We start from the raw sequence: 112,893 nt of genomic DNA, 5'->3' as shown, positions 1-112,893 counted from the left end.
CTGTTGTGTGCAGATATTCGGTACGAATTATTAGTTATGTATTGATTGTGATTAATATAAGATAGGACAATAACATGTTCTCATAATGAACAACATGAAATGAAGCGATCATCCATGTAGACGATATTATAAATTGTATATTGCACAAGATTTCTGCACACAAACCTAGAATAAATGCGTGCAGCCGAACATTTTAATCTATAGTCACACTATCAATACTAGTCTAGACAAAAACCAGACTAGAAACAAATATCCTTCACAATAATTTCATTGAACGGTATTTGTTAAAACCTCTGGAGTAAATCTAGTATTTTTTAAAGTATGCATTAAATATTCAGCTTTTAGACTAGCAATTGAATGTTGTTGTTGCATGGAAATGCAGAACTCAGCCTCTGATATTTTGCAGAACATAGTTTTTACTTGTAACGTATGACTTTCAAATAGGTAATAATTTATGTACCATACGATACAGCACTGACGGTTAACGCACTGATTAACAAGCGTATACTCAAAATGATTTCAGACTAACTTGTTCGAACATGCAATTGCCACTCTCACTTATAGGATAACTTGATAATCGCGAATATAACATTCTATTACATTATAATAAACATTTCAACATATTTACATCGATAACAGTTATACAATAATCGATACTTAATAGAAATACTACATTTTAAACAGTTTCAAGGATAAAAATTTGTGTTTTATTTTTGTCTTTTAACATTTCATATATTTTTAAAGCGTTTAAGTAAAATTTTGATTGAAAAGTAAAATTCAGCGTGCTATTATTGAATAAGTGGCTGAACAAGTGTTATTAAAGTTTGGTTACTTTTGCATTAAACATATTGTAACATCCTTAAGATTATATCTAAACCTAAGAATTTTGGCCTCAAACATATTGTAGGTTGCCTAAACAAGTATTTAATTTGATTTACTAATTTCCTAATCTGATATGTTTAATGCAAAAAGTAAAATAACAAATATCGTAGTAGCAAAGAATTATATAAAAATTGCTTTACAACAACAGATTTTAAACAGTCGACTACAGCCACAGTCTGTGTCATAATTTCAATGTATATCAACAACAAGATATTAATTTTTATACCAAAACATCTATTTTAACAACCGCTATGCCTATAGACCGCTAGATGTAGACACTCGCTACGATAAAACTTTCAACTTATCGTTTAACACACTAAGTATATCGTTCACCGTCCGCTTTTATTTTTTAATAATTCGTTTTATATTTCAATATAAGTATTTACTAATTTTATAACTTTATTATGATTTTTATCTAACAATTTTGACTCAGGTCCACCACAACTAACTTTAAGATAGACATTGAGACTTTATGAGTAGAAATAAATAAATATGTGTCTAATGTAAATGCTTTTAAGAGTAAATAGCTGCACTAAATACTGCCATCAGGAAAATAAACTAGAATTTTCTAAGTACATTTAGTATAGAGATCATTTTTGCTTATACAGGAATGTAATATTATCAGATTTTTTTTATTTTGTACTGCACATTGGTGTTATTAGAAAAAATATATTTTAATGGCCCCATTTGAAATAAAATCTTCGTGTGAAATAATGTATAGGTACATTTATAATAATTCTGATAAGGGAATATTGATATGGAATTTATTTGAGTTTCTAAAATGTAAATACGATTAATATTTCAAAATCACCTTGATTCAGAACAATGATTTTCACTAAAATATAATTTAATTAAAGTATTTATAAAAATAGCAATAGTACGATTGATTTATTTAAGTAATTGGAAGAAACTTTTAGAATATTTTAGATAATATGGATGCATACGTTTTAACTTTATCCGCAATTTTCAATTTTATTTTATTTTAGAACACGACTCTGTCTAAGAAATATCGTGGGATTTTAATTTCCTGAGACCGCAGGTAATCAAACAACAAATTACCAGGTCATGATTATACCTTTAACTAAAAGTAATAAGGTTCATTTTTCTCTGGCGATATTTTTTAAACATTGGATCACCTTTTACCAATATAACAAGTCAACATAGCTCCTTCAGAGTTTTCCAGAACTCAATTCGGAAGAGGTGGAAAATTTTGCCTATGGTCATTAAGTCACCAGACTTTTGAATAAAATACAAGTCTAGGTAGGACTACAGGCGGCAGTCTCAGGAGTTAGAAGTAGAAGACTAAAATGAGGAGCAGTCGACTGCCAATGTTATCCGAATTGCGACTTTATCATAACATCAATAACGCACTTTTTAACAGGAGCCCACAGCTGCCAGGAGTTTTTACTATAGAATGTAGGGCAGTCTTAAAGTTGCCAACTGTATCTGAATCTCGAATTTACCATATAGTCCAGTCAATGAATTCCTTAACGACGGTGTAGAGAGAAATCCGTGGAACACAATTTGTGACTTCGGGACTTTATTTAGACTAGTTAGGAGGTGAACATAGCAAAAGTCCCCGCCCGACCGCACCGAAAAGTGGTACCTTTAAACCCCCCTCTTCCCGCCGGCTCAAGGGCTAAGGGCGGGGACTTTTGCTATGTTCACCTCATAACTAGTCTAAAGTCCCGAGGTCAAAAATTGTGTTCCACGGATTTCCATCAATAATGCTTTATTGACTGGACTAATACCATACTAATATTAACGCACTGTTTAGATTCGCTAGTGTTGCTAACACTGTTCACACAAGTACCAGGAGTCCACAAGCTGCCAGGAGATTAAAATGATAGACAGTTAAGACTGCCAGTGTTATCCGAATTGCGACTTTATCCTAACATCAACAAAGTTCGCTGTCCAAGTCCACTCACGGAGTTAGGACAGGCAGCAGTCTCAGGAGCGCTGGGCGGAAGCGCGCGTCAGAAGTAGATGACTAAAATGAGGAGCAGTCGACTGCCAGTGTACCATACTAATATTTTATTAACGCACTGTTTAGATTGTCTTTCACAAGTACCAGGAGTCCACAAGCTGCTAGGAGTTTAAAATGACAAAGTCTACTGTCCAAGTCCACTCACGGAGTTAGGACAGGCGGCCGTCTCAGGAGTTAGAAGTAGATGCTTAAACTGCCAGTGTCATCCGAATTGCGACTTTATCCTAACATCAACAAAGTTCACTGTCCAAGTCCACTCACGGAGTTAGGACAGGCGGCAGTCTCAGGAGCGCTGTGCGCGTGCCGGCGGAGGCGCGCGTCAGAAGTAGATGACTTAAATGAGGAGCAGTCGACTGCCATTTATCCGAAATCCGACTTTATCCTAACTTCAATAACATTACCAAAGGGCAGTTTTGCACTGACAGCTGTATCTGAATCTCGAATTTACCATACTAATGTTAACGCACTGTTTAGATATTCTTTCACAAGTACCAGTTGTCTTCACAAGTACCAGGAGTCCACAAGCTGCTAGGAGTTTAAAATGATTAAGTTCACTGTCCAAGCGTCCACTCACGGAGTTAGGACAGGCGGCCGTCTCAGGAGTTAGAAGTAGATGCTTAAACTGCCAGTGTCATCCGAATTGCGACTTTATCCTAACATCAACAAAGTTCACTGTCCAAGTCCACTCACGGAGTTAGGACAGGCGGCAGTCTCAGGAGTTAGAAGTATGTAGGAAGATGCTTAAAATGAATAGCAGTCGACTGCCATTTATCCGAAATCCGACTTTATCCTAACTTCAATAACATTACCAAAGAGCAGTTTTGCACTGACAGCTGTATCTGAATCTCGAATTTACCATACTAATGTTAACGCACTGTTTAGATATTCTTTCACAAGTACCAGTTGTCTTCACAAGTACCAGGAGTCCACAAGCTGCTAGGAGTTTAAAATGACAAAGTTCACTGTCCAAGCGTCCACTCACGGAGTTAGGACAGGCGGCAGTCTCAGGAGCGCTGGGCGCGCGCGGGCGGAGGCGTGCGTCAGAAGTAGACGACTTAAATGAGGAGCAGTCGACTGCCAGTGTACCATACTAATATTTTATTAACGCACTGTTTAGATTGTCTAGTAACACTGTCTTCACAAGTACCAGGAGTCCACAAGTTGCTAGGAGTTTAAAATGACAACGTTCACTGTCCAAGCGTCCACTCACGGAGTTAGGACAGGGAGCAGTCTCAGGAGTTAGAAGTAGATGACTAAAATGATAAACAGTTAAGACTGCCACTGTTATCCGAATTGCGACTTTATCCTAACATCAACAAAGTTCACTGTCCAAGTCCACTCACGGAGTTAGGACAGGCGGCAGTCTCAGGAGCACTGGGCGCGCTTCAGAAGTAGATGACTAAAATGAGGAGCAGTCGACTGCCAGTGTACCATGCTAATATTTTATTAACGCACTGTTTAGATAGTCTTTCACAAGTACCAGGAGTCCACAAGCTGCTAGGAGTTTAAAATGACAACGTTCACTGTCCAAGCGTCCACTCACGGAGTTAGGACAGGCGGCAGTCTCAAGAGCGCTGGGCGCGCGCGGGCGGAGGCGCGCGTCTGAAGTAGATGACTAAAATGAGGAGCAGTCGACTGCCAGTGCACCATCCTAATATTTTATTAAAACACTGTTTAGATTGTCTAGTAACACTGTCCTCACAAGTACCAGGAGTCCACAAGCTGCTAAGAGTTTAAAATGACAAAGTTCACTGTCCAAGCGTCCACTCACGGAGTTAGGACAGGGAGCAGTCTCAGGAGTTAGAAGTAGATGACTAAAATGATAAACAGTTAAGACTGCCACTGTTATTCGAATTGCGACTTTATCCTAACATCAACAAAGTTCACTGTCCAAGTCCACTCACGGAGTTAGGACAGGCGGCAGTCTCAGGAGCGCTGGACGCGTGCCGGCGGAGGCGCGCGTCAGAAGTAGATGACTTCTTCTTCGGCAGCGGGCGCGGGGGGCGCGCAGACTTCTGGCGACCGCACGCGAAACTTGTCCGGCAGTTTTGGGTAGGTGTTTGTTCTGGAAGGTGGAATGCTAGTTAATGTTAAGTTATTTAGTGTCGACTCATTATTGACGATTCATAAGACAGGTATTTTTGCGGCGCGCATCTTAGGCCTACTGGTTCAGTCATGCGCGATCGCCACGCCGTGTCTGGGTGGTTCTTATTGGCGAGGCACTAAGCGTGTAATCGTGCGGTTAAGGCTTGATGAAAAAAAAAACATTAAAAATGTACGAGAACTACCCAGTAACCGTGCAATGGCGTTTAACGTTTACGGGCCTTTGGATTTGTATAATAATTTTGTTGAGGATCTGTTTGATTCGATCAGACCATATCAGAGGCTTTTAGAGTCTGACACCAGGGATAATTGACTTGTGACAATTGAATGCCTAAGCCCATTAAAATAAGTAGATATCTTTCAAAAATAGCGGATTATGGTAAATGCGTACTCCAAACTAATCGAAATGGACCAAAAACATCGAATGAATCGAATGACTAGGGGTTAAATATGTAACTCAGAATTCCACCGTTCATTGATAGCGTTAAAACAATTCAAACAGCATACCTGGTGGCCCTGTTGTTGAGCTGTTGCTGCGAGGGCAGCGGCGCGGGCGAGCTGCCCGTCCGAGTGTGGTGGATCACTAAGCCTTGGTTCGTAGCCTGTAACAACACCAGCATTATATCCTTGTGGGTAGAACCACAGAATAATAATAAGTACTACGTACAGAAGTTTTACTTCGCGAATGTATTTAAAAAAATGTATGCTCAATGTCATTAACAATATGGTGTAATTTAGTCTGTCTCAAGAGTCAAGGACCATTTTGTTGACAAACGTCAGTGATCGGCACTGCGCCGAAGCTATAGGGCTGACTTCGGTAAAATGATGTGACGTGAGGTGCCAAACTGCGGAAAATGGCGGAGGAAATACATGATTTAGCATGAATTATTATGAATAATATTCACTACTTATTTACCTCTCAGTGTCTTGAGGCAACTTAAAAAAGTACATTCTGTGTTTTTATTATTATTTAGGCAGTTAAATACTGCACGGTATTTAGTACACCATTTTCTTTATTTTCTTCCATCATACACAAGAATTACGCGTGCGTGAGTCAATGTTCGCTCGTATGTGAGGCCTTGTCGAATAGTGTCCTGTAGGTGGGCCATCGTCCGTGTTTTGTTTTCGATGTAAACTCGCAGAGATGAACAGGCCTGGTAGAACCAATATGGTGTGGAATGATTACTTTTACCCATACCATATTTCGAACTCCCTCTCGGATATCTGTACTGGCAGATCACTAATTGGGACATGTAAAAAATATTTGTGTTCTAAGAGGCAACTTAGACTACACTGAGAGTAAACATTTCATTGTTTTAGCTATTGGCATGAGGTTGATTTATGTTTAGGCATCTTACATACAACTTACTTACAGCTTACAAAGTCACATTCTTTTTTAACTCATCCTTATTTAAGATGCAGTTTCGTTTGAGCACTATTTATCGGATGGTCACTTTTGTAAATACCTACCGTAACATAAAGTGTCACATTGATGTAAAATGTTCTCATGCATACTCATACTCGAGTTAGAATTCGCAATTTTACTCAACCTTAAGGTTAACAAGGCCTCAATTGAGTCACGAAAACAACACCTCAAGTTTTTTAAGTTTTTAGGATAACCTCCTCAATAAAAAAATCATGCTCTAAACACCAAAAGCTGAACAGACAAAATGGTTGTTACACAAGAACAGTGGTATACCAAATTCTACAAGATTTTATACTTAAGCGGCTGCGGTGTGAAGCGAAAGCCAATTGTGCCGTGGGTAGAAGAATATTACTGCTAAATCAAATAATTTTGAAAAATCATTGTTCAAACTGATTTTGTAATTAAGTACTGGTTATACCAAAGAATATTTTTTCAATAATGTTCGTTTTTTGTCTGTTTTAGTCTCACATAATTTGTTTTTCAATCTCAAAAGTAAAGTAAAAATTTATAGGCACATATTGTTATTAGCCAAAACTAATATCGGTTTGACTCAAATGTACAAAAAGTAATTGGATTAAGCAATAATTCCTTCGTTGTCTGTTGCTTACTTCCAATTAATGAATTTGAAAAAAAAATAGTAAAATATCAATTGCCACTGAAAATAAAAAAATAAATGAGTTATAGTATCTGCATGGTTTGAAATAATGGTATATTTGCATTTATTTTTATACATTGAAATGCCTGAGCATGTAGCAACACTAACTTAACATTATTTTATTTCATAAATGTATAGATTATACTTTTCTAAGCTATGTTTGAAAACCAGTTTGAACAAATTAGTGGTACGATACACAACAACCAATTCGGAAGAGGCTACTGTACTGATACACCAACGGATTACTTACTATACTAAATTTGGCGTTAAAATACGTTCGGGTACTCGACGTCCTGTTGGCCCCAGAAAACAAACGGTCAACCATTTAATCTGTTTGAGGCGTCTATTCATCTCAACAAATATAACATGATAAATATAAATATAATAATGAAACAATAAACTTCAAGGTACGTAAGTACCATTATCGAATATCATCTATTGATCATTGACAACATTTCATATTTTTTGTAAAGCAAACTTTTGATTCCCATTTTTTTCCATTCTCAAGCCGAGCCTGTCAGGTTACGTCACCACCTCTCAAATCTTTTCCACAACCGTAAACTAAGTGATCCAACAAAGCTTTTGGATCTTAAAATCGCTCTTGAACCTCATCACTGAAACTTCTAAACGTGAATGGGGGAGCATTCACTTGGGTTTTCTCGGTATCTCTTTTTTATAGAAAAATAAACATTATTTAGAAATGTTGTCAATACTAACACATTCTGTATGTTCTTAAATTAAGGATGACATGAGAGAATACTCGTATAGGCCGAATTCTCCATTTGCCTCTAGTAAATTAGAGAGGGTCGTGCTCCTCTAAATGACCCGCTCATCATATTGATAACGACGACGATGACAATATGGTGATGATGATGATGATGAATATATTGTTTTAAACTTTCATGGTCACTAACATAAATGCAACAGTGCCGAAATATCGGGAACTCAAAATTAAGGTACATGGTAGCAATCCCGTCAGTAATAATGATGATGATGAAGATGATAATTTAGCTACAACAGCGTGAACTGACCTCGCTAGGTGACTCGTGTAAGCGGTGGTACCCCGGTGGTGGTTGCTGTTGACTCTTCCCACTTGCTAGTTTCAGCGGCAGTTGTTGTTTTACCATTTGCTGTAATTAATAGATTAAATTAATCAATGACAATGGAGTAATAACTATGTCAGTAAGACTAATGTCACCTATCTTTCTCACCACTCAGTGGTGTCTGTTATAAGAAGTTGCAGTGGTGACCACTGCAACTTCTTATAACAGACTAGATCTACAGTTCTGCCTCTAACTTAATCCAACCAATGACAGTTGAGTTGTCCTAGGATGTCTAGTTATTTAATATAATAATATGAATAGTCCGTGACCGTCACTCGGCAAGGGACACACTGAAAACCAGCGTCGTGGCCGTCGTCGCCGTGAGTCACATCAGAGTAAATACAAATGAGTAGGTCATCTTCATAGAAACGCACCGAGCGCGGTTTGTATGTGAGCGCGCCAATACGTATGCGGCGCGCACGCACACACTGACAAAATTTAGCGGGGATTACCGGGGTATTGCACACATACAAACCGCGCTCGGTGCGTTTCTATGAAGATGACCTACTCATTTGTATTTACTCTGGTCACATGCTGAGTGGGAGTGGGCATTGCTGTTACAAGAAGGTAGCACTGCTCAGTTCACTCTTGATTTTTCTTTCCTAATAGTACCTATGTGCCACTGTTATGTCTATACGTACCTACCTGTCTGTCTTTGTGTGATGTCTATTGTAATAAATGTTTCTTTATTATTTATTTTAGAGCGCTTTCACACTTAGGCGACAAACGCGCGGCAGACGCGCTGCCGAAAATTTCATGCTATGTGACAGCGGGACGCATGCCTTCATATTATAAAAGCGCCGCTGCCGCGCTGCTGTCGCGTTTCTAACGCCCTAATGTGAAAGCGCTCTTAGTATTCCGGAATCCCTAGGCAAAACGTTTGTACTCACAATGGCGGGCGCGCGCACAGTGGCGCGCGTCTCGTTGTGCGCGGAGAGCAGCTGCGGCGGCGGTAACGCGGCGCGCACCGAGCACGCGCTCGCCGAACATTCGGAGCCCGTGGAGCCGCGGTTGTCTGTCAATACACGTATTTGTTTTACAATTTTTTTGGAAAATAGCACCTATTACAAGTACATAAGATATCGAGTGCGCAATCGTTGCGCATTCGGCCCTGGTGATTCTTGATATCCTTTTATCTGTTTTCAGTTCTTACATGATAACAACTCATTTATACCACAAAGGAATTTTATTGCCTTTCATAAAAGTATTACAACTATCAATAGTCAACGTCAAATCCAGTTCGTGACACCAAAAAATTCGCAACACGTTTTTGTTACAATGAGGGCTATCGTTTTAGCGCTCACCAGTTAGCGCCACTGTAGAGTAAGGTCCTGTCACGTGCTAGTAGCGAAGACAGTGGCACCAACTGGTGAGCGCGAAAGTGGTAGGAGGACTATCGCATTTGCACTCATCAAGATGGCGCCACTGTAGAGTAAGGTCCTGTCAATCGCCAGGGGTGCCAACTGTTAAGTATAAAAACGATAGCCCTCATTGGAATGGTTGTGTTGTCAACTATTTGGCCACTTTGGATGTCACGACCTATTTGACGCTAACTGTACCTACCACTTCTTTTCATCGTCAAACAATTTTGGACAAGTCATCACAAAGTATGCATACAACTGATTACGAACTAAACGAGACTGTAATAATATTTCTGTCTGTAAGATCAAAAACAACTTACTTCGCCATTTCGGCTCTTTCCGCCGCGTGGTGTCACTGACACTGGAGTCTGGCGATAACGTGCCAACACTTGCTATTTCCTCTTGCGAACCGCCTGAAAAAAACCCAAATTGTTATAGTTTGAAATATGGTAGCACCAGCTCAATGAAGTATTGTATTAATTTGCCATTAATTTCAATTCAAATTATTTATTAATTTAAAGGCACTTTACAGAGCGCTTATGCATGTCACAAATATAGCTTGCCCTACCGCCACTTCGGGACAACATATTTGCTAAAGTCCGGTCTGTGAGCACGTAGAATTTTGGCCAATGACCCCAAGCTACCCATCCTTATCGCTCGCGCGTAATTATATTGTTGTTACGCGCGAGCGATAAGGATGGGTAGCTTGGGGTCATTGGACAAAATTCTACGTGCTCACAGATCAGACTATATTGCTGTGAAGAATAAGTATTCTTGCAACTCACGAAGGCGAGTGAGCTTTACTTGTATATGTACGTGCACATAACGACGTATAATGTCTGTGAAAACTTTTGAAAAACGAACAGTAGCGAGACACATGTAAAGCTCACTTGCCTTCGTGAATTGCAAGAACTATAATTAAAAGCATTCTTACTTCAATGCATTGGAGTCTAAACATTGAATACTTGCTACACTAATAGAGTAAGGCTGAGTTGCACCACCTAACTTTGACCGTAACTATGACGATAACCGGTGCTTTTTGTATGAAGTTTGACTGAATTTTGACGTTTGTTAAAGTTAAAGTAAGATGGTGCAACCTAGCCTAAGTCATACCGTGCTGTTGTAACCGCTCCAGCCGCCTGTACAGTCTTTCTCTCTGTTGCTCCACATCTTTCTGTTGCTCAGCTAATTCCTCCCTCGCCTCTTGGAGTTGACGTTTCTCTGAAAAGAATTAAAATTATTATTCTATTGTTTTGTTGATAAAGGTTAACTGACACAGCGTCTAGATGATTGCGTCATTCTGCGTGCAATATAAACTCACTGCGTTTCTGTTTAGCGGTTTTACTCGCGTAAGTTTCGATTTTTCACAAAAAGTGTTTATGCTAAGCTCTTTACGAAATCCACTACTTGGTACCAATAGTTGGTTCTTATCAAAAACATCCAATAGCATCATTTTAGCCACAGTATATCAACTCCTGAACATAGGCATCCCTTAATGATTTCCAGACTGGCCAGTTGATAGCGGCCTGCATTCAACGTCTTCCTGCATCCATTATAAGGTCAAACGGCTACCTCGTAGGGTTGACGTCCCACGCTTTAATTGATTTCTTATCAAAAACATCCAATAGCATCATCATTTCAACCACAGGACATCTACTGCTGAACATAGGCATCCCTAAATGATTTCCAGACTGGCCAGTTGATAGCGGCCTGCATTCAACGTCTTCCTGCATCCATTTTAAGGTCAACCGTCAACCTTGTAGGTTGACGTCCCACGCTGCGCTTGCCAGTACGACTCCATTCCCGAACCCTGTTGCCTCGGGCCTGTGAGACCAGAACCTTGCTGCCTAGGGCCTGTGAGACCAGATCCCTGCTGCCTCGGGCCTGTGAGACCAGAACCTTGCTGCCTCGGGCCTGTGAGACCAGAACCTTGCTGCCTCGGGCCTGTGAGACCAGAACCTTGCTGCCTAGGGCCTGTGAGACCAGAACCTTGCCTCGGGCCTGTGAGACCAGAACCTTGCTGCCTCGGGCCTGTGAGACCAGAACCTTGCTGCCTCGGGCCTGTGAGACCAGAACCTTGCTGCCTCGGGCCTGTGAGACCAGAACCTTGCTGCCTCGGGCCTGTGAGACCAGAACCTTGCTGCCTCGGGCCTGTGAGACCAGAACCTTGCTGCCTCGGGCCTGTGAGACCAGAACCTTACTGCCTCGGCCTGTGAGACCAGAACCTTGCTGCCTCGGGCCTGTGAGACCAGAACCTTGCTGCCTCGGGCCTGTGAGACCAGAACCTTGCTGCCTAGGGCCTGTGAGACCAGAACCTTGCCTCGGGCCTGTGAGACCAGAACCTTGCTGCCTCGGGCCTGTGAGACCAGAACCTTGCTGCCTCGGGCCTGTGAGACCAGAACCTTGCTGCCTCGGGCCTGTGAGACCAGAACCTTGCTGCCTCGGGCCTGTGAGACCAGAACCTTGCTGCCTCGGGCCTGTGAGACCAGAACCTTGCTGCCTCGGGCCTGTGAGACCAGAACCTTGCTGCCTCGGGCCTGTGAGACCAGAACCTTACTGCCTCGGCCTGTGAGACCAGAACCTTGCTGCCTCGGGCCTGTGAGACCAGAACCTTGCTGCCTCGGGCCTGTGAGACTGTCCTGTGAGCCTGTGAGACCAGAACCTTGCTGCTTCGGGCCTGTGAGACCAGAACCCTGCTGCCTCGGGCCTGTGAGACTCACCGGCGGCGATGGCCCTGGTGTCGGCGGCCCGCGAGGCCTCCCACGAGGCGCGGTCGGCTGTCAGCTTGGCTTGCGCGTGCCTCAGTTCTTCTAGTGGCGCGTCGTGGTAGCGCCGCGTGCCTCGGGCCTGTGAGACCAGAACCTTGCTGCCTCGGGCCTGTGAGACCAGAACGGTACTGCCTCGGGCCTGTGAGACCAGGACCTTGCTGCCTCGGCCTGTGAGACCAGGACCTTGCTGCCTCGGCCTGTGAGACTCACCGGCGGCGATGGCCCTGGTGTCGGCGGCCCGCGAGGCCTCCCACGAGGCGCGGTCGGCTGTCAGCTTGGCTTGCGCGTGCCTCAGTTCTTCTAGTGGCGCGTCGTGGGAGCGCCGCGTGCCTCGGGCCTGTGAGACCAGAACCTTGCTGCATCGGGCCTGTGAGACCAGAACCTTGCTGCCTCGGGCCTGTGAGACCAGAACCCTGCTGCCTCGGGCCTGTGAGACCAGAACCTTGCTGCCTCGGGCCTGTGAGACCAGAACCTAGCTGCATCGGGCCTGTGAGACTCACCGGCGGCGATGGCCCTGGTGTCGGCGGCCCGCGAGGCCTCCCACGAGGCGCGGTCGGCTGTCAGCTTGGCTTGCGCGTGCCTCAGCTCTTCTAGTTGCGCGTCGTGCGAGCGCGCTGCGTTGCCGCCGCTTGAACGCCACGCGCAGACTTGTGCTTCTAGGCTGGAATATAAGGCATATTGTCATGTGATATGCTTTTGACAGTTACGTGAAGTTCCTGAATTCAAGTGACATTATGAACTAAAACGTAACTAAATGACAAAAACGGGTGAAACATTGATAAATTTGAAATAAAGGGTATTTGGATGATGATTTAAGTTGTTGTTGTTGTTGTTGTTTCAGCCAAATGACGTCCACTGCTGGACAAAGGCCTCCCCCAAGGTTTTCCACAATGAACGGTCCTGCGCTGCCCGCATCCAGACTCTTCCCGCGACTTAAGTATTTCAAAAGTAATGCTCTATTCACCACGAAGCTGTGATACTGTACAGCTTTTTCTATCAGGGAAATCAGTACATCATTTTTCAGATAACAGTAAGCTTAAATGATGCGTATCCTCCAATATTTCCGAGAAGACGTGGCGAACAATTTTACCCGATCTCTATTTACAACTTAGCCCTACTACTTACAGGCTCACTTGTGTATGGCGGTTAGTTACTTAAACATGATTCAGATAACAGTAAGCTTGAGTGCCAAATCTCCTCCAATTTACCCGAGAAGGCGTGGCAACCTACTGTCATTCCCCTTTTACTCCCTATATCCCCTGACCCCCATCTCACCCACTGAAAGACAATGTCTTGACATTACACTGTCAAGATAGTACTGAGTGGGTGACCTTTTTGGCAACTTTTATCGTCTCGTTTTTTTATGAGAATGTCGTTTGTTGCCAAATAACATTATTTTCTTTCTTTTTTTCTTCTTTCTCACCTGTGTATGGTAGTCAGCTGCTGCCACACGATGCAGGTGAGCGTGTATATGGCGTGCTGTAGCTTCGGGGCCGCGTCTCCTCCCACTTGTTCCAACAGCCGAGCCACTATCACACCCTCCCCTATCTCCCCTCACCTGTGTATGGTGGTGAGCTGCTGCCACACGATGCAGGTGAGCGTGTATATGGCGTGCTGTAGCTTCAGGGCCGCGTCTCCCCCGACTTGCTTAAAAAGGCGAGCCACTATCACGCCCCTCTACCCCTATCTCCCCTCACCTGTGTATGGTAGTCAGTTGCTGCCACACGATGCAAGTAAGCGTATATATGGCATGCTGTAGCTTCAGGGCCGCGTCTCCCCCGACTTACTCTAAGAAGCGCGGCGAGCCACTGTCCACTTCTTTAGCCCTGTCTCCTCGGCGAGCCACTGCCACGCCCCTCTAGCCCTATCTCCCCTCACCTGTGTATGATAGTCAGTTGCTGCAACTCCCCCGACTGGCTTTAAAAGGCAAGCCACTACCACGCCCCTTTTACACCCTATTTCCTCTGACTCAATCTCCTCTAATTACAACGTAGCCCTACTACTTATAGGATCATTCGTGTATGGCGGTCAGTTGCTTAAACATGATGCAGATAAAAATAAGCTTATGTGCCATGTCTCCTCCAATTTACCCGAGAAGGAGTTGCAACCTACTGTCACGCCCCTTTTACTCCCTATATCCCCTGACCCCCATCTCATCCACTGAAAATCAGTGTCTTGTTAGTTACACTGTCAAGATAGTACTGAGTGGGTGACCTTTATAGCAACTTTTATCGTTTCGTTTTTTTTATGAGAATGTCGTTTGTTGCCAAATAACATTATTTTCTTTCTTTCTTCTTTCTCACCTGTGTATGGTAGTCAGCTGCTGCCACACGATGCAGGTGAGCGTGTATATCGCGTGCTGTAGCTTCAGGGCCGCGTCTCCCCCGACTTGTTCCAGCAGGCGCGGCGAGCCACTGTCCACTTCTTTAGCCCTGTCTCCTCGGCAAGCCACTGTCACGCCACTCTAGCCCTATCTCCCCTCACCTGTGTATGGTGGTGAGCTGCTGCCACACGATGCAGATGAGCGTGTATATTGCATGCTGCAGCTTGAGGGCCGCGTCTCCCCCCACTTGCTCTTAGAAACGAGCCACTGCCACGCCCCTTTAGCCCTATCTCCCCTCACCTGTGTATGGTGGTGAGCTGCTGCCACACGATGCAGGTGAGCGTATATATCGCGTGCTGCAGCTTGAGGGCCGCGTCTCCCCCCACTTGCTCCAACAGGCGTGGCGAGCCACTGTCCGCCTCTTTAGCCCTGTCTCCTCGGCGAGCCACTATCACGCCCCTCTAAAGCCTGGTCCGTGAGCACGTAGAATCCAGTCCAATGACCCCAAGCTACCCATGCTTATCGCTCGCGCGTAATTATATTGCTTGGGGTCATTGGACGGGATTCTACGTGCTCACGGACCAGGCTTTAGCCCTATCTCCTCTCACCTGTGTATTGTGGTCAACTGCTGCCACACGATGCAAGTGAGCGTGTATATCGCGTGCTGTAGCTTCAGGCCCGCGTCTCCCGCGTCTCGTTTATTTGGACATGATGTGTATTTCTTTCTTATTAATACTGCAATTGTTTATTATTAATAAGAAAATATATTGAAAATTTGACATGTAATGAACATTATGAATAAATTTCTTATTCTTATTCTTATTCCCCCGACTTACTCTAAGAAGCGCGGCGAGCCACTGTCCACTTCTTTAGCCCTGTCTCCTCGGCGAGCCACTATCACGCCCCTCTAGCCCTATCTCCCCTCACCTGTGTATGGTAGTCAGTTGCTGCCACACGATGCAGGTGAGCGTGTATATCGCGTGCTGTAGCTTCAGGGCCGCGTCTCCTCCCACTTGTTCCAACAGGCGCAGCAAGCCACTGTCCACCTCTTTAGCCCTGTCTCCTCGGCGAGCCACTATCACGCCCCTCTACCCCTATCTCCCCTCACCTGTGTATGGTAGTCAGTTGCTGCCACACGATGCAGGTGAGCGTGTATATCGCGTGCTGCAGCTTCAGGGCCGCGTCTCCTCCCACTTGTTCCAACAGGCGCGGCGAGCCACTGTCTACCTCTTTAGCCCTGTCTCCTCGGCGAGCCACTATCACGCCCCTCTAGCCCTATCTCCCCTCACCTGTGTATGGTGGTGAGCTGCTGCCACACGATGCAGGTGAGCGTGTATATGGCGTGCTGTAGCTTCAGGGCCGCGTCTCCCCCGACTTGCTTAAAAAGGCGAGCCACTACCACGCCCCTTTTACACACTATTTCCTCTGACTCAATCTCCTCTAATTACGACGTAGCCCTACTACTTATAGGCTCACTTGTGTGTAGTGGTCAGTAGCTTAAACATGATGCAGATAACAGTAAGCTTAAGTGCCATGTCTCCTCCAATTTACCCGAGAAGGCGTTGCAACCTACTGTCATGCCCCTTTTACCCCCTATATCCCCTGACCCCCATCTCATCCACTGAAAATCAATGTCTTGGCATTACACTGTCAAGATAGTACTGAGTGGGTGACTCGGGCAACTTTTATCGTCTGGTTTTTTTTTATGAGAATGTCGTTTATTGCCAAATAACATTATTTTCTTTCTTTCTTTCTTCTTTCTCACCTGTGTATGGTGGTGAGCTGCTGCCACACGATGCAGGTGAGCGTGTATATCGCGTGCTGCAGCTTCAGGGCCGCGTCTCCCCCCACTTGCTCTAAGAAGCGAGCCACTACCACGCCCCTTTTACACCCTATTGCCTCTGACTCAATCTCCTCTAATTACGACGTAGCCCTACTACTTATAGGCTCGCTTGTGTGTAGCGGTCAGTAGCTTTAACATGATGCAGATAACAGTAAGCTTGAGTGCCGTGTTTCCTACAATTTACCCGAGAAGGCGTGGCAACCTACTGCCACGCCCCTTTTACTCCCTATATCCCCTGACCCCCATCTCATCCACTGAAAATCAGTGTCTTGGCAGTTACACTGTCAAGATTAAACATGATGCTGATAACATCAAGTGTGAGTGCCGCGTCTCCTCCAATTTACCCGAGAAGGCGTGGCAACCTACTGCCACGCCCCTTTTACCCCCTATCTCCCCTGACCCCCATCTCATCCACTGAAAATCAGTGTCTTGGCAGTTATACTGTCAAGATACTACTGAGTGGGTGACCTTTTTAGCAACTTTTATCGTCTCGTTTTTTTTAAGAGAATGTACCACTTGTGGTCTAAACTGAATAAATATTTTTGATTTTGAATGTCTTATGTTGCCAAATAACATTATTTTCTTTCTTTCTTTCTTCTTTCTCACCTGTGTATGGTGGTGAGCTGCTGCCACACGATGCAAGTGAGCGTCTATATCGCGTGCTGTAGCTTCAGGGCCGCGTCTCCCCCGACTTACTCTAAGAAGCGCGGCGAGCCACTGTCCGCCTCTTTAGCCCTGTCTCCTCGGCGAGCCACTGTCACGCCCCTCTAGCCCTATCTCCCCTCACCTGTGTATGGTAGTCAGTTGCTGCCACACGATGCAGGTGAGCGTGTATATCGCGTGCTGTAGCTTGAGGGCCGCGTCTCCCCCGACTTGCTTAAAAAGGCGAGCCACTACCACGCCCCTTTTACACCCTATTTCCTCTGACTCAATCTCCTCTAATTACAACGTAGCCCTACTACTTATAGGCTCACTCGTGTATGGCGGTCAGTTGCTTAAACATGATGCAGATAACAGTAAACTTGAGTGCCGTGTCTCCTCCAATTTACCCGAGAAGGCGTGGCAACCTACTGCCACGCCCCTTTTACCCCCTATCTCCCCTGGCCCCGCATCTCACCCACTGAAAGTCAATGTCTTGACATGACACTGTCAAGATAGTACTGAGTGGGTGACCTTTTAGGCAACTTTTATCGTCTCGTTTTTTATGAGAATGTCGTTTGTTGCCAAATAACATTATTTTCTTTCTTTCTTCTTTCTCACCTGTGTATGGTGGTGAGCTGCTGCCACACGATGCAGGTGAGCGTGTATATCGCGTGCTGTAGCTTTAGGGCCGCGTCTCCCCCCACTTGCTCCAGCAGGCGCGGCGAGCCACTGTCCACCTCTTTGGCCCTGTCTCCTCGGCAAGCCACTATCACGCCCCTCTAGCCCTATCTCCCCTCACCTGTGTATGGTAGTCAGTTGCTGCAACTCCCCCGACTGGCTTTAAAAGGCGAGTCACTACCACGCCCTTTTTACACCCTATTTCCTCTGACTCAATCTCCTCTAATTACAACGTAGTCCTACAACTTACAGGCTCACTTGTGTATGGCGGTCAGTTGCTTAAACATGATGCAGATAACAGTAAGCTTAAGTGCCGTGTTTCCTCCAATTTACCCGGGAAGGCGTGGCAACCTACTGCCACGCCTTTTACCCCCTATCTCCCCTGGCCCCCTATCTCACCCACTAATAATCAGTGTCTTGGCAATTACACTGTCAAGATAGTACTGAGTAGGTGACCTTTTTAGCAACTTTTATCGTCTCGTTTTTTTTAAGAGAATGTGCCACTTGTGGTCTAAACTGAATAAATATTTTTGATTTTGATTTTGAATGTCTTATGTTGCCAAATAAAATCATTTTCTTCTTTCTTTCTTCTTTCTCACCTGTGTATGGTAGTCAGTTGCTGCCACACGATGCAGGTGAGCGTGTATATAGCGTGCTGTAGCTTCAGGGCCGCGTCTCCCCCGACTTACTCTAAGAAGCGCGGCGAGCCACTGTCCGCCTCTTTAGCCCTGTCTCCTCGGCGAGCCACTATCACGCCCCTCTAGCCCTATCTCCCCTCACCTGTGTATGGTAGTCAGTTGCTGCCACACGATGCAGGTGAGCGTATATATCGCGTGCTGTAGCTTGAGGGCCGCGTCTCCCCCCACTTGTTCCAACAGGCGCGGCGAGCCACTGTCCGCCTCTTTAGCCCTGTCTCCTCGGCGAGCCACTATCACGCCCCTCTAAAGCCTGGTCCGTGAGCACGTAGAATCCCGTCCAATGACCCCAAGCTACCCATGCTTATCGCTCGCGCGTAATTATATTGCTTGGGGTCATTGGACGGGATTCTACGTGCTCACGGACCAGGCTTTAGCCCTATCTCCTCTCACCTGTGTATTGTGGTCAACTGCTGCCACACGATGCAGGTGAGCGTATATATGGCATGCTGTAGCTTCAGGGCCGCGTCTCCCCCCACTTGTTCCAACAGCCGCGGCGAGCCACTGTCCGGCCCTTCCGGCTCGCCCTCCCCTGGTGTGTCTGTTGACATTCGAAGCGATACCCCTGTGAAGAATTATTGGCTTTAGAAAAGGTCTATAATTTATGTTTTGATACGAGTGGCACGCGTGCGAAAACTAAATTGACTGAGTGAATTTCTTGCGCTATTTCTTTCTAAAGCCCGGTCCGTGAGCACGTAGAATAACGAGAGATAAGGTTGGGTAGCTTGGGGTCATTGGACAAAATTCTACGTGCTCACGGACCAGACTATAGCACTAACCATTCATTGTCCCGAAGCAGTGCAGGGTTACAGTAATACTGGGTCGTGTAAAGGACGTAGCACACCTATCAACCTGGGAAGGGATCATAAACGTATCAACTCGAGGCGGTTAGTGTTCTTTGTATGAAACTCCATACTGCAATACTAGTGCCTTAATTACTGCACTCGCAACAACTGCCGCTAGCTACATATACATAGAGTCAATAACTGAATCCATGTATCATGAAGCCCGCAAAGGAATCTGCGCGTGGTTGTCCTACACTCACGAGCGACTCTCTCTCGCCTGCAGAGCTAATACTAGTGTTTTAATCACTGGGGCAGAAAAGTTGTGGAGTGGTGACCACGAGCCGGAAGACGTAAGTATGGGCAGGCCCGCCACTAGGCTAAGGAATTACGGATATCGGCATTTACCCCGGGGCTTGTTGCCATCAAAACCGGCAAATGTATCGGCGCGGCGCGGCAATGCCGGACTCTCGTATGCTCGTGAATGCCTCTCGCCAGCGGAGCTGGTGCTACGGCCGAGGTTACTGCTCTCTCTCTCTCTATCCCTTTCTTTCTCTCTCTCCTCTCTCTCTCTCTCTCTATCCCTTTCTTTCTCTCTCTCCCCTCTCTCTCTCTCTCTACTCACCCCTAGGCTTGTTGCCATCAAAGCCGGCAAATGTATCGGCACGGCGCGGCAGTGCCGGACTCTCATATGCTCGTGAATGCCTTTCGCCAGCGGAGCTGGTGCTACGGCCAAGGTTACTGCCACCGCACCAACTGCCGCTCGTTGCGTCTAGGGAATCCTGTTGAATGAAACGTTATTTAGAAAAAAATATAACCTAAAGTCAAACTAGCTTAGAAAGTGATGAAAAAGATATAATGTCAAACAAGCTGATATCTGCGGATTGTCCGCATATATGGAACGTCTTTATAATGTTTTGTGATTAAAATCACTTTTCATACCAAAAGCATGAACATTCAATGAGTAATAATTGATTGATTTCTTGTAATTTCTCATCCTATTATCTTTAAGATTATTTTTATCACACAAAGTAGACAAGTATGTCCTACGGAATACAGCTACTGTACTACTCTTTCTTGGCATTTGGCAATCATAAGCAACTACAGGTCTAGTGCTTAACTGAGCCAGTGCTTGAGGTATGGGAGCGGCACGGGAGGGGTGGGGTGACACAACATATTATTATGATGTGACAGAGCACACAAGTCTGAAGCACATTTGAATTTTCGCTAAGGTTTGACGTCACAAAACCTCTCCCGTGCCGCTCCCATGCCTCAGGCACTGATTCAGTTATACACTGGACCTGTTATTACAAAGAAGATCTAAAGCCAAATAAAGAGTTTTAATCCATTAAAAAAGAAACACATACCTTGACGACCTGGCAGACCTGTTGCCACAGCGCATGCGTGTCAGGCGAGGGCGCGGCTAAACGCACATATTCCGGGAACACCAGACCACCCGGGAATACTGTGGTTACTCCTGTGGGAAACGCGACATTGGAGTTACACAAGTATGTAAAGTCGACGGTCCACCTTGTGGTGCGGTACGTTACCCACAAAGTGAAACGACGATCTTATCAAGGCAGCAGGAAGATGCTGGATGCAGGCCGCAACCAACAGGGTGATGTGGAAATCATTTTGGAGGCCTATGTTCAGCAGTTGACGTCCTGTGGCTGAAATGATGATGTTGTCACAGGTATGTAAAGTCAACGGTACATCAAATTGTAGGTAATTGTTTTTCTTCTTCCTTTTTTTTCTTTTATTTCTTTCTTTTCTTCTTTCCTTTATATTTTTTTCTTTGCGTTTTTCTTTTCTTTGTTTTGTTTATTTGCATAAAACATTATTACTCTTATAAGATTTTTAACTTTCGCGTTCCATTTAACTAAAATAGAAAAACACGGGTCTTAACGCGATATTTATGAATGATTTACATTATGTATCCACGGCTTGACGTTTCGGCTGCTATGCTGCAGCCGTGGTCACAAGCAGACTCATTCATAAAATGTCACGTAAAGACCCGTGTCTTTCTATATTTACTCTTTTCTGTATCTCTGGTAGATGGCATTCTGCATTCGTTATGACACTGTCTCTAATACTAAGCACACTGTATTGTCACTTTTTTATATTACTTGAGAACGTAAACGATAACTAATTTGGATGACTTCCCAAATACAATATAACAAGACGTGTTGAAAATTGGAATCGTACTACAATAGATTTTATTCGTCTTATCAAAAACAATGGTTTTAAATATACTTGTAAAGAACACATGTCTTTACTTAGAAAGATAAACACAAATATCCATCCATCATTGAAATCTTGTCAAGTGCTAAGATTACAAAGTAGAGGATTTATTTTTATCACAAATGCATTTTGTTGTTACTCATCTGATTTTGAGATAAATGATGATACATGAATGTTTGTAAAATGAATTCATGTAGATCTATAACCCTTATCAGACTGAGTATTTATCAAAATGCTTGTATTTTTTAATACTCTAGCACATCAGGGAAACACTAGCACTTCAATTAGTTGTAATAGGTATGACTTTGTAATAAAAAAAAATGTGTGACTGTGTATTAATGTGCTCATAATTTTCGATCTAAGGCACTTGAGTCAGTTCCAAAATAGTTTACAAAGGGCTTGTTTTTCAACCGTCAGATATCTGCTATGTGAAGAATAAACATGTCATTTTGACATATTTCTCATATTGAAACTGTCAATGTGCCAAACTTATTCTTCAGTTAAAAGTTATTGAAGAATCAGCCCTAAATCTTGAGACATAAAATATTTAAACCGGAAACAAATGATTGTATTATTTTAAAATTCTCATTTGACGTGTGATTTGCGAATTAGACCATATTTTAAAGATTTTTAGTTAATTTCACAACTTCATTGCTGGTAAAGACCAATAAGCAAATAAAGAAGAAATAAATTAAATAACAAACCTGTATTTGGCACGTCGAGAGCATAGTTTCCTGTGTGGGCGACCATTTTCATGTGCAACGCCATTTTCTCTTCTAGCAGTGTAGCATGTTCTCTGTCCTTAGCTCTTAACGTTTCTGTTGGTGTGAAATAGAAATATTAATATTATGTGATAACAGTCTGTAGTAGATAACAATTATTTACTCCATAGTATTTTGGGAACGAAAAACATACGCAAGTTTAATTACAATGGTTCGTACAATAGCTCATATAAATTGACTTCATCAATTTCTGATTAATTAATATTACCTCACAAGTAATTACGTTATAATATTATTATGAGCTTTTTTATATAAAATAACTTGTGATCTAAGTTGATCTAACTAAAGAATCATTGGTAAGTAATCAACTGTGTACAAGAACATCAAAAATGTTGGCATGCGAATTTCATTTTAAATATCATATTTGGTAAAATTATCCTACTTGAATATTGCAATATTTTCTAGAAACACATTTTATACACACAAATTCTAACAATCAAGGAAACTATGACAATCATTTGAGACGATAAATTAATAAATAACTGTTGCATTTCAAAATAAATTTAATAAAATCATCAAATTAGGATAATAATATTGTAGAAAATAAGGTCGTTGAAATAAATTTATATATAATAATATTGTGACCGGTGCTTGGGTAACTGCTGTGTTACAATGGTGCCACTTCTATGTAGATTTTATAGTAAATATTTATGACGAATATTGAGTTTTGCGCGTTACAAGTTATTTTTCGTTTTGTAGAGACGAAATGTTATTCAATTGTGATAGAGACGAATTCGCAACAAAATGTATAGTCTAATCTGCTGTCACCTGTAGAACAGACAATACTTAGGGAAAAGAATGTGGAAACAATATTCCCACTGCACTACGAGTATAAGGGGTTAAAACGACTGCATGGAAGAATGAAAAATCTGGACAATAAACTCAAACCAAATAGTGCAGAAGGTGTTGTTTTTACAACCTATAAAATGATATTTGTGAATAAAGATTATTAATTTATTATTGCACCATTGCAACGTCGCAGCATTTCACGAGGCTATCAAACCATCATAACGTCGACAAATAAAAAGGATTCACATTGAATACAACATGCTTTCATGCATAACGGTAGTAATCACCTTCTATTTGCCACCACGGTGTTTCATCTGTCCAACGATATAAAATGTTCATTGTTATTTGAATAACGGTGGAATACTCGAGTCTATTTTAGTTTTGAAGCTTCTTACGTCACTTGCCATCGTTACGAATGTAAAGTAATAGTTGAGAAGTGTAAAAAATATAGAAACATCATCCGATTTAATACGAATATCGCTCAACGCCGAATCTTTTAGTGAAAATATAAGGTGAAATGTTGTGAGGCAGAGTACACAGGTACTAAATACCTTGATGTAGACAATTTTGTGTACCATTTGTGGACTATGAATGTGTTAAATCGTACAATCGGTATTTTTAATTAAATGTGTCATTTACATTTCGTTTATTTTGATAAATAAATAGCAATGAAAGGGTTGCAAGGCTGCAGCTGACGTTATGCTACCAAAATAACCTTAATTGACGATGACAAGCGAAATAAGTATTTACAAAAGCGTCTCAGTATTCAGCCGCAAACCAAATAAATTATCTTGAAATATTTGTGAAGTATATCAGAGTATAAAATTGAAGTCATGCTCTTGCAAATCCAAAGAAAAATCCAAGGTATATTTCATTAACTTCAGACAAACCTTTTGTATATTATACATGTGACGTTTTCACATTGCTGAAGTTTTTTTTATATTATATTAAATATTAATTATGTTAATTTCTTGTATCATGTCTTGTGCGTCAGTCTATTCGTTTCTGCTTATTCTAATTCTACCAGTAACGCTGTCACAGTTGGTCTTCTAAAACAATAATTTTAAATAATGTATACGTGTTCAACTGCCTAGATAATTATAAACTTATCTTTAGGCAAGAATTCACACAACAGTCATGTTTTTTTTTACAATTTCATTGTTCTTAAGGCGATTTTAATTACTAATGACTTTTGACTATACCTACGTATAGATCGTTTCATCCAAGAAAACGCGTCCCACCAATTTTTGGTCGAGGGAAGCGCGGGGTGCGGGGAGTTTGATCCGAGCAATCCGAGCGGCATTATTGTAGTGTACGTGTGCACTCATGGATGATTTAGCGTGTACCGATAACACTCAAACATTAGCGGAAGAATGGTGGTCGCGTCTTCTTGGGTGAAACGATCTATATCTTAGTAAGAAATGCATATAAAATGACGATGAATAACAGTGCTTACCTGTGATGAGCATAATATTCTCCTGCCTCGCCTCCAGTTGTCTCTGTCGCTCGTCGGCTGATGGCGCGAGCGAGTGCGCGTCCGGTTCCTTCTCTTCTTCCGGACAGTTTTGTACGGCGGCTCTGAGGACAATGACTTGGTTAATTTTATGCAGCTTTAAAATACCCTATCAGTCGTGAGGTTGAAGAGTCTGAGTATATTAAGCGCCAACTAAGATTTATTAGCATCAGTTTTAGTTCAGTTTACTTCAAAAGATTAATTTAAAAAACTTTACGGGAGTCCCTCAAGGACGTTTGCCCCTTAATCCATGCCCCATAATCGTTACCATACAAGTGCTCCGAGACAAATACTAGCCAAGCGCTGATGCATCATGGGAAACTCAGAAATCAGTTTTCGCATTTCAAAAAACTGTTAACTGTTGTATAATACAAATAGTAGAGAAATAGTCAAACTAGTTTTCTTTCAGTTGTAGCTGATGGTACAGAAAAGTGCTCGAATGGCGACCACGAGCCGGATGGCGTAGTTTAAGTAGGCCTTTTTCTTAGATATACTACGCTATTGTGTACCTTATGTGCGTGATCCAAGCGCTAATGTCCTTTGGCCGGTGCACGCGCAGTTCAAACATCTCTGGTTCAGCCGGCCCGCTGCAGATGACTAAAGCGTGCCAAGCTATTGTGTACCTTATGTGCGTGATCCAAGCGCTAATGTCCTTTGGCCGGTGCACGCGCAGTTCAAACATCTCTGGTTCAGCCGGCCCGCTGCAGATGAGTCAAGCGTGCCACGCTATTGTATACCTTATGTGCGTGACCCAAGCGCGAATATTCTTAGCCCACTGTAGGTGACTAGGGTGTGCCACGCTATTGTGTACCTTATGTGCGTGATCCAAGCGCTAATGTCCTTGGCCCACTGCAAATGACTGGGATGTGCCAAGCTATTGTGTACCTTATGTGCGTGGTCCAAGCGCTAATGTCCTTGGCCCACTGCAAATGACTGGGATGTGCCAAGCTATTGTGTACCTTATGTGCGTGATCCAAGCGCTAATATCCTTGGACCGGTGCATACGGCGGCTGCAGGTGACTAGGCTGTCCCAAGCTATTGTGTACCTTATGTGCGTGATCCAAGCGCTAATATCCTTGGACCGGTGCATACGGCGGCTGCAGGTGACTAGGCTGTCCCAAGCTATTGTGTACCTTATGTGCGTGATCCAAGCGCTAATATCCTTGGGCCGGTGCACTCGTAGTTCAAACATCTCTGGTTCAGCCGGCCCGCTGCATATGAGGTAGAGTCCTCGGCCCTCGGCGCCAGCTTTCTCCCGCACTAGTAGTTTCACCAGCGATACCACACCGGTCTGTAACAGTGAGATACCACTGATAGTCACTGATGATATAGGTTAATAATAAGGAATGAGTCAATATTAACCCTAAGGTGTCGGCACGAACTGCCCGATTCGAGATTCGAGGATTTTAGGAACGTTGAATAGACGTGTTGACAGCACAAATCAATTTTATTGACATACTTTTTAAAACTGTGCTGTGTGGGGACGGCCGTAAAAGAGTGCTGTGTGGGGACGGCCGTAAAAGAATACTTTTCCCCACCGCCAACAGGAGGCGTGTCGTAAGAGGCGACAAACTCCTGTAGCACCGGACGGGCAGCAGCGTCTGCGTGCGAAACCAAGCAAAAAAACTGCGATCGCCAACCCGCCTGCCAAGCGTGGCGATTAGGGCAAAACCCTCCAAATGGTGGCAAAAACAAAAAAACGGCCCCTAGTCCCCGGCGGCCCCACTATCCCGGACCACGGTAGCGGTCACGGTAACGGTGGGGCAAGGGGTGCGAAGAATCCCCGGGGGATGCCAGGCTACCAACACCGACGACCTCTGGCCCTGGCAACCTATAACGCTCGCACACTGCGTACAGACGTGAAGCTAATGGAACTCGAGGAAGAGTTGAGCAGGTTACGGTGGGATATCGTAGGATTATGTGAAGTCCGAAGAGAGGGGGAGGACACCATAATTCTTAAATCCGGAAACCTGCTCTATTTCCGGGAGGGCGACCAGCAGTCCCAGGGTGGTGTCGGGTTTATCGTCCACAAGTCCCTTGTCAACAACGTGGTCCAGATCGAGAGTGTTTCGGCGAGGGTAGTGTACCTGATACTCAGAATCACCAAACGGTATTCGCTGAAGGTCATACAGGTATACGCACCGACCACGGAACACCCCGACGACGAAGTGGAGACCATGTATGAGGATATTTCCAGAGCCATACATGGCTCCCGGTCCCATTTTACCGTTGTGATGGGGGACTTCAACGCGAAGCTAGGTAAACGAAGCGATAATGAGCCGAAAGTGGGGCAATTTGGGTACGGAGAGAGGAACGCACGTGGCCAACTGCTGGCTGGCTTTATGGAGAGGGAGGGCCTCTTTATGATGAACTCCTTCTTCAGAAAGCCAAAACAGCGAAAGTGGACATGGCTGCATCCCAATGGCGCTACAAAAAATGAGATAGACTTCGTCTTGTCGACGAAGAAGCATATATTCAATGATGTCTCTGTGATCAATTCGGTCAAAACAGGAAGCGATCACCGAATGGTAAGAGGCACATTGAATATCAGACCCAAGCTCGAGAGATGTCGACTGATGAAGTCTACGCTCCGCCCAGCGCCCATCCAACTCCAAAACCCCGAAAGCTTTCAGCTCGAGTTGCAAAATCGTTTCGAATGCCTAGGAGACTGCGAAAATGTGGACAAATACAATGACAGGTTCGTGGAAATTGTCCAAACGACTGGGTCTAAGTTCTTTAAAACCCGTCGTTCAAAAGGAACCAAAAAGATCTCTGACCTCACCAATCAACTCATGGAAGAGAGACGGAACTTGGTTCTGCAGTCCTCTGAAGATGCTGCTCAGTATCGGCGCCTTAACAGACAGATCTCCAAGTCTTTGACTCGCGACCTACGCCAATTTAATACAGACCGTATTAAAGAGGCGATTGAGCGAAACAAGGGCTCTAAAGTGTTCGCAAGAGATCTGTCTGTTGGCCAAAGTCAACTGACCAAGCTGAAAACAGAGGATGGCAGAGCCATTTCGTCGGGGCCGGAGATATTGGAAGAGGTCGAGAAGTTCTACGGACAATTATACACGAGTGTACGTGCACCTGTCACAAATCTAGCCGAAGACCCAAGAGCTAGACTGACCCGACACTATACCGAAGATATCCCGGACGTCAGTCTGTACGAGATTAGAATGGCTCTCAAACAGCTGAAGAACAACAAGGCACCGGGTGATGATGGAATCACGGCTGAGCTTTTGAAGGCAGGCGGAACGCCGGTACTGAGGGCTCTTCAGAAGCTGTTCAATTCCGTCATCCTCGAAGGAAAAACGCCTACGACATGGCACAGAAGTGTGGTGGTACTCTTCTTCAAAAAAGGTGACAAAACCTTATTGAAGAATTATAGACCCATCTCACTTCTGAGCCATGTCTACAAGCTGTTTTCAAGAGTCATTACGAATCGTCTCGCTCGCAGGCTCGACGACTTCCAGCCTCCCGAACAAGCCGGTTTCCGAAAAGGCTTTAGTACCATAGACCACATACATACGCTAAGGCAGATTATACAGAAGACCGAGGAGTATAATCAACCACTTTGCCTGGCGTTTGTGGATTATGAGAAAGCCTTCGATTCGGTCGAGACCTGGGCAGTGCTACAGTCTCTCCAAAGGTGCCAAATTGACTATCGATATATCGAAGTGTTGAGGGGTTTGTACAAAAACGCCACAATGTCGGTCCGCCTCCAGGATCGGGACTCGAAACCTATCCAGTTGCAGCGAGGGGTAAGACAGGGAGACGTCATATCTCCAAAACTGTTTACCACCGCCCTGGAAGATGTCTTCAAGCTTCTGGACTGGAACAGATTTGGCATAAATATCAACGGCGAGTACATCACCCACCTTCGATTCGCGGACGATATCGTAGTCATGGCTGAGACCTTGGAGGATCTAGGCACAATGCTCGATGGCCTCAGTAGAGCCTCTCAACAAGTGGGCCTCAGAATGAACATGGACAAGACAAAAATCATGTCTAATGTCCGTGTTGCACCCACTCCTCTGAAGGTTGGAGACTCTACACTCGAAGTTGTCGACAATTATGTATACCTGGGACAAACAGTCCAGTTAGGTAGGTCCAACTTCGAGAAAGAGGTCAATCGTCGAATCCAACTCGGATGGGCAGCGTTCGGGAAGCTTCGCCATATACTCATGTCCGAAATACCGCAGTGTCTCAAGACGAAAGTCTTCGAGCAGTGTGTGTTGCCAGTGTTGACATATGGATCCGAAACGTGGTCGCTTACTATGGGCCTCATAAGAAGGCTCAAGGTCACCCAAAGGGCGATGGAGCGGGCTATGCTCGGAGTTTCCCTGCGTGATCGAATCAGAAATGAGGAGATCCGTAGGAGAACCAAAGTAACCGACATAGCTCGCAGAATTGCTAAAATCAAGTGGCAGTGGGCGGGGCACATAGCTCGTAGAGACGATGGCCGTTGGGGCAGGAAAGTTCTCGAGTGGCGACCACGGGCTGGAAAACGTAGCGTGGGCAGGCCTCCTACTAGGTGGACCGACGATCTGGTAAAGGTCGCGGGAAGAGCCTGGATGCGGGCAGCGCAGGACCGTTCATTGTGGAAAACCTTGGGGGAGGCCTTTGTCCAGCAGTGGACGTCATTTGGCTGAAACGACGACGAACGACGACTTTTTAAAACTGCCAGAACGAGACTCTCCCATAGATTTTGTACGGCAATACAAGCAACTACTTTTTTCAATTACAATTCATCCAAAAATCTTAATTTGCAGCTAATTTAAAATTAATTAAGTTTTTAAGACTAGAGTGAAGTGTCTTTTTTAAAAAGTTGTGATTTCGAATTATTGAGGAATGGTGTCAAATAGTCTAATGTTGTTGAATCTCCGTTCACTGCTGGCCTTATAATTTAGCGGAATTATATTTACCTTGAACTGTACAACCCAGCAGTTTAGACATCGGACTGCCGATTCGAGAATTTCGGAACATTAATTACCTCGAATTTAACATGGTATTCTTTCTTAAATCATTACTTTTAATAGGTGATAAATAAGGGAGAAGTTCAATTAAGGTATCCAGAAGAACTATATGAAAGAATCTGAGATAGAAAAAGTATCAGGTTCTACAAAAAAAAATATCTGTTATTATGTAATATTTTAGTGATTGATTCTATACTTACTAATCGTACCTTATTGTCAGGCGTGAAGAACGTATATTTGTTGTTGTTGTCGTGTAGGAAGAACAGCACATCAGTTAACACTATGACAAGCAGCGTCTGCATCTTGCTACGGCCTTGCATTAACGTCGCTACTCCTTCGAACCTGAAACGAATAAACATCAGTTAATAACTAAGCCTATGTACGAACAATAATACTTCGTTCGTTCGTACGTTTCAGCCAAATTATATCCACTTGAATTAAAGCCCGGTCTCTGAGCACGTAGAATTTTGTTCATTGACCCCAAGCAACCAATCCTTATCGCTCACACGTAATTATGTTGTTCGCACACTCACTGCGGGCGCCCGTCGCACAGTCGCGACAGCAATATAATTACGCGACCAGACTATAGACGGATAGAGGATCTGAAGAAGGTCGCGGGAAGAACCTGGATGCGGGTAGCGCAGGACCGGAAATTGAGGAAATCTTTGGGGGATGCCTATGTTCAGCAGATGACGGCATTAAGTTGAAACGAAACAAACATGTTATAGGTCACGCAACGAATATTGAGGCGAACACTAACTAATGTAATATTGAATACAGAATAAACAAATCAGTCAAAATACTCAAGATTGATTGATCTTTGCTTGTGTTAATCGCCTCAACTCTAGCTGCGCGACCTATAACGTATCATCATAATTTCAGCCATAGGACGTCCACTGCTAAACATAGGCCTCCCCTGATGATTTCCATGTTCCATGTTTCCAATAACCGGTTGGTAGCGGTCTGCATCCATCGCCTTCCTGCTACCTTTATGAGGTCGTCGGTCCACCTTGTGGGTGGACTATGACGTATGATAAGTTTTTATTAACAAACATACTTGAGACTCCTATTCCCCTGTAGTATGTCGCTCTTCTTGAACTTGCGTCCCCTGAAGTTGGCGAATGATTTGGCGTCGATGCGGTGATATATCTCTAGTTTACGATCCTCGCGCTCCTTCGCTGCCACTTGGTTGTCCACGTCGACTAGGATTTCCTGAGGGAAGAATGAGAAATGTAATAGTTACTTGATGGTTGAATCCACTCTGTCAAAGTTAAGACAGTATATTTTTGTTTGTTTGAAATAGATAAAAACTTTATTGACACACACACATAAAAGTAGGTACGTAAAAGTAAAAGGTTAATTTCAAATGAAACTTTAACGTTTCCGACTTAGAAGAGGGATATTTATTTTGTGCTAAACAGGTCTTCCTTGACAAAAGACTGGGCAAGAGACAAAATCATGACAAACACAGTAACTTGAGACTTTTGTATCACAAAACATTTGGAGGCAAAACAAAACGAAACGACTCGTTAAAAAGTCGATCAAATAGGTCACGGTTCTCCCGTGACTTACTCAAAGTAAATAATTTTATAAACGAATATTTAAATCTGGCTTGAAATGAACCAGACCCTTAAATTTTGTTCTGAGCGTGACGTCACATGTATAGGAGGAGGAGGAGGTAAATTATAAAGAATACCATACCTTGACTCCGCAAAGCGCTTTCTGCAGCAACTCCCTCTCGTGGACGTCGTCGCCGGCGGTCTTGAGCAGCGGTTCCAGCAGTAGCGGGTATTTTGTCAGCCGCTGCGCTACGAATAGCACGCATTCTGGTACGCCCTGTGAGGTAACGATGGAATTAGGATCGTATGTAAGCAGACTTAAATGTTATAATTACAGATCATTTAGTCTACACTGTAGGAGCACGACCCTCTCGAATATACCAGAGGCAAATGGAGAATTTGGTTAAACCATGGAACGTTGACCAGACAGATTGAAGCTTAATATTCTTATATTTGACCTTAGTCGCCTTTTACGACACAGGCTTTACAGAATGCAAGCTAAAACATACATTTCGAAGAGGTACCTGATGAAAATAATTTTGTACAATAAAACTTTTGGATATTTGTTGTGTATATATTTTTTATCTTAAACTAGCTGTGTCCGCGACTTCGTACGCGTGGAAATCAAATCGTAATTTTTCCCATGTTTTCTCACCATTTAACTTTAAACTATAGCCCGACCAGGAACATAAAAACCCTCGCCATGTTGCGGAAAACTAATGGTACTAATTTCTTTTAATGGCAACAGTAACTGAAAACTTCATTAACATGTCACCTTGCATGTCCGTCTATTGCTGTCAAAGTGTAAACAAACTTTATTTTAAATGTGCGCAATTGATTTTGTGAATTAAATTGCTAAAATATTTTTATAGTCGTGACAGAAAAGTGGTTCACAATGTGTTAAAGTATTTGTCGAAGAGAAATACTAAGGGTTCGGACAATATTTTCATTGAATAATGTTTCCGACAAAGGTTGTCAAATTGACTGTCATGTTTATCGTATAGTAAAGTCCACTATGAAAATTAGCTGTGGTTTGTTTCAACTACCTATTTTAAAGTTTTTTGTCACTTTTTAAGTGTTGAATTTTATGGAATTGGGAAAGAAGTACCGAGTTTGAAGCGTTCTTAGCAGACATTGCAGTTGAATATTCAAGTTCTGAATTTTATTATTGATGAATAATAAATCCTACTAGCTCGATTGATGGTTTCATTTAATTTATTTAAACCAGGTTACCTATAATAATATTTTTTTCGTTAATTTATGAAAATATCAAATTAGCCCGTAATCCTGAATCCTGATACATAAAGTTAGCCTATTAATTTAACACAGGTACGACTGTACTCAGTGTTGCACTATCAAATGCAATTGACGCGCCTCTATGCCAGGGTTTTTATGTTCCTGGTCAGGCTATACAACAATTATTTAAAAACCAAAATCAGCCAAATCGATCCAGCCATTCTCGATTTTAGCGTGACTAACGAACAGCAATTTATTTTTATATAGATATCTTTCTCACCTTCTTCCTAAGCATGGGGTTCTGCTGGCACTTGCGTATGAAGCGAGCGAGGCGCGGCTCGCGCGTGCAGCATTCCTTAAACACCTCCACCGCGTCGTGGTGCCGCGAGCAGAATTCGCCTGCGGGCGAACAATCGTTACATTACATTTAGAACAGCCTTTCGTAAAGTGGGCGATAATGCACCCTTGTAGGCGCTGCAGGCCTAAAGGTGGGAGGTAAGAGACCCAGAAAAAAAATCGTTGTGTAGAGGCTTGGGAGGAATTTTTAATTTAATTTACTAGAAGGACTCTTATGCCCGTTTTCACCATCAATCCCTAATTTTTAAGCGACGCCTATGACAACAAAATTCCTGTTACGTGTTACCATATGGGTCACTTAAAAATTAGGGATTGATGGTGAAAACGGGCATTAGACACAGACAGAGCTCTCGACTCTCGACTAGGTGAAAAATGGGTGCGCTAAAAATTATTTATTCTCAAAGTAGGCAGTAGACAAAATAAGTTTGGGAGCCCCTGCATCAGCAGAACATAAGGATAAAAGTAGGCTGTGACCATGTTGCATTTGTTTTAGCGTAGCTTTGAGGAGACATTTAAGTCTCTGCCAATATGTCGGCTACAGAAGACACCGCCGGTGCTGCCCTCTGTCTCACTCATATCCTCGTCACTACACCATGAGTAGACCCCAAACTATCATACTCTAGTAGACTACACTTACCATAAGCAGCCTTTAGTTTCTGATGCGCCGGCGGTGCGAACGTCTCAGCTAATATATCAGCCACAGAAGACACCGCCGGTGCTGCCCTCTGTCTCACTCATAGCTTCATAACTACTTCTATGATAGGCTTCAAATTATCACACCTTAGTGACCACAATTACCATAAGCAGCCTTTAGCTTCGTCTCAGCTAATTATATCAGCTACAGACGACACCGCCGGTGCTGCCCTCTGTCTCACTCATATCCTCGTCACTACACCATGAGTAGACCCCAAACTATCATACTCTAGTAGACTACACTTACCATAAGCAGCCTTTAGTTTCTGATGCGCCGGCGGTGCGAACGTCTCAGCTAATATATCAGCCACAGAAGACACCGCCGGTGCTGCCCTCTGTCTCACTCATAGCTTCATAACTACTTCTATGATAGGCTTCAAATTATCACATCCTAGTGACCACACTTACCATAAGCAGCCTTTAGTTTCTGATGCGCCGGCGGCGCAAAGGTCTCAGCTAATATATCAGCCACAGACGACACCGCCAATGCTGCCCTCTGTCTCACTCATAGCTTCATAACTACCTCTATGATAGGCTTCAAATTATCACACCATAGTGACCACACTTACCATAAGCAGTCTTTAGTTTCTGGTGCGCCGGCGGTGCGAATGTCTCTGCTAATATATCAGCCACAGACGACACCGCCGGTGCTGCCCTCTGCCTCACTCATATCCTCGTCACTACACCATGAGTAGACCCCAGATTATCATACTCTACTAGACGACACTTACCATAAGCCGCCTTTAGTTTCTGATGCGCCGGCGGTGCGAATGTCTCAGCTAATATATCAGCCACAGAAGACACCGCCGGTGCCGCCCTCTGTCTCACTCGTAGCTTCATAACTACCTCTATGATAGGCTTCAAATTATCACACCCTAGTGACCACTCTTACCATAAGCCGCCTTTAGTTTCTGATGCGCCGGCGGTGCGAAGGTCTCAGCTAATATATCAGCCACAGACGACACCGCCGGTGCTGCCCTCTGTCTCACTCATATCCTCGTCACTACACCATAAGTAGACCCCAAACTATCACACCCTAGTGACCACACTCACCATAAGCAGCCTTTAGTTTCTGATGCGCCGGCGGTGCGAATGTCTCTGCTAATATGTCAGCCACAGAAGACACCGCCGGTGCTGCCCTCTGTCTCACTCATATCTTCGTCACTACACCATGAGTAGACCCCAAACTATCATACTCTACTAGACGACACTTACCATAAGCAGTTTTTAGTTTCTGATGCGCCGGCGGTGCGAACGTCTCAGCTAATATTATGTCAGCCACAGACGACATCGCCGGTGCTGCCCTCTGCTTCGCTCATAGCTTCATCACTAAACCATGAGTGGACCCCATATTATCACACCCTAGTAGCCCACACTTACCATAAGCCGCCTTTAGTTTCTGATGCGCCGGCGGTGCGAACGTCTCAGCTAGTATGTCAGCTACAGACGACACCGCCGGTGCCGCCCTCTGCCTCGCTCGTAGCCTCGTAAGCAACGCCGCGTGTAAAGCCCATAGCTCGTCAACCCGGGGAAACATTCGCGCGACTTGCGAACTAGATACGCCGCTGAACCGGAGCATTCCTTCTACGAACATCTGGAAGAAACATCATCATAAGATAAGATTAGATACATACAGAATACAGTATAAAAGTGACAGTATTTTTATTTGATTATTGATGTTAAAAAACAGAGTTTCAATCAAAACGACTAGGTACTTTAAAACACCTATTGTAAAAAAATTTTTAGGAAGACATTGCACTTCTTTGTACATGTATGTACTATCGGCAAAAGTGTTAACTGCCCATTGCCGGTCATGACGTCTCGGTCTAACGCAAAGATTCACCATTTGATGAGAGCGAGAGCAAAAACGGAAATGGATAGTTAACAGTGTGGCCGTGTGTACTTACTTTTTGCATAAGCCTAATAGTGAGACAGTGGTGTTTTTCAGTCAGTATTAATTCATAAATGTGTTCTTGACGTTTCGTTTCCCTTTCTCCTAATGATCTGTAACAAAAAAAATGCATATAAGCACCTCTATGTGCTGTGGCGTAAGTTATACTTGAGCCTTAACACGTTACAATAAAGCCTATAAAGATCTACTCATTTGGCCAGCCCCTTAGGCACATCAGCCGCCCAGGTGTCAGGTTTTGAAGAGCCCAGTTCCAGCGCCGTAGCCTAGCTGCTTTGGTGTCAGTTAGTTTTGAACCTTAACCCGTTAAAATAAATGTTACAAAGCTCCACTTACTTGGCCAGCCCCTTAGGCGCACCAGCCGCCCAGGTGTCAGGCTCGGAAGCGCCTAGTCCCAGCGCCGTTGCCTCGTCGCCTAGCTGATCTGGTGTTAGTTATTCTGAACCCTAACACAATGTAATAAACGTTACAATGCTCCACTCACTTGGCCAGCCCCTTGGGTGCGCCGGCCGCCCAGGTGTCAGGCTCAGAAGCGCCCAATCCCAGTGCTGTTGCTTCGTCGCCCAGTTGATCTGGTGTTAGGTACACCTCAGGCCACTCCGTCACGCCGGCGTCATCTGATGCACTAGATGGGAACAAAGAAACAATCAGGGCTATCATCTATACCTACTAATATTATAAATGCGAAAGTAACTCTGTCTGTCTGTCTGTCGGTCTGTCTGTCTGTCGGTCTGTCTGTCTGTTTGTCTCGCTTTCACGCCTAAACCACTAAACCGATTTTGATGAAATTTGGCATAGAGATAGTTTGAGTCCCGTGAAAGGACATAGGATAGTTTTTATCCCGGTTTTTGAAACAGGGACGTGCGCGATAAAGTTTTTCTGTGACAGACAAAATTCCATGCGGGCGAAGCCGCGGGCGGAAAGCTAGTATTATAATAATAAACCATCACCAGTTGGTGATGGTTTATTATAATACTAGCTTTCCGGTCACTCGCTAGTGGCTAAGACAGTGGCGCCAACTGATAAGCACTTAAATGGTAGGAGGACTATCGCATTTGATTTACCAGGGTGGTGCCACTGTAGAGTAAGTTAGGCCCATTGTTAAGTATAAAAACTACAGCCCTTATTAAATAGGACTAGTCCCATCTGTCTTTCTCACCACTGCAACTCCTGTATAGCCAAGATCTACAGCTTGACAGATCAGAAGAATTTAATGAAAATAAAAGTTATGCATATTAATGTAGAAAATGGTGGTCATAATTTAGGGGTAGACAGGCACTAGAGTGGCGTCTACGAACAGGAAAAAGTAGTGGCAGCGCAGGACCAGTCATCATGGAAATCCTTCGAGGAAGTCTTTATCCAGCAGTAGTATCCAGTATTAGCAGTGAACTGATGACTATTTTTCTTTATTTATGGTCATACTTACTTGCTCTGATCGTGTTTGTGGTCTGACCCGTCTTTGTCGTCGTTATACGTGTGGCTTGTGCTGGAAAAAACATTGGCACGTTAATGATCCGTAATTCGCGACTGTATTGATGTCTGGCCGTACAGAATAGATTGATTTAGTTAATTATTCCTTACTTTTTAGGGTTCCGTCGTCCTGACAAAGAACCCTTATTTGTAAGTAAGCATAGACATTAATACTTAGATTTCTGACTTGCACGCGCGTTACTTTCTTATGGCACTCTATTTAAGACACTTTAGGTTATGTTAAAAATATAAGAGTTCCGTTTTTTGCCATTTGGCTACGGAACCCTAAATAGAGAAAAATCGTGTTTTACTGTAATCTTAATAAAGGTTTTTTTTAACCAACTATAAAAAAGGAGGAGATTGTCAAATATAAGTAGTAAAATAAGACACTTTAACGTTGTTTTCTATTCTTCTCGACATAACATAATGCCTCCCGACATTTGGACAATTATGGTAAGGTATGAAGCATATAAAATACCTTATTAAAAAAAATCAATCTATTCTGTGTAGCCATAGGAAGTAGTAAAATCAATACCAAGATCAAAATAGACAGGGTCAAGTTCAATCGACACAACAAATGAATACAATGAAACGATAGGTCTTACATCGTCAGTCTATCATTTAGGAGACAGAGCAATTTATGACGTAGTCCGTCGAAATAAAAGTGAAATTCCATCGAAGAACCTACATGATAGCATTTCAAAAATAAAAATTCAGCGAAGCCTGAAATTAATAAAAGAAGCGGTACTCGATAATACACAGTAACTTTTGAAATAAACGACATGCATAATTTTGATTAAAATAAAATAAATAGTGAGTAATTTAGGCAGATGCCTAAGCCGCAAGATACTTAACTGTGTCGATGTTATGGTCTAACTTAGAAATGGACTAGCCTAGTAAGCTAAAAATTAAAAGAATAACTTGCGTTTCTTCACTTTAGTATTATCTGTCCAATTTTAAGAATAAAACATGAGTTATTTACTTCAAATTATTATAGGCTAGCGCATAACTGAGTATGGGAGCTGAGGTATGGGAGCAGCACGGGAGGGGTGTTCCTGACATAATTTATGACGTGACAGAGCATACAAATCTGAAGTCTCGCCGACATTTGCCGTCACAAAAATGGGTCCCATGTCGCTCCCGCGTATTTCCCTTTCCGTGTTCAATTGGCGACGAAAATCGGCACGGTTTTGTATTACTATCCAACTCGCCAAAACCCGTGCTTAATTGGCGTCAACTGAACGCGATTTTGCGATCAAGCAATCCTAACAGAGGTTTTACAAAACAGTGTACAGCTGAATTAATAACTTGCCTGTGTTCAGTTCGCATCAACTGTCTTTGTAATGCGTGGCGCTACGTAATGTTATACAAATTAGTGTGTAGTTGAACTGAATACAGCAAGGGTGTATGAAACTGGTTATGTATGGAAGTTCAGCGAAACATTATAATACAATTTAAAAAAAGACATTTATTTGCTTAAAAATAAGTGCATACCTAGTACACGACTAGCAAGTGTCCAGATCCATTGTTTTTGTCTATGTGAACAAGGATACAGTAGACACGTTAAAAATAATAAAGAAAAATTACTTTGAAATAACTATTTTGCAGAACGCTGGTTTTCATCTATGTTCATAGAACGCGCGAAATCAGCACGGGTTTGTTTTAAATCGAATCGAATTAAAACCGTGTTCTCTTAAAATGCACACGGTTTTGTAAAAACCTATGTTAGCTTTTATTGATCGCTAAAATCGCGTTCAGTTGACGCCAATTAGGCACGGGTTTGGCGAGTTGGATAATAATACAAAGTCGTGCTAATTTTCGTCGCCAATTGAACACGGAAAGGGAAATACGCGTCGCTCCCATATCTCAGACACTGACTCAGTTAAGCGCTAGACATACTATTAAAATAATAATTTAATTTAATAATTATTATTTTAATTAGAGGTTTTGCAAGGTGTATTGTACACACGGCCACACTGGTTAACTACCCATTTCCGTTTTTGCTCTCGCTCTCATCAAATGGTGATTCTTTGCGATAGAACGAGACGACATGACAGGCAATGGATAGTTAACACTGTTGCCGATGGTACATTGTGTATGCTGAGTAAACAATAACTTTAAACTTTTAATAAGTACATTATATTTATTCTTTACTTTTTAACATACTGGCCACCATCACTAAACTAGACAAAACTGTACAAAAACAGACGAAAATAAATCATCAGCGAAATAATAACTGATTTGAAACCAACGATCTACGACAACATCTCTCAAGAAGGGCCAATACACACTCAACTATGCAACGTGTAGCGAAATCTGTACAATATTCTACCTTAATGGGATTGGAATAGAGGCTGAAAAAGATGACTGAGTTTCTTCCGCCACTTCTTCTCAGCACCAGCCCATATAGTTCCGTAGTGGTGGTAGGGCAAGCTACATTTGGGACGTGTATAAGCTCCCTGGAAAGGGCATAAGTACTGAATAAAAAGATTTGATTTAATTGGAAGGGCGATTGGCAACAATTTTTTAAGTAATCTACCTGTTTTGATACCCACTGCAAGACCGGCTTTCCACCTATGCAGAATTGCGGAGACGAGAGGCTTTCTGTACGAGTATTTGAATAACCAATCAGATTTCGTTGTTTACAAACCATCTCTCCGCTTAGCGTCGGTTAGGAATTCAGATTGGTTATTCGCTCCAAATCTTCTCCCCGCTTTGGTGGAAAACGGGCCTTAGTTAGGCAATTCTGCGGGCTATGTCAGTTTCTTTGGTTTATTGACAGACTCCCATCATTTCTGATTCGATTACAGAATACAAGTAATTTGTAATCTTCTTTTATGTGTGTACTTAAAATGTGGGAACAATGTTTATAATGGTTTTTAATTAATTAATTACTATTATTCTCGACTCCCCAACCCGTGCCAGGGTGGGGAGTGTAGACCAAATCCTCCATTTGCCTCTGGTACATTAGAGAGGGTCGTGCTCCTGCAATGGAGACTAAATGACCTGATGAAGATGATTCTCGACTTGCATGGAACTGTGTTCATGTATGGATCAGCCTTGAAACTGATTTATTTCTATCTTTTTCGAAGAATACAACAGCTCCGTGATTTCCAATCCCATTCCACAACTTTGACCAGCATTCCCATTGTATAAGATTTCGCCACGTCACATACCGTCGACCTGTGTACTCGCTCGAAGTCCAAACTACCTCAGACAGAAAGATACACAAGTAAGGCTCGATGGTGAACTAGAAGACTCTGGATGTGGATGGTCTGGCGCCGCGGGTTGGGAGGGTGCCGTTTGTTTGTGAAATATTTACTTGATAAAAGAATTCATGAGTCATTTTGAGTTGAATGTTGAAGGATGTAGGTGTTTTAAAAATAAAAAGATCCATGTGAATGAGTTAGGCAAAACTGCTGTAAGCAGATCCTCTAGGCCTGGTGCAGACACAGCGATAATCGCGCGACTTTTGGGCACTTCTCGTACATTTTACATCACCGTAATTACACGGTTATCGTCTGGGCAATGAGAATTACCCAGAAATAGCGAAGTTATCACGCGTCTGAACCAGGCCTTATTGTGACGTATATTAGCTATTTTTATCAAGATCGATAAATAAAACTTTTTTATTTCACAAACAAAACCTCCGTAACAATTTGACGAAAAAAAAACTCACAAAACATAACAACAAAACCTACCAACCAAAATTACAAAAAAATCCTAACCTAACCGAGTGACCAGGAGACCGCGTCGGTGACAGAGAGAGCGAGACAGAACGATGACGGTGAATGTATGTGTGATGATAGAGTAAGAAAGAGGCAGCGGTATATCGCAGCATTCGCGCAACTTACTGCACGCCGAGCTTGGTCGCGACGCGGCGCCACGGCGAATAGCACCCCGACTGCTTCTTGCTGTGTGCGTATGCAACAACACATGTTCATATGTGTGCGTGGCATTCGTCGCCTGTGCGGTCACGTGACGCGGGTACACGGCTCGAGGCGGCATTCGGAAAGGTCAGTGCACTCTCGCGTGACGTCAATCAAACTTTTTTAAAGTTTTTAATCTTTAATTATTAACTTACTTAGCCGAAATGTCACCTCGAACTCTCAATATTAACAAACCCAATGATTTCCTTTATAAGAAGACATTTTTTCACCGAACCAAATAAAAAAAAAACATCAAACCAAAATATAGCTTACTGGAAACAAACGAAGCTATACAATAGCGTTCAGAAAACAACGAAATAAATAACAAAATGAAACAAAACAGATAAACCAAGTGAAGACTAGCAATGATACAAAGCATATTATAAACACAGTGTAAGGAAACAAGTGTAAAAAGATTAAATTACAGTGTCACATACTTGTGTATCTTCTTATAATTAAATCATAACAAATAACCTGACACTGAACTTTATTTTACACCTAAAAGTACCTAAAACATTTCAAACGTTTCAGTTTTTAATTTGTCTTCGCAAAATACATAAAATCTCGCACAATCTGCACGCAAAACAAATCCAAAATGCATCAGCGTAAAACGGCATTGTCTATGGAATCACTCGTTGTTCCTTTGCCATATGTTGCAACAATGAAAAAATAAAGCAGCAAAATATATGCCATACAAAATATATTCAAACTTTTTCTCTACATAATTTATTCACTGCCAGTTTTATTACTTTTAATTTAATCATGACATTTGAATTTCGTATTTAGTTTTCTTTTTAATTTTAAAAGCAAATTCTGGCAAAAGTACTTACCTATTAGAGTTTTGAGACTGGCCAGAAACAGAGCTCCGTTTACTGCTTTTGCCACTGTTCGCACTTAACGATTTTCCGACAGACGTCTGAAATCAAGTACATTGGATTTTATTTACAACAATATAAAGCTCAAATTTCCTCAAATCTTACACATAATTTACGTATAGTCCAATTTTATCCTTATCGCGAAGCCATAAGGACGATTTTGTATAAATCTGTACAAACCTTTGATGTTTTTGGTTTATTGCATTCTACAATGTAGTCTTTGCATACGTTTTGATGCACTGTCATGGTACAATCTGTAACAACAAACGAAAACCATCTTAATGTTGAAGACAACCAATTATTCATCTTTTGTATATTGCAGTTGGTGTAGTTTTTGAGTGAAAAATAAGGTACAGATCTAAATGATCAGCTCATTCAACAAGTCATTCTATTGTCTTGCAGATAAGGTCTAATTTAGCGTACTCACTTTCGCAGTAAAGCGATGGTTTGTCAGTAAGGGCGCGTCCACACCAGTCGCAGTCTCCTCCGCTGCCGGCCGCGAGCCAAGCGTGAGACGCTTTACGGGATTTGTCCTGAAAGAAACGGCATTAAGTAGAATTATAAAAATTTAGAGTAATTTAAGCCTGACTGCTAACCAAAAAGGGAACCACTATCACAGTGAGTTTTTTCTTTCCCGTTTCATCTGAGAATTGAACCCTGGGCCTCCAGAATAAAAGAGTCAACTTTTTTACAACTTGATTACGACGCAAATGAAGAATCTTCGAAATTAAAGTAACGTTCGCTAAAAGGATATAATTCATTCTAAACGGAGCTCTAGCTTTAATTTAAAACAAAAATTTTAGACAAATTGAAAAATCATTGTCTTTTTTTTAAATATGTTACATGGCACTATTTACCTTTTTCTTCCTGAAGAAAAGACTGCCACGTTTCCGTCGCTTCTCAGCATGATGGTCGTAGGCCGCTCTGTCGATTAAATACACAAAAATATTGAAAACATTTATTAAAATTCTCGATGAATCAGGGTTGCCAACTTGCCAAAGTTGGGTGAAAAGTTTAGAACAAAATTGTTTTATTTCAAACTGATATGAAAAAGTTTTTAACACATGCATATTTAATATTATAATTTAAAAGCAAAAATAAAAACCTAAGTCTTAAAAGTGATAAAACAAACACACAAGCAAAGCCGTGTGCGTTAGCATGCTTAAATTTAAAACATCAATTAGTGCCGTTAATTCTAAGGACATGACAATTCATTTTGATTTATTGTATGACCATTGTAATTATGAAAACTAATTGTATACTTACTTGTGACGAAATACGAATAGAAAGATCCTTTAGCAAAACCTACTATTGAAACTCTGCCCCTCGATTTTTATAAACAAAAAACTAAAGTAATAATAAGTATATTTTTGAAATTAAAATTATTAAGAAATGTTGTATTTTAAGAAATAAGAATAACCCACAGAACCCACATCATTTTTTTAATATAAGTTAAGGTTTATGAATAACCCAGATGTGTCAAGAAAATAATTCATATTAACCAGACAAAGAATCCATTTACATATTTAGCACCAATCACTTCCTCGGAGATCCTACTCGTTCGACCAATCACCGTCCTATACAAATTAAAAACGCACATGCCCTTATTACAAAAAAGTTAAACCCGGGAAGAAAACTGGTTTAAAATGACATTTTCATACTAAATGTCAATTTGATTGCTATAGTTCTAGCGCTTAACTCAGTCAGTGCCTGAGGGAAGGGAGCGACACGAGAGGGGTGACATTGACATATTATGACGTGACAGAGCATACAAATCTGAAGCACATTTGAAGTCTCGCTGACATTTGACATCCCAAAAACACCCTTTGAAATGAAATGAAACAGTTTGTTCAGTACATAGGCCCTTTCCAGGGCACTTATACAGTGTGAGTCACGTTAAAGTGTACATATGAAAATAGATGAAACTAGACCTATTTTTATCGACAAAAAAGAGGTCAAAAATTATTTGAGATTTTTTTTAATTTTTTTATAGAATTTTTTTTCTTCCAATTGCTTATTGTAAAGAAAACGTAATAACTTTTAAACTAAGCTAAATAACAGGCGATACTAAAAAAATACATAAAATACACAAAAAATGCCAACAAATAATACAAAAATATACTTTTTGAAAAAAATCTGCTTAAAAATTCGTGATTTTTTGGTTATTTGATAATTTTTTCCAAAAAATGCCCCTATAACAGGTGGTTTTCATTGTTTTGTATTATTCTCTATCGTATTACCTTTGTAAAACCAAAAATCGCATGTCTCTATCCCTATCACAACATTTAAATCTATTTTCATATGTACACTTTAACGTGACTCACACTGTATACGTCCCAAATATAGCTTGCCCTACCACCACTTCGGGACAACATGTGGGCTGGTGCTGAGAAGTGGCGGAAGAAACTCAGTCACCTTTGTCAGACTCTTTTTCAATCCAATACAGTAGTTTATAGCTTACATGACACGTAATAAGTGCGAGCTAGGCAGGTAAAGTCCAGGCACTCTTGTCATTTAAATAATCGTTTTGTAGTATCCTTTTTTCATGAGGATTTTCTTAACCTGTAATTTGAATTTATGGATAGGTAGTTCTATATATTTTATTAAACATTTTAGCTTCCGTGTCGCTCCCATACCTCAAGCACTGAGTTAAGCGCTAGATAGTGTTTAACTTTTTGTAATAAGGGGGGCAATTTACTCACTGTTCTAAGAACGCCAGGCGATGCAAGCCCAAGTGTTCTTGGTGGGCGTTATTCCGTCGTCCGGGTAGTTGGGGCGTGGCGCCTACTGTCGCCGCCGACGCGTCCTCGTCACTCTCCGTCTCGCTCGCACCCGCGCCGGACAAGCTAACACCGAGCGGGACGTACAATACGAGTCGAACTATCGTGGTTTTTGCTAAATCGGACTATGAACTTTTTTGTTACGGAAAGTTAAAAGTGACAGATTTATCGATCTAATAAGTAAACGTACCGGTAATCTGTTTTTATTTTACTCTCAGGCATAACTGTTTTGATACCGAGAAATGAGCTAAGGCCTTGCTTATACCCGTTTTCACCATTAATCCCTAATTTTTAAGTGACCCCTATGAAAACCTAAATTCTTGTTATGTGTTACCATAGGAGTCACTTAAAAATTAGGGACTGATGGTGAAAACGGGCATTAGTCTAGCTTTTCTTGAAAACAAAAGTAGAAGCTTAGGTATTACTTACTGACAGATGAAAAGTGTAATTTCTATAAACGTGTCTGGTGACAGTTTTTACTAAGTACATTTTTTAGTTAAAGTTCTGTCAAATTTGAACTGTAGATGTTATTTACTCATTAGATTACCGGTAGGTAAGTTTATTTACACAATGCATTAAAACCTATTTTATTTTGTAACCTAATTACAAACACGATAGTTCCACTCATTAGTGCAAATTAAAAAACAACGGTCCGGTCGTAACCGGTGTTCAGTGTACATAATTGTAGCAAAGCAAATAGTGCAATAAAAACAAAACACTGACTCTGGACATGCACATTATCATAAAAAACTTCATGCACATTTAAACTTGAATAATAAGTTTCTAATTAAACTAGCTTAGTGTTCGTCAAAATAACAGTTCAATATAAAGTAAAATATTTAAATATAGGTATTTTTATGTCTTTTCATAATGGGTATGTTCCAATATAGCACTACGATATAGTGAGTGCACTGAAAAGTGATCGCAGTGCTATATTGGAACATAATCTATGTTAAAAGTCGTTTATTGCGTTAATAATAATGACGACCGATACATAGCGGTCATTCAATGACTCATATAAAGCTCTTGAGATGTACATTTGTAAGCTGTCTGAGGACAAAATCGGTATTATAGTGTAGCGTATTTAATTGTATAAGGCCGATTGTAGTATGGCAAGAAGTCGTGTAAGGTGGCCGATTGTAGTGTAACTCACTTCAGCGTAGTGTTACTGAAAGTAATACTCCGTCTGAATGTAGTGTGGCTGACTAATGCTGAGAATGAGTTGAATGGCTGAGTAATGTAGGGAGTGGCTATGTAACGTAGTTTAATCGAGTGTATTTTTGATGGCTGCATTATAATGCAATCGAGTGTAGTATAGCATATTGTAGTGTATTGCAGGCTACAGTTGATTGTAGTTTAGTGTGATTGCCTGTAGTATAGTGGCGGGTTGTTGTTTAGTGTGCGGCGGGTGTAGTGTAGTGTGCTGCGGCCGGGTGTAGTGTGCGGCACTCACATGGCGATGGGTGGCTGCGGCGGCTGCACGGCGGCCACGATGCTGGCCGGGTGTAGTGTAGTGTAGTGTAGTGTGCGGCACTCACATGGCGATGGGCGGCTGCGGCTGCGGCGGCTGCACGGCGGCCACGATGCTGGCGGGGTGTAGTGTAGTGTAGTGTAGTGTAGTGTGCGGCACTCACGTGGCGATGGGCGGCTGCGGCTGCGGCGGCTGCACGGCGGCCACGATGCTGGCCGGGTGTAGTGTAGTGTAGTGTAGTGTAGTGTAGTGTGCGGCACTCACATGGCGATGGGCGGCTGCGGCTGCGGCGGCTGCACGGCGGCCACGATGCTGGCCGGGTGTAGTGTAGTGTAGTGTAGTGTAGTGTAGTGTGCGGCACTCACATGGCGATGGGCGGCTGCGGCTGCGGCGGCTGCACGGCGGCCACGATGCTGGGCGTGGAGACGGACTTCTGCAGCGGCAGGCGCGCCGCCAGCCGCCCGCCCTCCGCCGCGGGATGCGGCGGCGCCGCGGCCACTCCGCCCGCCCTAAGCGCGGCTGTCACCTTCTCGAAGTCCTTCTGTGTAGAATACACTGATATAGCGTGGGGACCGGACTTGCCAGACAACGAATTATCTTTACTCGTTTGTGAAATGTACTAAGTACAGTCGCGAGCACATCAAACTGGACATTTTTGTTGCAAAAGAGAACCAATTAGGACAACATAAGATGCCACAGTGTTTGGCTTGGTGTGCCGTCGTGTGTACAATCATTAAAGAAATTGAAGATAATTAAATGTCAATAAACGATAGTAACCCTCATCATCATCATTTCAGCCACAGGACGTCCACTGCTGAACATAGGCCGACCGACCGACTTCTTAAAGGGAGCAGGAAGGCTCAAGATGCACGCCGCTACCACACAGCTATGTGGATATCACTGGGGAAGGCCATGATGATGATGAAGAATAACCCAAACAGATTTCGATCAGGGATCAAACCCATGATCTCTGTGCATAATAGCCAACCTCTTAATCACGATTTACATAGATAATCACTATAGTTCACTATACTAACCGCGAGATCATTATCGTTGAGCGAGTGTGTGGAGTGTCGCACGGGCCTCGGGACTTCCCCCTCCGATTCCATGGAGGAAAGCGACGCGCTGTGCCCATTCAGTGTGCTGAAAATGTAGAACATGTTCAATTTTTAAGGTTTTTGGGGTAAGCCCTAAGGGTAATCTTCGAGTTATTCTTATCAGTCTTAATAAATATTTAAAATATCTGATAGGTTTTCCAACCAGTCAGTTACGACCGGTTCATTTAAGAATCTAAGACCGTCTAGGACAGGACTGATAGGGCTGCTGCTTAGAAATCGATCCATATTTCAATAGCCACAAGGCTCATAATCAAGCAGCACTACCTTCCGATGCCCCATTGCTGCAACTCGCCTGACAATCGGTCCCTATTGCGATAGCATCAAGGCTCATAATCAAGTAGTACTACCTTCTGATGCCCTATTGCTGCAACTCGTCTGATATTTCAGTCCCTATTACGATAGCCACAAGGCTCATAATCCAGCAGCACTTACTTCCGCTGCCTGTGCGCGGTGGGCTCGAGCGCCGCCCAGGAACTCCAGCGAATATTGACCCTTATCTCTAAAGCCACAAGGCTCATAATCAAGCAGCACCGATGCCACATTGCTGCGACTCGCCTGATATTTCGGTCCCTATTACGATAGCCACAAGGCTCATAATCAAGCAGCACTTACTTCCGCTGCCTGTGTGCAGTGGGCTCGAGCGCCGCCCAGGAACTCCTGCGACCTTCGTCGCGGCGCTCCCACAGGCCCCATTGACATCGACCCTTATCTCTAAAGCCACAAAGCTCATAATCAAGCAGCACTACCTTCCGATGCCCCATTGCTGCGACTCGACTGATATTTCAGTCCCTATTGCAATACCCACAAGGCTCATAATCAAGCAGCACTACCTTCCGATGAACCATTACTGCGACTCGACTGATATTTCAGTCCCTATTGCGATAGCATCAAGGCTCACAATCAAGCAGCACTTACTTCTGATGCGCCATTGCTGCGACTCGTTTGATGTTTCGTTCCCTATCATGATAGACACAAGAGTCATAATCAAGTAGTACTACCTTCCGATGCCCCATTGCTGCGACTCCACTCACTTCAGTCCCTATTAAAATAGCCACAAGGCTCACAATCCAGCAGCACTTACTTCCGCTGCCTGTGCGCAGTGGGCTCGAGCGCCGCCCAGGAACTCCTGCGGCTTCGTCACGGCGCTCCCACAGTCCCCATTAACATCGACCCTATTACAATAGCCACAAGGCTCATAATCAAGCAGCACTACCTTCCGATGCCCCATTGCTGCGACTCGACTCACTTCAGTCCCTATTACGATAGCCACAAGGCTCATAATCAAGCAGCACTTACTTCCGATGCGCCATTGCTGCGACTCCACTCACTTCAGTCCCTATTAAAATAGCCACAAGGCTCATAATCAAGTAGTACTACCTTCTGATGCCCCATTGCTGCGACTCGCCTGATATTTCGGTCCCTATTACGATAGCCACAAAGCTCATAATCCAGCAGCACTTACTTCCGCTGCCTGTGCGCAGTGGGCTCGAGCGCCGCCCAGGAACTCCTGCGGCCTTCGTCGCGGCGCTCCCACAGACCCTATTGACATCGTCCCTATTACAACAGCCACAAGACTCATAATCTAGCAGCACTTATTCCACGCCTGTGCATTGCTGCGACAATCAGTCCCTATTACAATTCCCACAAGGCTCATAATCAAGCAGCACTACCTTCCGATGCCCCATTGCTGCGACTCGACTCACTTCAGTCCCTATTACGATAGCCACAAGGCTCATAATCAAGCAGCACTTACTTCCGATGCGCCATTGCTGCGACTCCACTCACTTCAGTCCCTATTAAAATAGCCACAAGGCTCATAATCAAGTAGTACTACCTTCTGATGCCCCATTGCTGCGACTCGCCTGATATTTCGGTCCCTATTACGATAGCCACAAAGCTCATAATCCAGCAGCACTTACTTCCGCTGCCTGTGCGCAGTGGGCTCGAGCGCCGCCCAGGAACTCCTGCGGCCTTCGTCGCGGCGCTCCCACAGACCCTATTGACATCGTCCCTATTACAACAGCCACAAGACTCATAATCTAGCAGCACTTATTCCACGCCTGTGCATTGCTGCGACAATCAGTCCCTATTACAATTCCCACAAGGCTCATAATCAAGCAGCACTACCTTCCGATGCCCCATTGCTGCGACTCACCTGACAATCGGTCCCTATTACGATAGCCACAAGGCTCATAATTAAACAGCACTTACTTCCGATGCCCCATTGCTGCGACTCACCTGACAATCGGTCCCTATTACGATAGCCACAAGGCTCATAATCCAGCAGCACTTACTTCCGATGCGACTTTGCTGCGACTCGACTCACTTCAGTCCCTGTAGCGATAGCCACAAGGCTCATAATCCAGCAGCACTTACTTCCGCTGCCTGTGCGCAGTGGGCTCGAGCGCCGCCCAGGAACTCCTGCGGCCTTCGTCGCGGCGCTCCCTCAAGCCCCATTGACATCAACCTTATCTCTAAAGCCACAAGGCTCATAATCTAGCAGCACTTACTTCCGATGCCCCATTGCTGCGACTCGCCTGATATTTCAGTCCCTAGTGCGATAGCCACAAGGCTCATAATCAAGCAGCACTTACTTCCGCTGCCTGTGCGCGGTGGGCTCGAGCGCCGCCCAGGAACTCCTGCGGCCTTCATCGCGGCGCTCCCACAAGCCCCATTGCCGCGACTCGCCTGATAGACACACTGTTAGATATGAATAAGTATACAGTTTTATTAAACTTTATTTTACACAAAAAATTGCAGTGCAAAAGGCGAAATTAATGCCGTATAGCATAGTCTACCGGTTGACCTTTGGATCAAACAGAAAATTTTAGTAGGCAGTGCAAAAAAAGCAGTTAACGAGTGACGACCAAGGATCGAATGTAGACTGCCTACACTAAGCAGGGGTCTAACTCGATGGACCGACGGTCTGGGGAAGGTTGCGAGAAGCGCTTGAAGACCAGATCGAACCCTAACTCTTATTACAAAAAGTTAAACTCTAGTTGAACTCTACTTTAAAGTGACATTTAGTATGGAAATGTCATTTTATACCAGGTTCATCGCAGGTTATTTTTTTTTTGTAATAAGGCCCTAAGGTTTTCGACTTCAAGCAAGTAACTCACCACTGCCTTTCCTGCTCTGCGGATAGAAGTCCAGGTGTGTGGGTGAAGAGCACTCTGCTTCCGGGGCGCCATCTTTGCACAGCGACGGGCATGATGTGCTGAGTCTACTGCTGCCGGTTGCCTGCGAAATAAAACATCGTAATCATCATCAGATCGGTTAGTTTCCATTGCAGCAACACGTCGCTTTCTAATTTAGCTGAGGAAAATGAATTGTCGTGCCCTACAGGGCCCATAATGTTCTAATTTTAAGTACATAATGGATGCAATAAAATATTGAGTATTGATGTCATTGATTGAGTATTGAATTATGACTAAGGCCCGATTCGACCAAACTTTTAACCGAGGATAACTCCTGGCACATTGACAGTTTCAGTGTGGGAAATATGTCAAAACTGACGATTCTGAGATTAATATTTTCTCTTGTTTGATCGACTCCGCCCTAAGTCATTTAGTCTCAACTGCAGGAGCAGGACTTTTTCTAATTTACCAGAGGCAAATGGAGGATTTGGCCTCCACTCCCCACTCTGGCCAGACGGATTTTTATTTTTGTCTGCGTGGGATTTTGTGGCACAGAAAGACATCGACCCAAAAACACTTTATATCAGAAGCACAACATAAGTTCATTTGTACAATATGAGAAGTCATAGTTCCCCATTAGATACAATATTCGCACCCACCCCCCACAAGTTTTATTTTCGAAAATACCTTTAACCCAAATCTTTAGTGAGGGCAAATTCTTCATTTTCTCTACATTCTGTACATTCAGCTGAGCGGGCCATACTTATCGACGCGATTATACTCGCAAACAGTGAAATTGGGACAGGCAAAAAATACACAGGATATTATTTCCCACTAACTGAGTCGCTCATGTATTACGAATATTCATAGCCCCATCCAGCGGTTACGGTGACAGGACCTTTCAAGACACGTCTACGAACTTCCTGCGAACTTGGACGGCGTCTTAAGAGATTCCATTAATGTTTATCTGCTTATGAATATGACTTGACAGTCAAGTGACGAAGGTGGGATGGGGATGGATATTGTTGGAAATAAATGGGTAAGAAACCATTTTTAATATAAGGTAGAGGAAAGAGGATTGCTCGTCGATCACATGAGTGAATATGAAATTGTGTCAACACAAACAAGAATTCAAAGGTAACGGACAACAGCAGATCATATTATTATTAGCTGCCTGCCAGAAACCTTAAGTCTAACCAAGATTTTTAAAGGATTATTCGTAAGTTGTGCACAAAAAGACTAGGTACTAAAACTAAATATTTCCGCTAACTCCTCCAGCCGGGCTAGAATGCGCATCGTGATAAAATCTTATCGATGATTTTAGACAATAAATGTGTGGGCTTATCGCGTAAAATCGATAAAATGCCCCGATAAAGTTTTGTCTTGGCGCGCATGGCCTAGGCCTACAGGTAATATTCCCTGTTCCCTTTGAGAGATGAGCTGATCTAAAAGAGAATCCGTTTTTACAGCGAATAAATAGTGCGTCATTTGACTATTGTCGCTAGCGTAGTCCGACCATCAAGCAGGCAGTTATCTTACCAGTAAAGGCAATGGCGCCGCTCTCATACGCTGTACGGCCGCATGTAGCCTCCGGAGTTGCTGTAAGCTGTCATCCAGCACGCCTGGACTGTGCGGCGTTACGCTGATGGTTGGCACCTGGGGACACCATGGTTAAATATTTAGTACGTCACTCCAATGGTAGACAACTTTCGAAGTTACAATCAATGGTTCAATGTTTACTTTACTACTTCAGTCCAATTAAAGTCCATCAACAAAGAGGAGAAACTTTGTTACCATGCCTTACATGGCCAACTTACCAAGATTCTCTGAGGTAGAAATATTCTCGAATGTCAACTACGGACCAAAAAAAGCTATACATATAATCAAACCTCAAAGTTAGTGGACTGACTTTCTTGTGAGAGTGGCGGGAAGCCACTGGATGTGGCAGCGTAAAACAAGAACTGATTGTGGAAATCCTTGTAGGAATCCTTTGTCTAGCAGTTAACCTACTTTGGCTGAATGAACGTGATCAAGCGGCAGCTGCTGCTGTCATGATCAAGGCGTTTAGCTGCATGTCTCTCTCTCTCTCTCTCTCTCTCTCAGGGAGCGAGAGGTTGTATTTTCCCTGTAAAAGAGTTTTGTAACTTATACCTGTGTCTGATGCAGCATAATATCTCTTTCTCTCCCTGCGAACGAAATTTATCTTTGTTTTTTTGTCACTTTTGAAGGTATACCTGTGCTCTAGCGGCAGCCATGATTGGTGGGGGCGTGGACCGCGGCACGTGTTCCGTGACCTCGTCCTCGCTGCTGTCGGAGCGGGTGTCTGAGCTGCCGCCGCCCTCGTCTGCAACAAGCAACGTTAGTGGTAAGCAATAGGTCTTCATTTTGAATGTCAGCCAGTATGTTGAAAAACATAACCATAAAAAAGTAAAAAAGGAGAACGTTGTCTTTTATGGCGCTTTTTAGGGGTCTTACGTCCAGCAGTACAGTAACTCCATAAAGTCAGTACATTGACTGAAGAGTATATTTCTAAAAGATCATCCGATCTATTTACTTCTAAATTATTTTGAAGATTAAACATGGAAGATGGTCGGATGGTCACACTAAATACTGTCTGTGGTCAAGTTAAAATGAACGCAGCCCGTATCATGTATGAACAACATTGTTTGCAAAATGTATGAAACACATCTTTTGCTGTCACCATTGAATTCAAAGTACAATCAGATGATCCTAAAAAACCCTTTCTAAACTTTTTATATACTTAAAAAGAATCATGCATGATTCATTCATGAACTAAAAGCTTAAATGCATCAGACTTCATTAATATTCCTAGCCATCTCTATCCCAAGCACTCAACTCAATATCTAGAAGCTAATATGCCTAGAAGTGAGCCATCGGCACGCTAATCTCCCGGCAATAAGCCCGACTGGCCGATAGCTGCCGGGACCGGATATTGGCCGTCGGATATCCCGGACGGGTAGGGCAGATGAGCGCGGGATTACTGAGGCGGCGTCTGCATATGAGCTCTTTAACTTGAGATATTGAGTTTTAAAGATGAGAACTTTTAATAAGGTTCTGCTTTGATTTTTTATACCGTGTCATTGATTTGGGACGTTATTAAGGACAGATGACCTTATTAGGGTTGGAGTAAGCCGCTTCCAACTATGCTTTGATGTAAGTACATTATTGATTTTGGACGTCCGCCTGCTAGATGGACAAATGATCTTATAAAGGTTGCAGGAAGCCCCTGCATGCAGGCCGCTTCTAACTGGCCAATCTGAAATAATTGGGAGAGGCCAATGTTCAGCAGTGGACATCCTGTGGATGAAAAGATGATGATGACCCCTAACAAGAGCATTGTTTTCATGTCACCATACCATTGATTTTCAGTTCTCAAAACTTGCAAATTCCTCACTGCCTTTTTTATAAATAAGGCAACAATAACCTACTTTTAATATTGGACTGTCGATTCGAGGGTTACTAGTTTCAACAAACCAAACCAAAATGTAATTTATTATTTTTTAATGTTATAAATTATAATGTTAACAATATTTGCATACCAGCTTCTGGTGGACTGTGCGGAAATATTGTAAGAACTTGTAGACCACTTTTCACGCAAAAAAACTGAATTGAACATCGTTTATTGCTGGACTATTTTGGTGAAATCACTATACCTACGTGCATAGTATTTAGAGAATTCGAAGTAACACAAACAAATTATAATCATAATTGGGTAAAAAATTAATTGAAACGCTAAGCTACTCGTATTAATTACATAATTGAAAACTTATTTAATTACAATTATATTATTTAGCAAATTATCAAACTAACTAAGAAGTGAATTGGAATATTAGTAAATAACGTGTTTATCACAAATTAGTGGTCATAATTGAAAAAAGAAACCTTTTAGATTTTAATAATACTACTGCTCGTACGCTACCCTAAGAGCATTTTTGACAAAATAATTCTCACGAACGAAACTATGGTCAATATATTTTATAAATAAAATTATTTATGTCATACACGCATCATCATAATAGAAATGTAGTTGAATGTTCAATGTTTATCGCAAATCGACGCGATTTATGACGTTACTGATGATAAATATTTATATCAACGCGTCATAAACGGATTTCATAACACAGTAGCTGACGCTGATAACTTTTGACAGTCAGCATTAATTGATGAAATGCAGTACCATCATCGTCATCAGCTCATTTAGTCTCCACTGCAGGACGGCCATCTCTATTTCGTTCATTCGTTCGTTTCAGCCAAATGACGTCCACTGCTGGACAAAAGCCTCCCCCAAGGTTTTCCACAATGAACGGTCCTGCGCTGTATCTCAATTTACTAGAGGCAAATGGAAGACTTAGCCATTGAGTTATAATGTACTACGTACTATTACTTCAATGGATTTAGCCTACATTGCACTTCCCATGCTGGCCAGATAGGTTTCATGATCGTTCATCAACAACAGGGACAAAATTTGGAAGGCATCAGGGTTCCCTGATGTTTGCAAAATGTTATGCTGCGTTAATCGCCTTTTATGACATCCACGGGAAGATTGGCGGTGGATTTATTCTACGTTGCCCTAACCAACGGATTTGTGATTAGTACTTCCCATCTTTCCACAATGAACGGTCCTGCGCTGCCCGCATCCAGGCTCTTCCCGCGACCTTTACCAGATCGTCGGTCCACCTAGAAAAACCTTGTGGAAAACCTTGGGGGAGGCCTTTGTCCAGCAGTGGACGTCATTTGGCTGAAACGAACGAACGAACTTCCCATCTTGTATTCATTAACGCTCAAAGTAATCTAACAGCTTAAATAAAATTGTCATTGTGGTTTTCGCAATTAAGGAGTTATTTTGGATGCATAATTGCGATAAAACAGATCGAGAATTTAGGCTAGTTTGAGCTATCATATTAGTTACTAGCGGCCGCCCGCGACTTCGTACGCGTGGATCCCGTTTTACCCCCTTAGGGGTGGAGTTTCGTAAAATCCTTTCTTAGCGGATGCCTACGTCATAACATCTACCTGCATGCCAAATTTCAGCCTGATCCGTCCAGTGGTTTGGGCTGTGCGTTGATAGATATAGAGCTATCATATTAGTTATTAACCTTGTTGCCCCCAATGCTGTCTAGACCCATAATAGTTAAGTAACATGACGACACATATTAATTTTACAATTCACTAACAACTTGACCGGTAGCACAGTCCAAATAGAACAGTCAATCAATACTGGTTGAATATTATTCATACACTGTCCACTAACTATCACAAGATTTGACTTGAAGAAATAAACAAGTCTCACAACAAAAACTTTTCTCACATCACATCTTCTTGTCTCCTTTATTTAGATAACATGTGTAAGGACTTTCTCAATCTCATAAAAACACTTTATAAAAGCCTATTTAGAAAATAAATTACTTGACTGATGACTTAACTAGACCAGTAATAAGTCATTTACAATCAAAAATAGATTTAAAGTATGATTAGCACAAATAATGATATTTAACAAATCGGTCTTGAATCTACGTTTGAATTACTTTAGAAGTATCAGTTGGCTGGCTCTTCTTTTTTGGCATATAGGGTCCTTGGAGGGCCGCAAACTATGATATTAATATCATTAGCCGTAATTAATTAAGCTTGACACCAAGGTTACGCTGCCATATCATACGATGCGTTGTCACGGTATCCCATATTTCTACTATCCCATATTTTAAGTCTACGATGTAATAGATATTATAGAAGTAATTTAATGAAGAAGAAAAGTATGCAATGCAGGAAACAATCCAACTCAGAATTTGACTACCATCATTGTCAGGTCGTTCAGTCTCCACTGCTGCAGGAGCACTACCCTTTCTCATTTACCAGAGGCAAATCGAGGATTTGGCCAAAACTCCCCACACTGGTCAGACGGGTTCGGGCTGATATTCGCGTAAACCTCTCTTGGTCGCTTTTTTCGACATCTGAGAGTTGTCGTATTTTACTCTGCCAGAGCCCAGAATCACACGAAATATCATTCGCGAAGCATTATGTTTTCTAACTGAGAAACAATAAAAGCCTGCTGTTACATATTCTGAAAATATCACTCCATTTCCAGCAGCAACAAGTTTCCAATAACTGAAAACTAGCCTACAATAGAAGTTAATAACGCTCGGTCTGCAAACAAAACATTTCCCATACAATTTTAAATGTACATATTTCCGCATGGCGGCGCCGACAAGCGAGACAACGCGGCATCCGCCCTGCCTGCGGAGTGACCTGTCAGCCTGCGACCCATTTACCGTTTTAGGTCAAGGCTTACAGCCCTGCTGCGGCCAGCGTAACCTGACACCACATAGAACCTATTTCAAAATCAAATCTTACACAAAGGCTACCTACGAGTACATCGAAACAACTTTGTGAACCATTGAAAAGGAGGCTGACGCCCGTATTCACAAACATTACTATGAGGTCTCACATTGCGCGTGGACGCACAGGGTGACACACGAACTAATCACAGAGCTCTATTCAAAGCTGTGCGTTCGATTTGCTGCTTCACTCAAGCAAGCATCGTTTGTGAATACGGGCGTGACAATAGCGACTGAATTTCTTGCGCTGCTTCAAAGTCAAAATTCCTTTATTTGCATGGACTATTAAAAATAGTGCTTACAAATCATCAAATATTGAAATAAAAAGACTAATTAAAAAGCCCTTTAAAGTTTTGCTCTTTTAAGGAGCCTTTACATGTCTCATAATCTTTTTGCCCAACCAGCGCTTCGAGACCAACATTTGGGAAGTGCTGAGAAGAAGCGCCGCAACAAACTCAGTCACCACTGTCTGCCAGTTGAAATAATGCCGGTCTTCTCAGCTGGCCCATGTGTTGTCCCGAGGCAGTGGTAGGATTAAAGTTATACTGGGACGTGTAAAAGAGCTTTTATAAGCCTACTTGCAAAGTAAACGAATTTGAAACAAATTCGGCCTAAAAAGAGGTTGAGTTAGATTTTATTAAAAAAGTGAGAAAAGAACAATGCGTGCAATGCTATATTATTATGTGAGAGCACTACACGAGAGTAATATTGGTTTTTGCTTTGTCCTTTGCATCAAAGGGGTAAGCAATGTAAATTCTGTAGTTTCAAAACATGACCAAAAGGGAAAAGGGACTGCGGGACTGCCCCCCTGCGACTGCTACTGTGAACAAAAATGAATGGTTTCGTAACCTAGTTCTTATTTAGGTTTCGAGTCGAGTGCTAAAACCAAATGAATTCAAAAAGAAGAATTTACAATTCAATGTTTGCTAAACCTTAAAAACAGTTTTAAAGATTTTTTACATGACGTGGCCTACCGATGATTTGTCTAGTGGTCTGAAGGAGTATTATTTGCTTTTAAAAGTTGTAAGTCCATGTACCTATCTTCATACAACATCTTTCAAAAATGGGTTGTAAGCACCTATTCAGTTAATTCATTCTCTCACTCATTTTGTCCGGTAGGTATACGCAATATCCTATCACAAACTTTTTTTACACTCAAAGGGATCAATAGTGAGCCAGTTTTTATACAGGTGTCAAAATGTCCCATAACCCAACATGATTTGAGAGGGATTTCCTGTGAAATAGGATACTATTTTCCGAACGGGTATTATATTCCGAAAAGGTATGGTAACTTGATACAATAATAAAATTGGTTGATATTACTGATTTGAATTTTGAATTATCCTGAGGATGCATGAGAATGCAACTTCATATTATATCAAATCAATCATGAGTGAACAACAATGTTATCAGCATTGTTGTATTCCAACTTCCAGCAGTTGGAGGTAAGATATCAAATTCCTCTATGTTTGAGGATTCCGGGTGAGCCTCCAGCCTCCACCTTCACTTCAATCTGATCGTCACATTCATTAGGTTAAATGCATACCAAGAGCTCCTTCAATGTGGGTAAAAAAATAACGTTTACACAATTTTTCTGCTTCAAAATTAACCATTCCCCGCTGCTTCTATAGAAACAAAGTCCACCGCAAAATGGCCTGTGTCGCTATTATTTCTATTGAGCTTTGAATTCACAATATTGCGGCATGGCAGGGGTTTGCCTGTTGTGCCTATGTTCATTTGTGACATTGTCGTACCGGCATACAAATAGAAAGGTCGCAGGTCAAAACATTCTACCGAGGAAAATCGGTTTAATTATGAAATTGAAGAAAATTACAACATTTTGATTCGATGAAAGTTATACCAGACCACGATCAAACATGTTATTATTTGTTATTGTTGAATAGACAGATTAGCAGTGATGGGTTAGATTTTTCACTTCTAGAAACGCTCTAGATTGTACAAACCCACGAACTATCATTTACCGAGGGACTGCTTTGGATAACTTTGCACTATTGCATTTTTCGAATGCAATATTCCCAATAAATGTCATAAAATATGTGTTTGTTTCGTGTTACTCTCTATCATTTTAATTAATTAGGCCATCAGTTTTTGGAGTCCCTATGACAACTCAATACTGGCATTTTTACATTCGTTAACTAAACTAAATAATAATCCAACTACAAAACGCGAGCAGAAAACGAAAACAGTTACATTAACAGGTGAGAATGCAGGAAAATCGTACGTCTACGAGTTTTCTTGTGGGAAAGTAAATCGGGTATCAGGTATCGTCACGAGATACGACAGCTGATTGAGACGATAAAGAATGTGGGTTTGGTTTCAGTTGGATAATACGCACAGGAAAAAGTGCTCTCAGAATTCAGTATGTTGTGTTGAAATGATTTGCTATTTGGGGTCTGACCTTAAGAACTAAAAGTACTTGAAGGGAATGTATTTAAGAAGAAATTGATAAATTGGTTACTGAGCCATGGTTTTTATAGCATTGACGAATATTTTAACTTAAATAGATAGACTTAAATTCCGATACAGAAGTTGCAACCACATTTGAGACATTCTTCTCCAATATTGCGTCTGAAACAACTAAAGAACTGAATTCATCACCAGTTCTTGCAGAGTCTCTTTTAAAATCTAATGTCACCGAGTGCCAGTGTCTGCTCCAGTTCAGGCATATAGATTGTAATACAATAATTAAAACCTTTAGAGAATTAAATATGAAAAAAACTGAGGACCTTTGGGGAATCTCCGTCAGTATAATTGGAACAATTATTGACACCATAGCTCCTCACCTTGCATTCATTTTTAATACATGTATTGATCAAGGTTGCTTTCCTAGCTTAATGAAGTTAAGTAAAATAATTCCATTGTTCAAGGCTGGTGACAAATGTGACCCCTCTAATTTTCGACCGATTTCTATTCTACCAGTACTTAGCAAAATTTTCGAGAAAATTATTTTCCACCAACTTCTATCTCACTTCATTTTTAACAAATTATTACACAATAAGCAATTTGGTTTTACGAAAGGTAGAAGTACTACTGACGCTGGGGTAGCACTATTGAAACACGTCTTTGATGCTTGGGAGAGTAAAAAGGACGCTGTTGGTATTTTCTGTGATCTTTCAAAAGCGTTTGATTGTGTAGACCACCAAACCTTACTAAACAAATTGCGACATTATGGTGTTTCGAATAAGTCACTTGATCTGCTGAACTCGTATCTCACAGGCAGAAAACAAAAAGTTTGTATTAACGGAACTGAGTCTTCTGGAGCACCTCTTACTATGGGTGTGCCGCAGGGATCAATATTGGGACCTTTGCTATTTCTTATTTACATTAATGACCTTCCTTACTTTGTAAAAGATCTGTGTGATATTGTGTTATTTGCTGATGACACATCTCTCATTTTCAAAGTTGATAGAGGTAAAGTAAATTTTGACGATATTAATAACACACTCTCACAGGTTCTACATTGGTTCACTGTTAACAACTTATTGTTAAATGCAAACAAAACTAAGTGCATTAAATTTACCTTACCTAATGTGAGGCAGGTTTCCACGCAATTAATGGTGAAGAATGAACCATTAAATAGCATAAATTCCACAACATTCCTGGGAATCACTTTAGATGCTAAACTTCAATGGGGTCCTCATATTGAAACTTTGTCAAAAAGGCTCAGTTCGGCTGCTTTTGCAGTGAGAAAGATAAGGCAATTAACTGACATTGAAACGGCAAGGCTAGTATATTTTAGCTATTTTCATAGTATAATGTCATACGGCATATTGTTGTGGGGCTCAGCCGCGGACATTGAAACTGTGTTTGTTCTGCAGAAGAGAGCAGTGCGGGCCATTTATAACCTTGGACCCCGATTTTCCTTGAAAGATTTTTTTAAGGAAATAAACATACTGACAGTAGCTTCACAGTTCATTTATGAAAACCTTTTATATGTCCGCAAAAATATAGAGCAATTCACGAAAAAGAGCGATTTGCATAACTTTAATACAAGAAACAAAAATAAACTTGCCGTTCCAAATTTCAGATTGCATAAGATTGGTAATTCATTTATGGGAAAATGTATTAAATTCTTTAATAAATTACCACAAACTGTTGTAGAACTACCCATTCATAAATTCAAAGCACATATTAAAAGTACCTTAATGAAAAAGGGCTACTATAAAGTCGATGATTATTTAAAAGATAAAAATGTTTGGGATACGTTACTGCCTAGCTCGCATAAATATTTATAACTTTGTACATTTTAAAGCATGTAAACCTTTGAAAAAGAGGCTGACAATAGTGACTGAGTTTCTTGCGCTGCTTCTTCTCAGCACTGGCCCATTTATTGTCCTGAAGCAGTGGTAGGGTTAATACTGGGACGTGTAAAAGTGCTTTTTTTAAGCCTATTTACAGAAATAAATGAGTTTTAATGAGTTTTAATGAGTTTTAGTCATAGTTTGTGAATACGGGCGAAATTCTCTTGAGTATGTGAGTGACCTAAGCGACGTTACATCTAAGGTGTAAACACTGATTCTCTGGTGTTTTGAAATTTATTTAATGTCCCTGAAATCGTTGGTTATCCTGTATAACCATCGATAATCTTATGTTTTTTTTACTCCGAAGACTAGATGGGATTAGGGAGTATTGAAAAGGTAAGTCGGTAATAAGAGACCACCAATCAAGTGATATACTTTTGATGATCTATCAATAGTCAATATCTTTTTTATTGAATTCCATGTTGTACATTTGATGTTACATCAAAATGATGTTACTCTAGATTTCCAATGTGTGTAAATAAAAGTATGAAAATTCTCGTACATCTTTGAGCTAGAGAAACACTTATTGAATCCATAGCCTGTAAAAATTAGTTGTATAACTGTGTCAATATGAATTTCGATCCTATTTAAAAAATAAAGATTAGATGCCACACAGATAGATAGACACACACACAGACACGTCAAACTTATAACAACCCGTCGTTTTTTCGTCGGGGGCTATTAAAAATCAAATCGAATGTTTTTATCAATGAATCCCTTTTAAACGGTGTCATCACGGCTATTAGCCGTCAAGCCTAAGGGCGTCATTTGAGGAATCTAATTAACGTTCGCCATAACACCGTACGTGCCGGCAGCGGATTACGCGCGGATATTATACTTTTATCGCGTATTCTGTCACCACAGTGCAGAAAGGCAAGAGTAAGAACCGCGACCAATCAGCAAGTATCGATGAAGGACAAAATAAGCACATCTGTGTCGTCGACAGATAAGAACAGAAGTAACAGAGTTTCTTGGCACAATTATGTCCCCAGATAGACTGACACTGAAGATGCCACAGTGTTTATTTACTTTGATATATCGTTAGTACTCTAGGCGTGGATGAAATAGTCCGGCTTAATGTGAGTTATTGTACTCTTATTTATCTTCACACAATTAAAGACTTAAACTGTCGTATGTCTGATGAGGTCGCGGGAAGTAGCTAACTGCTTTATGCAGCAGTGGACGTCATTTGGCTGACACGAACGAACGATGTCTTTCTAGCCTTTCTACACTGTGGCGCGAATCGCACGGATACAGGGCGTAACGATTTGTTTACACCTCGTAAAGGGACCTTATTGCCAATATACACGGTGGCTGTAAAAGGAAATGTCAAATGGCAAGTTTAAACTGCACTTCAGGCTACCTATAGTTAGACCATCAAAGCTGCAGTATTCAGTAATTGGGCCAAGTCTTCATTAACTAGTTTATTTTATAGGGTTTATTGCCAATACTATCTTATTCAAAACAAGAGAACTGATTCACGCATTATTGGTTCATCTGCATTCTATTTTGCAACAACATATAAATTGTAATGTGACATGCAATAAACGTTTTGAATTTGAATTTGAAACTGTTCTGATTTCGGGAATGAGATGAAACAAACAACCTGCTGTAGTATTAAGTATAGAGTTTCGTACACCTAATCTCACAAGAGCCGAAAGAAATCCATATCAACTTCTTCCGTTAATGTACCAAAAATTTAAGAAGAAACTTCATGAATTTAGTCCGATATGGTATGGATGCGTATCCGTTCGCCCTTAGAGCTCCCTGCTGCGTAGAACACTGATGGAGCGTTCATGTGACAAAAAGGGTGAGCTCCACTAGATTATAGTGCTGCTGAGCGCAACTCAGCCGTGTAACTGTGATATTTTGATCGTAACTAAAAATGCGAAACTAGGTTGGAGGATGGATGTGAAATGTCATCCATTCGAAGCTACTTTGAAGCGTCAATAAGCAGTCTACTGGTTCATTAGATAAACATAAAGGAGCTTATTACAAAAAGTTAAACTGGCGTTGAATACTTGTTTAAATTGACATTTGTATGGAAATTACATTTTAAACACGTCTTTAACATCCGTTTAATTTTTTTGTAACAACACTGAAAAAATCTATGATTTGTTCTTAGTAAGAGATGAATCCTATGACCATAATTGACTACCTCGAAATATAATTAAATCCCCGCCATAGAACAACTCCAATTTTGCTAACTCGAATAGCTATATTAGTTTTCAAGACAGAAGACAGGTTCAGCTATACAAGCAATAAGTTAGCACTAACCAGTACATATACCTCCACGTTTAGTAGAATCTACGATGTAAATAGGTTACCCGTGTTACAGCATTCATGGCACATTCCGTATCATATTACATAGGAAACAAACCTAATTGATAACGTATTAAGGGAGGGATTTACTTCCAAAGGGGGATTAACGTGCTACTCCGTACAAAGGCACATCAACGTAAACACTACGGCATCTTATCATAGTTGTAATACGAGCGCTTTTGCAAACAAAATTGTATAGGCTGATCTGTCGTCAGTACATTAATATCTATGGAATCTTTGCTATGTACGGAATCTCAGATTAGATAGCCCTTATCTGTTTTTGTTATTGATAAAACGGATTCAATCTATTTTGGGTCATATCGAAATAAATGTTCTTTGATGGGATCACCGAGGATTCGCAAATGAGGCATAGGTAGGTATTAAGGTTAAGCCAAAGTTAAGTGGAATGGGCATCGCAATGAGGGCTATCGTTTTTATACTTAACAGTTGGCACCAGCACTGGCAAGTGGTCAGTCAGTGGCACCACAGGCGAGCTGTGAGTGGCAGGACCTTACTCTATAGTAGCACCACTGGCGAATAACAGGACCTCTACAGTGGCACCACTGGCGAGTCAGTGACAGGACCTTACTCTTCAGTTCAGTGGCACCACAGGCGAGCTGTGAGTGGCAGGACCTTACTCTACAGTGGCTCCAACTGGTAAGAGCGAATACGATTGGGAGCAAATAGCATTGGGAATTTGAGAAAGGTTCTGCTCAGTTGGTATCTAATATAGCTTTGTTGTAAGTAGATATAATTTTGTAAAAATCTGCTTATGATGGCGCATTTTAATCCATTTATGTTTTGGAAAAATGAGCTCTATCCATCGCAAAATGACTACGGGCGGAGTAGGAACAGCCAAAAGCATACTACACATTTTTGTTGTAAAGTAGGACTTATTGCAATCACATAAGAACTCACAGTGTCAAGCTTGATGTGCTGTCGTCAGTACTAGCAAATCCAGCGTAAGAGCGTAACTAATGTTCGACCATTAGCTTATTCTTTGTGTTTTGCCGGCCTTTACTACGCTGGATTAGTTATACTAATTAGAAACAGACAATGGACGCTGGTATTGTGTTTGTAAATCATAAACAAAAAGATTTAACAAGCATATCCGTTGAAGTTCTTCGGTTTTTGGTTGTTTTTGTTTTTGGGTGTGTAGGTTTTAGTTTTACGGTTTTGCCCTTGGTCAGACAGAATCAGAATTTAAACAGTTTCTTCTTTATTATACCTCAAAATGGAAGTTTCTAAGTTTACCCATGACTAGACTAGGCCACAAAAGAACCTATTTCTACCATCCAAAAATTACTTGAGGAAATGATAATACCTAGTTATTAGTTCAATCAAATGTACAGAAGATAATATTCTAATCATCTTCTTGATAGATCCCTCCATTGACCGACTGAAAACCGTGGCAAGTTGTACCCTAGGCGGTGACTTAAATAAAGTTGATCAGTATAAGCCAAACATCACAGAAAGAATGAAGCGGCATGAAAACCTCCAGTTCCTGGTCATTAGATGGCTCAAGAGTACCGAAGCTGTGGTAGACCAGCGTCATGACATAAGTTTTTTCCAATTTAAAAATACCATTCTTCTAATCAAAGGTGCATATTTTAGAACGAAGCTCCAAATTCGACTCAAATTTTAAGCATAGATAGATTGAGATGTAGCCAAAATGCGAAGTGGCCATAATGTTCTCATTAATGGACTACTTTTGTAGTCCATTAGCGATTCGGTTGCCATAATGAGAATTAGCCCTAATACGCCTAAAGGATTCTTTGGGTTGTTAAATTTCAATATTTAAACCATCCACAGAACAGAATCTATGACTGCGACTGAATCTTGTTACTGTAAAATCTGAATAGTCATAGGAAACGTTATAAAATTCAAATCACCAGCCACACAGGGATCTTGTCAGGAATTTACATAAAGGCCACGAAATAAAACTAAGTGATATTTGATTGGGCCGTAACATTCCGCGATGGCTGCCAAAAGGCTTTTACTGGTTTTTTATTGCGTTAATTTTTCTCGTGGATGCCGAACGTTGTAAATTTTATTACTGCGTAATAGACAACCTTTTTGCTGAGTTCGAATTACGTACAAAAATAGCCAAAGCGAGCCATGCAAATGCAAAGGTTTTGAAGCATTTAAAATAATTAAGGAGAACCTTAAAAATGCAAGTTTTAAAATTAAATAAAGTGCATCAATCGAATGGACGACAAGACATAATAGAATGAAGTTCAAGTATGGCTAAAATGGTTTATGATAAAAATATTAAATTGCAATACGATTTTAATTACATAGTTACTTACTTTCTCGACTTTTTTATGTGTCAATAAGAAGAAGAATGAGCCATTTAAAACAAAACACTTTTAGAACGTAGGTACTTCAAAATGTACAAAATTCTAATATTTAAATGGCGCCCAACGTGGTGCTGCAATAAAACTATCCCAAATGAACAGTCTCTAGATACATACAGAATACATACATAATTTTCATTTTATTGATCGGGGATCCTACCTGGACCATTTGCTGTGAATTTGAAAACGTTTTTAAACTACACTAGCAAGACTACAGGTTTTATGCAAGGAGTGGTATTAGATGGCAAAATGTACAGTTAGAAATAGGGGAATATGTATAAAATATTCCTAATTACGTAATCCCGGCGGTAAAATGGGACGCAACAAGTAAACGAATGCTACAAGTAAGAACATACCTTTTAAATGTCGCCGCTACATTTTTCCACTGACAATAAATCGACTAAATCCTTCTTAAAATAAAACACACGCACATTTTAAACTTAGAACGTGCTATACATAGCCACTAAAAAAATCAGAAAAAACAAACGCTAGTTTGAAAATTTAAAATAAGAAGATAGATTTTGTTTTTAGTGATTATTCATTTTTCTTTTTGGTTTTTTATTTTCGGCCAGCGGTTCGCGTGCAAAATTCGCGAGAAACGTATTATTTTGACGGGCCGACTTGTATGGGAGCAGCCTGGCCTTTGTACGGGCTAGGGGCTGCGCGCATGCGTCAGATCGATCGCCGAAGCCCGTGGGGTTGAAGTATTCAAACCGTTCAGTTGGCGCTGGCACGGGGGCGACGTTGTTAGTTTATGTTTTTTTTAAACAAGGAATACATACGCAATGATCGTAACTTGCGAAGTCTAAATCTGGCAATGGGTGGAATAAGAAGTTCTATGCTATTTCAATTTTTTGCAGATATACATAGCTTAGATTTGCGAAAAGCTGAAAATTAGTTTACATGGAAAATGTTATAAGTAATAATAAATCTTTCGTATATTTCTGACGATGTCATAGTCGTTCCATCTCTGGAATATAACACAATTACTATGGCGTTACTCTCCTTCATGACAATCGGTCAAAAGAGAGATGCAGGTTATGGCGTGAGAGAGCTGATCTTCCCTGCTCTTTTGTCCCTATGTCTGAGAGTCCTCCGCCTGGACATCTCCCCAGGACTATATGGCAATCTCTAAATAGACTTCGGACGCAGGTCGGCCGTAGTAGTTTAGGTGGGGACTTGGAGTGCAATTGGTTTGGTTCCCCAGTCGACGAAGCACATGATGTCGTGCCCTGCATGCCCAAACAACTGCACGCAGGAAGATTTAATGAAGGCTACTGACAACGCCACAGTTGTGATGTGACGGAGTTTTGGGCTGACGCTGTGTAGGTTTGTTGTCGTCACGACAAGAAGAAGAAGGGCCTTTAGAAGTTTAGACAATAATAATTATGATCATATTATTATGTAGACGAGATTTTGTAATCGCTTCGCTATTTTAGCCTATGCGACTTTATCGAATCGAAAGGCACAGTCGATTAATTTTGTTAGTTGGTAAAATAATATAAATTCTAGGAATTTTGCCCTTTCAAAAATTCGCGCCAACTAACAAATACTGAGCTGTTTGTGTAAGAGCAAACTTAATACATTAATTGCAAAGTTAAATAATCCCATTGGTAAAAGTCGCTTTTAAAAATTGGCAGTTTTTATTTGTGCAAATTATACACCCTTGTTTTCTACAGTTAAGTAAGTTGTTGAAATATGTCTCACTATCGTTTTTATGCTACCTTGTGCCCATTGTAAGACATAAAGAATAGCATTCTCAAAATACCTCGTTTATCTATCGCACATTAGGCAACCTATGGTGTATCAATAATACTTTCTAGCCATAATGACCCTTATAGTAGAATATTTAAGAACTATAATGGGTCATGTGTGAAAACTATTAACCAAGTACAGAGACGTAATGGTGATAATGACAGTTAGGTATTTTAAAACTGTTCATTGTCTTTAAATATGAAATGGTTGTTCAAAATGTATGATTGACACAGAAAGTTTGAAGAGCTACCTGGTCAAAATTTGCAATGAGGATCAGTACTGTTGTAGAAAATTCAATAAAACTAGTATCTACGTTAATCTTTAAGACATAAGAAAGATATATCTTTTTTAATTATCCAAATCGGACCATTACTTACGAAGATATTAAGTAATAAACATAGGCCGTTTTTGCCGCTAAAAGTCAACGTACGCAGGGCCGCGTGACGTCACTATATCCGAATCGAGAGCAGCCGGCGTACTATTGGGATGGAAAATATTTTTTTCCAGCTAAACTATCAGTTTTAGAAAAAAACTTTTAATAACATTTATTCATCAAAATAAAGTAACCTATCGACCAGTAATTTTTAAAAATAAAAATTGGGAAAAATAAGTATCGCTATGTCCAAAAACCACATTTTCATAGGATTCGATGCAATGCGGAGACGCGGTTGGGGTGAGTGTAACTTAATGATTGTTTGTATTGAACATATAATACATAATATGATGCTAATAATACCCAGTTTCTGGCTTGGGGGGGGGATAAGTCATACCCAGCTTATAGCCTGGGGGGAGGGGCAAGCCTTACCCAGCTTCTGGCCTTGGTGGGAGGGGGGGAGAAGCAAGTCATACCCAAGTTCTGGCCTGGGGGGGGGGGGGGGGTAAGTCATACCCAGCTTCTGGCCGAGGGGAAGTCATACCTAGCTTATGCTTATGGACTGGGGGAAGGGGCTAGCCTTACCCAGCTTCTGGCCTGGGGGAGGGGGGTCGTCAAGTCATAACCAGTTTCTATGGGCTAGGGAGAGGAGGGGGGCGGAGGAGTCATACCCAGCTTCTAGGCTAAGATTAAATAGATTTCCAGGAGGGAGCAGCTGTCCTTTCCTGCAGCAGCTGGCCCGCCCATGGGAACGGCGAATAGATAGGTAGGTACGTAGGTTTAACTTAGAAAAACTAAATAACAGGTAAGTATTGCGTGTACATCGAAATCATCTTCATAGCAATACCTTTTTTTTAGAAGTAAATAAATTAATACTTATACATTTTTATATTTTACTTGGAAGAAGACAACACTTTTGAACACTTTATTTGAATAAATCGCCAAATATACCACCGCGGAGACCCCAATCGCGTCTCTGCGTTCCATTGAATCGTATGAGCGTATGGATTTTTTGCGTTATTTTTCACAATTTCTATTTTTAAAAATTACCTATCGATAGCTTACTTTATTCTGATGAATAAATGTCATTACAAGTTTTTCTCTAAAACTGATAGTTTGGCTAGAAAAAAATATTTTCTATCCACGCAGTACGCCGGCAGCGTTCGGATCGGAAATAGTGACGTCATCGTCCCCGCGCCGGGCGGTCAGTGAACTTTTTTAGTAATTTGGCCATAACTTCGTCAATTTTTGTCGTAGAACAAAAATTTTTGGACTGTGTATTAAGGATTTCTTAGCCCTATAAATCTGCATTCACAGCTAAAAATCGAAATGATCCTCATTGGCAAGCAAATCTGTACCATATTCCTTGTGCATACGATTTAAAGGTCGTCTCTACATATGCCCTAAAATTATTAGAGATGCAGTAACTTTGTTCGTCAAAACGCGAGTCTTCCACAGATTTTGTGTGGAAAGACGTATAATGACGTCACTAGTTCGCGAACTCAATTGACTAACAATTTTGGCGGACCTGCCACTGTGGGTGAAGTGACCTCTTCCAGATAATTCTGGAGGAGACAGCTGTTTAGCAATATGCAATAGGTATCACACTAGCGACAGAAAAAAAAACGTTGCATTGACGTCACGGCAACACGCTGAACTGCCGTATCGCCGAAAATCTTTTGGAAATTAGATGGATTATTTTGTGTGAACATTTATCATTTGTTAATTAAATTCGCCTAAACCACTGTGACTGAACAGCATTTTAGTTTCACACAGTGGTAATGTTAGCAAAACAGTACAAATCAGCAAAGAATGAAATCAATTATTCTCTAAAAGAATTACTCGTGATTCAATCAATTGTATACTAAGTGAAATTATAATTGATTACCTGACGATAGCAGCGCAACATTCTCTTGCAAAGGCACGTTCATCTTCTCCGTGAAGAATTGTCAATCTGGAATTTAAAACGTTATTTATTCATTAATTTATTTAAGGTACACATGTTTACGATTAGATATACCTAGTTGTATAAAATTATTATGTGATGATTACATACTTTAAGCAGTTTTAAAATAAACTTAAATACACTTAAAATAACATAGTGAAGTTATGTCTCTGTTCAGATACTTTTATACCAAGTGTTTTTTTCAAACATTAATAAACGATTCATCACTTTCTTTTTAAAACAAGTCTACACTAATATTATAAAGAGGAAAACTTTGTTTGTTTGTTTGTTTGGTTGTAATGAATAGGGTAAAACTACTGGAACGTTTTTAAAAATTCTTTCACAATTCGAAAGCTACATTATCCACGAGTAACATAGGCTAAATTTTATTTTGGAAAAAAATAGGGTTCCGTAAAATATGTAGATAATATAGTCCACGCGTGCGAAGCCGCGGGCGGAAAGCTAGTGATTTATAAAATAGTAATTTTTTGTGATGTAAAGAGAAACTGGTTTAGGCTGAGTTGCACCACCTAACTTTGACTGTAACTGGTGTTTTTTGTATGGAGTTTGACAGATTTCTGACATTTGTAAAAGTTAAAGTAAGAATGTGCAAACCAGCCTTAGTATGGAAATAAGAAAAAAATATAACAATAAAGCACATTTATGAACAACAACACTAGCTTAGTATCATAATTGCAAATACTTTCTATTTCTATGTTTCTTCGTTAAATTCTGTTTCATTCATGTTACTTTTTAGTTTTGTTTCATTAAGTTAGTATATTTCTTTAGTATCTAAGTAACAATTATAAAGATTGACATTGAGTTACATTAATAATACTTGAGATTTGTGTTAACTTGTTAGAAAATAATATGTTACAACAATGAAAATAGATGTTTTAGTTCAGCCAAAAATCAATAAAATTTGAAACAAGCCAGTGTCAGTGATTAAAATGCCAGATGTAATTTTCATCAGAGTTCAGTTTCAAAATCAAAATCATTTATTCAGTTTAGACCACAAGTGGCAGTTATGAACGTCAAAAAAAAAAAAAAAAAAAAGGTAGCCCTTATGGGGCACTTTACATGTCTCCATATCTTTTGGGCCCTACCAGCACTTCGAGACAAACATATGGCAAGTGCTGAGAAGAAACGCCGGAACAAACTCAGTCACCACTTATTGCCAGGAATTATCTAACGGTAAGAATAGCCAAATTTAAGTACATCAAATAAGATACTACTAAGGCTGAGTTGCACCACCTAACTTTGACCGTAACTATAATGATGATAACCAGTGCTTTTTGTATGGAGTTTGACAGATTTTTGACGTTCGTCAAAGTTAAAGTAAGATGGTACAACCCAGCTTAAGTATTTTACATGTGTGGGCAGCTAATATAGTATTGAGATTCAACTGTATTATATTATTCAGAGATTATTATGTAAATAAATAATAACGCATATTATACAGGACTACACATGTGATGAAAATGTTGTTATCTATAATTAGATCATATTACAGATGATATTGATACATAACTTATGACCTCCATATAAATAGAGATAACACATGTTTTTCTAAAACCAAGCATAATTCACTGGAATATTTCTAAATACTAACAAGCAACAGTTGTTTATAACTCGTAATTAGCCGATGGTTCATTTATTATGACCTCAAATTCAGCACCGACGGCAAAATATGCACCTACTGTACTTACCAATACGAAGTCTTCCCATAAACTCTTACGAAACTTGAGAAAAACACATAGCTAACTCCGCCAAGTTACGCAAGCCACACAAATGCACTTTTTCCCAAGTAACCCGGAATGATACGAACAATGGTATCTAAATTTTATGCGAAACACTTTCACATTGGGACAATCCGCAATACCATACACTGTGTAGGTGGCTAGGCTACCTACACAAAACAATAAACAGTTATTTATGCCGATCAGGACGTCATCATAACGAATCCACGCATATTTTCAACTTCAAACTACTTGAGCCATAATAAATTGGATAATTACTACGGTAAAACACTTATGAATAACTGTAAAGTAACTTTTTAAGACATTCAGAAAACTTTGAAACTTCACAGCAGAAATGTCGACGACTTTGCTTCTCAACTTGAATGACTGTCAGAAAGAGATAGAATTAGCACGCTGCGCTGCGGGTCGCATACAAATTCGTTTTTGTAGCACATTTATTCTTATATCAATTTTACCTTTATGACATTGGAGATAAAGTTTAAAATTAAATGACTAATAGTAGAGAATGGGCTGAAGTGACATTTAAGCAGAATTAGAGTGTTGCAAGATTAAAAATATATTAAATTAAAAAGGAGAAAAGAAGTTTCCGAAATAAATAATTGAATATAAAGAAAGCGTGGTCGTTTTGATTATTGCTTGAATTTCAAATAAAGAAGGGTTTTTCTCTGATTTATTGTAATGATTTATATTCATCTCAAATTTTTGAAAGATAAAATTAAGAAATATTAAGAAATAAAGAACCGAGCCAACTTTAGAATAATAATATGTTTTATACCTTTTTGTATTTTTTTTTATATTTAATATTATAACACACTTAAAAAAACTTTATGCAGGGTGGAATTTTGTAATGCCACCTGAGCCCCGAGTAATCGGGGCTCTGGAGGGGGAAAGTACTCTCAGTAATCTTAGTCTTAATACTGTAGATAGAAAATTTTACTCAAAGAAAACATTCCTTTTTTTTCATATTTTTTTAAAAGAAATTGAACTGCATTCTAAGATTTTCAAACATTTGCTTGCCACACGCCACACTCGGGAATCGAATCAACTAAAATGTGTTAAAAATTACAACTGTATTTTTATTACATCGATCGTTACGTTATCTTTATAACAAACTTGATAAATCAAATTAAAGGAAAACCATGAAATCTTACATTATTTTAATTATAATTATTATGCAAAAAAATTCGGAAATCTTTGTCCTTTATCAAAATATTATGTTTTTGGGGCAATTCAATTTTTTAAACAGCAACTCAGAGGGAGTTTTGCGTTTGGTTATTGCATCGCATTAAAACTACGTAATGTAATGTAACTCCACCAATAACGAAACGGTTTTTATGACAAGTGCTTTTTTCCCCGATAGCTTTGAATTGGGGAAACTGTATTTGGCCACATAAAATATATTATTGAAAAAGAAAGATTAAAAATTAAAAAATTGTACCTATCGAGAAAGAAATAATTTTGTATACAGTGTGAGTCACGTTAAAGTGTACATATGAAAATAGATGAAACTAGACCTATTTTTATCGACAAAAAAGAGGTCAAAAAATTTTTGAGATTTTTTTAAAAAAATTTATAGATTTTTTTTCCTCCAATTACTTATTGTAAAGAAAACGTAATAACTTTTAAACTAAGCGGTATATCCTGATAAAATAAAAACAGTAATAATGCAAAATAACAGGCGATACTAAAAAAATACATAAAATACACAAAAAAGGCCAACAAATAATAAAAAATGATACTTTTTGAAAAAAATCTGCTTAAAAATTCGTGTTTTTTTGGTTATTTGATAAATTTCTCCAAAAAATGCCCCTATGACCGGTGGTTTTTATTACTTTGTATTATTCTCTATCGTATTACCTTCGTAAAACCAAAAATCGCATGTCTCTATCCCTATCACAACGTTTGCAATGATCGTTTGAACTAAGCCTCTCCGGGCGCGCCATTCAACGCTTCGTTAACAACAAAACTGAAAATGGCTCTAAATTTGTAATTTTGATAAAGACAAGTTAGATTTCAAATAAAAACAAAATATTTCGAAGAAAAATAAGCATTTTAGTTAAAATTAAAATTGTCTCTACCTGCAGCGGAGAATAATGTTGTGGCAGGCCTTTGTTCAAACGATCATAGCAAATGTTGTGATAGGGATAGAGACATGCAATTTTTGGTTTTACAAAGATAATACGATAAAGAATAATAGAAAGTAATAAAAACCACCGGTTATAGGGGCATTTTTTGGAGATATTTATCAAATAACCAAAAATACACGAATTTTTAAGCAGATTTTTTTAAAAAAGTATCATTTTTTATTATTTGTTGGCATTGTTAGGGTCCTAACGAATATTAGTAATAAATGAAATAGCGGACTGTATTAAAATAGGTTGCTGTAATTCTCGCCAGCCTAATTACAATCAATTATCTAGGATACGCGGTAATCGTGCGTCGACGGTGGTGTCCAAAGGCGAGTGTGTGACCCGAGCGCAGCCGATGATGACGCTGTCGGCCCGAGGTGACGTTAGTCATTGTACGCCGCCCGCACGTCTCCTCCCGCGCGTTGTTGGGTTCCCAACAGCATTTTTTGTGTATTTTATGTATTAGTTTAGTATCGCCTGTTATTTTGCATTATTACTGTTTTTATTTTATCAGGATATACCGCTTAGTTTAAAAGTTATTACGTTTTCTTTACAACAAGTAATTGGAAGAAAAAAAATTCTATAAAAAATTAAAAAAAAATCTCAAAAAAATTTTGACCTCTTTTTTGTCGATAAAAATAGTTCTAGTTTCATCTATTTTCATATGTACACTTTAACGTGACTCACACTGTATACGAGGGTGGTCTGAAAAGTTTCCGACCTCAACGTGAAGATGGCAGCACACATCAATTAAAGTCAGGGAATGTAATTGTGCATCTTTTGACAGCAACACTTCAAAGTTTCAGCCATTTCTGACGCGCGGTTTTTATTTGAAAGTCGTTTGAGTGAGTCGATGTGAGTATTTTTGTGAAAATGGAAAAAATCGAGTATCGAGCTGTCATAAAATATTTGTTTTTGAAAGGGAATACCCCAACGCAAATCAAAGATGAGTTAGATTCTGTGTACGGGGACTCTTCACCGTCATTTACCACAGTAAAATTTTGGGCAGCCGAATTCAAACGTGGCCGTAAGAGCTTGGGAGATGATGAACGTTTGGGACGTCCAAAAACTGTAACTACTGACGATAACATCGCTAAAGTTCACCAAATGGTGTTAGACGACCGCCGAATTAAAGTGAGAGAGATAGCAGAGGCAATGAAAATGTCCAAAGAACGTGTTTGTCACATATTAAATCAAGATTTAGGCATGAGAAATCTGTCCGCGCGTTGGGTGCCGCGTTTGCTAACGTCAGACCAACGACGTGTTCGAATGAACATTTCCAATGCTCTGTTGGCGCAGTTTAGGCGCAATAAATCCGAGTTTTAGCGCCGACTAATTACTGTAGATGATGAGACTATGTAGAAAAATAAAAATAAATTTTAAGAAAAAAAATCTTGTATCTATGTTAGGTCGGAAACTTTTCAGACCACCCTCGTAAGACTGTAAGTGGTAAAATTCAGAGAGACTATGTTAGCTGAAACGACTGAAGATACAGCATTGATAGGTACGAATAACGAAAGAGGACACAGAGCGGAGGTCACAAAAACAGCCGCTGGCCCAGAGTTCGCGTGTTCATTCCCCGCCATTTGTTTGTGATATATTTTTCACTTTATGTATTTATTTACTAGCTTTCCGCCCGCGGCTTCGCGCGCGTGGACCCCTGAACCCTATGTTTTTCCAAAATAAAATTTAGCCTATGTTACTCGTGGATAATGTAGCTTTCGAATGGTGAAAGAATTTTTTAAATCGGCCCAGTACTTTTTGAGCCTATTCATTACAAACATACAAAAATAGGTACAAATCTTTCCTCTTTATTAGTCATAGATTTACATAATTATTTGTTTGGTGTTTCCTTTGCTAAGGGCACAGGTTATTATTTATTATAAGTTGCCTACTAAGGTCATGGACCTATAAAAAAAGGCGGACGGAACTCGCGCTACAACAAAACTGTGACGCAAAATTTTGGCGTTTGTCTATTGTGTGAGTGAATTTAGGGATGCCATGTTAGCCAAAACATTTTACCCATTTATTTTAAGAAAAACATAGATCGGCAGATGTTACTTGGAAATGTAGACAGAAATATTCCGTGCCATTTTAAAAGGATGAAAGGTGAATGCGTTGAGGTAGGCGCGAAATTTTCAATGTTCAAATTTTCTTACATTGTTTGCAAGTCAGTGTGTCAGGGTATGTACATAATGTTGATCAAAAATGATTCACGCAGCACAGTGTGTTATGGGACTGTATAAACGGATATTCTCATTGATTTGATGAAACGTATAGAGCTCAGTTATACAAACATGATAGTAAAACTCCCGTTTGAAAATTCCACGTAGTTTTCGCGGTATAAAAATTCAAAGTTACCTATTTTTTTACTTCAAAATTATGCAAAAATATTCTCACTCGTTAACTAATAACATTTAATTCAGAATTGTTATAATACTTCATAGAGCTCTTAAAACTACACGTAATAAGGTTATTAAGTGCTTCGTAAACGCATTCAGTTAATTAGGAAAAATGATTTTAGTGATTTTTGTTTTTTTTTTTTTCTCAATTATACCTTAATATATGCAAACATTTTTAATTGCAAGATATAGTCTGATATTTAATGTAATTGTATTAATAAAATCAGCTTTAAACTCCGTGACATATTTGAGAAAAAACATAAAACGTCTTAATAAAATTTTGACGAGTCTAGGGTCGACAATTTTGGAAGGAATAATTCATGTCTAAAAAGTTTCAAATCCCGCCTGTTATGTGCATAGTGTTGAAGGTTCTAAAAATTCACATTCACATTGTTTTTAACCGACTTCAAAAAAGGAGGAGGTTCTCAAGTCGAGTCTTTTTTCTTTTTTAACACTCTTATATTAACTTAAGTTGTATGTAAGTAACTAACTAAAAAAGTATGTAAACATATCTAGGAAGTCGAATTTATCCTACCTTTAATAATTTTCTCATCGATTTGAAACCTATGTAAATCGAATGTCAATACAATAATTTGGTACAATCGAGCTAATGATATTTAAACATCCAAAAGAAATATTGCTATTAAAAAGTGATGGGAAATTTACAATTCTATATGGCGCATATTTTCAATTTGATTTTCCTCAAATATATCACGGAATTTAAAGCTGATTTTTTTTATACAATTAGATTAAATATCAGACTATATCTTGCAATTAAAAATGTTTGCATATACACTCGCGAGCAAAACTATGGAATCACTTACATGAAGTTGTTTCCACGCGAACTTGTGTACTAACGAATTTGTTAGTAACAAAAAAAGTAGCACCATTTTAAAGATTAAACTTTTATCTTTAAATTGATGCCAAATTCATTTAAATCACACCAGTATTTAAAAAGATATCGCGGCTGATGTGAAGAAGTAACGAAAAAGACATGTATGAACTGTTTGATACGTCGCGAGTTGCGGCCTATTTACCCCCTATAAAAGCACGCGTTTTTAGATTTTTGCTTTCATACGTTGATTCATACACATCTCCGCTTCTTTTGACATTTTACCTGGGATTCTACACCTTCAGAAGCAGCACAAATCGTTGCACTATTGCAAGAAAGCCTCAGCCAGCGGGCTGTCGCACGTCAGCGCCACATAAGCCAGTCCCGGGTTTCGAAAGTTTCAAGACGCTTTCGGGAGACTAGTGGCTTTATCTCGAGACCAAGTTCTGAACAGCGCCGGTGCACATCGCAGAGGGAAGACCGTTTTTTCATGTCAACCTCTCTATGAAATCGTCATTTGAATGGAATCGATGTCCATCAAGAGCTCAGAAATGTTCGTAAGATAGCTGTTAGCAAGTGGACAGTTTGTCTAAGATATAAGCCATAGAATTTGACTCCAAAAAGGCCTGCCACAGGCTCGAAACTGATGGCAGGTCACCGATAAGCACCCTTTCAATTTGCTCGTACACATCTCGATGGGAAGGCGAGTAATGGAGGCGAGTTCTGTTCTCCGATGAATGCAAACTGTGTTTGCAGGGCAGCAGTCGAAGAGGTCGGGTTTATAGGCGGCCTGAGGAGCGATTTGTGCAGTGCTGGTTCGCTGAAAAAGTGGCTTATGGGGGTGGCTTGCTCGACTTAACATCGAGATGTGTACGAGCAAATTGAAAGCGTACTTATCGGTGACCTGCCGTCAGTTTCGAGCCTGTGGCAGGCCTTTTTGGAGTTAAATTCTATTGCTTATGTCTTAGACAAACTGTCTACTCGCTAACAGCTATCCTACGAACATTTCTGAGCTCTTACTGGACGTCGATTCCAGTCAAATGACGATTTCATAGAGAGTTTGATATGAAAAAACGGTCTTCCCTCTGCGATGTGCGCCGGCGCTGTTCAGAACTTGGTCTCGGGATAAAGCCACCAGTCTCCCGAAAGCGTCTTAAAACTTTCGAAACCCAGGACTGGCTTATGTGGCGCTGACGTGCGACAGCCCGCTGACTGAGCCATTCTTGCAATAGTGCAACGATTTGTGCTGCTTCTGAAGGTGTAGAATCCCAGGTAAAGTGTCAAAAGAAGCGGAGATGTGTATGAATCAACGTGTGAAAGCAAAAATCCGAAAACGCGTGCTTTTATAGGGGGTAAATAGGCCGCAACTCGCGACGTATCAAACAGTTTATACATGTCTTTTTCGTTACTTCTTCACATCAGCCGCGATATCTTTTTAAATACTGGTGTGATTTAAATGAATTTGGTATCAATTTAAAGATAAAAGTTTAATCTTTAAAATGGTGCCACTTTTTTTGTTCCTCACAAATTCGTTAGTACACAACATCGCGTGGAAACAACTTCATGTAAGTGATTCCATACTTTTGCTCGCGAGTGTATTAAGGTATAATTGAGAAAAAAAATAAAAACAAAAATCAATAAAATCATTTTTCCTAATTAACTGAATGCGTTTACGAAGCATTTAATACGCTTATTACGTGTAGTTTTAAGAGCTCTATGAAGTATTATAACAATTCTGAATTAAATGTTATTAGTTAACGAGTGAGAATATTTTTGCATAATTTTGAAGTAAAAAAATAGGTAACTTTGAATTTTTATACCGCGAAAACTACCTGGAATTTTCAAACGGGAGTTTTACTCTCATGTTTGTATAACTGAGCTCTATACGTTTCATCAAATCAATGAGAATGTCCGATTATACAGTCTCATAACATACTGTGCGCAGTTAGGTACAAATTACGAATCTTGTGTACATTATAATCATAATCTTATGCATCATCAATATATTATCAACCGACTTCAAAAAAGGAGGAGGTTCTCAATTCGACCCGTATGTTTTTTTTTTTTTTTTTTTTTTTTTTTTTTTCTATGTTTGTTACGCGATAACTCCGCCAATTATGAACCGATTTGAACAAATCTTTTTTCGGCGTATAGGTAATATCTCAAGGGTGGTCCCATTTAAATTTAATAATAAAAAAAACAACCCCCAAGGGTGGAAAATTGGGGATGAACTTTTTTATACGCAATATCTCCGCCGATTATAAACCAATTTGAACGATTATTTTTTTGTTGAATAGGTATTATCAAAAGGGTGGTTTCATGCGAATTTGAAGAAAATATTTCACCCCCAAGGGTGGAAAATTGGGGATGAACTTTTTTATACGCAATATCTCCGCCGATTATGAACCAATTTTTTTTGGTCTCAGTGTACTGCCTACCTTCAGTGGTAACATCAAGGTAATAATTAGTTAACTAAAAAGCAAGAAATAAGTAAAATTTTATAAAAAAAATAAAACCGACTCCAAAAAACCTACACTAAAACGTAGAAAAATAATTACTAATTACCTACTTATTTATTAGGACGAATTAATTATTAATATTTATGTAGGTATACTATGATTGATACTTTTGGAGTCGGTGCAGGCAAACTTTACATGTTTCATAATCTTGGCACCGACTCCAGAAGTATCAATCATGGTATACCTACATAAAGATTAATAATTAATTCGTCCTAATAAATAAGTAGGTAATTAGTAATTATTTTTCTACGTTTTAGTGTAGGTTTTTTGGAGTCGGTTTTATTTTTTTTATAAAATTTTACTTATTATTATCTCTGATAGATGTTTTTTAACATACAACCTGACACTGACTTGCAATCAATGTAAGAAAATTTGAATTTTCCAGTTCCACATTTTTGGGAAGGATCAAATTTGCCTATGAAAATATATCCCATTAAAACACAATGATAAATTATTTTATTTCCATAGTATGCGTAATAAATAACTAAAAAGTCCTAAAATTATTATTAATTTCCCATATTTCGGGTAATTTTCCCACGTAAATAACTGAGAACACTGGTCTTTGACGTATTATTTTTTCGAGTCACAGATTAGAGAGTTGTTTCGAGTGAATGACGTTTGATTTCAATTAATTTCAATATTTTAATGTCGGGAAATAAGTGATTGGATTATTATTTTGCCTGTGAAATGTGATTCCTTAATTTTTGTTTGTTCGAACAGAACGGTTTTTACACAATTTCATCACACAAGACATGTCGTATTCGTGTTGTTTTTTCGCTGCTTAAATGTGTCAACTGTGTGAAGTTTGCACTCGAAGTGGTGTATCAGGGTGTGAATGTGTGCGTGCCGGCCTGTACGTACAGGCAGGCTGGTGTATCCTAATGTCACAGTATTTTGTTGATGAGAATCCGTCCGACTTTTTTTATAGGTCCATGACTAAGGTAAATAACGTGTGCCCTTAGCAAAGGATAGATGCGTTAATGTGCATGGTCATACGACAATTTTAGTGTGAGGAGAGGAAAAAATAATGGCCAACACATTAAATAAAAATAGTTTATTGTTGATCTATAAAAAGTAGTGACTCCAAAAATTTTTTTTTTCATCTTTAATTTTAATACCTTTGGTTATTAGGTAACCTAAATAAAATATTCGTGTAGTTAAAGCTAATACATTTATGGCTAAATACAGAAAAGTACTAACACTAAGAATGATTTTACAAATCAAACAATTTTACTTACTATTATTTCATAAGAATAAAATTAAGCACCATTATTTTTACACAACATTTTAGCTACTAAATTCTAGCAGTCAAGGTTTCCTTCCTTTCCTACATAGATTCATCCTTGAAATTGTATTAATGCGAAGAAAATGTGCTTGAGATTGTTTTGCTAGACTATCCCATTGAAGCTATTTTACAACAACTGAAAAATATTTTCATGTGACAAATTTTTACAACAGAAAATAGGTGGGGGTGTACATAAAATGAGAGAAAAAAAACGAAAGTTGGCTTAGTTTAACTGGATGGAAACGTCCAGCACTTCGTACCAGCAGTACCCCATAGCTCATATATATCTCACAGAGACTATTTCGGTTGACCTTCACACTTCAAAAAACCTTGTACATTCCCATATTTTGTAACTGCATCGCTAACTAATGAATCGAATAGCTTTTTACACAGTTTATCGCGTCCCTAACTTACGTAATACTCAAAGCGCCACGTCTTTATACTTGGTCAGGTCATCTGATTCGTTCCCGACTGACGTATGACTGTTCCTCATGCCATAGTAGACGCGCTCTCTGGAGCCACTAAACCTGTAGGGCTCGTGTCTTAGCAGGTTCACTCCGTATGCGGCCTCTTCCCTCTTGAAGTCTGGGTAGAATCTGTAATGAAACACGAACTTAATGAGCTCTTAATTGAAAATCTAAATCGGAGCAGGTGTACCTACCTACTTGTTTAACATTCTTTTGAGCAAATATTTATAACGGATTAACTTGTCCCAATATAGGTACTAGGTACTTCCAGGGAGAACTTTTGCATAAGAAGCGACTGAGTACGGGATCTCCTAAGTGCGCCTATAGCGGGTACACCTGGGTATAGCCAGTGCCTATTACGGGTACGCCATTTCGCTTAGCTATCTACAGTTGAAACTCTTTATTCCAAGGCATTGGACGGCCTCACATAGCGTGGAACCATTCCTTTATTTCCTCACATGGAGTATCATATTCCAGCGGGTAGGTACACCTGGTAAGGGGATTTATTTATTTAATTATAGGGATGGCCAGTAGTACCCCACCTTGCTCGGTCTTCATTCCTACCGTTGAAAGGACCTTCAAGTAAATCATACCGTTGAAGCCACGTTGAAGCTTTTCCATTATTTCCTCACCTGGGGTCATACTCCGGCGGGTACACCTGGTAAGGGTACGGCCGGTAGTACGGGTACGCCATCTCGCTCTTGCAGTCGACTCGGTCGTCGAACTCGGCGGCTGGGTACTCGTCGAAGGCTCCTACGACGGAGTGCCGCCGCTTGTAGGGATTGTCGTACGGGCCCGCGCGGGGTCCCACCCAGGTGCCGTAAGCCTGCTGATAAGAAAATAACTAAATGAGTAAAAAAAATAGTGAATAGAAAACCATCCATCCAACTATCCTAACCTACCCCCGCATTTTGAAAACTCTGGCTTTCTCGTTAGAACGTCCCATATCAGACTTGAACCTTTTCTCTTACTGGGGAAACTCCATTCCGTTACCAAAGAGCGAATCGCGGATTCAAAATTTTTGTCAGAAAGGTCAGAATCATTACATAAAGATTAGCCTAACCACCCGTGCCACTAAAGGTATCCAAGAGTCAAAACTGCTAGCTGAGACATCGCATAGCCCTTGGGCGGGCCGCACATGGTGGCGGCGTAATGCCGCTTGGCAACGTGCTGCCAGTAGGCAGTGGCGGCTCGTAGCCAGCCTAGGTGCCGCCGGTTCATATACCATCTATGGCACTGCTTAATGGCATATTTTGGGCTAGTTAACCCATGCCACTAAAGGTATCGAAGAATGAATGAAGCGCTAAGTACCTGAGGCATCGCGTAGCCCTTGGGCAGGCCGCGTATGGTGGTGGCGTAATGATTCCGGCAATTATGAACTGCATATGGATGACATGACATAATTTAGCATAGTGACACCCATAAAAATAACATTGAAGAATGAAAGGCCCTACCTGAGGCATCGCGTAGCCCTTAGGCGGGCCACGCATGGTAGCGGCATAATGCCGCTCAGCGAGGTGCTGCCAGTAGGCGGGCGGCGGCGCGTAGCTCATTGACTGCCGGCTGGCTAGGTGCCGCCGCAGATCCGGCATCGACCCCGACTTGCCTGGAAACAAGAAACAATATTTAATTAGAAAGGGCTGATAAAGCTGTCCTGTCCTATACCTGTGTACCGCTTCAGTGGTATCCTGAACGTGTGCACCGAGTTGATCTCCTACAGGAAAAGACAAGATATCATAGGGCAAACAACACCCGCTTATAACAAAACTCATGCCTCTCTTTCAAGAGTGTCAACGACTAAGAAGAAGACTCAAAGCTGAATATTGCGGCAACTTATTTAAGTATAATATGTTTGTATTATAATATGCTATTTTGCAACATAAATGTGCTGTCGATTGTACAAACATCGCCTGTATCCTACAGGGTAACTTCCTATACACCGTATCAAATCTATAAATTCCTATGATGAGTCTCATGACATGGTGTCATGACATGCATTCAAGCAACCCCTTTGAAAGGACTCCCAAAGTTCCAACGCCATGGCCTCATGTACCATCCTTTGTTTGGTGCACCACAAACAAGAAAGATCTCTTTTTATCTACCATCCACCATCAGTTTAACGAGTTTCTAATATCCATTTAGGAAGTAATCACAAATAGATTAAAGACGCCTTTTTGCAAAATTATTTTCACACTAGTCAGGCAGCTTACAACAATGTCAACAGAGTTTCCGCGCTAACAATAAAAGGCACTTGTAGTATTTTCCCAGGCGCGGGAGGTCGATACCAAAATTACATCTGTTGGCAAATTGTCTGGCTCTAACGCGGTTAACGACTGTCAGTTTGTGACCGAGATTACGTGAGGGAAAGTTTTTCCTACGTAAATTAGGAATAGGGTTCTATGTAGATGCCTTTCACACAACAGCAAACAGAGGTCTGGAAAAAGGACTTACAATTTAGGTCCTTTATTTTTATGAAGACTTCAACTAAGTAGGTACGTAATGGATAAAGACTTCGTCTAATTTGTAAAGTGTGTTAAGATGAAGGTATTGCTTTGCAGTGGTAGATGATTCACAAAATCATGGTCATTATTTGCAGCCACATTTACCTAACAACAACCGAGAAAGTTTGTAGAAGGATCCGGTAGATATGGCGGAAAGATGGACCAGTATTCTGCACAAATTCTCAAATTATTGAGCTGCTATGCTATCCATTGCCTGTTCGTTCCATTTGGAAAAACTTTCCCCTAGCGTCAAAATTATACATAGAGCTCCTACGGAAATTACATCTAAAGTAAGTGACTTACCAGTATCGGGCATGAACCCGTCGTTTGTGAACGCATTCCCGGTGTCGGGCACGAAGTGACTCGCGTCGAACTCGCTGCCGCTTACCGCAGCCCCGTTACTGTAGCCAGCTTTCCTGAAAATACCAATAAAATTTCATGATTAGGAAAAGTATGGGCTCTACAACCGACCGGGTTGTAGAGTCCATAGAGTTAACTGCGCACCTGGCAGCCGTGACGTCACGTCGAAGCTCTGGTACAGACGGGGCGAACGCGCGAAGGTGTGCGGGTAAGTGGGATGGAGGAAGAGTCGCATTCCGGCGAGTTGTATGTTGTTAGTGTTGTTACCATTTTGTTTAAACAGGTCTCGGGATAAAAAGATAAGAATTGTGGACTTTTGATAACTAAAGAAGTCCGAGGGAATAGAATAAATAAAGGACTACTGGAATAGAGGAGGTCCTTTTGCAGATTCTTTCATAAATTTTCACATTCTGCTGTACTGAAAGGATCTATGGGTTTCGCAGTGCTGCCACCGTAAACCCCTTGCAGACCCTGCTCTTTGCAATATGGAACTTAAACGTTTTAAATTTGAGTCCATTATGGTATCTCACCTGGCTTCTCAGCGCTTATATCCCTTGCAGACCTTGCACTTTGTAGTATGGACCTTAAAGCTTCTTGAGTAGAGTCCAATATGGCATCTCACCTGGCCTCTCAGCGCTTATATCCCTTGCAGACCTTGCCCTTTGCAGTATGGACCTTAAAGCTTCTTGAGTAGAGTACATTATGGCATCTCACCTGGCTTCTCTCAGTGCGTATGCAGACTGCACCAGCACGACACCAACCACGATGGCTGGCAGCCGGGCCACGTAGCACGCTAGTTCCGCACCGCCGTACACCCCTTGTAGACCCTGGAAGCGAAGACATAAGGTTCAAAATCCGATGACTAAGTTTTTCATTCAGTTTTTCGTGCACCGCCAGCAGAACCAGCTGGAAGCGAATGATCAAAGTCCTGCTCAGTACATCTTAGTTTCTGAACATCATACTCTCTCTTGAACTACTTCTGTGATTAGTGGAAAGATCACCTGTCTCAGACTCAGCTGAGTATCTCTAGAGATACCAGGTTATATTTCCAGTGGTATCATTTCTGCTTGCCTTTGTTAATGGTAGGACTTGTTAAACTTACATTCTCATCTAAATTTAACACAATTGATGTGTTTTGCTTTGGCAGGTGGCTGGACTGGAAGTAAGAAATAGCCAGGCAGTTCAGTGGTTGAGGAAGGGTGAAACTTCCATTTTCGGACGGATCATCTCATCAATCTTCGCCATGCATTTAATACGATTGAATTACCATTTTAGCAAATTAAGTAGGCTAAATACGCGAAGCTGCTCATACCTACTTATGTTGAAAAGAGGCATTGAATAACAATAATATGTATAAGTATGATAATGTCATGAAATAAACTTACCCAATGACTAATGGACATGTAAAAGACTAGAGCGCACTCTGGGATCAACACCAATATTACAGCTATCAACCATGCTAACAGGTATATGTTATTTTTCTGAAAAAGAAAACAATAATAGTTATTACACACTTAAGTAATTACTAAATCAAAATTATACTTTCTCAAAGAGCAAGAGGCATTACTGTGACAAAATTCAATTACGTACGTGCCGTGCCCGTTTTATGTACTTTTGTAAAGAGACATCCACGCACATACGAGTGGATCAATGTCCTATTCTCATCATCATTTCGCTACTTTTGCCGGTACGTGGCCTCCATTCCAAGATGCTTCATCAGCCGTCAGTTCTGCGTGCTATGCCCTGCCTTATTGTACCCTAAGGTACAATAGGGCAGGCAGGTTGTTGTTGCCCTACGGTATGGCTTACCGATATGAGTCCATGGACCAGCGTGACGGTGGCGGCGATGACGATGCAGTAGCACACCATGAGCAGCACCGATGGTACAGGCAGCCCGCTCTGCGACTCCACCAGCCAGACGATCTCGTAGATCAACGCGATGGCGTACGCCACCTGGTGGTGGAAAAAGTGTTCGAATCAGTTGATGATCGATGAAAAGCTTAAACTTTTACAGTGACTTTGACAAAGCTTTGAAGATTCAGATTATAGAGAGAGTTCCTTCTAGTTAAAGCCTTAATTTTGTAACTTACTAAGGTATTCAAAGCAAACATTGGGCAAAAGTTTCTCTGGGTAACAAATGGCAAAGATTATTCTAACAATTTGTCAATAATTTGCTCTCAATTGTCGCTTTCTTAAATGACCTTTAGAAAGTGCTATTAGCACTGTAATAAAACCATATCGTACACCATTGACTTAATGATCAAAGTTACAACAACACAATGTTATTTGAAAGTTTATAACCATTTATCATAATAGCATAGTATACTTACCTAATCATGAGTATTCCATACAGGTTGCCTATGTACACTACTCGCACATATATAGTATGTACTATCTTTAAAATGCTATGTCCATCTAACTAATAAGTCAGTGGCGCATTTGGGTAACAGCGAAGCCAATTTCGTACGATGTTGTCCGAGGTTTTCCTCGGTCGATTCTACGTCATCCTTGAAAATAAGTTTTCCCTTACTTTCGATTAAGTTCGCTTACAGTTTCTTTCTTTTTGCATTTGAAAACACCGCAAAACCAATCTAAATATTTTTAGCAACTTAAGCCAGGCGTCAAGTTCTTCCAAATGATGTCCACAGCTGGACACTAAAAGGGTGGGATAGTAAAAATGTAACGGACTCACGCCCGTATTCACAAACATTACTTTGAGGTGTCACAGTGCGCGAGGATGCACAGGGTGACACACGAACCAGTCACAGAGCTTTATTCAACGCTGTGAGTTCGATTTGCTGCTTCACTTAAGCAAGCATCGTTTGTGAAATCGGGCGTCAGATTCACAAGCTGCAAGTCAGTTAAGTATCTTTTGTTTATGGTACACAGACGTTTATTCTCTCTTCATTACTTTTCAGCACCCAAACAAGGCTTTTTATCACCACCCGATAAAAAATCTCGGCACGTGTTCTAGGAGCTTTATGCAACAAGTTTACTCTCACTTTGTTTCGTCATCCCATGAGATAACTGTGCAGTATGGCCTTAAGACTGGCCACTATATCTTGACCTGATCTCCTCACATCTACAAGAAGAGTTCAAGCTCTAGCTGTATTGGTTTTTGAAGCACCAAAACGTCTAGAGCCGTCGTGTGTTCATTCTTTGAAGCAAAACTTGGGTGTCGAGGGTCGTCTTGTACTGGATGGTGCTTGTTTAACCAAGTGTCTCTTAAGTCAATGGGCTAAGAATAACGAATAGGTTTACATAAGTGCGCTTTGTTTATCTTGATTAAAAACATTCGTAAACTGGTTTGTTTTGTAAAGTAGGACGTTGTAAATTATAATCATAATCATAATCATTTATTTATTGCTTCATAAGTGTACATAGGTGGTGATCTTAAACTTAGTCTCAACTTATGACCCTGTAAGGGTGTTGCAAATCTTGTATCATAGGTACATTACTAAATATTCTACAATAGTTAGTAATAATTAATATTGATAAATTATAAAATTAATTAGTTTACATAATTTTACATTACAATTAAAATACAATAATGTTTCTCCATACCTATTCATACATAATCTTCATCATCGCATCCTACTCAAATTATAGAACTCCTGAATACTATAAAGACATTTTGATATAAGGAACTCTTTTAGCTTGGCCAAGAATAATGAGTCTTTTTCAATATTTTTTAAATAGGTAGGCAGTTTATTATAGACTACTATGGACATGTGGTAGACTCCTGATCTTACCAGGTGAAGCTTAGTGTCGGGTAATGCTAATCTATCTTTGTATCTTAAGTTACGGGGTGCTGAATATTGTTCTTTTGCTTGAGAGTAAATAATTTTATTCTCTCTGACAAATTTACATAGACCTAGGATATAAATTGATGTTAGTGTTAATATTTTTAGTGATGTGAAGTGCTTTCTACAGCTTTCAGTTTCAGTTATGTTTACTATTATTCTAACACATTTTTTTTGTAGAATGAAAAGGTCCTTGGCATCTGTGCTATTCCCCCATAGTATCACTCCATAGCTAAGCCAAGCATGCGCATAGGCATAATATGCAGATGTGGCTGTTTTTAGATCTGTGCATTTTTTTAATTCGTAAAGCGCATAAATAAATCTGGATAGCTTAGTCGAAATTTTATTTACGTGTGGTTTCCAATTTAAGTAGGTATCAACCTCTACGCCCAGTAGGTTGCATGAATCAACTTCTTCTACGCATTTGCCATTAAATTTACATTTTATTATTAAAGGTTTTTTCTGGTGAGGATGATATTGGATGAGTTTTGTTTTTGAAATGTTTAGTTTAAGATTGTGTTCATTTAACCAGTTCTCAATGTTTTGTAAATTAATATCTATTTTTTGTACTAGTTCCTCGCTGCTACTAGTTGGCACAATAATATTAATATCGTTAGCGTACAAAATACACTTCTCTGTTGTAATTTGTGGCAAATCATTTATGTATATCAAAAATAATATACATCCCAAGACGCTACCTTGAGGTATAGAGCAATTAGTTTTTATTTTTTGTGAATAATATCTACTTAATGTTTTTTTATTACTTTCAAAATACTCAATAGTAACTACTTGTTCCCTATTTTCCAGGTAGGTGGACAACCACTCATGGGCTTTACCCCGTATTCCAATACCAAATAGTTTTTTGAGCAATATCCTATGGTTAACCATATCATAGGCTTTGCTAAGATCAAGCAACAACGAGACTGCATATTTTTTATTATTCAGGATATTGAGAATCTCCTGTATGTAAGCAAAAAGCGCAGTTGTGGTTGATCTTTTCTTTCTAAAACCATTTTGACTATTATGAAAAATTGCGAATTTTTCACAAAAAGAGTTCAGTTGTTTTGCCATTGCTGATTCTAAAATTTTTGAAAACGTGGATAATAAAGCCACTGGACGATACTGGCTAGGTTGAGTCTGCATTTTTGTTTTTGGTATAGGTTTTATTATCGTAGTTTTGAGTAAATTTGGGAAAGTTGCTTCTAGAAATGATTGGTTTATTAAGTCGGTCAATGGTAAAATTAGTTCATCTTTGCAATATTTTATTAATTTAGGAGGAAACTCATCAAATCCAAAGCTAGATTTATTTTTTAAGTATATAATAAGATTTTCTACTTGGAGTGGGCTTACTGGGTTTAAATACATAGTACCTACTGTCATTTGTTGCGATTACGGGCCTACCAATTGGCTCTTTGTCTATTGTTGGGTTGGAACCAATTGATGCAAAATATTTATTTAAAATGTTTGCGACCTCATTGGGTTCGTCTGTAGTATTTTTACTATTGTTCTTTTCTAATTTTATATTTTTAATATTTTTATTTACTTGTCTATTTGTTTTTTCCTTTATTACTTGCCACATAGTTTTGGAAATATTATTTGCTTTTCTCATGGTTTTTATGTAATGGTTTCTTTTTGATATTTGGACTACTTTCTTTAATAAATTATCATATTTTTTACAATAAAGGTTAAGAGTAGGATTATTTGCTTTAATTGATAATATTTTTAATAGACGTTTATTTTTACATGAAGTTTTTATGCCTTTTGTTAACCACTGTTTGTTTTTTATCTGAATTTTTACTTTTTTAATTGGTATACATTGGTTTAGAATAGATATAAGTTTTTGATGAAATGCTTCATAGTTTTCATTTATACTTTTGTCTAACTTTAAAATATGCTCCCAGTTGACTGTTTTCAACTCTAATCGAAAAAGTTCCATATTTTTTGCACTAAAAATTCTTTTTGATACATAATAAAAATTACTAGAATTTGTTTGACACTGATTTTTTAGAGTAATGCTTATTGCTTTATGATCAGAAAGACCAAACTCACAAACATTATTTTTAAAATTTGAACAGTCAAAATTAGTAAATAATATATCCAAACACGTAGAGCTTTTGTCGGTAATTCTTGTTGGTTCTTTTACGTTTAGTGTAAAATTATGACTTTTAAAGAGATTCATTATGTCCCTAGACTGTTTATTATCGTTTAAAAAATCCACATTAAGGTCTCCGCCAATAATTATATTTTTATTCGAGTACTTAGACCCTATAATATTCAAAAGTTTCTCAAGCTGCATATTAAAAATCATTACTTCTCTACTACTATTCGGCCAATATATTACAATTAACATAATATTAAGCGTGGGAACATTTACTGCGCTTATTTCTATTATATATTCAATTGACAAGTCTGTTATTTCCTTACATTCATTAGAAGCTATATAATTTTTTAAAAGTATACAAGTTCCACCCCCCTCTCTAGTAGCTCTACAAAACATACTCGCTACGGCTACAGCTGTTATCCATGTTTCAGTTAAGCAGATAGCGGCAAAGTCTCGTTCTTCAGTGAGAGCCTCCAGCAAGTGGGTTTTATTCTTGATACTGCGTATATTTTGGAATATGATTGTGGCTTCATTACGGGCGAAAGAAGTGATTATTCGCTCGTCGTTGTTCTTCTTTAGGTTGACCCTGGGTGGGAGATAGTGTAGGTAGTGTGGACCTGGCGCGACTTGTCCTTGACTGTGTATTTATTTGGCTTTTTTCATGACTATTTCTGAAATTTAGTCGTCTCTGCTGTCTTTCACGTAGCCCCTGTTCGTCAAGATATTCAGAGATCCATAGACCAGAATTCTTGAACATATTCCTACATGAAAGCAGGTATTTGACCATCCGCTTGCTAAGTAATTCTATTTTTAGGGGTCTTCTGTAGCCTTTTTTGCCTATACGGTCCATTTCCTCAATATAACCCATCAAATTTGTATGAGTTATATCTCGAAAAACTGCGAGTACTCTGTCATACAGTTCAATATCAGATTCATGATGATATTCATTTAATCCATACAAAACCAGGAACTTGCATCTCTCTCCTGCATCAGCACATTTAACTGGAGCATTTTTTATCTCATTTTTGTGATCTACGGCACTTGCTGGTTTCTGTTGCTGCATCGTAGTTGTTGAAGGTGATCCAGGCAAAATACTGTGGTTTGCAGAATCCTGACTTAGAGCTCTTCTTTGTAGATCTTGACGAAGTTTATTATTTTCTTTTTCAAGTTCACTTATTCTGTGTGAGTTGTCCTGAACTGTAGAACGTAAGTCTTGTATTTCAGTTTCTAATAATTTTTGTTTGTTATTTATGGTATTTATTCCTTCCAAAACTGTTTTAATTGTATCTGATAAATCATTTTTGAAGCTCTCCTGATTTTGGTTCTGGATTGTTAGCTGTTTTTTAATTTCGCGTATTTCTGTTAGCAACAAGCTCTCCTCTGGTTGACATGATGTGGTATCGAACATCAGCAGTGTATCTCCCTGCGGCGGCGAGTCATCTATAGCAATGGACTCAGATAGGTCAATGTTTCTGGTTGTTCTTTTTCTGAATGTTATATTTTCATTTGAAGTTTGTGGTTTATTTTCGTCATCCAAGGCTGGCATCTGGTTGCGAACAGGAGTATTTGTATTATCATATTTCGGCTGTTTAGATTTACACTCTGGGCAAATCCAGTTTTTCTTATGTTCCGCTGTCATTGTATTATAGAAACGTTTCTCTGGTACATTAACGCATGGTAAATCGAATTTTCCTGAACATTTCATGCAAACAAGAAATCTTCTATGATTGATTTCTCCCAAACAAGCTGCACATTTATTTATATTTTCAGCATTCCTTTGGGACGCCATCTTTTGGTGAGGTTCACTCGATTACTTAAGTATAAGATGCGGTATACTACTCGCCAGTAGATGGCTCTGATTGATGGTAATTTATTTATAGTAAGGGCTGTCGTCGAGTAGTTAGTTTTACTACTCCTTACTAGATGGCGTTGTATGCTGGTAAATACTATTTACTTCAAGTGATGATGGTTGTCTTCGAGTAATTAAGTGAACTACTCCTCACCAGATGGCGCTGATTGATCGCAAATAGATTATGTAGTAGGTAAGTGTGAAATTTAAAGATGGAACAGATTTAGGTTTCTTGAATTATATCACAAAACTGTTTTTAGCAATCAACACTGGGATTGTTTTGCTTCACTGTGTTGTTTCTCAAGTATTGTCACAAAAATATGTAGATGTTATCACTTCACAACAAAGTTTTAGCTGAACTTAGACTGTCCACATATTTTCTTAGTTTTTAGTTATTAATTGTGCTTTATTCATAGAGATAACACTATCACTTCTTAATCAGAGTCTTTACTTTATTAATCAAACGTTTGTATTACACTTTTTCGAGTTTTACTATTTTTTAAGGTAACGAAACACGGAGCTGTTTGTTTACATGAGAGCAGCGCCCTCTCTCTCGTTTTTAATTAAGCTGTTATAGATCTAGACCAGGGCAAGATGTCTGGATCATTGATTAATACGACCGTATTCGTTTAATGAGGTCCATAAATAGAAAAGGTAACTAGTGTGTTTAGTAATTAATTTAATTACTTTTTCCCGCGCCTTCGTCTATCGTGTGGATTTCGATCCTTCACTGCCCAACTTTCATTTTGGATTACGCCATTTGCGGTAATAATTTGTTTGTTTTACTAAAGTAACAATTTTGTTCATACACTATTTAGTCAACGTTAATGAGGCGTGTAACAACGATCAGACAGAGTTAGTTTAGTTTACATAATAATAGATAACGAGTATAATTTAAAATATAGGTACTTAAATGTAATAATGAAAACACACTGTTGACTCTACCCAATTCTATCCGCTTGTTCAAAAAGTTATCCACTACATTATTCTCGAACTCTACCTTTTATCTTATTAAAGTAACAACACCAAGTGATAAACTACTCTACCAAGTTTGACTTAAGGTCTATTCTACTTCAACTGCATTTTCGTTAACCCTTGTTTACTCACCAAAGCATACGCTGCGATGAACCCTGAAGCGGCTGTGACGCTGCAGCAAAATATCCTGCTTACAGCCGGCTTCATGCGAGCCTTGGGCGACTCCACCTCACTCAAGTCATTGTTGCCAGACATCCTTACTAATTACACGACTTTCATTCCTATACTCTACTCCTTAAAGCTTAATTTCACTCATCACAAAACTGCAGTCTTGCCATTTTTCTTTTTATTTCGCTTCTCTTTTCAGCCAGTTGTTTTTAGAAATAAAAAGGCCGAGCTCTAAGGAGTTTGGAAGTGTTTGAAATACTACATCTTCTCAATGTTATGAATTGAAATGATGGTTTTCTTTTCTCGTGTAGTTTGCTTATAGCTTGATGTGGAAGTCTGGAATGAAGAAAAACTCTAATTAATTACGATTTTTAATTAATTACTCACGAACATCTTAAAAGTCAAGTAGCCAAATAAATAAAAATCTTATTTACGAACCAAATCAATTTGCTCTCTACGAGATTGTACTCCATCGTAATTCTGTATAATTTCACAATACATAATTCAAAGTAATATTTATTTCGTACACGCTATTAATTTTGCAGCGACTACAACGTTTTATCTTTTAATTGCTCAAGTTTACTATGTAATGCACGAAATGTCCAACTGAGCTAATGAAAGTAGGCCCCTTTCATGTTTCAGTAGATACTACTTATTTTTCTCATTGTAACTGACAATCTGGCCCTGCCTATAAAATCCTTTTCACGACCTTTTTAAGGCGAGAGTGAAGGCACTCACACAACCATCCTACACTGCGTCTCACATAAAATCAGAGTGTGTTTGTGGTCTACCTACCTTGTTCTGCATAAAAAAATCTCTAATTAAAATAATCTAATTCAGCTAGTAGAGGTAAGTAACCCTGTGGCAGTATTAGACCACAATTTGCAATATTTAACATGCCTACTTCTTAGTTTAGGTATTTTTACTTAATTAGGTATAATCATTTGACTATGGGGTCGCAATTTGCATTACTCGTAACTAAAGTTAAAAGACATGCCATAATGCCTTACTGAACTTGCTGAATCTTCCTTAATGAAGTAATTTGCTTTTACGTAAGTTCATAATTTAATAATAGGCGCATACAATGTCTTAATTACATTATGTATGGAACTAGTTCGTTAAAATAATTGTTAAAATTACGAGAGTAGGTATTTTACAAGTCAAATGCCGTAATGTATTTCAAAAAGTAAATAAATACACTAACTCATTTTGAAGTAGTTGAAAGCAATCAAATGAGGGCTGCAAGCCCCGCAAAAATTTTAAGTTGCACCAACTTACTTTAACCGTAATTATAACTGGTGCATTTTGTATGGAGTATGACAGTTTTTGACGTTTGTTAAAGTTATGATGTTGCAACTCAGCCTTAGTCGACAAAATAACACTCATTATCGTTTTTAACAAGACCGATATAAAACGTTTTCGGCATTTACACTTTACACATTTTATCCACTCAACTAATAAGTATAATTTTTATTCTGAACAGCTTGTCTGTTTAGATATCAACTTGTAAAAGTTAAAGACTCCCCATACATTTGTTCTCAGCAGGATTCGAACCACAACCACCTCTATATCAAACCAAAGAACTCTAAACAGTTATTAACCGAACCGTTACTTTGCGCAATGGCCGCATTCCTACATGCGTACGCGCATCAGGACAATAATAAAATGACAGGTTTTCCTTGACAGCTCTCACGGTCATGACAGGTCGATTGCCTGGTATTAGCGTAACTAATTAATAGGAACTTGATTAAATTAATTTAAACAGATTTTAGCGATACGCGGATAGGTAACATTCAAATTAATTTCGTATCCGCGTATCGTGTAAAAACCTGTTTAAATTAATTCAATTAGTTATGCAACGCGAAAGTTTAAAATTTAATACTAGATTAGAAAAAGGAAAGGAAAGACTATTAAATGTCTAGTTTTTTCAAAACATTCTGTAGTTACCCAACGCTGAATCTAATGACCAGAGCTCCTTTCCAGTTCAAATTGTAGAGTTAAAACTACTAACTAGGTACGTCATGAAACTTCCTACTATTCGTTCGTCTTTTCATCAATGATGCTCCTGCTGTAGTAGATTACATAAATTACCTATGTATTTGATATCGACTGCTGAAAACTAAACAATCGGAATTGAAATACAATGTTTAGTACTGTCTTACTAGGAACACAATTCTCGAATAATGATATAGCGTTAAACAGGTTATAGCGTTTGACAAAGAAACCAACACTGTTTTGTAGAAAAATCTTGTTGGACATTTATTTTAGTTAATGTTGTTAACTTGCATCTATTGATTTGCTCTAAAAACTCTATTTTCTCGTGCGTCTAGTTCTTGATTAAAAAATATAACAATATGTAGGTATGTATTTTATAATAGCTTAAGGGTTGTCAAGTTAAACAAATAAAACTTATTAATTAACAAGAACCTAATGAATAAAACGCTTACAAAGTCAAACGTTACGCGCGTTTCTTCAACAGATTGTGAGAACGTAAACGATGGGAAGCTTATTGTTTGTTTGTATGTATGGAATTATGCTCTCATCTGCGTTTTGCTGTAAGTTTTGTATGTAAATGGCTTCTGTTGGTGCGTGCGAAGGGCGAAACGAAACATGTTAAACTATTTTTTATAGGTAAAGTAAGTTATTTAACCGTTTAACTACGTGCTTCACTAATTTAAAGTATGCATTATTTCTTTCATTATTATATCATGATTATTACTAAGATATTATTTTTAAAGAATAGTTAAATCAATCTTAGAAAATAAGAATACGCTCGATTGCACGTCTTACAATATGCAAAACTATCTATCAGAAATCTTCGAAGGGCAGTCTCTACAATAGCTAACCTGCGACTGTAAAATTCTCTACTGTATTAAAATGATTGCCCAATCTCATTAATATTAAAATTGAAGTACTGTTACGTCTGCGTATTATTAACACACAAAAAAAACGAACCTATCAACCCTAATAAAGAACGTTAAAACCTCGCAAACAAAAGGTGCTCTAAATTATTTAAAATCTTTCGTCTTATCTGTTCCTTACCGACCGGAGATTGAGATCATAATCAGATAACTATAGAACATACGTAATGGTTGTAAGTCATAATTATTTGGCAGCAATTTTCTCGTCCGAACTGGGTCAAAGTCAGTCTTCGGTGCGGATCAAGTAGGTTGTGTCTTGAGTCTTGACATGTAATTGCGAACGTAACGTAAGGTTATTAATTAAAGTGTAGGTAAGCTTGAGAAGGTTGTCTAGAAGATATTGAAAGAAGAAAGAAATAGAATTTATTGAACACAGTAAGCACAAATTATAAACAATAACAACACAAAACAAATATATAAAATAGTGGGCCACTGTGTCAATAGGCTCCCGCTCAGCATTTATCCTGACATTCTCGTAAGGGCATGTCAAGAAACTGGTCTTCCGCGAGAGCCCTTATTGTGGCTTCGCGCATCCCTTCAGAGAGACATCGACTCGAGTTCGATATCTCTCAAAAGGGGTATTGCTGATACGAGTACATAGATATTGCTTGAATTGAGACACTGCTAGTGCTAAGTCAAACTTCAAATTCAAATCTTTTATTCGGTCCTTTCCAGGGCGCCTATACGCGACCCTTGCTTGCCCTACCACCACTTCGGGACAACATATGGGCTGGTGCTGGGAAGAAGTGGCGGAAGAAACTGAGTCAACTATACTAGGTCATCGTCATTTCAGTCACAGGATGTCCAAATTGACAGTTTGGAAGTGGCCTGCATTTAAAAGTTTCCTGCTACCTTTATAAGGTTATCTGTCCTCTATCTATAGGTACTAAAATAGTGTAGGTATACTTGTTAATTATTGCTTTAAGTAGGTATAGCCCAGTAACAGATGTTGTAACCGAACGCACCTATACAAATAACGTAACTTGATATAGACGCGTAAGAAAATTATTCGTGAAAACATTATGTAGAGGTACGAGTTTATTGGGTCAAACAATTTGCGTCCATCTTTTCCGCTGTATCTAATGGAAAACATCCAAACAAAGGTGCGTGTAGATCATCATCACCGTTATCATTATGATCATCCGTAAAACTAATTACTATGTTCGTGGTGTGGTTAATTTATGCACCATTACCACATCAGCAATTTCAAACGCCTATAGAATTCCTATCAAAAAGTTTTGCTGCCTACGTTTTAAGGAAGAAACGCAACGTTGTATGTAAATGTTGTAAGGAAAAAACGCGTAAAATTAATTTTAAATCTTAACTAACAGCTTATTAATGAGTGCTTCTAGTATTCAGTAATCAATTTATGCGCAATTATTACTTGTCAGACACACAATGCAAGGGCAAGGCGAACGATTTGTCACATCGTTGAGTGGGCCTTGACGACTGATTTGATTGTCTTGCTAAACCACCTACTTCCGAAGATTGTGGAGTCAATAACTAAAGACAGTGGCCTGTAGTTACTAAAGTGATGATTTAAAATCCCATAGAAAATATAGGTAGACCCACGACCTCGTATAAAGACTGATCATTATGGAAATAACTGGGAGGCCTATATTCAGCAGTGGACGTCCTAAGGCTGATATGATGATGAAAAAAAATACGTTCACTTCCGCAGTTTTCCCTCAGTCTCCGGAACTTTTCAAATTTCTCGTTTGGATTTTAAAATAATATTGGCAGATCAATTTAGACAGCTGCTATACGAGCGACAAGAATTTTATTAATTTATTTTTTTGTTATGTATGTTCATTAAATACAGTTAAGTAACGTATATTAAATAACTAATTAATCAATTAACTCGCGAAGAAGAATAGAAAATGTTTGTGAAAATATACGAATCGTTTTCTATTAGAAGAAATGTTACGGACGCGATGTCCTCCACATTTTTCATTTATCTATTTTTTTAATTAAAACTTTAGTAAAAAATTAACAGTGAATAATAAATATGTTGGTATTTTACAATGAAATAAAAATCTGTCTAAAAATAAACACAATAATGGCAAATTGAATACTGGTTATGATAATTATTAAGATAATTTATTTATTAATGAATAATTGAGCTCTACATAAATTTTCCTGTTGACTTGAAAGACGCCACGCAGTCTAGTCACAGAAATTAAACCATTTATTTTAACTGAAATCCTAAATTACACAAAAATAAAAATTGAATTACCTACATAATAAACACAAAGCGACAATAGCCCAAAGATATCAATGTCAAACTGCTGATACGAAGGTCTGTAGTTAAATCATATCCCACCGTGGATTCTTATGGTGAATCTGAGCTCCTCCACAAGTATGAATTTTTAAGCTTAGCTTGGGGTTAACGTGAATTTAGTGATTTGTGTACTTTCAGCACACAGGCCGAGTTAGATTCTTAAGAATCAGACTCCTATTTAAGTAGGACACAATGAAATAGGATAAAGACATAGCAAGCTTCATTTGACTTTAAGAAAAAGATGCACATATGACTGATACTGAAAGTTGAGTCAACCTTTTTCCAAGAAAATATTTTCAGTAGAAGAGCGATAAAGCTTCCTATGTCAGAGTCAGAAAGTCGCCTAAAAGTATGTCTGATCTCAAAAAAGTTAAGCACTTTTCACTTTACACTTAAGTTTACTACAAACACGTAGCTTTGTCTCCAAAGTCTGTGCACGCACAGCGTGACGTCACCCTGACAAATCGATCTGTTCGCTTTCCGCAGGGAAAGTCCTTATCTCAGTTCACTGAACTCAGCTTTGCTGCTGTATAATGTATATATTTACTGCGTTTCCTTGTTTGTGAAGTAAAGTATCTATTCCTATATTATTGTATCCAGAAGCAAGCAGCATAGAGCAGTTGCCAGCCCGGTACTACGCAATTTGCTCTCAATATTTTTAATAGTCACTGCATTATTTAGACAATACCAGAGGCTCTCAGATTTCACGATTCCATAGAAGCCGAGTGATGCCATAAACTTCTATTGTAACAGATGCAATGTTGCTGAAAAATATCTTTTGCTAAAGAAAATTTTTGGGAGATTGGAGACATTTCTATTGTGTCTAGCATGCTATTCTTTTTAACTGACTTCAAAAAGGAAGGAGGTTTTTAATTCGGTTGACATGTTTTTTAATTAACTCTTCTGATTTTCTACGAGAGGATTAACCCAAGTTTCAAATCAAATAGCTTGTCAAATTAATTAGTATTGTAAACTTGTAAACATATCATTCACGAGTTATTAACAATTCTTTGAAATAGATTTTTTGTCTAACTCATCAATCAATCAATGATTGATTTATTAAAAAGTTTTCTTCTGGCTCTTTTTGTCATTATCGGCTTTCACAGGCGTAATAAGTCAATTTGGGAGAAAACGAAATTAAATCATTACTCTACAAAGCAATAACGAGGTTGATAAAAAATTTAAACAGGTGTTAAGTTGAACCTCATTTCTCTGTTATCATAATAATTAATTGGATTTTAAATAATGAGTCATTTATGTCACAAGTCGTTTTTATTGGTATGCAATCCAAGATTTCTTTAGCTCATCAGACAACCTACATTTTTGTTGAGATTACAAGTTCTGAAAGATCGGTGTTAAGGTAGGTTACACATTGATGTGCATATCTTTGAGATACATCTTTTAAAATATACATTATTTGTCCACCTATCGTGTGACCTTGATGTCACCAAACCTATTGTTTGATTTAGGAGCCAATGATAATAGACATGGCCCATCCGGGCAGACCAGCTGAAAGGGATAACCTGTGTGCCCCACTTAGGAGTATAACCCAGAACTTTCGGATCGAGAAAGTCTATCTAGCCTATACCTATACAGGAACAAAAGTAACTGTAAAAGCCCTAGAGCTAATCTTTACCGCGCTCCAGTAAACCCATCCCTATTGTTTATCAGTCATTACCCGCCTCATTGGTTCCACGACTGTCGCTCTCCCACAGGCCAATTTTCGCAGATGTGCGAGCGTAACGGCGAAACCTGCGCGTGATTTGCTCTGGTTGCGTGAAAAACTCTAATAGTCGATGCAACGCGGAAGGATGCAATGCATTAGGTAATGGTTACTATGGGATATTATTACCTTATTGTACGTAACTGTATGGCCGCATATTAGCGAATACGTCAGAATCAGTGGGTCGAGCTTTATGACGCGAAACTGAATAGATTATGTTGATAAAGAGTTTTAATGGTCGCAGATGCCGTTAGCAAGCTCTCGTGATGTCTGTATTTACTTAATTGATGGTTAAAAAAGACTTTATAATTTTACGACCTACCTAACTTGAAGCGCATTCATTGGTTGTTTGAGAGTTGATATGAAGTGGATTAAAAATACTGAACATTACTGACTGTTGGTTGATTAGGAATTTTTGTCATTAGGTATGTTAAATTTTAACAATATGGTCACGAAACTCACGAAATTCCATGCGACATTTGATAAAAACCGCGATTTCGATACAAAACGAGTATTTTTCTTCAACCAAAAAGATTCTTTAACTATGATCATGTTTAGCGAAGACAAGAGACTTATCTAATCATCAAAGTTACACCTGCCCTACAACACTTGCCATATCTCAAGCCCTCCAAAAACAGCAAATATGACCCCAATAACCAACCCAGTTGCGACAAAAATAGAGTTCATTTTACAAAAACGTCAGCAAAACAGTTAACCCGGCATCCGCCGAGGCGTGATAATATGGCTCTGAGACGTGAGGCGAAGACAAAATGTCCAGGGTTCATAGAACTGTACCGGGGGCAGGGTAAATACGCGTTTTGCATGAGAATACAGAAGAAAAACGAGGGACTCTCGACCTTACGACAGTCTGACCTGACGCGTAAATTGTTTAGTCCAAATCCTGTAATTGACCTAGACTTGAATGTCATTGTCGGCCTAGAAAAAAGTTTCGACTCGTTGAGAATGTATAAGTAATTTATTGAAGTCTGAATTGAGGACTCTCCACCCCGTCTGGCCAGTGTGGGGAGTGTAAACCAAATCATCCATTTCCCTAGAAAATTAAAGAGGGTCGTGCGTGCAATAGAGACTATGAAGGAATATAATGTTGACTGAGTATAGTAGATATTCCAATAACAAAGAATTCTACCTTTTCCCTATCAAAATTAGCGTCCTACTGGTTCACATATTAACCATTTTACCATATTTTTTTCAAATCGTGCGATGTTGCGTAATTCTTATTGTAACATTTAGAGATAATAGTTTTACAAAGTTGATTTAAAATAAATCCAATCTCTTTGGATCTCTACAACCCGTAGAAGTCTATTAGCGCGAATAAAACGTTTCAATTCAAGCATTTATTCAGTTTATTACTATTTAAACCGACTTAATTATGCCAAAAGAATTACTTTTATAGTAATTGTTTTCTTTCGCACGATTGCAAAAGCTAAGGGCGCGTCTACAATCTACAAATTCTACATTAATGTTTATGTCGTAGAGTTCCTACATTATATGCAACCTTATCAAATTGATTTTTTAATGAATTGTAATTAATTAAATTATCTAAACTTCTAGGCATCCGGATTTGGAACGAATTGCATAATTAGTTTTTTTACTGTTTCAACACGTCCCAAATAGGCATTCCTCTAGCTAGTCTAGCTCTCTAAGAGAGCTCTATTTCTCTTTGTTTTCTGCCTTTTAGATACTCGTACTTTACCGACGACCTCATAAAGGTAGCAGGAAGGCGCTGAATGCAGGCCGCTACCAACCGGGCGATGTGGAAATCATTGGGGGAGGCCTATGTTCAGCTGTGGACGTCCTGTGGCTGAAATGATGATGACTATTTATTGTCAATGTAGCCGCGTCCTAAGGCTTCTCTCTGGGCATTTGCATGTCTTTATGAGCGCGAGCCTGCGGAGATAAGGTCTATAAAGGTTTTTTACTCTTTATTTAGTTATGTACTCTTACCATTTTATTTATCGTGGTAAAAAGATACGAGAATGCCGGTGCTTTGTTCGGTTTATAAAGCAAATGTGCATTGCATTTAAAATTATGCAAAAAGAAATACTATTCGAGATTGTCTGTATTTCAAAGTGGAATACAGAATTACTTACTTAGTAGTTTAAAATTCTTACTGGATGCAACTAAATTGAGTGTATTTTTAAGACACATCGGAAAAGCGCTTGGTTCGCATCTCATCTGGAAACAATTATCTGGCTCAGAAGGAAAAAGAGTACTTCAACCAGAATTTTCAACCACAGAGGAACAGCCCGTCTTAACTTCAGGCTCCTACTGCCAAAACACAACAATGCTGTTAATATTGTTGTTAAATAGCGACAGACTGGTAAAATCTCAGTTTCCAATTCTGAGAAACATCTAAGTACCTACAACAATCATCTGATAAACATGACCCATGTGAGACGCGTATAGAAAATCAGACCTATCACACAGGGTTGTGGTGTGACCCCATTTTTTATGAACCCACACAATATAAGAAGACAAAATTGACCCTTAAAATTACTAACTAAGTGACAAAACGTTTTTTAACCTTAACACGAATCATTCACAGCGAAACCTGTTGCCTTTGCTGGTCATATTTATTAAAAATACAAAGAAATTTGCATTATCTGTGATAACTCTGTTACAACAGCCTTATGGTAAAAGAATTAAGGTTGATATTAGATGTAATTAAAGCAAGAGGTGACACCCACGCAGACATGCTAATCGCTTGAGTCAGAGTAATATTTGCATATTCGAAGTATTGCATCATGACATGTTCGTGAATGGTACAGAATTCTTAGCATTTTTGCGTTGTAGATTGACTGTGGTTAACTGTTTTATTTGTAGCTCGCTATTTTTTGTAAATAAATGAAACCAAATTGTGAATTATTGGTCTGTTTTAATTGAAAACATAGCAATATTTAAGCATAGTTAGGAACTCTGCAATGCCACACATACCTAGCATTAAAAATCAGATAATTTTCCATCCCAGGTAACAGGTAACTAACTCATCGTCCAGAAAATTAATCTATGGTTGTAAAACTCCAATGGTAAAACAGATAAGTAATGTCTAGATTTCATCACACCGCATAGCATCAGCTGTGTGCCAATGCCTGCCTCAAATAAGTTTTTAACAATCTAAATAAATCGACAAATTAATGAATGATTAGACAAAACGCTCTGAGTCATGGGGAAAACCTGTTTAATTCAAGTTTCTGGTGTTTAAGAGGTAGAGGTCTTCGACTTGATTCTGTTCTACGTTTAGAAGAAGAATGAAGATTATTATATGGTGAAACTGAAGATATGCCAACATGCTATTTAGCTGTGCGAGGTACATAAGATTTTGGTACAGTAGTGAGCACGCACTACTGTGCTATGAATGTATTGGTCCACCAGTTTTGCACAGGTACCAAAACCTATACCTACAATGATTGCACATTTTATGCTGACCAAATACGGAGTCTCAGTAAACTGCACTAGTACACGCAAAAATAAACCACAGTTCAAGTCAAGGCTAGCCAGTTAAAATATAGGCTCAACGGAATTCAGTTAAATGTCACTTGATGGAGGAAATGTTGAAAGCACTAGTGATTAAGTTGTCGGTCATAAAATAGGGCAAAATCTTGCAAATATTAATCATGTACTCTGTCTATTTAGACTAGGTATCTATCATATCAAATAACTGTAAGAAATGAGTAGAATGGAACTAGTAGTAGAGTGGTGCATTACCATTTCTCTACCCAATTACAGAAAGAGGTGACATGTTTTTTATCTGTTTTACATGTCATAAACACTGATGTACACTTAGTGTTCCCAATTGTTAAGAAACTATGTGATGCTTAGACCAATTAATTACTAATTGATTTATACCCAAATCTTCAAAATTCAATTTAAGTAAATCATTGAATAAGTTTTCTTTAGATTGTAATTTATTCAAGAGATAAGGTAAGTGCCCCCTACTTCGGTATATTAAGGCTCTTACGACTTTAACATTTTATTTAAAAATAACCAAGCATGATATCACTATGAAACCCTTTGTATGCTAAACTTTGGTCTTTTGACAGTAACTTAATACATAATTTATAGTTATACAGTTTGAACTTTTTTTAATATTAATTGTTCTGCGGACCTCTTGTTTGGATCCTGTTTCGTGATAAAATTTTGCTCTGTTTCTAAGTTCGTGAACTCATGTCCCCTATTTCGGGATACGGTTTTAGGCATCGAGTTCGGATATTTTAATAATGAATAAGGGTTTAATATATTAAAAACGATAATGTATATTTAGAATAAATGAATTGTGTGAAATTGACGATAATACTTACCTGAAATATTTATGAGAAATAATGTGAGTCTAGCTAGGTACGTACCTAAGTATAAAATTTTGATTTGTTAATTCTAACAATATGTGAAAATATTTATATAACCATTAGAAGGGTGGGGAGGACTTACCCCCCCCCCCCCCCCCTTAGTACCCATAAAATTTTGATTTGTTATTTCTGACGATAAGTATGTGAATGAAAATATTTATACAAGCCATTAGAAATGTTTGGGGGGGGGGGGGGGGGGGGGGGTTAAGCCCTCCTCCCCATAATCCCACTCCTGGAGCTGTTTCAAGTGAGGGTAGCCCCCCCCCCCTGAAAATAACCCCAGATACGCCAATGACTCATAATAAAAAGTAAGTAATTAATTAATTTCTTAGGTAGGTAAGTATTAAAAAAAACTGAAAAATATGTCGATTTCTTTGATGGTATGTGTCATAAAAGTACCTAACACTATACATTTTTATATCACGAACTTGGAAAAAAGTAACAATAATACGGTATCTTGTTTCGTGATACTGATTATTCCAAATTCCCCTAGTAAAATTCATGGATTATTGTCAAATTGTGTCAATTAACTATTATCTATCTCATATACAATACAAATAACAAATATAAATAAAACAAATCGAATTAAAACCAAAATTACGTTGGTAGTACTTATGCTAATTTATCTTAAAATTTGCCATTTATGTGAACTTCAAAGTCGTGTCATATAAATTCTAGTGAACGAAACATATACCGAATTTAGGTCATGAGAAACTTAAATAATTGCATTATTTGTTTCATAACTTACATTTCAATTATCATAAATAATTATTTAAAAACCAAGCATCAAAATGTTACCCATAATATCCTTGATTCGGTAGTGTCACGAAATAGGGGACACCCGAAAAATAATATGTACGCTATTTCGTGAATCAATTAATGGCAATTTTAAAGGAATTCTACGTTTTCTTATAACTTTTTTCTAAGCCAAATCAATTGTCAAGGAACAGATGAAACCACTATTATAAGTTTTATTCAAATGGACGTTCCTTCGCCTTTCTATAAGCTTAAGAAGTTGGAGTGCTAACCTTACGGTGAGAGCAACCTTTTCACGCCGCACGGCTGTTTTTGGCTCTCTGAGAGTTTGAAGCTTCGTATTGCTCTCATTTTTGGCGCCACAATGTTGGTACTTGGTTTTTAAGATAGCTTAAAGAATAGAGTTTTTGTAGTGATGAAGAATTTTTATAAATAATATTCCATTTGCTTATTATTTGAGCTAGAAAAAAAACTTACGAACTTACGTACTATCACGAACTAGTAGCCGTTTACCTTATGCAAATACCTAGGAAAGATTGTTCCTAGCATTGTCGAGCAGTCTCAACTATTAAACGTCTTAATGATTACCTACTTGTTTTATACCCAAATCTTCAAAATTCAATGTAAGTAAATCATTGAATAAGTTTTCATTAGATTGTAATTTATTCAAGTGATATGCAAATACCTAGGAATGATTTTTCCTAGCATTGTCGAGCAGTCTTAACTAATCAAACGTCTTAATGATTTTTTTACAGAGCCGGTGTCGGTGGCCTGTTAATAGCAAACAAGAAAAAGACACCAGTTCCGTGGGACGCGTCTACAAAGCCTCTAATGAATCATCGGACTACAATGGTCTATTAAGTAAGCACTTGCATAATGTAATGGATAACTTGCTTGACTTGGGTGTAACAGGAAGGTCGTTAAAGTTCGCTAGCAAAAATCGTAAAAAAGATTTGAACTTGTGATATAAAACTCTATTTGTGCGTGTAGGCTTTTAAAAAGCACTTTTACACGTCCCAGTATTAACCCTACTACTGCTTCAGGACAATAAATGGGCCAGTGCTGAGAAGAAGCAGCGCAAGAAACTCAAGAAATATAGTTTGGTGAGGTTAGTTGTAGCTTGGAGTGGTGGAACTATACAAGGTGTAAAAGTAAGATAAAACAGGTGATCATTTGCCTCCTGTCCCATAAAAAACGCACATTCCTTCAAGGACTTGATACCTGCTATCTAGTCTCTCTCTGAGCCACCACTAAAAAGCAGTCACCTAAACAATTATTGAAAATGAATTGTCCGTAAACACTAGTGGTTCGTGACTATGGCAAATGATTTATTTTCAATTGCTCCCATTTATAATTATAAAACAAATAAATTTCGTTGAAAAATAAAAAAAATTAGCTCCATATCTTAATTGGACGATTAAAACATTGGCTTGTTTTTTTAAGATATTTCTTTAAATCTGTTTAGTTGAACAGTTTTAGATAGCCACATGTATCTTCGCAGTGCATTTATAGTGCACAGTTAGATGCCGTTTCAGCTCGTTGCAGAAATACCGATATCCGATTTACATGCCAATATCTTGGTAAAACATGTTGTACCTATCACCTGTTAAAACTGTAAGACCAAATCATGTTGCTTTGTAATATGTTTTCACACATGTTTATGTAAATAAATATCTTTATCTTTATCTTTATCTTTATCTTTATTACAATCGCACCTCTTTCCAGGGTTGGCACTTATCAGGAATTCCATTCCATCCCTCCAAAAGCAATCATACCAATTACCTTACAATTATTACATACCTTTGGCATCCGGCTCAAAGGGCCAAGTTTAAATCTTGTGTCCGTGCTGGACTGAGGGGGTTATTTAAAATACCAAATATGGCACTCGTTATTAGTTCGTTTCAGCCGAATGGCGTCCACTTGGACAAAGGATTTCCACAAAGACCGGTCCTGCGCCGCCCGCATCCAGGCACCTCCCACGACCTTCATCGGTTCACCTAGTGGGAGGCCTGCACACACTACGTCAACAGGCTCGTGGCCGCCACTCGAGAACTTTTCTGCCCCAGCGGCCACCAGCTCTGCGAGCTATGTGCCCCGCCCACTGCCACTTGATTTTAGCGATTCTGCGAGCTATTTTATCATTTTGGTTCTCCTGCGGATGTCCTAATTTCTGATTCGATCACATAGGGAAACTCCGAGCATAGCACGCTCCATCGCCCTTTGGGTGACCTTAAGCCTTCTTATGAGGCCCATAGTAAACGACCACCTCTCAAATCTAATACGATAACTTGCAACACACCCTGGTCAAAGACTTTTGTCTTGAGCCACTGCGGTATTTCGGACGTGAGAATATCGCGAAGTTTCGCGAACGCTGCCCAGCCAAATATGGCATATTTGCCTATATTTTATTAAGTCTCTAACCATTTAAGTCACAACACTGGTGCCAACTTTTAGCTCAGGCATCTATAACATGACACAATCGGGTCGGACAGACCTGCTGACTAATTGCATTAATTTATTTACTTAATTAATTAATTGGCCATGTTGCGTAATTCAAAACACACTTTTTAGACTACGTGCAAAAAATATCGGATTTGGAGCCGGTATCGCCATCGTGAAAAAACTTTGAGATTTATTAACAACATTTATCATTTTTAGCAATAATTACAAATAACATCCTAAACAATTAGTGTGAAAAATCACGTTGTTTTTTTATTATCCATCATCAGGTAATTTAGTGCAGGAGGAGCACGACTTATTTATTCGCTGAAATCAATGGAAAATTTTGCCTACACTCCGACCTCTGACTCAAGACGGGTTGGGGAAGTTTTTGAGGATATCGTAATCGATATACCACAACGATATATGTACTAAAATAACAACTCAAGCTCATGTTGAAATGCAATTCCAGTTTTTGCCAGCCCTGACAGGTGGTTAGAATGAATGATGACCATGCTCGCAGTCACGTGTCGAGCTGTCAGATAGCTGTGTGCTATGTGGTCCCGCTGCAACCGACGTTAGCGCGATGATTGCATCTAGATCGGTTTAGAGTAGGCGCACACCGTTGATTTTTAGTTGGCCGATAGTTGTGCCCGATTTTATTTTGTATGAAGAATCGGCCAAATCGAATCGGCGTAGTGTGCGCACTCCCATACATGCCCATACTGATCAACTGCCCGACTAAACTATCGGCCGACGAAAAATCAACGGTGTGCGCCTACTCTTAGTTTTACTCAACAGTCCTCACTGACGTATTTCTAGTACAGTCAGCGTCAAATACTTTGTAGTTTGTGACACCCAAAGTGAACAAAAAGTTGACATCACCTTATTTGTTCGTTACGCAAACTTTTTGGCTAGTTTGGGTGTCACCATCTATTTGACGCTGACTGTCCTACAAAACTAAGAACTTAAGAAGACTCAGTTGTGAGTTTGGACTTGAGCGTGCTCATCCTCTAATCAAATATGAGCTTTCATATTAAATTCGTCATGCTCAAGCTGTAATTCTCAATTCAGAAGCCGAACCTATTCACTGTCCTACTAAGTAGGTGACAGCTGTATTATCGAATATTTTCCTTTGAAAATCTTTTAGACATCTATAAACTAGAACTCCTTGTCCAATCGACGTCTTATAAGTCTTATAACTGCGAAGTTATTTTAATTGGGGTGATGACTGAGTGATGAAGTATGATGACAGTAAGACAACCCAGGACCCGCCTGGAGACGCATGACGCCGAAGGCCGACCCCAAATAAAATGGGAATGGGCCATGCAAAGAAGAAGATGACTGGGTAATGAAATTGACATTCTATTTAGTCCATCAGACAGATAATAAACAAATATTGGACACTTATTTTTTATTTTTTTACATAATCGAATAATTACAGTATTATTTTGTGTTGAAATGTCGCGTGACGTCACTTTTGAGTAAAAAGTCTACGTAGGCGTGACGTAACGCGCCAATTAACTTACTTACGTAGCACTGATATTATTTAATTATGAAAGAAAATAAAAAATGCGAGTCCAATATTTTCTAATTATCTGTCTGACAGACAAATAATTGAAATTTTGTCATCTAGCCTAAATTACTGCAAACGATCTTACTTTTAAAATGATTGAGCTTGATGTGATGTGAAATGTGAATGAATAATATAGTCCATCTATTCCGAAGAAAATTACTCAGAATAGTTTTATTAATAAATGGAAATTGATGACGTAAGAACCTGAATGCGTTATTCATTATTATTTATGAGTGAAATCATATTACAGTAGATACATAACTAATAATATAAATAAATTACGTAAGTTTTGTTTTTATTGAAATTAATATAAATTGCGTGAGCTATAAATAATTCAAAAATAATTACATTTAATGTTTTAACGATTAAAAATGTTACTAAAATAACTTTCTAGCGAAAGTGTAATAAAAATGTAAGTAAAAATATTTTTTCATATCACAAGTTATAAGTACAGTTCACTACATTAAAAAGAAATTGTCAATTATATTAGACTAGAATATTTGAATGAATTTGCTTATTGGAACTTTATTTACTTTTGTCAATTATAAAGGTAAATAAATATAGACTATAAACTACACGATACAGACTTCTGTCATGTTTTCTGAACAATTTATTACTTTATACAAATCATTGTTCATTAAGTGTCGTTATATTTAAAGTAAAATAGCAGGTATCAAAGTTCTCAACGATGTTTGTATATTTTTATTAATATCCAATGACCTCTTTTGTTATCATATCTCAGAATATTTAATAAATATTTAATTTTATATTCAGTTATTAAAGTAACTATAACTAATCAAAAGGCATAAAAAATAAGACAACAGGTTTCAGGATGGCACCCAACTGCTTGACCGTCCCTAAATAAAAAAAAGAAATATTCTCGCTGACTCGTTGATGTCTTTTGTTTGCAGCTATTTTTGTCAGTCGCTGTCTTTCCATATTATACCTTATTTTGAACTAATAAGGGCCTAAATCGGTTTAACACTCACTATGCGTTGAATAGGTACCTAATGCAAATCAGTATGCGAGTATTTGTATGCAATATAGAATTTGTTAAGTATCACGAAACGTACTTTTGTTTCGCGTTTGCTCATAATGGCCTTCGTGTTTAGATAACGAAATTTATTTAAACGATTGAACTTAATGTGCATTACAGACATGTAAACTGAGGCAATTAAAAAGCTTTGATTTAAAAATTTTACTTAATAAATAAAAAAAATTACAGCATCCACTAAGTTAGATAAGTAATAATAATTGATCCAAACTTTGGCATATTGCGTAAATTCCCTTAGTAACAAATTAGGCAATTTTAACTTCGCCATTCGATTGAAAAGGTCGCCGCCTAAAGCACTATCCCAGACCGGTATCACAACAAAAACATTCCGCAAGAAACCCAAGAATAACATTATTTGCACAGTTGCTTCATAATCACAAAAAGTATACGAACCTTTTTTGACCAACTTAAAAAGTTTCAATATCCAGAAATCACTAACGAGTTTTGATGTCACATTCACAAAAACAAAAAAAATATAAACACTTTTTTTAACTCGCACTGGCTTGAAATACACGAACGCGATTGAATTTAAAAATGGAACGCGCGCGACTGCGCAGGCGTGCGGCGCGGTACTGGCGATTGGCGGTAAAAAGGCGGGAAATGCTTACGTCAACCTACGCGGTGTAAAAAGGATTTATGACCTATTTTTAGACTAACTTTGTTGTTTGGTTGTAGAAATTGGTTCACTTTCACTATGTAGGGAAGTACGGGCAATCATTTCTATTTAATTAACCAGTAAATAACGAACTTTTTAATTTTCTTTTGTTTTAAATGAATAATATTCAGACCGATAAAAAAATCGATCGAAGAGTTTCAGTCTGTTTTAAACGAAATTAATAATTTTTAAACTTGTTAAAATTTAAGTTAAAAGTAGGTATACTTTGTTTAGTAAATCTTTACTTATGAGGTGTTAGCGTGTTAGAATGTTAATTAAACGTTAATAACCACAATTAATTTACAAACATATCTAACAAATCTGTTAATTTGATAACACGATGAACATCATTACATGTATTATGATTGCAACAAAAACAGTATCCATCACTATTGCAGGCTTACAACTGAATTTCGTTCCAAATGGAGCGTCCACTTCTTTTGCAACTAGTTAGTAGTTAGTTACCTATGATCAAATCAAAAACTCGTTAGAAACACCGAACGAATGTATTCCGCTATAATTATAACCATAATGGTGTTATAAAAAGAAGACTTAGGTGCTCCCTAAAAGTGGTCTACATCAGTTTTATTGTGAGTAAGTAATAGGTATGTTACTGTACGTACTCTCCATTCACCTTTTTAGTGAGAATGAGATTAGTTTAAATCGGTTTCACTATGACTAGCTGATGATCGTTCAGCCATTAAGGACCGTTGAAATCGTTTTAGTTACTATAGCTGCCAAAGTTAAGAAAATTATAAACACTATCGTAGAAGTTTCCCTTCCCTAGATCTCTCAAATAAAATAAATGAAATCTGATTTGTTATTCAAAACATTTCTTCGCTCCGCTCCGCCTTGGTAGTCCAGGCCTTAAAGTTCTGTATTTTAAAAAAATACTGTGGGACCTATTCATTTGGAACGGTATTTTTTACCCTTTGGACTTTTTAGGCTTAAAGCTTCAAAATTCATGGGCCTACTACATCTAGTTCCAATGTATTATTACGCATTTGGATACAGTCATTAGTGTGTTTTAATTGTCCGGAAAAACTGACGGAGCAAAAAACTGATTATTTAATTCAAATATTTCGGTTTAGGTATTATTAAAGGTAGCGCATTTTCTTACATAACTTTTCAATTCCTATCATTGGAGGTCCGAAAATATTTCTCATACAATTTGACACCATAATGATCATTCTTCATAAAAAATTTAAAACCTACATATTTAAAAACATAATCATTGATATTCATAATATCACTAATCATACACTTAGTTTTTACTAATATTTGTTTTCATATATTTTTCTATACTAATGATCGAAACTCATAATCATTCGAATAAATAACTATAACATTCATAAATGTGATGTATCCTAATATTTGTTTTCATAAATTTATTACTTATAAGTGTATTTATCGGTATCCTTCCGTTTGGCCAAAATACTTTTCGCCAAATTTCACTTCGCAAACAACTTATCGCCAAAGTTTCATTTCCCAAATGAACTTTTAGCAACTGTACTTTTCGCAACTAATTCATTTGGTCAAATTATCATTTGGCAAAATTTTGCTTGGCAAATGTTTATATAGCAAATGTTTTATTTTGCCAAATATTATATCCCAAATAATTTGTTTGGTCAAATTGACACTTCACATACTTACCCATCGTTACCCACAAATCAAAGCATAAGGCAGATGATCATGGTTTTCACAAGAATTTTATGTAAAACAAAGAGATTGCAGAAAATGGTATGGTTGCAGAAAGTAGGTATCGCAGAAAATAGTAGGTTAGGTTAGGTTAGAACAGTGACCCTTAACGCGCGAAGGCGAGCGAAGCGTGCCGCGGCAGCGGCCGCCGAGCGCTAGAATCACCTCTATTGTTTAATGAATCATTTGGAAATTTCGATAAAAAGAATGAAATATGAAAATTAATTTATTATTATTGTTTTGCCAAATGAGAATTTGCCAAATAAAAATTTGCGAAACGTTGTTTGCGATGTGATAATTTGGGAAACGTTTTTTGGCCAAACATTAGTAATCCGTATTTATCCATATTATTGAAAATTAAATCATGATGTCTTTATTCGTATTAAATCGTATTTTAACATTAAATTAATATGAAATGGTCCAAAACAGGCAATATTTTGTGCCACAAAACTAACGTGACAGAAACGAATCGCTGCAAAACCGATTCCACGTAGTCTTGTCTGCCCTACCCCTAGAGTGTAATTTAAAAGCCGGAGGCGCGGAGGGAGGGCAGCCCTCGTCCGCGTCCCACAGCGACGGAGACGAGGAGATACCAATGCATGTTGCATGCTTGCTTTCATGCTGCATGCTCTGCATGCTTATTTACTTAATTAAATTATATATGATTATTTTAAAGATACGAGTATGTCTGTTATAAAGTAAATTATTCTGAACAACAACATTATGAGTTGAAGTATGTTCTTAGTAACAACATTATTAATT

At 39.4% G+C, this 112,893-nt stretch overlaps 3 protein-coding genes and 1 long non-coding RNA gene across 5 annotated transcripts; all 4 read right to left on the bottom strand.

The window, feature by feature from the left end:
- Nucleotides 1-3,690: 3,690 nt before the first annotated feature.
- LOC135083222 (rho guanine nucleotide exchange factor 18) lies at nt 3,691-44,582 on the bottom strand. Its single transcript, XM_063977959.1, has 28 exons — nt 44,573-44,582; nt 44,283-44,475; nt 42,438-42,504; nt 42,008-42,113; nt 41,761-41,834; nt 41,536-41,621; nt 36,733-36,792; nt 35,791-35,931; nt 35,305-35,401; nt 34,778-34,991; nt 32,628-32,746; nt 31,254-31,388; nt 30,610-30,764; nt 29,762-29,894; nt 25,707-25,864; nt 24,517-24,638; nt 22,194-22,307; nt 20,616-20,725; nt 19,874-20,030; nt 18,860-19,031; nt 12,673-12,946; nt 12,238-12,622; nt 10,631-10,738; nt 9,838-9,930; nt 9,047-9,171; nt 8,085-8,183; nt 5,480-5,574; nt 3,691-4,934 (listed from the first exon to the last, which is right to left on the bottom strand). The coding sequence occupies exons 1-28, from the start codon at nt 44,580-44,582 to the stop codon at nt 4,832-4,834; spliced, it is 3,705 nt and encodes a 1,234-aa protein (XP_063834029.1). The 3' UTR covers nt 3,691-4,831.
- Nucleotides 44,583-46,306: 1,724 nt separating this feature from the next.
- LOC135083522 (uncharacterized) lies at nt 46,307-47,644 on the bottom strand. Its single transcript, XR_010259631.1, has 3 exons — nt 47,562-47,644; nt 46,869-46,974; nt 46,307-46,372 (listed from the first exon to the last, which is right to left on the bottom strand). It is a non-coding gene; the product is annotated as an uncharacterized LOC135083522 (long non-coding RNA).
- Nucleotides 47,645-48,009: 365 nt separating this feature from the next.
- LOC135083221 (uncharacterized) lies at nt 48,010-71,623 on the bottom strand. Its single transcript, XM_063977958.1, has 7 exons — nt 71,223-71,623; nt 69,457-69,522; nt 52,321-52,430; nt 51,626-51,742; nt 50,069-50,189; nt 49,544-49,649; nt 48,010-48,121 (listed from the first exon to the last, which is right to left on the bottom strand). The coding sequence occupies exons 2-7, from the start codon at nt 69,497-69,499 to the stop codon at nt 48,010-48,012; spliced, it is 609 nt and encodes a 202-aa protein (XP_063834028.1). The 5' UTR covers nt 69,500-69,522; nt 71,223-71,623.
- An 8,571-nt stretch (nt 71,624-80,194) lies between these two features.
- On the bottom strand, nt 80,195-110,341 carry LOC135083263 (uncharacterized). 2 transcript variants are annotated; one of them, XM_063978001.1, is made up of 9 exons: nt 110,172-110,341; nt 92,629-93,000; nt 85,578-85,721; nt 85,154-85,249; nt 84,483-84,595; nt 83,712-83,824; nt 82,362-82,513; nt 81,540-81,736; nt 80,195-81,036 (listed from the first exon to the last, which is right to left on the bottom strand). In XM_063978001.1, exons 2-9 carry the CDS (start codon nt 92,749-92,751, stop codon nt 80,862-80,864), a joined length of 1,113 nt encoding a protein of 370 aa, XP_063834071.1. In that variant the 5' UTR covers nt 92,752-93,000; nt 110,172-110,341; the 3' UTR covers nt 80,195-80,861. The 2 variants fall into 2 exon arrangements, with proteins under 2 accessions (XP_063834071.1, XP_063834072.1); XM_063978002.1 differs by having other exon boundaries at nt 81,540-81,733.
- Nucleotides 110,342-112,893: the final 2,552 nt, after the last annotated feature.

This window comes from Ostrinia nubilalis, chromosome 23, assembly GCF_963855985.1.
Source record: "Ostrinia nubilalis chromosome 23, ilOstNubi1.1, whole genome shotgun sequence".
NCBI classification, from domain to species: Eukaryota; Metazoa; Arthropoda; class Insecta; order Lepidoptera; family Crambidae; genus Ostrinia; species Ostrinia nubilalis.
The sequence above is the reverse complement of the archived record's forward strand: the minus strand, read 5'-3'. Positions and strand labels throughout refer to the sequence as shown.

Coding starts and splice junctions, on each gene's coding strand:
- LOC135083222 (XM_063977959.1), bottom strand. Junction 35,402..35,790: donor GCACCCAAGGGGCTGGCCAA/GTGAGTGGAGCA, acceptor TTTTTGTTACAG/ATCATTAGGAGAAAGGGAAA. Junction 32,747..34,777: donor GAAACTAAAGGCGGCTTATG/GTAAGTGTGGGC, acceptor GTTCGCCCGCAG/GCGAATTCTGCTCGCGGCAC.
- LOC135083221 (XM_063977958.1), bottom strand. CDS start 69,499: ATGAACGTGCCTTTGCAAGAGAATGTTGCGCTGCTATCGTCAG. Junction 52,431..69,456: donor TGTTGCGCTGCTATCGTCAG/GTAATCAATTAT, acceptor TGCTTGTTGCAG/ACGAGGGCGGCGGCAGCTCA. Junction 49,650..50,068: donor GCAGAGCAGGAAAGGCAGTG/GTGAGTTACTTG, acceptor CATATCTAACAG/TGTGTCTATCAGGCGAGTCG.
- LOC135083263 (XM_063978001.1), bottom strand. CDS start 92,751: ATGTCTGGCAACAATGACTTGAGTGAGGTGGAGTCGCCCAAGGCTCGC. Junction 81,737..82,361: donor AGGGCTACGCGATGCCTCAG/GTAGGGCCTTTC, acceptor TTTTCTTATCAG/CAGGCTTACGGCACCTGGGT. Junction 81,037..81,539: donor CCGCCGGAGTATGACCCCAG/GTGAGGAAATAA, acceptor GTTTCATTACAG/ATTCTACCCAGACTTCAAGA.